This window comes from Schistocerca piceifrons, chromosome 4 (assembly GCF_021461385.2).
Source record: "Schistocerca piceifrons isolate TAMUIC-IGC-003096 chromosome 4, iqSchPice1.1, whole genome shotgun sequence".
NCBI lineage: Eukaryota > Metazoa > Arthropoda > Insecta > Orthoptera > Acrididae > Schistocerca > Schistocerca piceifrons.
Genome location: NC_060141.1, coordinates 398,080,016 through 398,224,194, shown reverse-complemented (window position 1 = coordinate 398,224,194; position 144,179 = coordinate 398,080,016). Strand labels below are relative to the sequence as shown.

At 43.7% G+C, this 144,179-nt stretch overlaps 1 protein-coding gene across 1 annotated transcript; it reads left to right on the top strand.

The window, feature by feature from the left end:
* Nucleotides 1-37,596: 37,596 nt before the first annotated feature.
* Nucleotides 37,597-120,829, top strand: LOC124795868 (zinc finger and SCAN domain-containing protein 12-like). The gene is made up of 6 exons (XM_047259950.1): nucleotides 37,597-37,703; nucleotides 40,119-40,316; nucleotides 44,632-44,876; nucleotides 44,934-45,082; nucleotides 48,273-48,501; nucleotides 117,715-120,829. The coding sequence occupies exons 1-6, from the start codon at nucleotides 37,597-37,599 to the stop codon at nucleotides 117,888-117,890; spliced, it is 1,104 nt and encodes a 367-aa protein (XP_047115906.1). The 3' UTR covers nucleotides 117,891-120,829.
* The last annotated feature ends 23,350 nt before the right edge of the window (nucleotides 120,830-144,179 follow it).

Genomic DNA, 144,179 nt, shown 5'->3' with positions numbered 1-144,179 from the left:
TGACATTGTGCCTCTCCTCAAATTTTTCACTCGGCGATACTCTCTCAATGCAGCACTGTAATTGCTGCCATTCACTAACAGCGTACGGTGTCTCTTCTTCATAGCCGCTTTCTTCACTCACGTTAGCGCTTTTCAAATGTCAACGTGGATATCACACCAGCACAAGAGCGCCTGATTTGCACCTGGTGGCCACAACTGAAACTAATTTGTTTTCCGGGGTACATATGTTCCGCATTAAAGGATTCGCTGGCAAACGATAATTGCAGCCCACACTGGACCTCAGTGAATAGGTGAACTTCAATTATAGCTACCCGGTACATAACGGAATACAGAAAATGATCCAGTGCTTGGGTATCTCAGTCGGTAGAGCACTTTCCCGCGAAAGGCAAAGGTCCCGAGTTCGAGTCTCTGTCCGGCGCACAGTTTTAATCTGCCAGGAAGTTTTACAGATAATGATGCTCTGGTACGTTGCGCTTCTCAAGCGATTTCGAGAAATCGAGGCTCAGTGTTTCATCAGGCTATTGAATACCAGGCGAGAGCGTCATCCGTCGAGCAGCAAGCATTAGCGAAACTGGATAAGAGGACAGATTACGAGTCTGCCCACATTGCGTTCGTTCTTTCTAAACTGTCACCTATAGTCCGTGAGACGAATGAGTTTCATTGACAGTTTGCGCAACCAGGTGGCAGCATCGCCGGACGGTATCCGGTGCCCTACTCGCGTACTCAAGCGGCAAAAACAATAACTGCGCGAACAAGCACGTCGTTTCTGTATGCGTAATACAATAATTGTGGTTTCTTTTATGCCACAGTGTGAAGCGATCCAGCCCTCTTCAAATTTCCTTTGAGATTCACATTTCGTCATTACAAACACTGAAGTAATTTCGTCTTCCTTTTTTGCCACTGTCGGCGTCATATCACGAACAGCTAGGACGTTATACGTAACAGTGACCGATAGCCTTTTGAGATTTATCACAAGCGTTGTTTTGAACCACTTCTGAGAAACTATTCATCTCCTCATGATAATCGCCTGTCCCTTTCCAACGAAATACTAAAAGGAGACTTGACACAAAACTCTCCAATCCACTTCCGCGTAGAAGAACATTTCGCTCTCCTTTACCGACTGACATTGCTAGTGTGCCCTTGGGAATTTCATCAATCCAAATTTTACGTAATGAATGACTGACAATAGCCCATATTTCATCTATACACGTAATGCTTTTGAATATCATACCTGTGATCATCCGCATAGCATCTTTCCTGTCTTTTAATACAGTACGACCATTAATAATTGATAGCTGAAGCCTCTATCTTTGAGCACTGTAGGCAATGAAAATTTTCTGCCCTTAAGGAAATCGTTATACTGAAGCGACAAGAGTAGTTTCCATAATGTTGCATATTTCCTTCTCTTGTAATAATTGCGACAGTTGAACACAGGATGGCCTAAGAGAATCCAGGCGCATTTTTTATAGCTATGTAGCACGTTTTTCCTCTTCCGTTTCCTTTCAAATGCTTTCAAGTGCTCTTCGTAGTGGACACAGTTCGAAATGAACTAGTCAATCCCGCGTCCGGCCACCCTGATTTAGGTTTTCCGTGATTTCCCTAAATCGCGTCAGGCAAATGCCGGGATGGTTCCTTAGAAAGGGCACGGCCGATTTCCTTCCCCATCCTTCCCTAATCCGAGCTTGTGCTCCGTCTCTAATGACCTCGTTGTCGACGGGACGTTAAACAGTAATCTCCTCCTCCTCCGAAATGAACTAGAAGTGAGTAAAGACTAAAAAAACATCAAAAACGAAATGAACTACGAACTAGCCTTATGGTTGATAAGAGCGGAACGACAGCAACAGTTACACGCAAGAGGCCCACCGCTACGTGCCGGACATGCTCTCGCAGCGCGTCTACAGGTAGATGGCTCACTCCACTGCTCCATCGCAGTCCTTCCACTGGGTGCCTTCCTGTGGCCGCTTGGCACCGAAATGACGCTCCTCAGCTCTCACTACCAACAGCTCCCTTGTGATTCCATAGTACTTGCATCGCTTCAAGGAATCGTGTTTCTTCGGTAAAGAACGATAATAGTAAAGATATTCGCAGTGGTACATTCGAGACGAGATATAATCAAGGTGTAAGAAGGAAAAGTGATTATTTGAACATTTACGTATCCATACATTCGTGTGCATCTCGCAGTGAAGTCATCCGGGCTACACCTGCATTACGGTATCCAGTTTTACTGCCAAGTCAGTTATTTCTTGGCAGTACTGGCGCGGTATTGTTCATCTTAATTACTGCACTCACATTCTTAATCACAGTGCTGGTCCTTAATGGCGTCTTATCACAGAGTAAAATGGGTCAAATGGCTCTGAGCACTATGGGACTTAACATCTGAGGCCATCAGTCCCCTAGACTTAGAACTACTTAAACCTAACTAACCTAAGGATGGTTAGACACTGGACTCGCATTCGGGAGGACAACGGTTCAATCCCGCGTCCGGCCATCCTACTGTAGCTTTTCCGTGATTTCCCTAAATCGCTCTAGGCAAATGCCGGGATGATTTCTTTGAAAGGGCACGGCCGACTTCCTTCCCCGTCCTTCCCTAATCCGATGAGACCGATGACCTCGCTGTCTGGTCTCCTTCCCCAAAACAACCCAACAACCCTAACCTAAGGACATCACACACATCCACGCCCGAGGCAGGATTCGAACCGGCGACCGTAGCAGCAGCGCGGTTCGGAAGTGAAGCCCCCTAGAACCACTCGGCCACAGCGGCCGGCTATCACAGTGTCCTCGTACGTACTGTTGATTAATTTTCCCTCTTTTTCATAAAGTTTTACTTGTTTATCCACAATATACAACCTGTGCTCTATCACATTTTATGTCGAATAATGCTTCACGTAACTGCAATACGCTAACTGCGACTACCGTAAACTGAGAAAAAAAGAAAAATTCTGCTCGTGCGCGAACAAAAAGCCAATATTGTAAAAATCTTCTTCATAGTGGGCACCACATCCATAAATTTATTAAATGAAGGTGACATTTTTCCACTAAATTCTCGGGCGTTCGACAAGTGATATAACACATTGTGTTTTCTGAGATCAGGTTATTTTTATTCAGGGTTCCAATACGGCATCTTATTCCCACTCTTTTGGCTACAAAGCCCTACTTTTCAACACAGTCTCCGTTCAATACGACGATCTTACGCCCCTTTCTGGTGGGGCCTGTAAGCCTTCATGGTATCACCCCACTGGTCGACGTCGGAGCCAACGTCTCGCTGCTTCAGTAACTTCCCCATCATCCACGTACTCCTCGCCGCGGACTGCATCCTTCATTGGCCCAAACAATTGGAATGAGTACTCCAACTTAAGGACGAGTGCGTCAGCGCTACCATCACAGACGTCCAGTTGTGCAGCGGCGCTTTTGATTGTCATCTGTCGATCACGTAGAATGGGAGTGTTCGCACGTTCCAACATTGCAGGAGTCGCAACACTGTGCGGCCGACCAGCGGCGATAGATCGTACAGATTTGCGCTAACCGTGTTGCGATTGTTACAGACACCTCACCCAACGACTCACCGTGCTTTTGTTCACTGCCAGGTCACAGCAAGCAACTATGAATATCTGCGATGCTCTGGTTTTCCGCCAAAAGAAACTCAATGACGGCTCTGCTTGAAACGCATCTCCGTTGTAGACGCCACTTTGAAGGCTATGTATTGTGCTGCCACCTATCGGAAATTTATTAAACTATAATAACTGAAAAGAGAGTATACCACGATGTCCCACAACTGGCCGAGAAAAAGTGTGTTGCATTACTTACTGAACGCCCCTAGTATTTATGTAGACCCCTGATCTGTTTCACAAATAGTTTGTTATCTAAGTCATTAGCGAGTGTTTCGTTAGAAAATACCGTCATATTAACATTAAGTACTTCGGTGCATTTTTATTTACAAAAAACGCCGTAACTAGTTCTGAAACAAAAAAAAAACAAAAAAATCAGAATGAATGCAGGTTAAGTGTAAAAATTTCATTTGACATCGTCGAAACTACGACCCCCAACGAATGTTCGTCTGGTTTCCAAAGATCTTGATCGGCGAGATACGTGACGCTCACGCACAGTGTATCAGAAATGCGCGATGAGTCATGGACTTCCACAATCACTGACTGGATGAGCCGGATCAAGGCGGAGAAAGTAATGAGTAGCTCCCTGTAAACAGGACTTATTCCAAGTGGTCCATTATCGTACGACACAAATCAGAAGATTTATGGGCGATTTACCAACCTTGCAAATCTGGAAAAAGTATGTGTCCTGCCTCATTGCTCTCAAACCTCTGTTTTCAGAAAAAAAGACACGAGAAAACAAAATCGTCGATTACAGTCATCCGTCAGTGTGTTGGAAGAGCTAACAGATGGCTGCTCTTGCACGCTAGCACGTTTGCCAGCCTCCCTGAACCATAGGCTTCACCTCCACCTCTCCGCCCCCTCAGGCTCCCTCCCCCCCCCCCCGCCCCTCCCACTAGTACTCAGACAGGCAACGTGAACACTCCCGGCGCCCCCGTCTCTTGCCCGCGGCAATCAGTTTCCACTTCCGCCGATGTGAGCACATCTCGCCAGTGATTGATGTCTGTTTACTCTGACAGGAATGAACGCTGCCAGAGGAAAGTAGCGCCGGGTCGTCTTCCCGTCTGGCGTCCCCAGCCCCCAACCACCACCCCTGGAGAGTGACGGAGCAGTTACCCCGCTCCTACGCCGTTTTCCTCCGTCGCCGCATCTCATTCTCTCCCACACTGTCCTTTTTATTTTGCTCAGCGTTCATTCCCACGTTTCTCCCCACCTTCCGTAGCGGGAGGACAACACGATGCACAATCGTACGAAATGAATATTGTTGCCAGTATAATACCAATGTTTAATTAAGCTGTCTCAAACCAAAATCTGCTTTGAACACCACAGCATGATCTTATTGCACGTGGCATGCAATTGCCACACTCTGACCTTAGAAGTGACATACCCAGCCTGTTATAGGCGAACTTAATTTAAGATGAAACAGAGTCACTGGGGAACTTAGCACTTTTCGCATGCACTGTAGTATACGGAGGCGTTATTCTTGTACTCATATGAATACACAGAAAGTTTTACCTGTCGTGGTCGCCGTCTTGTGGAAGGACGTTGATGTGCCTCACTATCAACATCAGGGACTTGGAAGGCAAAGGTTCGTACGTCGCTGTCGGATATCAGATGAAGGTAAAAGGGAGTGATTCCTTCTGATCACGGCCGGAGTATTAGTAGAAAGTCTGTAGGTAGAAAGAAGCGCACTTGTTCGGAATTTTGGGATCGGTGTAGCAGATATTATTTTTGCACACATGCACAATACTTAATCTGTACTGAATAGAAGATCACACAGATCCGGCGAAGCGTCCAGCTTTTAGTATCAATGTCAATCACAGGAGACTTCCTTGGAGTTGCACTTTGTTCCCGTTATCATACGAAATAGTACATAACTGACTGTTAACAGCGTAAAACTCTGCACTACATAACAAAGAATCTCAGCCAGTGCCTAGTCAGCAGACGTCAGTGTCTCACTTCTTCTATTGGTGCCTATCGCTGGACGACGGTTTGCCTAACAGTAATGGCTGTGTACAAAGTAGACTGATGCCTCAAAATGCTTCATAATTTACCTAAGTCCATTGGCTACAAGCTTCTTCAAAATGGCTCTGAGCACTATGGGACGTAACTTCTGAGGTCATCAGTCCCCTAGAACTTAGAACTGCTTAAACACAAGGACATCACACACATCCATTCACGAGGCAGGATTCGAACCTGCGACCGTAGCGGTCGCACGGGTCCAGACTGTAGCGCCTAGAATCGCTCGGCCACTTCGGCCGGCTACAAGCTTCTCCCTACTGTAATTCGACTCGTCTGGCTAAGGTGATACAGTTGGCGACTGATAATTCTAGTGAACGTAATCAATACTGAGACCAAACTCTCCCTTTTAATCGGTACAGGCCTTTTTGTACCCCCCGGATAACAAAAGACCTCCCCCCTCTGAAGTGTGACATGAACGTTCGAATAAATTTGCGCGGTCTGGAAAATTCCTTTCTTGTTCATCTAGTAAGCAGTTCTTTGTGACCTATGGCCGTTGGCTACGTAACTGTTTCCATGTTTCGGTGGTCGTCATATAATAGCCCTGACTGACAACACAATTCTTATTTGCTGGATAACTACCTCGTACTGACTGAGTCGAACGGAATTCATGTGCGTTAATATTCTACATGATACATATGGCTATTTTCCCATATACGACGTCAATTTACCTACGAGGGTTGGAACTTTAATAGTGGCAACTATTTATTTACAGCTCGTACATAATAGATACGTGTTTCAAAGTTTCACTGAACTTCAGAGTAGTCACCAGCATTGTGTATAACCCGTTGCCAGTGATGTGGAAGTCGTAGGATACTCTTAGCAGTGGTAGTTGTGTCGACAATGCGAGTGGCTCCGTCTATTGCCCGACGAATTTGTAGCAGTTCTGAAGCGATTTCCGTGAAGTGTTTCCTTCAGTTTAGAAATCGAGCTGAACTCACGGGGGCATTAGTCAGGAGAGTGCAGTAGGTGGTATAGCACTTAGCAGCTCCATCAGTCAAACAAATCAGTAACAGCTTGCACTGTACGTGCTTGAGCATTGTGCTGATGGTCAGGTCCTTCAGATAGTGTCATCACTTCTGTCTCCGTGCTGTTCAGTTTTGGAACACAACCTAGGGCCAGCTTAGAGGCAGAAGTGATGACACTTTCTCCAGGACCTGACCATGATTTCACATCAGTTTCTTCAAATGTTTGTTTAGTTCTCAGAACTCATAACACTTTGCATATTTCGAAGAAAACGTTTACATCAACCAATATTCAGTACAGCTCAACATGCTTGCACCTATCTCTTTCCATCTTACCTGAGCAATACTTGTTTCCAGAGGCCAACCAACTACGCCTACACACAACTGCTGCTGACTCACGAATCGACTACGCTCAGATTGTTTCTTATTTGTCACACACGCAAATCAACAAGTGCTGCGATACATAAAATCGCAGTACAGAGATGTGTGTGTACACTAAGGTGACAAAAGTCATGTGTTATCTCCTAATATCGTGTCGGACTCTCCTTTGTTCGGAGTAATGCAGCAACTCGGCTTGGCATCGGCTCAACAAGCCGTTGGAAGTCCCGTGCAGAAATACTGAGCCATGCTGCCTCTATAGACGTCCATAATGGCGAAATTGTTGCCGGTGGAGGATTTTGTGCACGAACTGACCTCTCGATTATGTCCCTTGTTGGATGATCTGGGTCGCCGAATCATTCCCTCAAATTGGCGAGAATTTTCTTCAAACCAGTCGTGAACAGTTATGACCCAATGACATAGGGTATTGTCATTCGTAAAAATTCCACCATTGTTGAGAACATGAAGTCCATGAATGGTTGCAAATGGTCTCCAAGTAGCCGAACATAACCATTTCCAATCAATAATCGATTCTGTGGGACACATTCAGGTCCATGTGAACACAGTCCACACCACCAGCTTCCACAATGCTTTATCGACAACTTGGTTCCATGGCTTCGTGGGGTCTGTGCCAAACTGGAACCGTACCGCTAGCTCTTACCGACTGCAGTCGGGACAGATCTGACCGGGCACTATTTTCCAGTTGCGGTCACGAGCGCAGTAAAAGGCACTTCAGTCCGGAACCGCACTTCTGCTACGGTCGCAGGTTCAAATCCTGCCTCGGGCATGGATGTGTGTGATATCCTTAGGTTAGTTCGGTTTAAGTAGTTCTAAGTAACTCTAGGGGACTGATGACCTCAGATGTTAAGTCCCATAGTGCTGAGAACCATTTGAGCCATATGTCGCAACACTGTGCTAACGGTTACGTTCGTCGTACGTGGCAGGGACTGCGGTTATTTCACGCAGTGTTGCTTGTCTGTTAGCACTGACGACTCTACGCAAACGCTGCTGTTCGCGCTCGTTAATTGAAGCCCGTTGGCCTGTCTTACCAGTAGTGAAATTTGGTATTCTCTCCACGCTCTTGACACTGTGGATCTCGGAATATTGAATTCCCTAAAAATTTCCGAAGTTGAATGTCCATTCCGCGTTCTAAGTCTGTTAATTCACGTCGTATGGTCATAGTCAGGTCGGAATCATTTTCACGTGAATCACTTGAGTAGAAGTGACAGCTCCACCAATACTAACATGTAGACTTTCACAGCCGGAAATATCATGTCCATTATAATTATCGGGGCTGTTATGCCGTGGTCGGTTGATGAATTCTGTGTCAATTTCCAACGCGCGGAAACGGAATTTAGCGGCAGTCAGTAGCGAGCCAGTGCGTGTGTTGGACCTTCCATCAAGCTACAGATCCCCGTGAAGATGTCCTCCGCAGACGGGGACGAAACGTTGCGAATTGACACAGAATTCATCAACCGACCACGCAACAACAGCCCGGATAATTATAATAGACATGAGATCCACCAATGCACTGCCCTTTTATACCTTGTGCACGCGATACAACCGCAATCTGTATATGTGCATATCGCTAACCACCGACTTTTATCACCCAAGTGCATATTCAATCTTTATATCCAAGTATACGTTTACAGTATCGATATGATCGAAATTATTTTCAAAAAGATACAAATAGTTCTAATTTTTATGAAAGCAACGACTGTAGGATAGAATGAGTGTTATGTCAGTGATGCATCAAGAAGGTAAATACTTTGGCATATGGTGTATCGTAATCTACGATACTTCGCTAAAAGCGAGGTACGATGAGCAGTTCCTTTACAACTGGAATGCACTTGAGTTTAAGAGGTGCCCTTGTTGAGGAACGGATATGAAATAGCTGACGATGATGAGGATCATAATGCTTTTATTGCGCATTACAATTTCGTCAGACGTTTTCATGTACGTGTATGCCGACCTTTCCTTCCTCGCTGCCCCTTTTCCAGTTTCCGCGGCGTCCACTCGCAGCCGCATTCGCTTCCCCTGCAGGCCTCGGGTCGCGACCCCTGGGTATCGCGGAACGCACTTTAGCCGCGCCGGTAGGCGCACACCGCCCGCCGCGGGGAGTCGTCGACATCGCCGCCGACGACGTAGCGGGGTTCGTCGGCCTCTGGCCCGCTCCCGCAGCGGCGCTATTGGTATTCGACCGAGCGCCAGGGATCTTTTATCCTTGTTATTAGAAAGAGAAAAGGAAAACTTGCCTACTAAGCCTCCCCGTGCCCGGCCCGCAGCCCCGCCGCTCGCTCGGGCAGGCCCTGTCGTGGCGTCTCGCTTCTCTCCTCCTCCCCCAACCACCCCCATACTCTGTCGGATGAAAATAAAAAAGCGGGAGGGGGGGACAAAAGAAAGGAGAGAAAGGAGGAGGAAAAAAATAGCGGACTCGCTCGGGAGCAGCAGCGGCATTTTGATGAACTGGGGGCGCCGCACACGGACTGCTGAACAGGGCGCAAGGCCGGGCATCGCTACACATGAGTGGCTCCCACCCTGCCCTGTGTACTGTACGGCCGGCCGAAGACCTCGTCAGATAACGCCACGCTTAGTCGCAGTTGTGCGTGGAGAACACGGCAAAGACAGCCCTTTTATTTTTATTTTGCTTTCTTGTGCTGCTAACGCAGCCACAGAAATGACAGGGAAGAAAGAACCCAGCATTTACGTACATTCTTTGGTTGTACGTACACTACTGGCCATTAAAATTGCTACATCAAGAAGAAATGCAGATGATAAACGGGTATTCATTGGACAGATATATTATACTAGAACTAGCATGTGATTACATTTTCAAGCAATTTGGGTGCATGGATCCTGAGAAATCAGTACCCAGAAAAACCACCACTGGCCGTAATAACGGCCTTGATACGCCTGGGCATTGAGTCAAACAGAGCATGGATGGCGTGTACAAGTACAGCTGGCCATGAAGCTTCAACACGATACCACAGTTCATCAAGAGTAGTGGCTGGCGTATTGTGACGAGCCAGTTGCTCGGCCACCATTGACCAGACGTTTTCAATTGGTGAGACATGTGGAGAATGCTCTGGCCAAGGCAGCAGTCGAACATTTTCTGTATCCAGAAAGGCCAGTACAGGACCTGCAACATGCGGTCGTGCATTATCCTGCTGATATGTATGGTTTCGCAGGGATCGAATGAATGGTAGAGCCACGGGTAGTAACACATTTGAAATGTAACGTCCATTGTTGAAAGTGCCGTCAATGCGAACAAGAGGTCTCTGAGGCGCGTATCCAATGGCACCCCATACCATCACGCCGGGTGATACGCCAGTATGGCGATAACGAATACACGCTTCCAATGTGCGTTCGCCGCGATGTGGCCAAACACGGATGCGACCATCATGATGCTGTAAACAGAACCTGGATTCATCCGAAAAAATGACGTTTTGCCATTCGTGGACGCAGATTCGTCGTTGAGTACACCATCGCAGGCGCTCCTGTCTGTGACGCAGCGTCAAGGGTAACAGCAGCCATGGTCTCCGAGCTGATAGTCCATGCTGCTGCAAACATCGTCGAACTGTTCGTGCAGATTATTGTTGTCTTGTAAACGTCCCCATCTGTTGACTCAGGGATCGAGACGTAGCTGCACGATGCGTTACTGCTAGTGACACGAGGCCGTTGGGATCCAGCACGGTGTTTCGTATTACCCTCCTGAACCCACCGATTCCATGTTCTGCTAACAGTCATTGGAACTCGACCAACGCGAGCAGCAATGTCACGATACGATAAACCGAAATCGCGATAGGCTACAATCCGATCTTTATCAAAGTCGGAAACGTGATGGTACGCATGTCTGCTCCTTACACGAGGCATCACAATAACATTTCACCAGGCAACGCCGGACAACTGCTGTTTGTGTATGAGAAATCGGTTGGAAACTTTCCTCATGTCATCACGTTGTAGGTGTCGCCACTGGCGCCAACCTTGTGTGAATGCTCTGAAAAGCTAATCATTTGCATATCACAGCATATTATTCCTGTCGGTTAAATTTCGCGTCTATAGCACGTCATCTTCGTGGTGTAGCAGTTTTAATCACCAGTAGTGTATTTAAATAAGATGTATGCACTGGTGAGTCAAAACATCATGACCACCTACTTAAAAGCTTATTGGTCCACTTCCGGAACTCAATTCAGCATTGATTCCGCGTGCTGTGAATTGGACGAATACTTGATGTTTTCAGAGGTTCGTGCCACCAGGTACCTACGCGACAGGTCACACACTTCTCGTATTCTGCGGGTGGTTGGTTTGTGAGCGCGAAGCTGGCAGCCGATAGCATCCCAGTTGGGTTTAATCGGATTGAGTCAAGCCGAATTTGACAGCCAAAACATTAAAGGGAGATGACTGTCACGCTCCTCAATTAATTGCAGCACGGTTCTGGCTTTGTGGCGCGGACAGTTATCCAGCTGGAAGGTGCCATCACTGTTCAGGGGGACATCGAGCATAAGGCGTTACAGGTGGTCCCTAATAATGTTCACGTTGTCTTCGATTACTACTCCAGTCCCATGGAAGCCCAGGTGACTGTTCCCCAAAGCATAATACTGCTCCCACCGGCCTGCACCCGTGGCGCACTGCACCTTTCGAGCAGGCGTTCACCTGGATGACGGTGTATCTGGACACGTCGATCGACCTGGTTTAACAATAAACGGGATTCATCCCACCAGGCGACATGATTCCATTGCTCTTCTGACCAATCTCGATGTTCCCGTGCCCACTGTAATCATAATTGACCTTATTGTTGGGTCAACATGGGAACACTTAAGGGTCTTCCGCTGCGGAACACCATGTACAACACTGTGCGCTGAACGATGTGCTCCAAAACACTTGTGCCTGCGACAGCACTGTATTCTGTCGTCAGATCTACCACAAATCGCCCGCCGCCTATCTGCTTTAGAGAGCGGGCAAGCCTCCGATCCCTATGTTCTGTGATGGTGTGTGGACGTCCAACTTCTTGCGCCTACTCGTCGTTTCGGCCTTCTTCAGCCACATTTCTTGGATGCTCACGACTGAAGCCCGCGAACAGCCGACCAGCTTCGCCGTTTCCGAGAAGCTCGCTCCCAGGCTCCCCGCCACAACAATCTCGTTTTAGTCAAACTCGCTTAAGTCGGCGGATTTCCGCATTCGTCTCTGCTCCGCTCACGTGCTTTCAGCGCCACCAGGAAGCATACATCCTCGAGGTGGGCAGTGTTATGGCTCATCAGTGTATATGTAGACTGAAGCGACGAATGGAAATTAGTTCCAAGGCCGGGATTCGAAAGCGGGTCTGCTGCTCATTAGGCAGATGCGCTAACCACTACGCCACAGTGGTTTTGCACAATTGAAACCGGACTACCCTACCACGCGTCGCCAGCCACTTGGCATTCCCCCTAAACTTGAACAGCGTTGCAGAGGCTCTCCAACCGTATTAGAATAGCATCTCAGCATCGAGCGAAACGGTGGACCCAGCCTGAAACACATGCGTAGGTACTTCGGGTGGAATACCAAGTGGGCCCATCTGGCTACTGAACGGGAGACCTGGGTTCGAATACCAGTCTTACTACAAATTTTCATTCGTCGCTTCAGTCTTCGTTTGTACGTCATAAATGTTTGAGACTAGAAGAGGTCTCTGCAACCAAATAGCGTCATTTGAAATTTTCAGCTGATCGTGAAGCTTAAGTAACGCTGCTAGGCCTGTTTTACATGTTGACCCTTCAATGCTACCGTTTTTCTTCTACAATAGATGACTTGACGGAGACCCAGGTTGAGGACGCCTATGTTTTGGCCTGTTCGTAAAACGATCCATCTCGCCAGTAATCTCGTCTTCGTTCTGGAAATGCGTGTCACGCGACTCAACAGCGCCATTACTGACGCCTAGCGTTTGCTAAAGATGTGCTCATCGTCGAGTCTCTTCGAGAATTTACCTTGTCGGGTTTTGAGCTCGTTCACCTGTCTGCGCATCCTGACTTCAACACAGGACATCTGATGACATTCAGCGGCTTGTGAAAATTATGTATTTCAAACCAAAGTCGTATTTGTATGTGCTTTTTAGGGTTCCGTTCATAAGTCAGTAAACACGGAACCATTGTAGGATTGCTTTGTTGTCCTCTCTCTGTTTGCCCGACAGACTGTTAACACCCTTTTCTCAGGAATAGGTTGACGTATTGAGTTCGAGAAGTCTACGGTCCCTTGCCGGCATAAAAAATTCAAGCTTCTAGTTGAATACAGTCTAAAGATACGGCCATATGTGTCGCATATTTTAGATACTCGCAAACTCACTCACCAGAACGCATATGGTACCTCACGTTGATCTGGAATCATGAAATTTGGCAAGGAACCAAGTTGTCCGGAAGAAGATTAGAGAAGCAACAGAAATAGTCAAGCGACCCGCCAACGTGAACAGGGAAGACGGGTACCGACTTTCGACGTCTTGTCTGCCAACGATAACTGCGTTACGGGACGACAGCTCACGTGAAGCAATACACACAGGCGCGTGGCAGACTACAGCGGCCGCAGGTACATAAGAGTACTGGCGCGCCTCACCCGGCGCTAGAAAGCAGGAAAACAGCGCCACGTTACAACTGTCGCCTGGTTCCCATTCGCCGAATTCCATCAGTCACAAGCAGTAATGCAAACACTAATCAAAATGTCAGGTTTCCACCAGTGAAAAGAAACAATACAAACAGCAATAAAGAACTTCCAACATCCCTCCCCTTCGTCCTCAACAGCCTATAGTAATTAGATAACAGCCACGTCTGCAGGTATACAAGAAACAAAGTTTTCTCATTCGGCAGTAAACAAAAACAAACTGAAGAAAATGACTTGCAACAGTAACCGAAACGTCTATAGTTATACAAATTGACTGCAGTACTAACTTCTCTGGCACAGCCTCCGTCTTCGAAAAGAGGGTGGCAAAAGAACTTGCAGAGACTAATGTGAACCTTTGCTCTGCTTTATCGTAGGTAAGAAAATCTATTTAATATTTAGATGTGGATATGATAAATTACTGCAGAAAAAACAGATACTACATTGCTTTTATCGACTACTGTGCCAGCTTTGTTCCAGTGATTACAAAACTCATTCATGTAAGGAGCTTTATCTCAGGCGTTAGTCGTTTCATAAACAGCAGCAGCAGCCATTAAAGGACCTGCTCTTGTCAGGCCCGCCGTGGTAAAAACGACGCCCGGGAGCTCGGCGCAGGCGGCAAGTGGCGGCTTTGAGACTGGCAGGGGGCGTGGCAGTCCTCGACAGCAGCGGCAGCAACAGCAACAGCAACAGCAGCAGCAGAGAGGTGGCGCAGCCCGCGGCGCGGCACTTGTGCGGCGGGCTTTGAGAGGCCCTCGTCTATACAGCGCCGGGCGACGAGCGCGGCCGCGCCAAAAAGAAAAAGGGGCGCCCACGAGAATACTTAAAGACGCCGGGCAGCCTCCTGCCACCTGTGGTTGCAGCCCTTCCGCGAAGCTCCGGGCGACGCGCTAACCTGACGACAAAATAGAGTGGAGAGTAAACGGGTTAGCCTGGAGCGAAATTTGCCAGTATCGTGTCACAGCCGATCCTGTTTATGGAATTCGCCTTAGCACTCTCACCTTCCTACCTCGAAAACTGATACGAGTATTAAAAACAGGATTAACAAGATTTTATGCTTTAACAGTCTTCCTTTTCTTCCTCTAAAATTAATATGAATACGGAAAACACTCTTTCAAATTCTAATGGGGACATATAACGCAGGGAGAGAAGGGCAATTTACAATTTGTACAGAAACAGATTGCAGTTATAAGATTCGAGGGTCACGAAAGAGAAGCAGTGGTTGAGAAAGGAGTGAGATAGGGTTGTAGCCTATGCCCAGTGCTAGGTACTAAATCTGTATTTGAGCAAGTAGTGAAGGAAACAAAAGAAAAAAATTAGAGTAAGAATTAAAGTCCACGGAGAAGAAATAAAAACTTCGAGATCTGCCGATGACTTTATAATTCTGTCAGAGACCACAAAGGACTTGGAAGAGCAGTTGAACGGAATGGACAGTATCTTGAAAGGAGAATATTAGATGAATATCATCAAAATCGAAACGAGGATAATGGAATGTGGTCGAATTACATCAGGTGATGCTGAGGGAATTAGATCAGGAAATGAGACACTTTAAGTAGTAGATGAGTTTTGCTATTTGGGGAGCAAAACAACTGATGATGCTCTAAGTAGGGAGGGTGTAAAATAGAGACTGGCAATGGCAAGGAAATCTTTTCTGAAGAAGAGAAATTTGTTAACAGCGAGTAAAAATTAAGTGTCAGGAAGTCCTTTCTTAAAGTATTTGTATGGAGTGTAGCCGTGTATGGAAGTGAAACACGGAGGATGAACAATTTAGACAAGAAGAGAATAGAAGCTTTTGAAATGTGGTTCTACAGAAGAATGACTCTGTCACATAATGAATGAGGAGGTTTAGGGAACAGAATTGGGGAGAAGAGAAATTTATGGCACAACCTGAGTAACAAAAGGGATCGATTGGTAGGACACTTCCTGAGGCATCAAGGGATCACCAATTTAGTTCTGGAGGGAAGCGCAGGGGGTAAAAAACGTACAGGGAGACCAAGAGATGAATACAGTAAGCAGATTCAGAAGGATGTTGGTTGCAGTAGTTACTCGGAGATGCAGGATAGAGTAGCATAGAGAGCTACATCAAACCAGTCTTTGGACTGAAGGCCACAACAGCAACAACAACAACAACAACAATACGAAAAATGGGATCTTCTGTTAACTACATCTAAATCTACATTTATACTCCGCAAGCCACCCAACGGTTTGTGGCGGAGGGCACTTTAAGTGCCACTGTGCAGGTTCAGTGTAGTTCAAGGACGGTATCACGACACCGGGAAAAGCTATAGCAATAAATAGGCTACTCTTTACAAACAACTAGCTGTGGTCAAGCGACCATCTTAGTGTCATGGATTAATATCACATTATGTTTAGTGAGGGTTCCTAGGTGTCAAACACATTATCGTTTTTAGACACCGAAGATAATTATGTATTTTAACCATACACAGGTGATGTTTCTGAGACATATTGAGTCTCATCGTCATCTGCGATAATGTTATTGGCTGAATCAATTAATTAAAATTTGTGCTAGCGCTGAGGTTCGAACCCAGCTCCCTTGGCGTACTTTTTTCTTTATTCTTTTTCGACGTTTTTATTTTTATTTTTTTATTTACTTTTTAATTGTTTTTTTCTTTTGGATTTTATTATCTTTTTTTTCTTTTCCTTTTCTTAAATAAAAATAAAAATCGGTCCTTGTTCCTCCCCTTCAACCCGTCCTTTACGCTCGCCAAATTTTGCCCTTTCGGCCCGGCGGAAAAGCCTTTAAAGAGAGAGGCGTACTAAGGAGATGCGCTAGCCCTTGCACCACACTCGTACTGCAGCTACCACACATATTATGTATTTGACGTTAACGAATGTCCTTAAATTTTATATGATATTAATCTTTGACTTGAAGATAGTCATTAGACCGAAACGAGTTCTTTATGAATAGTATTTATTACAACACATATGGTTGGTTCCATTATGCCATTCATTAAATTAAAAATACACCAACAGGTCGTAAGTATGTAATGCGGAACTGACCACTAGATGTTACCAGAGGCGTATCCGACAGTATAAAAACAGACGGCGAGTATTGTGTTGTCAGTAGAGAAGCGGTAACAGCAGAATGGATCAGTGAAGGGACTTCGAATGTGGACTGGTCATCAGATGTCTTCGGACTAATGAACTCATCAGGGACATTTCAACTACTCGAAAGCTGCTGCAGTCGACTGTTGGGGAAGCGATTGTGAAGTGGAAACGTGAAGAAACAACCGCAGCTAAATATAGACTAGGCACACCTCATATACAGACGGACAGTGACCGTCGAGCACTGCGGTTCGCGGTTGCAAAACATCGCATAAAATCAGCAGAATGGATCACTTGTAAGTTCCAAAGGTGTAACAACAGCCCAGCTAGCATCTTGAATGCGCATAGAGAGCGTGTTACTGTATAGGGGCTGGCCGCGGTGGCCGTGCGGTTCTAGGCGCTCCAGTCCGGAGCCGCGCTGCTGCTCCGGTCGCAGGTTCGAATCCTGCCTCGGGCATGGATGTGTGTGATGTCCTTAGGTTAGTTAGGTTTAAGTAGTTCTAAGGTCTAGGGGACTGATGACCACAGCAGTTGAGTCCCATAGTGCTCCGAGCCATTTGAACTGTATAGGGCTGTGTTTCGTAGTTAGGGCGCAGTCCGCTTACTGAGCCTAAGAAAACGCTAAATCCTAAAGAATATGAACACATTTTACAGCACTGTGTACTGCGTAAAGTAGAGGAACAGTTCGGAAATAATGATTGTATCAGGATGACAACACATCCTGTAATAAAGCAGCGTGTAAGAGATAATGGTTTGTGGACAGTAAGATTCTTAACATGGACTGCTCTGCCCAACAACGCGGCCTCTACCTAATTAACAAATCTGGGATCAGTTAGAATGACGACTTCGCTCCAGAACCCAGAGTCCATGATCAACACCTCCCCTGGTTTCGGCTCTTGACGAAGAATGGATCGCCATTTCACCAAAGACAATGAGACACCTCGCTGAAAGGGTTCAAAAATGGCTCTGAGCACTATGCGACTTAACTTCTGAGGTCATCAGTCGCCTAGAATTTAGAACTAATTAAACCTAACTAACCTTAGGACATCACACACATCCATGCCCGAGGCAGGATTCGAACTTGCGACCGTAGTGGTCGCTCGGCTCCAGACTGTAGCGCCTAGAGCCGCACGGCCACTTCGGCCGGCTGAAGTGGTTCCCAGTAGAAGTAGTCCAAAAGGCGAATACTAGACGCAGTTCATATTAATGTCTATTAATAGGTGCCTGTCTACTTCTGATCAGAAACTGTAATTATACATCCCGCAAGCTACTAACGGTGAATTAGATTAGAAACTCATAAACTGAAAGCGATACTCTACTTTCACCATTTCACTAACTGGGCAACGAAGTACCTGACCATGAGAAGTAAGGAGAATAGAAAACTTAGATTAGTAACAGCAAGGAAAGCATCCCTTGGAAGTGGCAGTAAGGCCTATATCGGCATCTAACTGTTAGAAAAACTTTTATGAATGTATTTGTTTGTAATCTAGCCTTATACGGACGGGAACCGCGTACAATAAACAGTAATGTAAAGAAGATAATAGAAATTCCTGAAGTGTGGTGCTACAGAAGAATGCTGAAGATTAGATTTAAGGGCTTGAATAAATAATGAGTAGGTACTGAATGGAATTGCGGTAGTTGTAATAAACTGTTCTTAATCACTATTTAAAAATTATGTGGTTCCTATCTGGTACTTTGGTTGTGTTTTCGCTGTGAAACCATTGGATAATCAAAACACGTGGCATATACCACGTTATATATTGTATCTCCGTATTTTAAATTTTTGTCCATGCGAATTTTTGCTTTATAAGGGTTTTCGTGGTAGAATTTGATACAGTTTTTTTAATTGGTGTTATACAAAAAAACCAACATCACAATTTATGAATATCTGCTTCGACAGTGAAGTCTTGCAGGTTACTATTAAATGTAATTCTTTCCCTGTGTGTAACTCACGTTGATGGTGCTACAAGATCGGATATTACTATCAGTCGACCTTTTCTATGAGCATGGTTTCCTAAAACGTTAAATTCTGTGCAGCATGCCTTTTTGTCTGCAGACGATCTTTTAGAAACCCAGGTTTCATGAAAAACATGACTAGCAACAGGATGTGCTTCCGAATCGAGATGCCGGACTCTAAACCAGAAACTACTGATTCCTCACCACTGAACACATCTTCAAATGATTCAGACAACCGCTCATTTGCCAAATCTTCAACGCATATTTTTTTATCCAGACTTTTCTAGATACAGTGTGTAGCATTGTTAAATACGTACGATCCATACTTGCAATAGTCATTCTGTAAAGAAACACATCAATTATAAACGAGAAGCTCAAAATAAAGGATATTTTACAGTATTAATTTACTTCACCAACCGGATTTTGGCCACAGGGTCATAATCAGACATTACCAATCGTCGTCAAAGATGATACTTTCGTAAACACTTGCCGCCAGTTTTGTAAAGGCCTCGTTGTTACTGCTGCGGAGGCCGAGTTGGTGAGTTCGTGAAACGGCTTCTGATGAACAACACCGCTAAGACAACTTCTTCCTGCCACTATTACACAACAATGCCCCAGTGTCAGGTAATAGCATAGGAGAACGAAGATTCTACAAGACTCGAGCGAATTTATAACCAAGTCACATAAATCAGTTAAAAGGTTTACTAATCTTTGTGACTAGTTCTATATTGAAGTCCGCAACGTAAAACAAAAAAAAGCCCTAAATGACTAAGTGCAAATAGTCGTAGGTGAACTTCACAATACATGGCAAATGCAATTTGCAACAACTGTCTGTTCGCTTCTAAGAGTTCACTAGACAACGTTCCCTGTCTAACAAGAAGACGGCACGACCGTGGGGTCGGGGATTTGTCCGCAATTTTGTGTGGTGAAAGAGAACCCCTAACACCTCACGTGGCTAAAATATTAGGACGCACTATCCGGAAAATCCCGGGAAAAATCGATCCAAAGTTTTTTAGGTGCCTTATGGGTATAAAATGTTAGTACAGTGCCGAGCCCTCGTCTAGCGCAGGTGTTTAGGGCTTGGATTCTTACGCCAGAGGCCTCGTGTTCGATTCCTCCTCTGGCACTTTTCTTTCTTCCGCTTCATTTTCTTTGGTTATTCCACCAATTATTCAGAAAGTTTCCCAAACTTCATTATCTTTAACAAATTAGTTTCATTACTGAATAAAAATTATTTTCTTTTTGTCCAACAACACAATTCATGGCGGTGGGTTTTCCATTTTTCATTGTAAAGTATACGAGGAGAAACATTGCCTTTTTAATCAGAATAACAAAGTCGATTGGAAAACATTCAGTTTTTATACATATAATAATTATAAACAAGAACCGCAGTGGTAATAATCGTAAAAACAAACAAAGCAATAATTTTTGCGACATCTTGTGCAACATATAAAAGCAGATTTTTTACAATCACAGGGCGTTTGCAATAAATCTGTACAAAAATATGCCCCATTAACATTTACGAAAATGTTTTGAGGCAAACCATGTATATTTAATCAGGTCTCGGAATATTGGTGACGATAATTGATGGTGAATTTTAGAATGAATTTTTGTACAATCTTCCTGGGAATAATTTCACGATTCTCCCGTAACAATACGCTGCAATTTTACAAGCAAAATAAGAAAAAAAAGTGCCGGAGGAGGAATCGAACCCGAGACCTTTGGCCTAAGGGTCCGAGCGCTAACCATTTAGGCCAGACGGCGGCTCGGCAGTGAACTAACATTTTACACTCATAAGGCACCTAAGAAATTTTGGATCGATTTTTCTCGAGATTTTCCGAGTAGTGCGTCCTAATATTTTAACCACGTGAGGTGTTAGGGGTCCTCTTTCACCACACAAAATTGCGGACAAATCCCCGACCCCACGGTCGTGCCGTCTCCTTGTAAGTCAGCCCTGGGCGATGATCTATAACCAAGTGGGCGAAAGGTGCTGTTGTATCTTTCGAGTAGGCTTCTGTCCGTTGTCGTCCGGTCATTGGCGGATTGTACTCGGCCGGGAATTAGCCGAGGCGAAGTCGATATCTTCATCCTCAGCGCCGCCTGTGGCGCTGGTGGAGCTCGCGCAAGTGGCGAGTCTCTATGGCACTGGCAGCATCTCGCATTTTTGCGCCTGTGGTTCTTTTCCCCTGGTTGCGTCTTTCTCGGATGACACAGGAGATACAATGCTGAACAATACTGTATCCTAGAATGAAATTTTCACTCTACAGCGGAGTATGCGTTGATATGAAACTTCCTGGCAGATTAAAACTGTGTGCCGGACCGAGACTCGAACTCGGGACCTTTGCCTTTCGTGGGCAAGTGCTCTATCAAGAGCAAGCTGGTAGAGCACTTGCCCGCGAAAGGCACAGTTTTAATCTGCCAGGAAGTTTCATATCAGCGCACACTCCGCTGTAGAGTGAAAATTTCATTCTAGAAACATCCCCCAGGCTGTGGCTAAGCCATGTTTCCGCAATATCCTTTCTTTCGGGAGTGCTAGTTTTGCAAGGTCCGCAGGAGAGCTTCTGTAAAGTTTGGAAGGTAGGAGACGAGGTACTGGCAGAAGTAAAGCTGTGAGGACGGGGCGTGAGTCGTGCTTGGGTAGCTCAGTCGGTAGAGCACTTGCCCGCGAAAGGCAAAGGTCCCGAGTTCGAGTCTCGGTCCGGCACACAGTTTTAATCTGCCAGGAAGTTTCAATACTGTATCCTCCATGAGGACAATATTTAAAGTCCTATGATGGGTTTGAAAGCAAAAAACGTTGATGGGTTTGAAAGCAAAAAACGAGTTAACAAAATAAATAATGCTGTAGAACATCCACAAATTTGTGATTTGCTTTTATAATTATGAAGTTGTTATACCAAGAAGCTATGGAAGAACATAAATACAGCAGTGAACATAAATACAGCAACATGAGATGGCAAGTGGTGAGTTACATTTGGAACAGTGACAGAGGGGGGCACGGGCAGGACTACAATATTATATTGAAAAGAAATTGGTTATATCTTACCAAAAGTAACGATACTAACAGATGTATGATTAGAAATGAAGCAGGTATTGACTGGCGTACCTAATAACGGAAGGAAAAACATTAACAACCGATAAACGCGCAAGAAGCACTGCGATTTACTCGTCGTTGCGCTCTTGCAGAAGAAATACAATACAGTCACGCAAGAAAAATGGAACACGTCCTTGCGTCGATGCAGTTGAAGGATATTGGGAGTCGGAAACCGTCAGTGATAACATCAGGGAACCACAAAGACGCCTTCGGAGAAAATGTGAAAAGGTGGATTGACTTCGAACCTGCTAGGCACCAGCCGTTGAAACACGAACACGTATGTTATACTATATTCACATTCATTGCTCTTTGTTACTGATAACACACTGATAATGCAAATTCTCTGTGCGTGGACTTAGCATGTAGCGAAACGGCCTTTATTCCTCCGCTTCCTTACGCCGAGTAAGAGGGCAGAGACTGCGTGAACGAAGCTAGCAATCTCGACTCCTCATCCTTCCTAACGGGAACTGATGCCTATTGGAGGGCAAGAGACAACGCGGCTTAAACGCGACGCGTCGTCCTCCCCCTAGTGTACCGTCTCCTTTAACCCTGAAATGCTACCGCCGCTCACAGGATATCGGGAAATAAAGCTAGAAAACTCAATCCAAATACCATTTACTCCCAGTAACTCTGTCACTCGGAAGATACAGCCTACGGGAGCGCGATTCCTCACAATAGAGCGCAGCAATCTAATATTTCGACTTCTTTATTGGATTGCCCCGCAACAATAGCGGGACTGTGGGAAATTACGGGACGCGAGGACCTGGGAGGATAAAGACATTCAAGCTGCCCTGCCCTGCTCCACTTCGTTCGTACAATAAGATAAAGGACTCTGATGAATATAAATTCGAAACTCCGTTTTCTAGAAATTCCGTCTCGTTCTTGTTAGAAGAGCCCTCGGCGAATATTTGTACAAGCTAACTTTGTAAATGAAGGAAACAACGTTTAGCTGCGTGTTCCGTTATCAACTGCAGCTTCTGCGTACTTTGCATAGGAAGCCTTGGTTTAAGTTTTCAGCAGTAAACCCCCGATTTTTTAAAAAATCGAACTCCCAAGTATAAACGGAATCAGACGTCTGATTACTTCATTAATGAGTTAATATGTTGATCATTTGGCGTTAAGCGTGTAACCGAGAAAACGTTTAGAAAATTAATTAAAACGTCATGCCTGGTGCAAAAATTTTGCTACATGAACAGAGAAAATGTAGTAAGTGATAATCTTTTTCCTCTCCATCATTTTGTGGGGAGCGGGTGTCAGTGAGAAAAGTTGCGTAAAGATTTGAAAAGTTGCGAAAAGATTGTTTTAAGTCGCTAAGTACTCATCTTCTCAAATCCAGGTATTTGAGCGCCCTCAGTCACGCTGCCTAAAAGGAAAACAAATATTTCATAACAGGAATATTTGTCTTATAGTGTCAAACTTTTGCCACAATATTAGACTTAATGAGTAGATTATGAGAGCATTTTAAATTATTAAATTCTGTCAATAATCGTGTGAAATATTGTAAGTTACTTTTTTGCCATTACATAGGCAACCTGCAGTTAGTATTTGGTTCCGGGATAGTCTATTAATAATGTAGGTTAGGCAGCCGATGAGCATTAAAGTAAGAAATAGAGGGAGAATCCACTGTTTAGTGAGTTAGTAATTTTTTCACTGATTTCTTTACATAACTGAGTGACTGTTCGTTACAGAAACATCTTTCTCTTTTCATCTGCATCTACATCTGTATGTCTGCTCTGGAATTCACAATTAAGTGCCTGGCAATGCGTTCATGGAACCAACCTTAAGCTATTTCTTTACCGTACAACTCACGAACAGCACGCGAGAAAATCGACCACTTAAATCCTTCCGTGCGAGATCCGATTTCTCTCACCTTATTATGATTATCATTTCTCCCTATGTAGGTGGGAGCCAACAAAATATTTTCACACACTAAGGAGAAACTATGTGGTTGAAATTTCATGAGAAGATCCAGCAGCAACAATAAACACCTTTGTAGACTGCCATCCGAATTGGCGTACCGTATCTATCGCATTCTCTACGCTATTTCGCGATAATACAAAACGATTCATGTCATTCTTTCCCAAATTACAAAAGCACTGGCCGGTTGAGATCATTCATTTAGCCACGTTCCAATTATTAAGTCTCCAATACAACATAGCACCTTCGTATTCCAGGTTCTGGTGTATTCTAATGACATATTCTTCATTAGTACCATTGCAGTTCTACAATAATATATAACATGAGGCAGATATTATCAAACTGTCTGTGTAATTAAGCTATAAAAGGTGCAATAAAAGGTGTCTGTCTTTCTCTCTCTTCCGGATATCAGTGCACAGAATTTTATCATTTAAGTTCAACTAGTTACTACTGAAGGCTCGTTCCGTTGATTACAGATCAACCTGAAAAACTTTCCTTTGTGTGAATGTGATTTTATGTGCTCAGCGAAGCTGAGCTGCATCAGAGCTGAAATGCACTAATCATAGTTCATTAGCAAAAGCGTTCACTTTTCAGTTCTGCGTCGTAATTAGAGGCAGCTTGTTCTGCGTGGAAGATGTTAGTTGCACTCATAAAAAGAAATTGCGTAATAAAATGATTTCCTCGAAAAGCAAAGACCGTGCTGCAGGTCCTGTGTAACCCATCATCCTTCACACATCTCCTCAAACTGCGTAGAGATAAATCGTTAAATATGAAAACTAGGGTTCAGGAAAACGTAAGGAAAGTCGTGGAGTAGAAAGACCACCGTGCATGCCAATCCGCGACATTTTGTCTTTACAGCCTTCCGCAACCTGCTCAGTAGTTTTCTATCTCACGTTCCTGCGACATGAGGGGCATATCAGCCAACTCTTCATCTCCTAGTCATACTGCTATGTTATCACTCTTAACGTACAACGATCATCGCTGGAAAAACAAATCCGAGACAGAACCGAGCAGTTCGGAATGTGAGTTTGTCGGCAAGGAGAGGCATTACTATTATCTTCAGCAAATATAATGAGGTACAAGAAATACTTTGTTTCCAAACAAGGTGTACAACGCATATCGTCATTTGCACTTACACATATTTTCAGTGCAATACAGGCACATAGATAAATGGGGATAAGGAATCAAACGAAGTGCAAATTTTTTGTTCTCAAACCACTGATCTCTCATACCAAAATAGAAATTATCTCTCAACAATCACGAAAATTAATGAAAATGTTTATAAGAACTACCATAACCGGATAAAGATACATTTATTATTTCACTACCGGCTTTGTTCAATGTACGTCGTCTTAGTAACAAATTTTCAGAGAACTGTGCCAGTATCACGACTAAGGTACTCTAATCGTCTTACCTAACGCTGAAGGCACATTTAGGGACGTAACGAATACGTAAACACTCCACCGACCACCTGGCAGAAGCACAGCGAGGTTCCGGTCCAAGGAACATAAGTTTAGTGTACACAACAAGCCATAGACGCTGCACTCACCGCCTACTGTGCATCTGCCAGATGGTAAGACGAGTGTTTGTGTATTCGTCATGATCCCGATTGTGACTTCTACGTTACGTAAGACGACTAGACTTTTTGAATCATGATATGGGCACAGTTATGCGAGGATCAGCTACGAAGACTTTTAGCAGTGCCATCTGGTGAAGGTCATTGAACGAAACCGATCGTGACTTTGAAGTAGCAGCTGTGGTGGTTGTGATTAATAGACATGAATCAGCTATGAAGCACGAATGATCAAGAAATTGATGTCTCTGGAGATGGGTTCTTTCTCTATAAACTGCGTGGTAGGGTAAGAACTGATATTTTTCACACAATAAGTATCAGCAGGTCGTACTACACGTCGTTCCTAAATGACTATGTTTTTTACGGGCTGTTCAAGTGAATCGTCTTAGTTAACAGCGCGAGTAGCGTTTTGGTATTTCGTTGGTTGTGAAACAAACTAAATAATGAAACTTCCTGGCAGATTAAAACTGTGTGCCGGACCGAGACTCGAACTCGGACCTTTGCCTTTCGTGGGCAAGTGCTCTACCATCTGAGCGACACAAGCACGACTCACGCCCCGTCCTCACAACTTCACTTCTGCCAGTATCTCGTCTCCTACCTTCCAAACTTCACAGAAGCTCTCCTGCGAACCTTGCAGAACTAGCTAGCACTCCTGAAAGAAAGGATACTGCGTAGACATGGCTTAGCCACAGCCTGGGGGATATTTCCAGAATGAGATTTTCACTCTGCAGCGGAGTGTGCGCTGATATGAAACTTCCTGGCAGATTAAAACTGTGTGCCGGACCGAGACTCGAACTCGGGACCTTTGCCTTTCGCGGGCAAGTGCTCTACCATCTGAGCTACCCAAGCACGACTCACGCCCCGTTCTCACAGCTTCACTTCTGCCAGTATCTCGACTCCTACTTCCGTCTCCTACCTTCCCGAGTTCTAGTCTCGGTCCGGCACACAGTTTTAATCTGCCAGGAAGTTTCATATCAGAGCAGACTCCGCTGTAGAATGAAAATCTCATTCTGGAAACTAAATAATTCTCTTAATCATCGTCATATTGCTGTGACAAAATGTACTGTGTGTTCTACTCAAACGATACTTTCTATAAATTTTATAGATATTATAATCAGATTTTACTCGATTCATTTAAGTTTCATCTTCATCTACAATAATGATGGAAACTGAAAACATGAATTAAAATTTTGTCACGGTCAGGACTTGAACCCGGGCTTGCACGGATTACCGAAGTCCGGTGCCCTCCCCACCACAAACTTCAATTCATATCTTCAGCTCATTTTCCCCGTAAATTGGGTAGTTCGTGCAGCACTGTTGACATAGTGCTGCGGTGGTGTAATGATCAGCATTCCTGCCTCGTAAGCAAGGAGAACCGTCTTCAAGTTCTGGTCGTCCCACAAACTCTCTCTTCTGTATCTACATCTCAAGCCACATGACTGTGTATAGTGGAGGGTACTTCTAGTAGCACTGTCTGAGCCCTGCTCACCCCTCCCTCCCCACACTGCCCTCTTCTATTCGCGTACGGCGTCTGGGAAGAACGATAATCGGTAAATCTAATGTCCCGAATTTTGTCGTTGTAGTCATTTTGTAAAAAGGTATATGGGAGGATGTATATGTTGTTCGACTCTTCCCGGAACGTACTCTCTCGGAATTTCAGTAGTTAGGTTAGGTTAGTGTTTTTTTAACGTCCCGTCGACAACGAGGTCATTAGAGACGGAGCGCAAGCTCGGGTTAGGGAAGGATGGAGAAGGAAATCGGCCGTGCCCTTTCAAAGGAACCATCCCGGCATTTGCCTGAAACGATTTAGGGAAATCACGGAAAACCTAAATCAGGATGGCTGGAGACGGGATTGAACCGTCGTCCTCCCGAATGCGAGTCCAGTGTGCTAACCACTGCGCCACCTCGCTCGGTGGAATTTCAGTAGTAAACTCCGTGATTCCTCCCCTGTGGCGTCTACCAATGGAGTTTGCTGAACATTTCTGTAACGCTTTCGCGACGACTAAACGAACCCCTGACGAAACGCGCCGCTCTTCGTTGAGTCTCGGCCTTCTCTTACGTTAATCCAAAGATGTAATGATCCCCGACTGAAGAGCAGTTCTCAAGTTTTGGTCGGACAAGTGTTTCGTAAGCCACCTCTTTCGTGGATGTATTAAATTTTCTTAAGATTCATGTTAAGACTCTCAGTCCGTCATTTTCTTTTCCCACTAGCCCTATTGGTTGTATGTGGTCATTACGCGTAAGGTCGCTCCCGATGGTTGATCTCAGATATAAGGAATACGACGTCAATCTCGAGCGCCGATGTCTACAGCGCAATGGGTCACTTGGAGGGACACAGAAAGCTGAGTTTTGCAGAGTGTCCTTTTGGGGAATCCATGTTGATTTTTGCAGAGGAGATTTTCGTTCTCCGAGAACCTCATAATATGTGAGGATAAAAATGGTTTCATAATTCTACAACAGGTTGACGTCGGCGACAGAGGCTTATAACCAAGGGCATCCGTTCTACGATCCTTCTTGAAAACGGAAATGACCTGCTCTTTTTTCCAGTCGCTAGTTAACCGTTGTCGTTCCATGGACCTACGATAAACTGGAAGGGGAGCAAAATCTTTCGTATAATCCAAACAGAATCCCTGTAGAATACATCTTTGTAAATGAAAACCGCATTTTATCGCTGTAATGTATTCTGTTTCTTCCAGACACGTGCCGGTTTTTACTTTAAGAGTTCTTCAGTGGGATAGTTCTTCGTGTTTTTGGTTGGAATCTGCCTTTCCTCTCATCTGGCCACATGCTGGAGGTCGCACTGTAACTTCACTTACGAAACATAAACACGTTTACGTGTTCCGAACTTTTTCCTTCACAATTTTCATATTTTTTGCCCTTTTTGCTGTGGAGCCCTATTAACAAATTAACGGGTTTGAGACATACAGTGAACTCACAGGAATTAAGTCTTAAATCTCAGTTTTCGATCAGATATCTACAACAAATCACAGAAGACTAATTCGGCTCCACAGCAATGAGGGAAACAATATGAAAATTGTGAGGAAAAAAGCTCGGAATGTGAAAAAGTGCTTATGATTCGTAAGTGAAGTTATAGTGCGACCTCCAGCGCGTGGCAGATGAGAGGAAACGCAGGTACTAACCAAAAGCCCGAAGAACTATCTCACTGAAGATGTCCTTTTCGGGAATCCATGTTGATTTTTATAGATGAGATTTTCGTTCTTTGAGAACCTCATAATATGTGAGGATAAAACTGGTTTCATAATTCTACCACAGGTAGAGGTAAGTAAAAGGAGAAACGCTTTTGAAGAAATTTAAAATATTACATCAAGAAAAGGCGATTTTGTTTTACAAAACAAATATTTCTGAGCTTGCTACGGATGATGGCCACACAAACAAACTTGCCCTGTAGAATACTTTATAGTAGGTTCATAGTGTGACTTCCTTTTGCGAATTCCATCGCTCTCGACATGCCGAAGTTTGATGACAAGATGCAGAGCTCGTCTCCGACACAGACAGTACAATAGGCGGCTGTCGGCAAAGTTGTTCGATCGACCATTGCCGCGCCTCTCATCCCTGACAGGTTCCGGGTTATAAAATATTTGAACATTTTAATGAAACCGGATTGTATCCCTATTGTCTGCCTCCTGATTGTCTCCTGCTTGCTATTTAATTTTCCTCTCTTTTAATTGCTTCTCGTTGTTGCGTCGGCTCCGCCAACGACAGAGCCTTGTTCTCGTCGCGTTTCTCAATTTTCCTCTCCTCCCAGCACGCGTAAGGGTTGAGCGTTGGAGACTGGGGGTGAGAGGGGCAGGGGGAAGAGACTTAAGACGGTAGCCCCGAGTCAGGGAGGATGCTTCGAAGAAGGCAGCAGAACGCTAGGAAGGGGGCGGAAAAGAATCCGCGTCGGAAATGTGCCGCGCGCTGTTTACCTTAATTAATGTAGGTGGGTATGCCCCTAGAGGAGAAAGGAAACGCACAGCGCTCCCAGGTGGGACTATGCAGAGGTAAACGCCACGGACTGGGTTACTAATTAAACACCTGCTGCCCCTGTGATATATGCAACCGCGCTTCCCACGGCCGGCAAAAATGCCGGTCCCTCCCCGCACAGTAGTGGCGTGTTTATTTGGTCTGGGCGGTCGGTGCAGCAGAGAGTTTGTTTGTGCACGTGTGTGAGCGAGCGCGAGCGCATTTGTTTTGCGAAAGGGCGAATGCGGTTTCAGAGGCGCAGAACTGCAGCGGACACGCTGCAGATACAGAAGACGAACGAGCGGGAAGGTTGAACTGCTCGTAAATATGCTGGCGCCAGAGAACAGCTCCTCTCGTTGCAACTGTGTGTCAACCCAGGGGAATTGAAGATTTATGGACTGCTAAACTGTGATTCGGTGTTTCACTGGTGAAATCAATGCGAGGGCTAGTCATAATGTTCTAATTCCGGTTCGAAAGAACGTAATTAATTATTTGTTTGTAGGTATACGTCTGCAGCCCTGGGCACATTAAAAACTCCGCGCTGCAGTACCGTAGCACGCCATTAGAGTAGCCGAAAAGATAGTCGTGCATCCGATTGATAGGGCAGAGATACGGAGTCCCAAACAGTTTTTGATAGCAAAATGTTTCCTTCTTTATGACCGGTTTTGACCTGTTAGGTCATCGTCAAATGCGTCTGTCTTCTTCACTAGTAAAAGAAACATAATAAACTTTTAGCCAATACAGTCGTCGTCAAATATAAAAAAACATGATAATAGTGTGCAGTCCTGCACGCAGGGGAGGGGATCGGGGCAGCAGCCCCGCCCCCCCCTCTCCACAACCGAAATGTTAGCGCGTACACCAGATACAATGGAAATTTTCTGGTACCAAAATGCTTTCTTAATATTATTCATTCTTGATTGTGACTGAAAATCACTTGAAAGGAGTTAAAGATGCAAAGAAGTTGATGAAAAACAGCAGAGGAGTATTCACGAAAGTATATGAGGCTTCAACTCTTGTGCCGATCGTGGTGTCCACGCGGTTCTAGGCGCTGCAGTCCGGAACCGCGCGACTGCTACGGTCGCAGGTTCGAATCCTGCCTCGGGCATGGATGTGTGTGATGTCCTTAGGTTGGTTAGGTTTAAGTAGTTCTTAGTTCTAGGGGATTGATGACATCAGATGTTAAGTCCCATAGTGCTCAGAGCCATTTGAATCAGTTTTTGAAGCTTCAACTCTTGTAAAGCAGAGTAGGTGGTCGACAGTTTCATAACGTTACAAAATCTGTATTTGCATTAAGATTTCGGCGTAGTTGAAAATAGACCATTGAAAGAGAGTTTGAGTTAATTAGCTTCCTTTGTCTCCAATCTCAGTGTCATACTTAGCCATAGAAAGAGAAATTCTGGTGCAGCATTGCGAGTGATTTTGACTGTACTTTGCAACCTTCTGTTAGTTTCTTTGAATTTTTCGAGGTATTTGCTTTTCTAGTGAGTATCACGTGAGACCTAGACTTCAGTAACATAGCTGTAAATTAAATGAATTTTTTTATAGTAGTTACGCGAAAATTTTAGCTATTAACACGCTTATGGATAATTGGAGGCTAATGAAAACAGCAAATCAATTCCTGTGTTCCCGTCTGATCTATCAAAATGTTTAATCGAATCTGTATTGGCCGGCCGGGGTGGCCGAGCGGTTAAAAGCGCTACAGTCTGGAACCGCACGACCGCTACGGTCGCAGGTTCGAATCCTGCCTCGGGCATGGATGTGTGTGATGTCTTTAGGTTAGTTAGGTTTAAGTAGTTCTAATTTCTAGGGGACTGATGACCATAGCAGTTAAGACCCATAGTGCTCAGAGCCATTTGAACCATTTTTTTTTTTTTTTTGAATCTGTATTAATACTGTAATACAAAATGTCACACTAAATAAAATTAGTTTTCTGATTTGGGCCCATCCCCGAAAAATAATCCTGCGTGCGGGACTCATAGTGTGATAAACAGTAGGGTCATTTGCGTTTCTACAGAAATACACGGATAAAGGAGTGTTCTCAACTGTCAAAGTAATGAAATTTACAGCTTTGTTGCAATGTTCAACGTAAGTTCACATCTGAAGATGTACAGTACCTGAAAGAAACGGCTAATCGGTGTAAAAATATTGAAATTAAACTGCAACAAAAGACATTTCAAAAGTTTTTTTGCTGTTGCAAGGAAATGTTTATTCCAGGAAAGAGCCACCTACCCAATAATTTGTAAGCAGGGAAACTTTATTGATCCGCCGCTGTAAACAAATTTTGTTTATGCATTTTAAGAGATTTTCAATTGAAATATTATAAGCATTTCGAACTCCTGTTATTACGCCCTCGTTGATCATATTTCATCCAAGTAAAACACTTCTTTTCCCTTTTAATTTCTTTGGCAACTCTGACATGTCACTGACTATGTGCAGTTCTTTTACGTTTTTCTAGATTGGAAGATTGGCGTTTACAGACTTTCGGCAGGGAGTAAAAATAGTCGTGTTATAGTGCACTGAAATAAGTGTACGCGGTGCCATTCATGCATGTTTCCAGCTCAGCAGTGAATACCACGAAAAGAAAGAAGACGAAAAGGCTGGTTTCTCTCGGTGCTGTCATATTCCTGCGTGAATAGGCTGTCCCCAAAAAACCACTCTGGTCCGCTTCTCATCCGTTGCGCTACTCAAAGGCGGAGTGACGCTCGAGTGGCACCCGGGCTAAAAGCCAGGAACACGTCCGGAAGTTTTGCCTTATTAGGTATTCGCCATCTCGGGCCGCGAGCCGGCAAATTCTATCACAGTAATCCAAATTGAAAGTCAACAGATTACAGCGAAAAGCCAACACCGTCTCCTGGCGAACCAAGAATGAGATTATAAAAGCGCAGGAGCGACACCGAAGGAAAACTTCCCCCGCATGTGGACTCTACACGCCTGCAACCTCTACCTCCGCTTTCTAAAAGTCAAAGAAAACAACTGGAGGAAAATGTGCAAAGAGCAACATGTTCCACTTTGTTACAAATTTGGGCCTCTAGTTTGACTCTTGCACAAGCATTTAATCGTACTTAAAAACAGGAACTCCTGACATTGATTTATTTCTTTGTCAGAATGGCACTCTAAGCAAAAAATCTTACTTTTTCTTTTTAACTCCCATCATCTAAGCCGCGTTATTTGCCCCTTTCGACATCTTGACTTGTCTTCTGGGATTTTATTTTGTAGTTTACTGGCGTTCATCTGCGGAGAACCTCTTCTTTCCTTATCTTATTACTTTCTCTAATTTTCAATCTAGTTACAGAGCACCACATCTCAGATTTCTTTCCTTCGCGGTTTTATCACAGTCCTCGATTCACTATCCATATAAAGCTGTGCTCCAAAGGTACATTTTTTACAAATTTCCTCCTCAAATTAAGGCCTATGTTCCTTACTGGTAGAATTCTCTTGACCAGGAAAGTCCTCTTTGCCTATACCAGTCTGCTTTCTGTGTCCTCCTTACTTCGTTCGTCATGGGTTATTTGCTTCAAAGGTAGCAGGATTCCTTAACTTCACCTACTTTGCCATCACAAATTTTGACATATAGTTCTTCGCTTTTCTCAATTCTACTGTTTCTCATTACACATCTCTTTCCAAAATTAATCACTAAATTGCTCATTCCGTTGAGTGGGGCCTGTAATTCTTTTTCATTTTATCTGAGGAGAGAAATGTCATTAATGAATCCTGTCAGTGATATTCTTTTACCCTGATTCTTGAACTTTCCTTTTATTGCAATCTTGCTTCTTCAATGTCTAGATTGAACAAAAGATGCATCCCTATCTTACACTCTTTTCAATCCGAGCACTTCTTGTCTTTCAATCCGATTATTCCCTCTTGATTCTTGTACATTCTACATATTACCCGTATTTTCCTGTAGTTTGCTCCTATTTTTCTCAGAATTTCGAACATCTTACACCCTTCCATAAAGCAGAACGCTGTTCTAGGTCGAAAAATTCTAGAAACGAGCCTTGATTGTTTCAATTATCAAGCACAGTGCCATAACTGCTCTCTGGTGCCTTTACCCTTCCTAAAGAGAACCTGATCGTCATCTAATAGTTCTTGAATTTTCTTTTCCATTATTCTGTGCATTACTCTTGTCAGCAACTTGTATTCATGGGCTTTCAAGCTGATTGTGATGACAGTTCTCGCACTTACCAGCACTTGCTATCTGCGGGATAGTACGGATGATATTTTTCTGGAAAACTGGTTGTATGACTCCAGTATCACAGCAACATAGTAACTGGAATATTCGTTTGGTCGCCACATCCTCCATTGATTTTACAAATTCCGAAAAATCCCTTCTGCTTTATTTGATTGGAAATTTTCCAAAGCTCTCTCCAACTCTACCTCAATTACTGGATCTTCTGCACCTTTCATACGGACCACTGCTTCTGTCTTTGCCACATCATCACACTAGGCTTACTTTTTGTAGAGGACTTCAGTGTAGGGCTACGGTTTCCACCTGTCCACCTCTCCCCTGAGCTTAACAGTGAAATCTCCATTGCACTATTAATATTGCTGCCCTTGCTACTAATTTCGTCGAAGATTGTCGTGACTCTTCTATATGCTGAATCAATCCTTCCGATGACCATTTCCTTGTCGATTTCTTTGTATTTTCCCTGCAGTCACTTCGTGTTAGTTTCTTGGCGGCTCCTGGGGGTGCAGCCGTCCGTCGTCTGAGATTAAGACGACGGAAACCAGCCTCCGGAGGTCCTGTAGTCACGTTACAGTGACCAGTGGGCAGTTGCCATTGGCCCGCCTAATTAGTAGGGCGGCTTTACTTTGAAGCTACGGCGGGTTAAGACGGCGCGTAATACTAAGCGATTGCCCGGAAGAGCCGGCCTTTGATCTCTGCTTCGTGTTTGTTGTGGCTTCCGCAGGCCGGACGCACAAAAAAGAAGCGGTAGCGGTAGAGAGAGAGCGAGCGAGGTGGCCACCAGGAAGTCTCCTCCTGCAGGGGGAGACGGCGTAAGGTTTCGGCCCGCACCCGCAGTTCCGTCGTCGGGATGATTGTGTTTAACCTGCTGTTCTTCCCACTGATGGCTGCTATAAGACAAGACTCCACACAATTTCATCACAGATCAGATCAGATAAGGCATCACTGTGAGGGGAATTGCTCCTCTTCTCGTCCTCCTCCAGTACACTTATCCTATATTGTTAGCGTATACCGCTACATACACGGAGCATATGGCAACCTGGTGCATGGGAAATGGAACTTCCAGAAGGAGTACGGCATAGTGGTGACAACCTTCGTCGGTACTTACGTGTAGTCGCGGTGTCACGTACGTGTAACGGGCTCCAGATTTGTGAAGCAGCCTCCACACCAGATGCGGCACACAGTGCATTGCTCAAACGCGTGGCGCAGAGCGGATATAAAATCGCAGAAATCCATAGAATGTAGCAGAGTGTTCGTAGGTGCACTGCGTGGTTCCAGAGAGTGCGCGCGCGCGTCAATAAAACTAGGAGGCAAGCTCTGAAAATCGCAAGCTTTGCTTTTATAGTTGTTTATCATCACTTGAAGGTGGAAAAACGTAGAAATCATCGTCAGTGGGCCAGACCAACGCAGAGAAATCAAACCGCCTAACTTCAGTTTATTACAATTTTGCTGCTTTTGATTACCAAAGCCTCACAAACATATGTATTTACAGTGGCCAAAATGTTTAACTCTATTCGTTAATTATTGCACCAGTAGGTGACAATAATTTCCATGGCAACTGAACATCCGGAGGGCAAAGTGAATAACTCCAATTTTCTTATATGTTTTTTTATAGCATTTTCTTTTTTATATTTAATCTAAATATTCCATTCGTCCCCCTTAATACTGATTTTACGTGATCACGCCATTTAATATCACTGTTAGTATTACCACAAAATACTTATATGTAATGATAACAAAATCGTTTGCATATTATAAATGAAACTTGTACATACACAACTCTGGCTATCATGCTTTCGCAGTCCGGAACCGCGGGACTGCTACGGTCGCAGGTTCGAATCCTGCCTCGGGCGTGGGTGTGTGTGATGTCCTTAGGTTAGTTAGGTTTAAGTAGTTCTAAGTTCTAGGGGACTTATGACCTAAGATGTTGAGTCCCATAGTGCTCAGAGCCATTTGAACTTTTCATGCTTTCAGTACCAACAAAGGGCCGGCCGCTGTGGTCGAGCGGTTCTAGGCACTTCAGTCCGGAACCACGCGGCTGCTACGGTCACAGGTTCTAATCCTGCCTCGTGCTTGAATGTGTGTGCAGTCCTTAGGTTAGTTAGGTTTAAGTAGTTCTAAGTCTAGGGGACTGATGACCTCACATGTTAAGTCCCATAGTGCTTAGAGCTGTTTGTACCGTCTTGAACAACCAAGGCTTTATTGATGTATGGCCAGGAAAAGAAGATTCTCGCGCCTCACACGAAGTGGCTACATGCCTGAAACAGCACATAACAAACATAGCAAAAGCCCACAAACATATTCTGACGTACTCTGATATGTGGGTGATCAGAATCGAAACATAAAAACTGAGTTAACTATGATGAAGCTTCCATAAAGCACAAAAATCAAAGCGGATATTATAAATTTAAAGGTTTTAACGTCTGGGTACAGCTATCTGCCAAATGACTTCGGCTTCATGGTGACTGAATATAAAGTGAAAAAGACACAAAACATCTTCCCACCAGTGACTGGTACAACATAATTCGTTACTGCAAGACAAAGAACCTTCATGTAGTAATTGAAATGAATCATAATGAGTTTTTTGTCTACAAGACTCTTGAAGATGCTATAAGAAACGTCAAGAAGACAGTCGATGGCTTACCTGTAATTGGTTTGACGGACGAAGGATTCGACTGGAGAGGTGCCTTACTCTCTACAGCACAGTACCACATTTGCGAGGATCTTTCATTCCTTGTAGTGAACCTAAAGGAATCTAGAACAGGTTGCCAACATGAATTTGCGAATATAAATCAGGATGCCCTACACTCACATATTCGTCACATCAGCAACGGAAACAGGACCGATCTCATGCTCCTGCCGAAATATAGTCCTCCTGTGAACGATGACTACTACAAGTTAGTGAGCACTCGTCAGGAACACAACGGCCAAGAGTTAGAGAACTCTGTAACATTTATTGTGATGATTACCCACATTGGAAGTTAAAGTGAAATAAAAAGAAAACTTTTTCAGTTGACAAAGTGACTAACTCTTGAAAAATACAAATTCTACGTTGTTCTGTGATTCAATGATTATATGTGTTGTGTTTTCGTCAAATTTGTACATCACACAAAATTAACATCGCAATAATGTGATGAACAGAAATTTGAGCTATAATTAAAGACGAATTTTCGCGATGAATTTAACTTTAATCTCAGTTTTGTCAGTTTCTGATCCACTGGAATTAGTCAGTATGGCCTCGGAGTGGCACAGTGGAGATAGTATTCTAAGTGACATACGTCTCGGTAGTGATCAGTAACGTTTCAATGGTAAGATTCGCTGATGACATTTCTATCGTCTGTGACAACCAGGTTGACTTACAGGACATATTGAATAAAATGAATTGTCTACTGAGTACAGAATACGGACTGAGAGGAGGTAAACAATTATAAGACATTGACAAAAGAAGGGACAGGATGATACGACATGTTTCAAGATAGCAGGTAGTAATTACCATGCACAAGGGGGGTCTGTAGAGGTTAAGAACTGTAGGGGAAGACAGATATTGGAACATGTCCAAGAAAATATGGAGCAAGTTGGATGGGAGTGCTACTTGAGATGAAAAGATTGGTACAGGAGAGAAATTCGTGACTGACTGTATCAAATCAGTCAGAAGTTGGATGATCCTAAAAATGTGATTGAAGGTTTTAACATTTTTACCAAATATTTTTGAGAGGTTTTAGACACGTAGCCATTTGAGTTCTTTCAAAGATGCAGTGAAAAGTATACATTCTTTATTTAAAATTTTCTGTATTACCAATGCATTTTGTGAGATAAAAATCATTAACAAGTTCTTGAAAAGAGGCACAGTACTCATAGGGAAGAATATGATGTTCTCCTTCGAGGGTTGACTGCGACACCTGACGTGGAGAATCAGGACTGAAGAGGTCGGAGGTGATTAGGGGGCCGATGGTTCAGCATAGTTTTGCACTCAGGAGTGCAATCAGCGTCGTGTTTTGTTGTATGCCAATCATTGTATTTCGGATTCCGCAGTTCCGTTTGTGCTCGGTACAGGTGTGTTAAGGTTTTTATTTCCTGATGATTCCAGCTGAAACTTAGTTTGAGATATAACGCAAATTAATCTACACGCTTCCTGGCGGAACACTACTGCCTCGTTCTGGCTTGGTAGCGAGAAACGCGGTCCAGACAGAGAGCGCACGAACGAACCGTTTCCTTTGATGTACCGCCATCTCTCCGAACTTGTTCGTTGTTGCTCGACGATGGGCAGAGAGGTGCGGTTTGTCGCCAACACCGGACGCAACGCACAGCGCTGCGCCGAAACTATTTCGTTGGATTTGCGCGGCGCGGTGCTTTCGGCGTGGACGCGGTAGGACGAAAGCGACTGTGCTACGTGATATAACTGCGCTGCTGTCTGCAAAAGAGCTATCAGTCGGAGGAATGGATAAACTCTCTGTATAGCAATCACATTGTGAAATGTTGTGGTACAGTTTTCTTTAATGTTCGCAAGCTGCACTGCAGCAACCAGGACAAGCTCATTAAAATCCTGTTCGCTGTACCACGACGCCATCTCATAAAATATAATGCTAAAATACTAAAAAATGCGACATTTCGGCCATGTTCCAGCACTCTTCCTCAGGGCAAAGACTAACTGGGGAGTGGCTGCTTTAGCACATGACTACATCTACATAGGTATTCCGCAAGCCACAATACGGTACGTGATGGAGGGTATCCTACATACCAATTCCTGTCATTTCCCCTCCTGTTCCACTCGAAAATAGAGCCAGCCTCCGTATGAGCCCTAGTTTCTCGTATATTATCTTCGTGGTCCCTGCGCGCGCTGTATGACGAAGGCGGTAGAATCGTTCGGTAATCAGCTTTAAACGCCGGTTCTCTAAATTTTCTCAATAGTGTTTCTCGAAAAGAACGTTGCCTTCCCTCCAGCGACTGCCATTTGAGTTCACGAAGCATCTCCGTAGCACTCGACGTGTTGTTCGAACGTACCGTAACAAATCTAGCAGCCCGACTCTGAACTGCTTCATATCTTCCTTCAGTCCCACCTGGTACGGATCCCAAACACTCGTGCAGTAATCAAGAAAAGGTCGCATCAGCGTCCTATATGCGGTCTCCTTTAAAGGTGAGCTACTTTTTCCTAGGCATGCCGGAGTGGCCGAGCGGTTCTCTAAAGTCTGGAAACGCGCGGAAGGTACGGTCGCAGGTTCGAATCCTGCCTCGGGCATGGATGTGTCTGATGTCTTTAGGTTAGTTAGGTTTAAGTATTTCTAAGTTCTAGGCGACTGATGACCTCAGAAGTTAAGTCCCTTAGTGCTCAGAGCCATTTGAACCATTTTTGAACTTTTTCCTAAAATTCTTCGAATAAACCGGAGTTTTCCTACCACAGTTTTCACATGCTCGTTCCACCTCATATCACTTTGAACGTTACGCCCAGATCTTTAATCAACAAGCACATGAGCTACTAGTAGTTACCTGACGTTGCCTGCGTATGTATTCATTCGAATCTTCTTCTCGCTCCTTCTTTCACCTCGCTTCTACTTCCTCCAACCGCCACTATCTTGTCCACGTCGTCGTACCCCTCTCTCCGTCCATGTCCTCCTCCTGCCCCTTTCTCTGTCCATCTGCTCTTCCACCTTTCTCTGTCAAGCTCCTCCTGCGGCTGTCCCTCTCCCTCCCTCTCTCTCTCTCCCTCCTTCTCTTTCGCTTCTCTGTCCATCTCCGCTTTCTGTCCATTTCCCCACCCTTCTCACTGTCCATCTCGTCCTGCTCCCTGTTCATCTCCTCCTACCCCCTTCTCCCACCACGTTATCACCCTCACCCTATTAGGTGGTTGCTGGTTGTTACTCCCATATTATTTCTTTCCAGAAAGTAAATAATGTGTGCACCAAATTCGGCTGAAATTGATCCTGGGATTACGAGGAGCTATTTTCCAGTGGATTTGCCCTCGTTGGCACATGTGAGATATATTTTACATGTACTTGAAAGATTCCAAACGTATTTGCACACATGTTTCACTTGTATCTCTAGTGAAATTTCTCCCTGCACTCTTGTTTTCACTTAGCAGGTCTGAAATTGTTTTCATATACTCCTACAATGGGCAACGGCCTTACCGCAGCGGATACACCGGTTCCCGTCAGATCACCGAAGTTAATCGTAGCCGGCACTTGGACGGGTGCCTACCCTGGCCGCCATGCGCTGTTGCCATTTTCCGTGGTGCACTCAGCCTCATGATGCCAATTGAGGAGCTACTCGACCGAATAGTAGCGGCTCCGGTCAAAGAATACCATCGTAACGACCGGGAGAGCGGTGTGCTGACCACACGCCCCTCCTATCCGTATCCTTGGCTGAGGATGACACGGCGGTCGGATGGTCCCGATGGGCCATTTGTGGCCTGAAGACGGAGTGCAAATACTCCCACAATGACAAATTACCTGTCATCTCACCTGTCAATAAGGTGACCTTGCCATTCAGGGTGTTGCATTTTTTCCAGCAGAGTCGTTTGCCACCGCTGGTGGGAGTGCCATCAGAATGTGTGGGGTGTGTTGTGACTGGGTTCGTTCTGGGCGTTGCAGACGTGCTACGAGATGGAGCGCTACCTGAAGGAGGAGCCCCGCGCGCAGCGGCCGCGGTCGTCGCCCTCCGCGCAGCAGGAGGCGGCCCTCGGCAGCCCCGCGCCGCCCCCGCCGCCCCCGCAGCCGGCGGCGCCCGCAGCCAGCCCAGCCCCCGCCGCCGCCACCGCCGCCGTCAGCAGGAAGGCGCCGGCCGCCAGCCCGCTGCCGGCCGTCCCCTCGGCCACGTCTTTCGCCAGCGTGCCCGGCGTCTCCAAGCACCACCTCCACCACACCACCACCGCCGCCTCCCCCACCACCACCTCCAGAGCTGCGATCGCCTCCAGCGCTCTCAGCACGCCCACCTCCCGGCAGCACCGCCGGCACCACGACGACGACGTCGGACATATCTCTGCCAGGTGAGAACCGGTGCAAACTGATACAGTTATGATACAGTATCATTCAGATATTGGCTTAGTTTTCTCTTCACAGCTCGCACAACTAAGCAGCGTGTCATTTGAAGAAGTATCTTTCTACTCACGTTGACACGTAAAATAAAATAAACAAATGAAAGAACACGTGAAGTATAATAAACAATTTTTTTCAGTCAAAAGTGTTTGTTTTACTATTTACTACACTGCACGATGTACACTGAAGAGCCAAAGAAACTGATACACTTGCCTCATATCGTGTAGGGCTCCCGCGAACACGCAGAACTGCCGCAACACGACGTGGCCTGGATTCGACTAGAGGAAATTGACACCGTGAATCCTGTAGGGCTGTTCATAAATCCGTAAGAGTACTTGGGGCGGAGATCTCTTTTGAACAGCACGTTGCAAGGCTTCCCAGATACGCTCAATAATGTTCATGCCTGGGGAGTTTGGTGGCCAGCGGAAGTGTTTAAACTCGGAAGAGTGTTCCTGGAGCCACTCTATAGCAATTCTGGACGTGTGAGGTGTCGCATTGTCCTGCTGGAATTGGCCGGAATGCACAATGGACATGAATGGATGCTTATGTACGTGTCACTTGTCAATGTCGTATCTAGACGTATGAGGGTTCCCATATCATTCAGTCGTCGTTGGTCCCGTTCTTGCAGAATCTTTTTCCGGGCCCTCCGATATCGGATATTTGATGTTTAATCGGATTCTTGATGTTCACGATACACTCGTGACATGGTCGTACGGGAAGATCCCCACTTCATCGCTACTTCGGAGATCCTGCGTCCCATCACTCGTGCGCCGACTGTAACACCACGTTCAAACTCACTTAAACCTTGATAACCTGCCGTTTTAGCAGCAGTAACCGATCTAACAACTGCGCCAGACGCTTGATGTCTTATATAGGCGTTGATGATCGCAGCGTCGTATTCTGCCTGTTTACACATCTCTTTATTTGAACACACATGCCTATACGAGTTTCTTTGCCGCTTCAGTGTGCCTCCATCGTCATGTGTAATTCGATTATCGTACAACAAGGGTAATGTAATGAAATCGAATTTAGTCGATGCTGACGGAATTAGATAAGCAGAAAGTCATGTTACCACCGTAAGCTGCTTTTCGTGAATAATGCTTTATTAACAATCATTTCCAAGTCGACTTACGAATATGGTTTGATAAGAGACATCTTGGTGGGCTTCTGTCTTCCAAACCCCAGAAATTCTCCCCACAGATGTGGGACGTGCTATAGACAAGATGAGAAAAAGGAACTGCCTCAGATGATGATGATGATATACCCCAGTAGATACTTTAAAATTGATGAATCAGGATTACATAAATCTCACAACGTTACGGAAGATAATCTTCAGTTTTCAGGTATAAGATATCGGCTGAGATGAAGAAAATAGTTCCTGTCTAATGTGTACCAGTAATAAGTTATGGATGTGAGACATGGACATTAAATGAGTTCAATTGCTGGAAAACTCTTAGTAATTCAACGAGGATTTCAAAGGTAAATGTTGCTACAAAAAGGAAGACCGAAAGAAAGCAGTAGATATCAGACGTACAACAAAGTTCTGTGACGTAACGGGAAGTGTAAACATCTAGAGAAGGTAGTGGGCTGGTCATGTCGCGCGAAGAAGGGATGGCAGATGGTCAAAACAGATGCTAGACTTGAGCTCAATTTATGCCAAAAAAGACCGTGGGAACGTCACCAGAAAGATGGGGCAGCGACTGAACATATAGAGCTAGATTTAGTTGTCAACTGGAAGAATCTGCTGGAATCCTATGATGCACGCCGATTAAAAGGGGCCACATCAAGGAAGGATTAGTTTGGCTGATGGCGATGATCTTGATAAGACAGGTTAACACGTAAAAAGTCATATCCAAATTAACAGTTGTGTTAGTGGTGAAAATTTATATTACAACTTTCTCCACTGCTATCAAATGTTCTCCTCATCACCAATAAACACACGTCTATCGCATCTGTATGACATCTCCTGAGACCTATTGACAAAGATCGTACAGCTTTGATAGATCCTTGTTGTCATGTGGTGTGGAAAAATGACTAGTCGTGAGTAAAGCAGTATTCACTACAAGCAGCTTCTGGTGGTGACAGGAATTTCTTCAAATACATTACAGCTTCAGAGTACGTTTTACAAATATACAGGGTGTTTCAAAATTACACGTACGAACTTCGAGGGATGTCTTGAGGCACAAAATGAGCATAGGAACCTGTGTCCAGAAATGTCATCCAATGACACTAATGAGCACTAAAATTATAGACTCCGGCGCCTGTAAATGTATGTATATAGGGGGTGATTCCGTGATGATGATACGAATTTTCTAGGATGATGGAGAAGGATAAATGTATCAATTAGAGGTATGAGTCCCTGTGCCGGATACCAACGAGTCGCAAGTTATAAACGAAAACAGTTCTGATACTTCTGGCCAGTGAAATACAAGTGTCGGTACTGTTATTGCTAACATTGTAGGGTAGGTAACTTTCAGAAGTGGTAGTATCGAACAAAACAAGAAAAATATTTCCAGTAAACATGGGTTCTAAATGCATAGCTGAGGAGCTATGAGCACTACTTGTTGACCACTAGCATGAAACACATCTCCTCTATTGAAAAAATGCTTATAGCTCTTAACGTATACTTTTCCCGTCCGTGTATTCCACCGTTCGAGGTACCAGAAAGTTTTTCGCTTATAACTTTCGATTCGTTCGTTTCCGGACCAGGGTACTTATCTTTGATTGATACATTTATCCTTCTCCATCATCCCTGAAAGTTTGCAACCATCTCTGAATCGCCCTGTATTTACATATACGCATAAAATTTCGACACACTGTAGCGCCGACGCGGGTTCCTATTATTTCTCAAGACACCTTCTCCATCCCCTCGAAGTTTTTCAGTGTAATTTTGAAACACACTGTATACTGGAATTACATGAGGATACGTGACGTCGAAAGTAGGAGATGAGTTTCGCTGTTTGGGGAGTAAAATAACTGGTGATGGCGGAAACAGAGTGGATTTAAATTGCAGGCCAGCATTAACAAGGAGAGACATTTCTGAATTTGTTAACATCCAATATAAAATGTACGTTTGAGAAAGTTGTTTTCTGATAGAATCTGGAGTGTAGCCCTGCGTGGAAGTGACACGTGGACAATAATCAGTTCAGGCAAGAAGAGAATAAAAACTGTTGAAATCCGTCCTACAGAAGAATTTTGAAGACTGGGTGCATAGATGGAGTAGCTATTCAGTTGAGTAAGGAAAAAAAAAGAAATTGATTGTACAGCTAGATTAAAAGATGGGATAAGATGACAGTACGTACCCCGAGGAATCGTCAGTTTGCTGAGGAAGGGAAGTGTCGAAGGTCAAATTTGTAGAAGGAGACCAAGGCTTGAATAAAATAAACAAGTTCAAGTTGATATCGGCTGCAGCAGCTATTCCGAGATGAAGGGGCTTGCACAAGATAGAGAGGAGTGGAGAGCTGCATCAGACTAATCACTGAATTGGAAATCGCAACAACAAACAGTTTTCCGGAGTGTGACGAAATCGTGCGAGAATTTAGGTCTATTATCTCCACACCACATTACGACGGGTGGTGTACGGTGCGCATTTTTAAACAATTCTGTATGAGTGATGCTGAATTTTATATTTCTCTTCGTCGTTTTCGACTGCAAGAGCGAAAAAGTTTGTAAAAATGTAAGTCTGCATTTAAAATGTGGTAGTATTTACTTTCTATATAAGACATGTTTTTCTCTGCGGTAAGTAAATACAGCTTAGTTCAAGACTTACATAATTTCGCATGATAAATTAGATTTGTTTTTCGCTTTGCAACAAAAAAAAAGAAAAAGAAAAATCAGCACCTTCGTCGCAAACGAAACACAACTAGACGAAAATGAGAAGAAATTCTCGAAATGCACCGTACTATGTATGGAGATAAAACAACATTACAAAGTGGCTTGCAGCAAAAATTAATTATGTTACAAGATAAAAAAAATTACGTATAATGTTAACCATGAAAACAAAGCTGTCGGTGGGTACCATATGGCGTTTATCGTAGCAACACTAACAAACCGAGTCTCGAGAGATGAATAACTTAAACTGTTCTTATGCCTGGCGTAGTGTAAAATAACGGACGTGATTCTAGAACACTGGCCTGAAGTACGGTGCGGTTAAGGTTATTTCACTCAGTTCGAGCTCGGAAACAATTTGATGACTAACAACCCAATTTATTGTTGTGCCTCTTGTACTGCAGTTGAAGTGAGCGGGAAGTTTTATGATGGACACAGATCGAGACGGCAGTTTCCTCTGATGCTGTGGGCTGACCGCCGTGGTGCGCGTGGCAGGTCGCTGTCCGAGGACGAGGAGGCGCTGGACGAGCTGGACGTGGACGTGGACGTGGACGTGGACGTGGACGTCGAGGAGGACCTGGACGAGGTGGACGACGATGAGGCGGAGCTGTCGTGGCAGGAGCTGCCGGCGGGCGGGCGGCTCGCGTGCCGCGCCGCCATGCTGCTGGTGCGCCAGGGCCAGCGCGGGGACCCCGCCGACGCGGACGTCGACGGCGACGGCGACGCGGACGGCGACCTGGACGCGGACGCGCTCGACGACGACGAGGACCTGCTGTACGAGGTGGTGCAGCCGCTGCTCACGCCGCCGTCCAGCCCCGAGTCCGGCCGCGGCAACTCCTCCAGCAACTCCAGCTCCTCTTCCAGCGCCGGCAGCACCTCCAACGGACAGGTGAGCTACTAATCCTTCCTCTAATACCACCCATCCCCAACGGTCAGGTACATCATTAGCTCTTCCTGTGCCACCACCCTCCTCCAACAGGCAGTTGCGTTCCAATTATGTGATTAGCAGTTCGAGGTATACCTTGTACCTTGAACTGATAGATGGGTTTTTAGGTCTTCCTCTACAGTCCTCACCTTCAGTACGACAGCGTCAGTTCAATAATGTGATTAGCTTCTTCTGATATACCTTCCACCTCCAATGCTCATGTCTGGTCCACTATTATTAATGGCTCTTCTTGAAGTAACACCCAACACGAGATGTGATATGTCCAAACATTGTGACTGGATCTTCCTAATATTCCACGCTTCTCCAAAAGGCAGGTGTGTTCCAATATTGTGGTTAAGTCTCCAAGACTTACGACCTACCTCCAGTGGGCAAGATATATATTTGTGCGATTAGTTCTTCCAATCATACCAGCCACCTCTACCAAGCTGGTACATTTCAACACTGTGATCAGCTCTTCCTCATTTAGTACACACCTCATTTCAGTGCTGTGATTACTGCTTCCCAATGTACTGTACCTCCAGTGAGCATATGCACTTCACTGTTGTAATTAGCTCTTCCTGACACAAGACCCACCGATAATATAGCAAATAGAGTCCAATATTAGAATTAGATTTTCCTCACATACGATCTATCTCCAATGGGCAGGTGCATTCCATTATTTTGATTGCCTCTTCCTCATGTACCCCACAAACCAACCAACCTACTATACCTCCAGTGAGCAGATGTATTCCAGTATTGTGGTTATCTTCTGTTCATATGCCATCCACCTTCAATGAGCAGGCACAAACATCCAATTTAGTAGTGTTCCTGAAGTCATTTTGACACAATTCAGGGGAAATAAGATGATTAATTGTATTTCTGAGGAATTTACTGGTGTGAAGAGGAGGTGACTACACGTCTCATACGTGATATCAAAATGTGGCACAAAATCTGTTGGACTACTTTTAAAAATGATCCAAACACTGCAGAGAATTTCGTTCCGCGTTCACTGTCTCTCAACAGTCTAAAAGGTACGAAACTTTCTGCTTAATAAGTCTCGTGTAAAATGATCCAACACATATGCCTACTGCATTGTCATTTCATGCTCTTGTAATCACTGATCGTGGAATATTGGATTATATGATTCCTCTGTGTTTCACACATAGTTGCAACGATGGGATAACGCTTAAGTGGATCATCTTTAAGGTATTTGAATTCAGGCACCTATTTCTGGACTCCTAAAAGTGAAGGGATAGATATCTTAAACATATTAATCAACACATGGGCATAGGCTTTCATGGCTAGAGTCGATTTCAATAAAATTCTTCTGGTAATATGACCCTGTCATATGTGATGAAACTACCAATGTTCAGCATATACACTGATAAGAGACTGCCCACATGAGTAGCCGAAATGTCGCTGATTTTACCACATCAAGACTTGATCACACACCCAGAAAATTTTTATTGAAAAGGTGTTCTAGTGTATCCACTTGAATAAGAGACACAACTGTAACTTTCAAAAGCTGCACAACAGAACAAATCTGTATATGAACTTGGTATCTGATTTTATTTATTGTGCAATATGTATAGCTAAACCTCGTTTATCGTGTCTAGGTCGTATCGTAGGTCATCCGGATTCTTCAAAATTCGGTTAATCCAGAGATTAAAACAATAGAATGAGATAAGTTAAATTCTATAAACAGCAATTTTAAATTTATTTTCACGCAAATTGTACATTACTTTGACATTAAGTTTCTATTCGAAACTAACAGTGCTTTATGTGCTGAAATGATGCTTCGAGTCAGATTCGTGTTCTGCACGATCACTTAGGTGTTTCTTAAGACAAGTTCAGCCGAAGGCACCTCCCTCTTGCGTTGTAAATAAACCATAATTTTGTCCAGCTTCGTTCTTGCTCCCGCACGTGTCATAATATCCTCATACCGTCATTGTCTGCAGACGAAGAAGCAGTGATAAGTTTACCATAAGAAATCATCAGAATGATGCCGTTTATTCTTTCAATCTGACCCCGTTCGAGTTACCACTACTGCTACTGCCATTATTATTATTATTATTATTATTATTATTATTACAAGATTAATACAAAGGTACACTAATATCATTATTTTCCTCAATCCATATTTTCTACTGCCAAGTCTCGCTTTTCCGGACATCCTTCTTGTGTACTCCGTGATGCTCCATTACTTTGATGATGTGGTCAGCCAAGGACATTGTGGTCTGACGCACTTATGTCTGCCAGGTTGTTTCCATCCGAAAATTTTCTTTATTTCCCGATGATTTGTCGTTCTCAACCTACACCCATACCACTTTCATAAGGTTCTTTCAATTCTGTACATCATTGTCTCATTCGTCATTATTTACAAATATATGTACATATACGTAAATAATCCATTTCTACAGCTATAAGTCTTCTTCCGGGGTCAGCATTTAAAATTTGTAGTTCTTTTCATTGCATAGGACAGGTTCGACCGTTAGACTATCCACTCCTTACTTATTGTTGCTAGAAATGTCCCTTCCAATCAATTTCAGCTACAAGCTTTTTCAACAGTTCTCCTTTTTTCCATTCTATGCAGTGCATTCAACTTTCTGCCCGTTGACACTACCATCCTATTTCTCAAGTAATTTTACACACAAAACAAACGGGACATTCCAGAATTGTTAATATCAGTGTTAGCTTGCTAACTGACATTGTGACTGATTCCATGTACTATGGATGGCTTAATTTAAATTTGATGATTGTCGTCGTCGATTGTTGTCACTGTTACTTCCGAAATACTGTATAGGTCTTCTACTTGAATAAAACTCTTCATTAACCTCATATCGAGTTTAATTAGGGCGAGATAAAAAAATTGATTAACTGGGCTAACATACGAATTGCAAAATTTCAATGATATGAATTTCGTCTCCGCCCCAAGTCACAAGTTTTCAGTTTGTCCTCACAATATGAGTAACTGAAACCCCTTATCTTACTTTTAATCTCAGATTTACTGATCACAGTTGTGCTTTAGGAAGTATAAGTAATAATGAGTAACATTCGTTAGATGACGTGGCGCTTTATCTGTCCAGTAGTTCATTGCAGCACGCACAGAGTGTTGCTTCTCTCCAGTAGGTAAAGATGCACAAACGTGTTTCAGGTGGTGTTCCGCGCGTCAGCGTCATCGGCGCACCACCATCACCACCACCACCATCACCTCCCACCCAGCGTGGCGCCAAACGCACCGCACATCACCCACGTGCCCACGCGACATCGGCACGACGTGTCGCCCGATTCCAAGAGGCGGATACACAAGTGCCAGTTCACCGGCTGCAAGAAGGTCTACACCAAGAGCTCGCACCTCAAGGCGCACCAGCGGACGCATACAGGTGGGTGTACATCGGTCACAAACTCTGCTACGTAAAAGCAATGCAACCTGTTTATCTTATTTTTTCTCACCGTGTGGTTCAAACATACAGGGTGTGGCGCTTAACTCAGGACAAATGAAACGTTTCTTTAAAAACACAGTTATTAAAACGAAACACAAATAAAAATGGAAACCCTTTTATATGTAAGTAGTGGCATCTTTTAAGGCTAACGTTACTCAAAGTAAACCCCTTCAACCGCAATGACCGCCTCTGGTCTTGTTCTAAAAGCCATTGGCCTTGCCGCACCTGTCAGATCACCGATGTCAAGCGCTGTCCGACAGGCCTAGCACTTGAGGCTGGAGGACCATCCCGTGTGCCGAGCGTTGTTGGCGAACGGCGTGCATTCAGCCCCTGTTAGGCAAACTGAGGAGCTACTTGATTGATCACAAACACCCCTCCATACCCGCATTCAGTAACGCTGAGGCTGACACGGCGGCCAGTCGGTACCGTTGGGTTTTAATGGCCAGTTCGGGAGCAGTTTTTTTCCGATCTTGTTCCTAAAGCGACCGCACGCACTCTTCAAAACAGCGCTGTCCATTTTCGCGAATGATATGCGTAGAGATACGACATTAGGGTGCCTCGTCTTGTTGGTAACTCTTTGGACTACGCTCCAGACATACGAGTAGAAGTCGTGGAGGTCCAAATCCGGGCTATTCGGGGGCCAGAAATACTTTGACCAGAACTTGTTAACGTTGTCCGAGAGCCAGTTTTGCACTAAAGGGCTCATATGAGGTCCTCCTCTGCTATTCGACGCATTGTCCACTCGCTGACAATCAAGACTGGCGCCAATTTCTTCAGCGATTGCCCCGGGTCCACCGAAATCAGCGCCTGAGCTTTTTCAGTGACTGCCGCAGTTCTTGACAAGCGTTTCTTCCAATGACGTTTCCTCGCCGGTTAAGTGTAATCTTCCCCAGACTTCATCGAAGCATTATATTTGATCACAATATGGTAAAAAGTTGAGCTCGGGTACTCGATGAACAGAATATTTGAGTGAGCGAACGCCCAGCGCCAAGATTGTCAATAATTGCAGCTCTTCGGTTGTGCTCCGCACTTGTCCGAAACGTCTCTGCCATTTTGAGGTTCTGACTGTTTACTAGAAGCCTATCCTTTCATGAACGCCGATCGCCACCTACGGCAGAACTACGACATGGTGACAAATTCGAATTGTGAAATTTGTCCGGATTTAAGGGCCGCACCCTGTACACACTTTTTATCTTTTTCCTGTCTTAAGTCATCTCCTCTTTCCACCATGCGCTAATATTATCATTTCCACTTGCTTACTGCAGCAAATGCCATCGATAATCCGTTTGCATATTCTAGTCTGGTCAAGGCGCCACAGCATATACCCTATCCAGATCGGACTTCTTTTGCAAACACTTTACCACAGAAACTTTATATCAAGAATTTTCTCTAGTACCTCATCATTTCGTACCTTATACGTGAATGTAATTTTAATATTCTTACATACTTAATGCGTGATTGAAATTAATTAGATGCATTGTGATAACAGACAGTCTTATAACGAAAATATTTTCTCACGTCATCACTCCACTATTTCTCAGTTGATGGCAACCTTTTCATTTCGAAAGATCTACTGCAGCTAACAACCCCGGTTACTATTGACATCATACTTTTAGTCTAAGCTGTATACCCTAATTTTGGTGTTGCTGAACCTGCCGGTCTTTTCGTGTTCCCATTCTGAATCAACTTTCTATATACGCCCGTAAACAGATACAGGAAAACAAACACAAACACACACACACACACACACACACACACACAAGCACACGTTCGTTCCTTTTTATGGGCACGTGACGCGGCAAGGGGGTATACAAGGTGTCGCAAGAGGAATAGTTAATGTTCAGGGATACGGCAGGAAAGATAATTCGAAACTGAAAGTCTAGTAAACATGAGCTCTAAAATTCACACCGTACCTAAAGACCTATGAACACTTGTTCATTAGAAAGGTGTGCTTCACAGTAGTGAAGATGAATAAGTGCTGATAACTCTTAAGGCAGGCTGGATAGTTTTTTCTTGATTTGATACATACTACCACCTCGCAAAACATGGAAAGTAAAGAGCTTTCAGCAGAAGAAATGTATTTCACCGTGTCGAAGATCGAAATTCTCCTAGCTGACAAGGTATGCATTTCAGAGCCGATGTTTACTGGACATTTTTGCTTCGAATGATCGTTCGCATCATGTCTCTGGATATTGACCATTTCTCCTGGGAACGTCTCTATAAGTGGAGCAAAGGCAAGTGATGTTGTTTTTCTGGCGACTATACGGGCCGCATATTGAAAGACCACTGCCAAGAAGGACTACTGCAAAGGGTAGCTTTTTATGACCTGGCGTCTAGGAACAGGTGTCTCGTAAAAGGCAAAACTTGGCGGCAGTTGGCTTGATACTGTCTTGAATATCTATGGAACGTGGTTGAAAAACGATCAGACCACGAGTACGCGGGAAAGTGCTGACAGACCGTGACTCATCCCAGAAATTGGATGTCGAAGGCTTGTGCGCTCTGTAAAGCAGGACAGGTGGGGATATGTGGCAGATTTGGAGACGGACTGCTGTGCTGGTAACAGCGCACATAGTTGAACATGGAATTCTGTAGCAGAAGGACCCAACGTGTTCACACGTTGTCATTGACGAAAGCAGAGGGCACGAAATAGTCGAAATTTGACCAAAGAAGAATGTAAGCTTGACACCTGGTCAGATGAATCAGTTTCTTGTTGCACCAGGTTGATGACAGTGTGAATATGCGCCGTCATCTAGGCGAACGTCCTGCGTTAGTAATCGAAGGCCCCGTCACAGCTGTGGACTGCCTGAACATTGTTTAGGATGACCGGCATCCCTACAAGCTATGACGTCTTCTCCGATAGCGAAGCATCTCCAGCAGGATAGCTATTCATGGTACAAGACCAAAATCGTGCTGCAGTGGTGTGAGGAGCATGATAATGAACAGAAATTGATGTTTCGTCCAGCATATTCGCCTGAACTGAATCAGATGTTACAGATCTGGTACGCTATCGGCCGACATCTCCGCACCCAGAAACCACTGGTCAGTAATTGATCAGAAATGCGTGACCTGTGAGTAGACGTTGTCATATACATTATGTGATCAAAAGAATCCAGACAATTCGCTGTAAATGACTTACAAGTTCTTCGCACCCTCCATCAGTAATGCTGGAATTCAGTATGGTGCTGGCCCACCCTTGCCCCTTGATGACAGCTTGCACTCTCTCAGGCATACGTTCAATCAGGTGCTGGACGGTTTCTTGGGGAATGGCAGCCCATTGTTCACGGAGTGCTGCGCTGAGGAGAGATATCGATGTTGGCCGGTGAGGCCTGGCGCGTAGTCGGCGTTCCAAAACATCCCAAAGGTGTTCTACAGGATTCAGGTCAGGACTCTGTGCAGGCCAGTCCATTACAGGGCTGTTGCTGTCGTGTAACCAGTCCGCCACAGGCCGTTCATTATGAGCAGGTGCTCGATCGTGTTGAAAGATGCATCTCCGAATTACTCTTCAACGGTGGGAAGCAAAAAAGTGCTTAAAACATCAATGTAGGTCTGTGCTGTGATAGTGCCACGCAAGACAACAAGGGGTGCAAGCCTCCTCCATGAAAAACACGACCATATCATAACACCACCTCCGAATTTTACTGTTGGCAGTACGCACGCTGTCAGATGACGTACACCGGGCATTCGCCATATCCAGACCCTGCCATCGGATGCCACATTGTGTACCGTGATTCGTCACTCCACACAACGTTTTTCCACTGTTCAGTCGTCCAATGTTTACGCTCCTCACACCAAGCGAGGCGTCGTTTGGCATTTACCTGTGCGATATGTGGCTTATGAGCAGCCGCTCGATCATGAGATACAAGTTTTATCACCTCTCGCCTAACTGCCATAGTACTTTCAGTGGATCCTGATGCAGTTTGGAATTCCTTTGTGATGATCTGGATAGACATCTGCCAATTACACATTATCACTCTCTTCAACTGTCGGCGGTCTCTGTCAGTCAGCAGACGAGGTCGACCCGTACGCTTTTGTGCTGTACGTGTCCCTTCACCTTTTCAATCATTATCACGTCGGAAACTGTGGACCTAGGGATGTTTAGCTGTGTGTAAATCTCGCGTACAGACGTATGACTCAAGTCATACTCAATCAGCTGACCACGTGCGAAGTCCGTGAGTTCCGCGGAGCGCTCCATTCTGCTTTCTCACGATGTCTAATGATTACTGAGGGCAGTTATATGGAGTACCTGGCAGTAGGTGGCAGCACAATGAACCTAATAGGAAAAACGTATGTCGATCACATAAGTGTACCTCCAGAAATCTACCGAGGACTTGTCAAATCTGTACCTCGCATAAACGATGCTTTGTTGCGTTCCAAAGGTGGATCAATACGTTACTAAGCGTATTTTATCCATAATCGATGCAGCTGAACTCCATGACTGCTACTTTATTGGGTGTAGAATAAAAACCACTACCAGTTACAATACAAGACGCTTTTATATAACACACGGCCGGTTTCTGGTTTGTGCCCATCTTCATGTGGTTTACATTCATGTACATGTTCCCATTCTTAGTGTTATGGACCACGGTTTGAATCAAAAACAAATGATGACGTTTAAATAGACACAAATGAGAAATATGTAAGCGGCTAAGCGGCATGTGTTGTACAATTTGTAGTGCTTATGTGTGTGAATTCCTAAGGGACCAAATGGCTGAGGTCATCGGTCTCTAGACTTACACACTGCTTAAACTAACTTATGCTAAGAACAACACACACACCCACTCCTAAGGGAGGACTCGAACCTCCGGCGGGAGGGGCCGCGCAATCCGTGTCATGGCGCCTCAGATCGCTCAGCCACTTCGGAGGCGTGGCATTGCCGTACTTACATATAGCTAGTGCAACCATGAGTTTTTCATGTTACATTTACGACACTTTTTTTACAAAAATATTTCGTTATTTACACGTTAACTGTATAGTAGTGAGCATGCTAATTATTCGTACCTCCCTATTATGTCTTTGATAAATTATGGCAGTTTAGGTGTTGGTAATTTCAGAAGCACATGCACTCACAACGTCCAACGAGCTTACGTTGGAAAAGAGAGATTATGATCAAAGAGGTTAAGTCAAAGAAGTACAAAGATGTTAAACATACAGTTACGTAGCAGATATTGCAAATTACGAAAATGAAATTGTTTCATGTTGGCCGAACCACAAAGTCGTTGAAAATTTATAGAATGATTGCTGGTAAATTATGTAAGGTTTAATTGACATTGTACTTTAGAAAAAATGCTACCTATGTGGGGGTATGAATTAAAGTGTTTTAAAGATGTAAACAAATGACTTGTTTGCAAGGAATACGTGTTCATTGAGAAGTAGATGTGGGGATTTGGAGCTAAGGATGTGAATTCCGAGCTCTTCAAGAAGATTCATTTTCTTTCCTTTGCTGACAGTGTATAATATCTGCAGATTGCCTTTAATGGCTGTAGCTGAGTGGCCATGTTCATTCACATTTGTTGCAAAAGTGGATTTATCAAAATTATTTAGCCGGAAGGCACCCATGTATTCAAAGTATCTTATAGGGAAACTCCTTCCTGTCTGGCCTATGGAGAGCTGTTGCCAAATGTCACATAAAAGTTAGTGAATACCTGACTTGCTGTGACACTGGCTATTTGTCTTGTTGCAATGAACAATGTGCTGTTGTAGCTTATTGTTGGTGCTGAAGGATATTTAAATACCACTGTCACGAAAAAGGTTAGCTACTTGGTATGAACTTTTTCCTATAAATGCGAGGCGAGGTATTAAGCAAATGACCATGATGTTTTGATTCACCAGCGAGCAGCCACGAGAGTTACCAGCTGAAAGAGTAGCGATATTCAGCCTGCAAATAACAGATATGCGGCTGGTTCTTTTACTACGGTCAGAGATGGAAAGGCCTGTGTAAGTGGAACTCGACTGAACTTCACATGCTCTTCAGTTACACATGCTACACAGAGAATTAAAATGTGTCCGAACAGTTTGCTTGCGAGAGACGGAAAGAATAACCAGTGTGTCGTCCTACCATGTGAGAGAGTTGTGCGCTCTCTCTTCACCGCTATCGGGAACAAAAAGGTTCAGATGATGGCTAAAGGGTTCCCGAAAAGTCTTTAGAGCTCTGAGAGAAGAGAGCTGTAGTCCATTGACGTAAAGGGCTGGGTTCGTCTTACAGAGGGCGGGAGGCGTCCATTGTAATTAGAGTGCTTCTTTTGTGAATGGGAGAAGTGCATTTCATTTTCGCCTGTTAATATGGTTAGAATTCCGACTTCAAATGGACGAGGTGTGCGCTTTGTGCTGTGCGATTTCGTCGGCGTGCCCTGGGCACTTCCCCGCCGCCGTAATTAAAATATTCGCTTTGTTTCGTTGCAAAGTCCATGACTGCTCTTTTTACTCATTTTACCACATTACCTGGGGCATGCAGAATATTTCTGAGGGACAGAGATTACATTAAACGCTGAATTTTGTTTAACAGGAGCAGGAGGGAAAAAATGAGACTCGGCAAACGTACCTTGCGTGCCACTGCTTTTGGGCTCATATTCTTCTAGATTCTGAAAGGGGAGGAAGATTCGGGTTTTGTGGTACGTCGATGTATAAATAATTAACTCAGGGCCGAGCTCGCGTTGTACAAGAACGTCGGGCATCATGTGGTTTAAGGGGCTGTCATAACATTCGCCTAAAATGGTTCAGAGAAATCACGATAAACGTAAATCTGTATGGTCTAAAGGGAATTTGTATCCAGTTGCTCCAGAATGCGAGTCCTGGTCCTTAACCACTGCATTACCTCCGTCGGCAATACATTGTATAATATACGGGTGTTTCAGAAGGAATAGTAAATACTTCACGAAATAGTCTCTCTTTCTCTTCTCTCTCTATTCATTTAGTCGATTCCGACTCTCCCTGACCCCACGAGCTAAAGCGTGCCAGTTTCTTCTGTCCTTCACTTTCTGTGTGTGTGTGTGGTTTGAGGTTTTCAGGCGCTAAACAGCATGGTCATCAGCGCCCAAACGCATAGAAGCAGGAACACATGCGGTGAAGGGACGAAGACGGACAGCGAACAAGGAGAACGGCTAAAAGACACAGACCTGACGCAGTTCCAAATCCTCACATACGGAGGCAAAACAAGAAGAGAAGAAACGCACTAAAAACGGAAACACAAGGAAAAGAGAACAGAAATCGAAGTGAAACAAGTAGGTAATCGTGACTGGCGGACCTCTTACCTAAAACCTGGGTGAGCCAGTCACCCAGCAGCACATTAAAATCCGAGGCAACCAACTGGACAGGACACAAAACCGTAAGACCTTAACCACAATCGTTGCGTCGTCTTGCAAAATAGAGGGCAAATACGGTGGCAAGGAAACCACCGCCCTCTGGTCAGAAAATGAGGGACAGTCAAGTAAAATGTGGCGGACAGTAATCCGGACGCCACAAGCACTGCAGATTGGGGGGTCCTCCCGCCGGAGTAAAAAACCATGCTTTAAGGGACTGTGCCCGATGCGGAGGCGAGTGAGGAGAACCTCATCCCGCCTGCATGACTGGTAGGACGTACGCCATGGCCGCGTGGTGGCCTTGACCAGACGCAGCTTATTTTCACCGACTGCCAGCCACTCCTCTTCCCATTGACGCATAACACGAAGACGCAAAAGGGAGGTAACAGCATGGAGGGGGACGGCACATTCAACAACGTGAGGGAGGGAACATGCATCTTTGGAAGCCACATCCGTCAGTTCGTTTCCCCTAATACCCACGTGCCCCGGCACCCAGCAAAAAGAAACCTCCTTCCCCTGCCGTTGCTGGTGGAGTAAGACATCATGGATGTTCTGGACGACCGTATCCGCTGGGTACAAGTGTTGCATGGTCTGAGGGGCACTCAGGGAGTTAGAACAGATGAGAAACTTGAGACTGGGAACACATCTCATCTGCGCCATTGTCCGCAAGATCGGAAACAATTCGGCAGGAAGCCGTAACTTGACGACTCGATCAGGCAACACAACAGCACAACCAACAGAGCCTTTGCAGGTTGGAATCCATTATTTCTGCGATGTCATCGATCCATCTCATCCTTCACTGCCGTCTCCTCCTTTTGCCTTCGATCTTCCTCAGCATTAAGGTGCCTTGCGTGTGGTCGCTTGGAAAAATACAAACAATTTTCATAAACTCTACACGGCTCTAACTGAAAAACGTGAACTGTTAATGGGACATACCGATGCATACTTGGAATCTACCCAATTATTAACTATATTACGTACATGTATGAAACTTTAAGTACACATAAACAACATGTCTATCTAAAAGATAGGCACAGTCATGTCATTTCAGCAACAAGGTATTCTTTTGTTACGTGTATACAAGTGGAGAAGTAGAATCATAAGCAGATTTACCAAAGTCTTTATTAGCAATTTCAAACATATGGTAGGCACGATAGGCAATTACATCTCTATCATTAAAACTTTCAAGTCCAGGTACACTCGAAACTCCACTACCACCTCTCACTATGGCAACAGTGAACTATCCATTTCCATGTGAGAAAGTGTCGTTTATATCCAAGCTGAAATTAAGAGAACATCCCAGAAATACACAAGGTCCATCGACGAGAGCATGGGCTGCAACACTCTTCACTGGAATGCGATTCTTCTTGTCCCCAGATGTTGTAGTGAGTTCAATGTTTTCTATACTTTTGTAAACTGTTGTGCGACGACGACGTCGATGGACCTTGTGTATTTGTTGGATGTTCTCTTAATTTCAGCTTGGACATAAACGACACTTTCTCACATGGAAATGGATGGTTCACTGTTGCCATAGTGAGAGGTGGTAGTGGAGTTTCGAGTGTACCTGGACTTGAAAGTTTTAATGATAGAGATGTAATTGCCTATCGTACCTACCATATGTTTGAAATTGCCGTACAGGAGATATCGACGTTGTCGTCGCACAACAGTGTACAAAAATATAGAAAACATTGAACTTACTACAACATCAGGAGACAAGAAAAATCGCATTCCAGTTAAGAGTGTTGCAGCCCAATCAAAATGAAGGTTACTTTTTTATAAATTACCAGTAAGTATTTTCCTTCCTGTTGATAGTATGTTAGTGTCTGTTGTTTAATTTCGTCTAAACAGTACCTTACAACATCCCAAAACATTTCAGACTAAATGTGCATAAAATAATACCAAAAAATTTAATTCTCGGTAAATTCGATTCAAAGGTATAGTTAATCATTGGCGACACCGTTGTGGTTTCCAATACATTCCAGTAGCATAATCTTCTTGGTTTACACGTCCTTCATCTACTGTCTTCCTTTTCTTGTTTCCCCTGGTTATTCTGGCGTCTTCAGTTGCCTCAAGCACGCACGTTTCAGCTATGGCCGCCCTCATGCAATCAGTTGCCACCAGTGACTCTACCATATTAAACCCAGAATATATTCCTAGCAGCTCTAGAATTTCACACCTACTAACTGCCCCACATTAAAACAAATTACGGGCTTTATAACTTTCAAGAATGACCAAACAGCAGCAACTCAAGCGACAGAAAGGAAAATAATACTCAGAAACCAAATATCTGGTAGGGAAACTTAAGAGGATCGCAAAGCACATCTTCTAACAGGGCTGTCAGCTTGTAAAACAGTTGTATAGTGTATGTTTCTCGAACAGGAATGTAATGACATCACCGACGTGTAAAAGCAGCGGAAACAAGGGTGCGGAAGCACACCGAGAGATTTTTAATTTCTTTTTTAAACGACTTCCTGATGTCCAGTCCAGTTATTTTAACCACCATGTTGTTCAAAAAGGTCTAAACATCGACTTAAGTTGATAATCAAAAAATCGGATTTGTAAGCGGATTCAGAGGCAATACGTTAATGTCTTCTCCAGCGAATCACGTTTCCTCATAATGCGCCCAAATTGGGTCAGTTGTTTCTTCAGTATCGGACTTTCCAAACAGCAAGCTGGTTTTATTTGCTGTAGTACTGACTCGTTCTCTTTGCTGTCCATGGAACTCTTAAGAAGTTTTCTTCAACACCACACTTCAAAAATGTCTGTTCTTCACCGGACAGCTTTTCTTATTGTCCAGTTCTCACGTCCGTACATCACTACGGGAAAGACCATAGCCCTTACTGTACGGATCTTCGTTGTTAAAGTTATGTCTCTGCTCCTTAAAACATTGTCGAAGTAGAACATTGCCTTTCTGCCAAGTAACAAGCATCTCTTGATTTCGAGCTGCAGTCACCATCAGCAGGAATCTTGGAGTCGAGATAACTGAACATTGTTTCACCCCCTATGTACCATGAAATGATAGGTACAGTTACAGTTTTAGTTTTTTTGACATTCAGCATAGAACAGCTTTGCGCCTTCTGCTTTCGCATTTAGTGAGAGGATCTTTTAACTCTTTTTCACTTTCCGCCATCGCTATAGTATCATCTTCTTATTTAATGTTATTTATATTTAAATAGCAAGTATAAATATAAATAACCTTAGGAGATGGTAATCGAAGTATCAACCAATAAATGAATATTCGTTCCTCCTACTTATATCTCCTGAAAAGCTCATGAAGGGCACCATTGGGGCAAAAGGTGTTCTAGTGGTCCGATATATACCACCAACCCTCTCCATATCCAAACCCAAGTGTTACTCCCCTGAAGTGAATGGCTCTTATTGCACATCATTATGATCAATGAAGTAACCATGTATAGGGAGATCCCGCTGCCCCTACCGACGTCGTTTTACGCAACGCGCCGTGTGTATTTGGCCTTCATAAACCACGCGCGAGACTTTCATATTCCCTCTCTCGCTACGCGCAAACTGTTAGTCCTGCAAAAAAGATGTACACTACCCTTTTGTAAGAAATTTAATATAGTTAAATTTTGTACTGGGATTCGTTTTCGCTGAGGGCCACGGTTTTCCAATTATTCAATAAAAACATACTAACGTGACCTTCAAACGCACCTCCGCCCCCACACTCATCCCTCACCAGTCACGACTTCCAATGCATTGTTCGTGGCACTCCCTCATACCACTGTACAGAAATTTCCGACTACTCGAATTATTGCCGATATTCCACTTTTTGGTCTCTATTGATTGGTCTGTTACACCACCAAAATCGTCGGCTGCTTCGTTAACATTGTTAATTTAAACATGCCCGTGAAGGCAACGAAAGAAAAACGACTTTTGTAAACGTTACGCTGAAATTAATGACGCGAATTAGATCCTAACTTAAGCCCTTAGAAGAGCAGTAGTTTCGTAGTCAGATTAAAGTAAGGGAATTGTTGATTTTATGCTGTTAAAATTCAGATAATTGTTAGGTCGAATTTATACAAATATCAATTTAACAATTTGTAAGTGTTTGCCTATGCCAGAGGCGTAATAAGGCCAGTCAATTAAAACCAAAAATCGTCGAATGTGGAAAACAATTCGGGCAGTTGCTAATTTTTTTTACAGTGGTAGGAGAGTGTGCCATGATAGAAATCCTGCTTGGTGAGGGATGAATATAGCAGTCGAGGTGCGTTTGAAGATCACTTGAATAACTCAAAAAGCTTCACCTGAAACGAAACGTATACCTACACAAATCTCTACTACAATACATTTCTTACGAAACGGTCCTGTTAATTTTCCCTGTAGGACTAACAGTCAGCGCGTATCGAGCGAGCGAGGGAATATGAAAATATCCCTAGTAGTTTTTCAAAAACCGCTAATATAGCATTGCGGGTTGCATAAAACGACATCGTTAGGGGCAGCTGAATCGCCCTGTATAGTTAATATCATCCACGTTATTTATCTATTTTAATATCAGTGTGTCAGATTAAGTAACGAAAGTTAAAACTTACTTCCATAAGAATGCATTGCCAGAAAAATTTCTAATTCCTATGATTTAGTGGTTCTGCGTGTAAATTCAAGAAACGTGTCGGGTTTATTGTTTGCGTCAGGTGTGGTCAGCGTGTGAACGTGCTCCTTACCTGGCTGGAATGTTTCCTATAGATGATCAGCCATCAAGCCAATCAACGTGGGTTGATGCACGTAAAAATATAAATTGATGTGGCAAAATTTTCTTTTGTAACAAGAATAGCCTACACGTACTTTCTCCCGCAACTTTTCAATGAAATATACTTTAAGCGAGAAATTCTAGATTTCTTGGCCGAATAGTTGCTAGCTGACTCTTTTCGTTGTCTACGTCCTCGCTAGCAGGAAATCCCAGAAGGCAACAAACAAAAGTTTCCGCCTCAAGTGCCTGATGACGGTGAGTGGGGGGGGGGCTATCCCCCCCTCTCCCCCCGCCCCCCCCCCCCCCTTACGATTTTAATCACGGCCCGGTCGTACCCCGGCAGCCGTCTCGAGTGTCGCTGCTCCTTACTTGTTTGCAGCGACAAATGTTTAATTGGAATAGTTGTCTGGATCGCGCCGCGCTGCGCCGCTTTCACAAGTTCGGTAATTTAATCCTGCAGCGGACAAGGGCACGCCGCGGCGCGGCGTTCGGAGAGCGGTCACCGAGTTTGTCCTATAGTCGGTGCGCGCCGGGCTGTTTTCGCGTATTTTCAGTCCTTAGTTAGCTGCTGCACCGAGGCGTGCTGCACTCCACTGCGTGGACTTCGGAACCCCCTGTTAATTCTGTCTGGCCAGCGCCAAACATCGACGGAGTTAGGACGCCGCCAACAGCGAGCACGCAAAGTAGTGGTACATTTCTATAGCGCAGTAAACAAGCGGGGTTTACATACAATGTTTGTCAGGGAATCTGCGACAAGTTGATATACAGGTCAGTAGGGGCACATCTCAGTACATTAAATTTGTTGCCAAACTCGCAGCTTGGCTTCAGGAAAGGAATGTCCACCAAATGAGCCGTCTATTATTTTGGGTGTGAGGCACTAATAGGCGTAAACGATTGGTTGAGGAGTGTAGATATTTTCCTTAATTTAACAATAACGTTTTGAGGCGTAGCGCCTTCGCATCCATCCTGTCACTTGTTAGGACGATATCGTTATAGGCATAAGTCATCGACAGATGTCACCAGCTGACATAGACTTGAGTTACAGAGCTGCACATAGTTGTACTAGTAGGCGGCGAAGGTCAGCAGTTGACGGACAGTGCTAGCAGTCGTAGTCAAACAATGTTGTAAGGTTATGTCTGATTAATATTTAATGTATTTGCATCATTATAATTGTTTTATATGTGTAGTAATTAGCAGTGTGAGTGTTGTATGAGTGAAGAAGAACAGACGTAAATTAAAATTGTTTTGTTTATTCACGAAGTACCAGTTAAACTATACAGGGCATTTACTATAATTAAATGTGCAGTCAGTTTATGGTACTAATAAATCGTGAGTAGAACACAAATTAATCGGTAATTTCGGAAGGAGTAATTTTATATTTGATACTTTTCTAAATTTATTTATTTAGCAATTGCCACAGAAAGAAATGTTTTACTATGCTTAGTCATTGAAGTAAAGCGCGGGTTAGCGCGGTATAATACTGCAACCTGATTGTTTGTGATATCAGCCAATCAGAATAATGCAGGCTCGCGCCAATCTATGCTGGGAACAAAGCCTTCGGTGTGATCTATGGGGGTCAGGGCTAAGGGTTCGAACTAGTAACATCTCATTGAAAGCAGCTCCGACCAAGGTACTGTAAAATCGCGGAAAAATGCTAATTACGAGTTCGCGAAGTAGCACAAAGTGAACGGTATAGTGGAAGTCGTGTGGAATTTCGGACGGAATATCAAAATTATTGCTTTTGACTGTTAGTTAAAACCGCGTGGCGTGTTGTGCGATCTAAAACTGGAACAGGTATTACGTGTAGAGCAGAGTGCACAACATTTGAGAGAGCATTTTCATAACGAAACGATCCGGTGAACTCTATTAACTTCGGTAACGGGTGTAAATACCATAAACTGGCTACATGTGTGATTGTGGTGTGCGTGTGAACTTTACATTGTGTTGCCACTTAGTACGGACTTGGCAGTATTGACTGTGATCTTTATCGTAAAAATACACCTGAAAATATACGTTGCCAAGTTAAAACTTTTATTTCAGTAGCTAGCCACATCCCGTTTACCGGACAATTCTATGTATGTTGCATGGGGGCTTAATTAAATATTTATGATTGAAAATGATTTTTTAGTAGCTGTAATGTCCGATTACGCAAGTCTCGTAAACGGTTGGCCCTGACTAGTATTATTACGCTATTTGACTGCAAAGAACAATGTAAGAAAATTTCCGTAAACACAGTTAATTAATTAAGTCCCCAGCAACTATAAAACCTACAAAACCAATAAGCACAAAAGTAACTGTTCTGTATGTGGGAGTGTGACTCAACGTCCACATCTGGCACGGTTCTTTTCCAACAAGACAAGAATTTTGATACCAATTTTACTGACGTAACAAAAGAAATTTAGAAAAACTATAATTACGCAAGAAAACCAAAATTCACTCTAATACAAGAACACGAGCCAGATGCTTGTTGACTGAACCTGTAGTGACACATTATTTCAGATACACAACTAATAAAGGAACATTATAAATTTTACCTTCATATATATTGACGAAATGCACTCATTACAATAACATCTGCTATCTCTCCCATCAAATAATGCTATGAACTCTCAACAACCACTGTCCTCTCCGATCTCTCCACAAGCACTGACTTCTACAATCTCATAACAAGCACTGACTGCTATGAACTCTCAACAACCACACTGTCCTCTCCGATCTCTTAACAACCACTGACTTTTACGATCTCGTAACACGCACTGTGGAGGCGGCTTAATAGTACTCTTTGGCGCACTCTCTGGCGCAGTGGCACAGTGTAGCCACCTTTCATATGCCCTTCCTCCACAGGCCAGAATTTGATGGTATTTTTGCCAGCATTGGTGGTGAAAATACCACCAAATTCGTCCAGAAAAATACAGACAAAAATAAAAGATAATATTAATACCTAACTATCACATAATTAGTTAAAAATTTTGGCTTTGCACTGACTTTTCACTAACCTAATATATAAAATACAGTAGGCAATACAACTTCTTTTCATACATGTGACTTTACATAACAGTTTACACAATATACAAAAATCAGTTTATACAAATGTTCACATAAAATGCTTTCAATGATTAGTTTATACAAAAAAAAGACACCAACAGGTTACATGTTTTCCGTAGAAGCAGTCCATCAGTGGCACCCAGTAAAGTTTAGCAGGTACACCCAGCAACAAGTCACATTAATTCAGTAGAAGCAGTTCATCAGATGCACCCAGCAATGTTGAGCAGGTGCAGACACCAACAAGTGACCATCATTTCAGTAAAAACAGTTCATCAGTTGCACCCAGCAATGTTGAGTAGGTGCACCCAGCAACAAGTCACATTAATTCAGTAGAAGCAGTTCATCAGTGGCACCCAGCAATGTTGAGTAGGTGCAGACAGCAACAAGTGACTTCATTTCAGTAAAAACAGTTCATCAGTTGCACCCAGCAATGTTGAGCAGGTGCAAACAGCAACAAGTGACTTCATTTCAGTAGAAACAGTTCATCAGTTGCACCCAGCAATGTTGAGTGCAGGTGCAGACACCAACAAGTGACATCATTTCAGTAGGAGTAGTCCATCAGTTGCATCCAGCAATGTTGAGAGCAGGTGCAGACAGCAACAAGTGACATCATTTCAGTAGAAACAGTTCATCAGTGGCATCAGCAATGTTGATCAGGTGCACACAGCAACAGGGGACATCTTTTCAGTAGAAGCAGTCCATCAGTGGCACCCAGCAATGTTGAGCAGGTGCGGACAGCAACAAGTGACATCATTTCAGTAGAAACAGTTCATAAGTAACATCATTTCAGTAGAAGCAGTCCATTAGTTGCACCCAGCAAAGTTGAGAGCAGGTGCAGACACCAACAAGTGACACCATTTCAGTAGAAGCAGTCCATCAGTTGCACCCAGCAATATTGAGTAGGTGCAGACACCAAAAAGTCACATTTCTCAGCAGAAGCAGTTCCACAAAATCCACTAACACTGATCACACAGTTCATCAGCAGAAATTAAACACGACCAAATGTCACACATCATGTTGAAAAGTGCCGGTAACAGTACAGAATATTTATCTTCACTAATCAGACAGTTCAGGCATGAACAATAGTTTGAATGCACATACAAATGCTTTTACAGTAACATACAAATCATAACAAACACACAAATGATATCAGATAATTGTCCTATTAACTATTACAATACACAAATACCAGTAAACCTATAATATTTATGGGTGTCAGTGCAAGCCACTACAAACAAATAAAATAATATTTAGGAGATAGGTGGTTAGGATTAGGAAAGGAAAACACACAAAACACACTCACTCATCTCTCATCCACATTAAGTACTATTGTGTAACTGAATAGTGTTAATTGTGTAAATGAAATTCTGTCTAAATCTGATGTTCATCATGTGTATCAAGTAGTACTGGCAGCAATGTATAATAGTCAATAATAGTTAGTCAACGTCATAGTCATCATGTCAAGACCAATGTTTGCCAAGCCAGATCAAAATGTACTGTTGTTGAACAACTGTCAGTGTGCCACGATATGCAATTACTTCCTCTCTTCAAAAAAAAAAAAGTATATACTGCTTAGTGATTTAACAAAGTGTGTGTATAGACTATCTTCCTTCTATTTTAGTGTTCTAGTCTGCTATCTTCATCCTCCTTGTTCCATAAGACCAACCAAAAAAAATATGCTCCTCACTTACTTTACCTCTTATACACCAAAACTCCAATAATCATCAGCATCACATAATCTCAATAATACCTTAATAATACCTCTTCAATACGTCTTATCATCAATATCATTTACCTTACCTCTTGTCCACAAAAACTCCAATAATCATCTACTTCACATACTCTCAATGCCTCAATAATACGTCGATACATATAAACCTCAGCACCAATATCATTTCACTTCCATAACAACTCTTTCCTCTAGTCAGTCTCCTCGAACAAGTACAGATAAAATCCTAGTGCAACTTCAATTCAGCATCCCATACAATCCGAAGACACAGTGTCCACACACAACCTCTGTGTAATCCATCTGACCCAAATTTTCTACTCATTATAAATTATAAGATACATTTTGGTTCCTTGTCCATCATTAAATAAAAGAAATGCATACCTGACCTCTAACAGACTTAGTTCGAATAACTCTCAGTAATTAAGTACGACTACGGAGTGTGAATGATCATAATATTTCACAGTGTGTACACCACTTCAAGAATCATAGCAGAAGCAAACATGTAGAGTATTTTTTGTATCAAGTGTCACTTCCTATTTCAATTGCTCACGAAAAATGCAGTGTAATAATTGTTAATGGTCTAAACCTAGTTTTGGTCTGTCATGTCGTTAGCTTCCTTCCTATTAGCATACATTTATACAGCTTCCATAAAACCTCAGCTCATGTGACTTCAATGACTTTCTTGTACTAATGTCGTTCGTCGAATTATAGCAGTTAATTTTCTTATCTTAAAAATATAAGGCACTGAACGTAAGCAAAACAAGCAATAGCGAGTAAATATACCAGTAGAGAACAAAATGTCAACAAGTGGATGCAGCACAATTCCTACAACGAGGCTCTGCCAAGCGAACAATCTATAATTAATACAGTAGTGTGACCTAAACTCTATGTTCATACACAGTATATCAGCATTTCTATACACCAAATTAAAGAGCAGTTATGACAACAAAACAGAAATGTGTAAATATGTAATCCATACGAAAAGCAGCAAACATATATCTTACGTAATAAACAAGTCATTAGCATCATATCAGCATAAGCAAATAAATGTTCATATGTAATCTTAATGAGTAAACATGAAGCCGCAAGCAGATAAATGACAAAGTATAACTTACATACCTAAACACATCCGCACAAAAAATCAGGTTACAATTATAATTTAAATAAATAAGCACAGCAGGCACATAATAAGAAAATATGACATCAGTGAAAAAGCAGTGCAGCTAAGCGATGCATAATATATACAAGTTACAACCCAGTTCCTTAATCAATAATTGTCAAAATTAGTAAATGTATACAAGCACGTCGCTTCACAAGTAAATCCATAGAACATGAAATTAGCACAAAGTATGAATCACGTAATCGCGAGCAGCAAATTACGTCTAAAGTACGTACCTAAGTGGAAATTTGTTACCTGAAAAATGAACTCAATTAACAGTTACCTTTTTTAGTTAATTAGTTTCTTCTTCGAAATTACATTCTTCCTGAAAATTTCTCGATAGCAGGTCGTCTTAACGTCGGACACGCACAGAATTTACCTGAAGTTCTTAAATACTTTATACACCGTATCCTGCAAAATACTGAATGTTAATAACACAATTCAACAAGTCCTTATAGCTTTATACTGAATTTAATCGGAGAAATTAGACTGTGTGTTTGTTTACGGCTGTCAGTGCATTCGCACTGAGCGCTCGATCAGCTGTGGGCGCGTGACGTAGGAAGCTATTGTTCGCGGTCAACGACTGCCTTGTGCGGCGCGCAGACTTGACTGTTGCTTTGAGTATGTGCCGCCGCCAAAACACAGCGCGGTATCCTTGTACTCTCTGCATGTTTACATCTAGCTGTTAGTTTCTCTAAAGTATGTTATTCCACAAAAATTTTAACGTTAGATATATGATGTATTCCTTTAGAGCGTCGTGATTTAAGAGTTTCTACTTCGACAGTGTTATCATGAATAATTTTGCGAATTCTATATGGACCGTTATAAAGCAGAAAAAATTTGCGACACAAGCCTTTTCCTTTATGAGACAAACGGTGGGACTTAATTAATACCTTTTGGCCAACTGAAAAAGTTTTTAAACGACCAGGACGTTTCGCTGATTCCTCTCTTCTTGCAGCCGCAGATGCAATATTTCGTAGAGCCAGGTTGACAACTTCAGAATGCCGCAGTTTCCGTGAAGGCGGAAAAGGAACTATTTCAGAAATGCGATTTGTTGGTACTTTGTTTTTTAGTATCAATAGAGGCGGTAAAGAAGTTGAATCATTAGGGAGTTCATTCAGAATATTTTGAAAAATATGAAGATACTGATCCCAAGTTCTGTGATTCTGATGACAATAAAGACGACACAATTTATTGATTTCCTTCATCCATCTTTCTGAAGCGTTAGATTGAGGGTGAAAAAGTGAAATGAAGATTGGTTTAATTTTACGACGCTGTAGAGTACGAAGCCAAATTTTAGAACGAAACTGTGATCCATTATCTGATATAACCTTATCAACATGACCAACTTCTTTAAGAAAATGTTTGATGAAAGCGTTAGATACTGAACGAGCTGTTGCTTTGCGTAAAGGTGTAAAACACACATATTTTGACGTCAACTCCACTGCTACGAAAATGTACGCAAAACCATTAGTAGAACGAACCACTGGACCAAACAAATCGACTGCAGCCATCTCCTTTAATTTCGCTGGAATGATGGGAAACAACGGTGCTCTGTGAGAAATCGTTGGAGGCTTAGCCATTTGACATAATTTACATTTGGCAAGAACAGATCGAATACGTTTTTCCATATTACTGAAGTAACAATTTTCTCGTAATTTGTGAAAGCATTTTCGGGGACCAAAGTGTGCATAACTGAAATGCGTATACCAAATCAATTTATTGACCCACTCATCAGGAATACAAACTAACCAAACGGAGTTGTTGACCGATTTTCGTTTAAAAAGAATGTCATTGCGAACTAAATAATGCTGTCTAATCGCTACGCTTTCCTTTCTCCTCCACTTCTCCTTAATGTCCTTCCAGATCGGATCCTTATTTTGCTCCTTAGCGATGTCCTGGAGCGAAGACGAAATAAAGTTCTCAAACGCAACACCTTGAATATACATCAAACAATAATTGTTTTCTATGCCGTCCTCTTCAGCACTTTGTTTCAAACCCATAGGTGCACGTGATAAAGCATCGGCAACAATATTAGAAGAACCCTGTATGTAAACAATACTAAAGTCAAATTCCTGTAGGTACAACGCCCATCGTGACAATCTGCCATGAGTTAATTTTGTTGACATAAGAAATTCCAGAGCTCGATGATCGGTATAAACCTTCGTATGTCTGCCAAACAAAAATGTGCGAAATTTTGTGAAAGCCCAAACAACAGCCAAAGCTTCAAGTTCCGTAATCGAATAATTCTTTTCGGATTTAGAAAGAATACGACTTCCAAATGCAATAGTCTTCTGTACTACAACGCCGTTTTCTTCTATCTCTTGAAATAAGTGTGCCCCTAGGCCCTTGTATGATGAGTCCGTCGCCAAACAAAATTCTTTAGATAAACCCGGATGTGAAAGAAGTGGAGCAGCAACTAAAGCATCACGAAGCTGTTCAAATTCTGACTGAGCTTCCTCATCCCAACACCAATTAGATTTCTTTCCGGATAGTTCACATAAACGAGGTGTGGCCAAATCGTCCAATTTAACAAAGCGTCGAAGAAAATTACAGACACCAAGGAAACTACGAACATCACGTTTTGTAGTAGGAACAGCATAATTACGAATAGCATCTAATTTTTCTGGATCAGGAAGAATACCTTCTGTAGAAATAATGTGACCGAGAAATTTCACCTGAGAACGACCAAATTCAGATTTTTCCAAGTTCACTGTCATGCCAACTCGTGCAAAAATACGTAACAATGAATCCAAAATTTTGTTGTGCTCACTCCAAGAACGTTTAGCAATAAGAATGTCGTCAACATAAGAAGTAATGTTGTCACGAAGATAAACAGGTAAAATTTCATTTAAGCTACGAATAAATGCTGCTGAAGATACAGTAAGTCCAAACGGTAATTTCCGAAACTGGTAACAGTTACCAAAGGCTAAAAAGGCAGTATATTTTCTACAATCAGGGTGGAGTTCTATTTGCCAAAAACTTGCGCGCATGTCAATCGTGGATAAAACTTTAATTCCATGGAAATGTTGAAGAAGTTCATCTAAATTTTGTGGGCGGTCAGTTTCAGGAATGATGATGTTATTTATCTGTCTGGAATCCAGAACCAAACGAATTGACCCATCCTTTTTAAGAACAACGTGTAATCGGCTAGTATAAGGACTGACTGCAGGCTCAATAATGCCCTGATCTAACATGTACTGAAGTTCATTCTTAACCTTGTCTCTGTAAGCATAGTTCCTGTGTGATGACTAAACACTGTAGCATGTGAAGTTAAAATGTGGTGCAGCTCTTCTCTTGCAACGTCATCTGGCACTTCAGCTTTCTTAACCTTCTCTTTAATTAACTCTTCGCTATTAATTATCTCATCCATCGCGTCTCTGTATCTATTGTCATTATCATGAATAAACACATTGTCGTCATAATGCTCAACGAAAACATCAGAAGTAAGAAACCTTAAACATTTTGTATCTGACTCAGATCTTGTTAAACACTCGAAGAATTTTAGACATTTCGGCATTCCAGCAACAGTCAAATTTACACTTCCTTCTTTAAAGTTCAAAATTGCCTTATGTGCGTTAAGAAACTCCATACCTAATATAATTTGTGTACTGAGTAATGGAACAATAATAAAATTAGCAGAAAATTCGTATCCTTGACAAACGAAATTTAAATTGGTCTGTTGTCTGACCTCCACACTTTTTCCAGAAATCGCACCTCGAATTGTAGTTTTAGAAATAGGTAACACAGGACAAGCAATAGTTCTTACACATATACGAAAAACTGATTCACTAATGACATTCAATGGGCTCCCAGAATCTAACACTGCAGTGAACTTATTCTTACCCACACATACTTCAATAACAGGATGCAAAAATGCGTCTACATTATTTTCCTTTTCGTCTAATAAAATGTCTCTCATGTCTTCCAGGCGTACGTAGTGTAAAGTCGTAGTATCATTACTTTCTGAGCCGTCTATATTGCTGCCAGAAGCCGAAGCTACAAGTCATTGTCGATTGTTTGCGTCACGTCTTTGATTATTCGCGTCATTTCGCGGATCAATTTCAACGATTTGCACTTGTCTCTCAGAAGTTCTGTCACGTGGAGGATGCCAATTAGGTCCCTCCTGTCTGTTAGATGCAAATTCTGGGTTGTGTCTGTTATTAAAATTTCTATTTTCCTGTCTGTCTGCATAACTACTTCTTGTATAATTTCGACTGTCACTTCTGAAATTATTGTTGTATCTACTACCCTGGTTATTTCTGTAGTAAGAATTTCTATTACTGTATGAATAATTTCTGTCCTGATGATACCGATTACTGTTTCCGTATGATTGATCATTCCGGTACGAATTACCGCTATTGTCTGTGTAATTTCTGTTAGAACGTCTGTTATTGTCATAGGGCTGGTATCTATTGTCGTGTCTGTTACGTCTGTCATTCTCAAAATTACCCATATAACGCCCGTTCCGACCACTATCACTTTTCTCTGAAAATCTATTGTAATTACTGTTACTGAAAAAGTTACAAGAGGTCCCGTCGTCGTTGTCATACTCCAGTTCTTGCAACAAAGTCTTAAAAGTCTCAATGTCATCTTTACATCTTCCGGCCAAAGCAATTTGTCTTATGGATTGTGGCAGCTTAGTTAAACAAATGCGAATTAATTCAGTCGGGCTATAAGGGTTGGACAGGAACTGATTCTTTCGAATCATGTCTTCAAAGTACTCTGCCGGCGTGTGGAACTCAGACTGTTTGAAATTACGCTGCATAATAAGACTGTGTTTGACTCTGTCTTGCGTGTTTTCGGACCAATATGCCGATAGAAATGCATGATAAAAATCATTCAGATTATTACAATCTCTAATGAGTGCGCGCATCCGCGTCGCCGGTTCGTTTTCTAAATATCCACACACAAATTCCAGTTTGTGACTTAGTGGCCAATTTGGTGGAAGTGCGTACATAAATTGATCTAACCATGCACATGGATGTATGTCATTCTTAGAGTTGCGGAAGATCTTAAATTTCCGAACAGTCAAAAAGTGTTTATAGTCAAAGTTTTCGCCTCGTGGCGACAAAGACCTACCGCGTCTGTCCCAGTCCAAATGTCGATTATTGTAAAGTTCGCGCGCCTGGCGCTCTCTTGTTGCATCCCGTAAATGAAATAAATTACTTTCTTCATACCCCTCTGCTATCTGTGATTCTAAGTTCCTTCTGCCGTCTTTTCCTACGATTTCGCCTTCGATCTGCTTGACTTGCTTTCGTAATGCCTCAAATTCCCTTTTCACGCGTTCATTAAATTTTCCCTGATTTTCAACATGCTTATTTATGTTCTGGTATTCTTCGGTTTCTGCAAATGGCAATGGGGCTGTATCATCTGAATCTCTGTCCCCATGTAAACTAAGATTTGTCAATTTATCTGAAATTTCCTCAACTCTTTCCGATAAGTCACCTATTTTTTCTTTCTGTTTATTTACGTCTTCCGTAAGTGTCGCGACTCGGGTTTCAGTACTGACACATTTGGTAGTTAACTGTTCACACTGTTGCGTTAAGTTATTTATTCTGTCATTTGGTACGGATTCCTCGATTCTTTCAATTATTTCTTCCTTGTCTTGTGCACGTTGTAAATTTAACTCTGAAAATTTCTGTACTATCACGCGATCTCTTTCTTCCTGTTCTCTATCCTGTTCCCTTTGTCTAATTTCTACTGCAATTAATCTATTATTGTGAGAATTCAGAATCGGTTGTACTTCTTCCCTGATTTCTTTCTTTAATTCATCTTTCATATTTTTGAAACATGTCCCTATTCGTGAATCTATCCGTGTTTCCAAAGTTCCCATCTCTGTTTTAAATTCAGATCCTAACCGAGTTTCCATTGTTCCCATATCAGTTTTAATTTCAGATCCCAAAGTTCCCATCTCTGTTTTAATTGTTCCCATCTCAGTTTTAATTGTTCCCATCTCAGTTTTCATTGTTCCCATCTGTGTTACCATTGTTCCCATTTGTGATCCCAGATTTAATATTGCACCCATCAACTGCTCCAAGGTAGCCGGTTCGCAATTCTTTTCGCGCCTAACATTTCCCGCAAAACCAGTTTCCTCCGTCATAGCTGTAAAGCTATCTGTGTTCGATACAATTTCAGAATCTTCTATCGTTAATCTCGGATTCTGTGAATTTTCTGATTGAGAAAAATTTTGAAATGGTTCCGGACTATTTTCCCGACTTATTACATTGTTTTCCACTTCATTATCCATCATACTGTTTTCCTCTGTTGGCGAGTTCGCCATGTTAACAATTTCGTTATTCTCACTATTCATCATTTTTGCCTTTTTCATTGATCGCGTAATCATTTACAAAATATACGAAAGATTCGTCACTGTACGAAAATCACACACAATGACCCCTTATCTCCAACAATACTATTCACACGCAATGTCTCCCTCAAACACGATCAATCGAACAATTGAAATAATTGCACAAGATTGTCAAACGCGTATACAAGGCAATAAAAATTAAATTTTGAAAAATACCATTAGAAGAATGCCAATTACCAAATCTACACACTCAATACAGACTACAATCACTAAACTCAAAATTACTACAACAATACTACAGTCTACAATTTTCACAATCAGAAAAATTCCAAGGGACGATCCTGGCAGGGTCGCCACGTGCATGGGGGCTTAATTAAATATTTATGATTGAAAATGATTTTTTAGTAGCTGTAATGTCCGATTACGCAAGTCTCGTAAACGGTTGGCCCTGACTAGTATTATTACGCTATCTGACTGCAAAGAACAATGTAAGAAAATTTCCGTAAACACAGTTAATTAATTAAGTCCCCAGCAACTATAAAACCTACAAAACCAATAAGCACAAAAGTAACTGTTCTGTATGTGGGAGTGTGACTCAACGTCCACATCTGGCACGGTTCTTTTCCAACAAGACAAGAATTTTGATACCAATTTTACTGACGTGACAAAAGAAATTTAGAAAAACTATAATTACGCAAGAAAACCAAAATTCACTCTAATACAAGAACACGAGCCAGATGCTTGTTGACTGAACCTGTAGTGACACATTATTTCAGATACACAACTAATAAAGGAACATTATAAATTTTACCTTCATATATATTGACGAAATGCACTCATTACAATAACATCTGCTATCTCTCCCATCAAATAATGCTATGAACTCTCAACAACCACTGTCCTCTCCGATCTCTCCACAAGCACTGACTTCTACAATCTCATAACAAGCACTGACTGCTATGAACTCTCAACAACCACACTGTCCTCTCCGATCTCTTAACAACCACTGACTTTTACGATCTCGTAACACGCACTGTGGAGGCGGCTTAATAGTACTCTTTGGCGCACTCTCTGGCGCAGTGGCACAGTGTAGCCACCTTTCAATGTTGCGACCTGCAACAGACATTAGTGGTCTAGTATTTTCTACTGCAGCTTTTAGCTAGACAATTGAACATTGCTGGACACTGGCAGGGCGGTAAAAAGGTAACGTGCCGCGCCGCAGTTTGGTTGTGTGGACAATGCAACACTTTTGTAAGATAAAATAATTTTAGACAGGCTAAAAGTGACGATGATACCATTGGCCTGTCCCTGTTGCGGGGATCACATGATGTGCGATCAGAAGTGTTGTGGACAGTGCGGCATATGGAGGATAGCCGAAGCCGTTTATGTGACCGCTCGCGACAAGCAGGAAATCCAGGCTCGTGTCCCGGTCCGGTACAAATTTTTATATGTTGCTAGTAAATCTTATAGTCATTGTACGACCGTATCTGCAATTTGCTAATTCATTTCATAATTTAATACGGCTGCCAATTGTCAGCAGTTTCTACTGCTGTGGACATGCGTGCATGCATGTCCGAAGCTACATCACATCAAACTATACAAACACTGTAAAGTATACGCACTGCCTTATTATACGCCAAGTTGAAAGGTTTCCTTGTGGCTCGTTCCTTGTGTACAGGAGACCTTCACAGTAGCCGAGACCTTTCCTGTACAATGTGCTATTTATTCGCATACTTTCTCACGATAATTTCCTATGATATTAATTCTTTAATTCTTTTGTTTATAAATGTTCTAATCAGCATGCTGTAAACTATGTCCTGACACGTTCCATAGCGAAAAAACTTTGGGTGGCATGGTCGTATGGAAGCTGATAAATATGTAATTGACACTGGTGATATACCTGGCAAATAGGACAATGTTTTATGTATTAAAGAGATATTCCTCTGCACTCTGACATGGCCCAGTAGGCTCCATGGAGCATCTTCACGAAGATGCAGTTGTACACAAAAAAAAACCGAGCGAGGTGGTGCAGTGGTTAGACACTGGACTCGCATTCGGGAGGACGACGGTTCTATCCCACGTCCGACCATCCTGATTTAGGTTTTCCGTGATTTCCCTAAATCGCTCCAGGCAAATACCGGGATGGTTCCTTTCAAAAGGTACGGCCGACTTCCTTCCCCATCCTTCCCTAATCCGATGAGACCGATGACCTTGCTGTCTGGTCTCCTTCCCCAAACAACTCAACCCAACCCTATACAAAAAGAGTTGCGCTGGGTAGCCGAGCGGTCTCGGACGCCATGCCACGGTTCGCAGGGCTCCCTCCATCGGAAATTCGAACCCTCCCTCGGGCATGGGTGTGTGTGTGTTGTTCTTGGCGTAAGTTAGATTAAGTAGCGTGTAAGCCGAGGGACGGATGACCTCAGCACTTTTGGTCCCACAGGAACTTACCACAAATTTCCAATTTATACGGAAAAGTCGCAACACTAGTAAACTGTAGCGAAATGCAGCAATATCTGTATAGTTTCGACGCTTGCTGTGGGGATTGCACTTTACCCTCAAATATGTAAAAGTAGGCTGAAAGACCCATTATTGTATGACAGTACAATTGCAGAACAATCATTGGAATCAGTCACACAGAAAATGTCCCAGTAGTATGTATACGTAGTGATTTAAAATGGAGTGACCACAGAAAGCTAAGTGCAAGTACGCCATATGCTCAGATGAGATTTATTGGAAGAATCCTCAGTAAGTGTAGTCCATCCACGAAGGATGCAGCTTAAAATATTACCGTTCTACCGTTACTTCATTATTGGTCGTCAAGAAAGAAAAGTTAAATTAATTACACAAAAAATTAGTTTTATCAACAAGAACTGATTATCTTACAAAAGTCTCAAAATAAATCTCATTCTAAATGAAGATGTGTAGTTACAGTGGTACGAAATATACAGTATCGTATCAAAATGGGTTGGAGAGAAAAACACAGTGACTTCGAAAGTGGGCTAGGCACTGGATGTCACCTGACTAACAGATCCATCAGGGATATTTCATCCGTCTAAAGCTGCCGAAATCGACTGTTGGGGATGTGATAATGAAGTGGAAACGTGAAGAAGCGACCACAGCTGAACCCAGTCAGACGTCATTACTGACGGATAGTGACCGCCGAGCACTGTGGACAGCGGTTCTAAACAATCGTATGAAGTCAGTGGAAATAATCAATCGTCAGTTCCAAGTGGTTCCAGCAGTCTAGCTAGCACGTTGACTGTGTGTAGGCTGTTAAAAAGAGACTGAGGTACAATGCTCGAGCAGCTCCTCATAAACTACAAATTTCTCTAGTCACTCCTAAGTGATGTTTGAGGATTTGTAAAGAGCGGCGTCATTGGAAACGAGTGATATTGGAGTGATGAATATAACTTGTAGAAGGTTTTGGGTTAGCCGAATCACCGGCAGACAGCGAAGTACGGAGGAGCTGGTTTGACGGAGTGCGGGTCTCTTTCGTGGTTAGGATGTGGTCGCCTTACAGTGCTGAAGAAACTGTGGAAGGATATGAACACAGTTTACAACATTGACTGATTGTATCAGCATGACAACCCATAGTGGAATAAAGCAGCTGCTGTGAGGCATAAATCTGTGGAGCTTCGCGGGATTAGCGGAGCGGTCTGGGGCGCTGCAGTCATAGACTGTGCGGCTGGTCCCGGCGGAAGTTCGAGTCCTCCCTCGGGCATGGTTGTGTGTGTTTGTCCTTAGGATAATTCAGGTTAAGTAGTGTGTAAGCTTAGGGACTGATGACCTTAGCAGTTAAGTCCCATAAGATTTCACACACATTTGAACATAAATCTGTGGACAATAGGACAATAACATTCTTGAAATGGGCAGGCGTGCCCAGAGTTTGGACCTGAACCCAATGGAACTCCTTTGGGTTGAGTTAGAATATCGGCTTGGCCCAAGCACGCAACATCACTACCTCTTCTGATTTCTGCTATTGAGGAACAATGGTCTGTCATTCCTCCACAGACAACATCACATCATTCAAAGTGTTTCCAACAGAGCTCAATCCATCATAAAGGCAAAGAATGTGTCTAGGCATTTTTGATCAGATTGGTCGGATTGCACATTATGTGAACTACTACATCGTGATTTCAGCTAGCGCTAATTGGCGGATTCAGATGATTCCCTGCAACGAAGGGCAACCCACATGTAATATTTCCGATTTTAGACATCTGTTTTATACCACACGTCTTTTACTTCGAGTTGTCTGCCTTTCTTTAATCACCACCAAGTGGTTGCTTCTGTTCCAGCAAGTAGTGGTTGCCCCGAGAGGAGTCGGCGAGTCTAAAACTGAGAAAAAATTATATCGCTGAAAGGCCCGCGGAGGATTTTTTTAATAATGCTCCCCTTTTGTCTCTGCTCTTCTTCGCTTAAGACGTGCGTTTCAGAAACAGCGCTGCGTTAGGGTTTACTTCCAACCACTTCGGCGAGGGAGAGGGCATGCTGAGAGAAGGCAGGAGCTTTGTTAAAACTTGTGCGGAAGTTCTCTGGAATACCGTTTCCGCGGCCGATTCCGAAGGCGCGCTCTTCGCCTTCGAAAGTATTTCGGCGGCCAAGTAAAGAGAGAAAAATAAAAAGGCAAGGGGTTTCTTCCGAATCCTTTTACACGGAAGCGCGGAAATGTTACCGTAACAAACTGTTGGTACAAGAATTTCATTAAAATATGTATCGGGCCAGCGGCCGCGTTCGCAGGGAGAAGTTTGGCCACGAGTGTGCATTGTTTGAGTCCTGCAGCGGTGAAGAATACCCCGGAATGTCAGGCCGGCTCTTTGGGCGTCCCGCCGCTGCCCCCCTCCCCCCCCCCCCCCGCCCCCCATCGTTCGTCCGCACCACTCCAAACGTCCTCATTTCCTGCGCCCGCAGTCGGTCGCCCCCGTTATCTGACGCGAAAGTTGAAACTAGGAGAAGGAGGAGGAGGAGGAGGAGGGGAAAAAAAGGAAAGAAAAAGGATGAACGGGGGCGCACTCTGGTGAGGAATATTTGCAGTCCTAAATTCCTGGCGGAGTCGCAGGATTGCGCGGATGGCAGACGCGCAGCCGCGTGAGCGAGGATACTCTCCACAGAGTTCGTGTGTTGGACTGCGCGCTCATCTTGGACGCTCTACGTTGCGAGGCGAGCTTGCGCTCTTGTCTACGTAAACACACTTCTTACTCGCGCAGGGAACAGTTTGCCAGTCCAGTCTGTGCACCGACATTGACTGTCACAGCTGGCGTCCGTCCACACGGCGATTCAGGCGACATCGGAGACACGTTAGCCTTTTCCACAATGATCCACACTATCGTGTGGATTCAGTTCTTACCTTTTCTGTCGGAATGAGTCTCTTGCCTTCTTCCAACCATCCCGCATTGATTGTGCAGGTTCCGCGCTATGTACACTGCTTCTATACCCTCCCAGGCCTCTAACAACAGTAATCAAACACAAACAACACTGATGTACGAAAGTTACCCAGAAAGTAACGCACCGCATTTTTTTTCTTCAACAGTTCTTTACTGAACATAATGAGAATTACACACACGAAAGAATGGTGCATTATCTACACACCCTATTTTGCCACGTAATCTCCATCCTAAGGCCTTCCTCCAGCGCGAAAGGGCGTGTATGCCCTATCGGTAGCAATTCGTGTCCTGGTGGTGCAGCCAGTGCTTCACTGTGTGAATCATCTCTACATCTACATCTTCATCCATACTCCGCAAGCCACCTGACGGTGTGTGGCGGAGGGTACCTTCAGTACCTCTATCGGATCTCCCTTCTATTCCAGTCTCGTATTGTTCGTGGAAAGAAGGATTGTCGGTATGCCTCTGTGTGGGCTCTAATCTCTCTGATTTTATCCTCATGGTGTCTTCGCGAGATATACGTAGGAGGGAGCAATATACTGCTTGACTCCTCGGTGAAGGTATGTTCGCCGGCCGGGGTGGCCATGCGGTTCTACGCGCTTCAGTCTGGAACCGCGTGACCGCTACGGTCGCAGGTTCGAATCCTGCCTCGGGCATGGATGTGTGTGACGTCCTTAGGTCAGTTAGGTTTAAGTAGGTCTGAGTTCTAGGGGACTGATGACCTCAGAAGTTAAGTACCATAGTGCTCAGAGCCATTTGAACCATTGAAGGTATGTTCTCGAAACTTCAACAAAAGCCCGTACCGAGCTACTGAGCGTCTCTCCTGCAGAGTCTTCCACTGGAGTTTATCAATCATCTCCGTAACGCTTTCGCGATTACTAAATGATCCTGTAACGAAGCGTGCTGCTCTCCGTTTGATCTTCTCTATCTCTTCTATCAACCCTATCTGGTACGGATCCCACACTGCTGAGCAGTATTCAAGCAGTGGGCGAACAAGCGTACTGTAACCTACTTCCTTTGTTTTCGGATTGCATTTCCTTAGGACTCTTCCAATGAATCTCAGTCTGGCATCTTCTTTACCGACGACCAACTTTATATGATCATTCCATTTTAAATCACTCCTAATGCGTACTCCCAGATAATTTATGGAATTAACTACTTCCAGTTGCTGACCTGCTATTTTGTAGCTAAATGATAAGGGATCTATCTTTCTATGTATTTGCAGCACATTACACTTGTCTACATTGAGATTCAATTGCCATTCTCTGCACCATGCGTCAATTCGTTGCAGATCCTCCTGCATTTCAGTACAATTTTCCATTGTTACAACCTCTCGATACACCACAGAATCATCTGCAAAAAGCCTCAGTGAACTTTCGATGTCATCCACCAGGTCATTTATGTATATTGTGAATAGCAACGGTCCTACGACACTCCCCTGCGGCACACCTGAAATCACTCTTACTTCGGAAGACTTCTCTCCATTGAGAATGACATTCTGCGTTCTGTTATCTAGGAACTCCACAATCCAATCACACAATTGGTCTGATAGTCCATATGCTCTTACTTTGTTCATTAAACGACTGTGGGGAACTGTATGAACGCCTTTCGGAAGAAACACAGCATCTACCTGTGAGTCCATGTCTCTGGCCTTCTGAGTCTCGTGGACGAATAGCGCGAGCTGGGTTTCATACGATCGTCTTTTTTTAAACCCATGCTGATTCCTACAGAGTAGATTTCTAGTCTCGAGAAAAGTCATTATATTCGAACATAATACGTGTTCCAAAATTCCTCCTCATCGTCGTCAAAATATCTTCCACGAACCTCATCCTTTAATGGTCCAAGAGAGGGCTAGGTAAGGTGTGTCGGGTGTGACAGCCGTGGATGGCCTCCCCGCTGCAGATCGTGGAGCTCCCCCGAACCACATTCTCACCCTCCGTGCCCAAATATTAACTGTACTTCTGTCGACAGCAGATTCTCCACAGACTTTGGACTAGCACTTGTGAATATCCGCCACAGTTTCTTTCTCCTCAGTGAGAAATTCTATGAAACACGTTGCTTGTAGCGTCATTACCTTCCGACACCATTTTGAAATTGTCCTGCAGCTGTGCCATCTGTCAGAAGTGACAGACACTTGTCGCGCTCATTCAGGAGACTTCAAATAATACATATGTAACGTTTCGCATTCGAGGCATTCTTTTCGGCTGAGATAAAGAGTACGATGCATTACTTTCTGGGCAACGTGCACAACGTTTCAACGACATCCACTATTTTTTCTGGGTGCTTCACTTTTCATGTCAGCCACTGTACTTTTGTCGTTTGTCTTGACTTGGTGCCAACAGAAGTCGGAACAAGTAATTGGCTGAGGTCATCAGTCTGCTGGACTTGGAACTACTTCGACATAACTAACCTAAGGATATCACATACATCCATGCCCGAGGCAGGATTCGAACCTGCGACCGTAGCAGCAGCGCGCTTCTGGGCTGTAGCGCCTAGAACCGCAGGGCACATTGTCCCGCAAGCAATTGGCTTTAGTTAATACAAATCTTAGCCAGGTCAACAGCTCGTAATTCAGTTGTTTCAGCGAATTGCTGGGCATGAGCGTTCGTAAAAAGTATACAATGTTATACTGTCGATTGTTGTCAGTAATACCTACGTATAGTAATTTTTCGTTAAATCTGTACTAGAACGATTGTGCGGATTAGATGCTTATAGCATAACTTCAGCCTTGAATGGAATGTGTTATTTGCTCGCTGTATCACTACTTTTTGTTCAAGTTTGTAGGGAAAGCTTTCCGCTGTGGCCGAGCGGTTCTAGGCGCTTCAGGCTGGAACCGCGCTGCTGCTACGGTCGCAGGTTCGAATCCTGCCTCCGGCATGGATGTGTGTGATGTCCTTAGGTTAGTTAGGTTTAAGTAGTTCTACGTCTAGGGGACTGATGACCTCAGATGTTAAGTCGCATAGTACTTAGAGCCATTTGAGCAATTTTTGGGAAAGATTTGATGCATATCAGTTTTTTTATATGCAGGATCAGCAGAAAATTAGATTTGTGCTCCGTTAGTCACTCCTGGGTTGAGTGGCATTTCCTCAGATGATAAATTTCTGCTTTCCCCTTCATACAGTCACCAGTAGACGACTCATGTATGATTTTAGAGCCGAAGAAGATTTTGAAGCGCCCAGAACTTCACATTGTGTTACAGAAAACGCTAGCCCACTGCTGCTCTGGAGATGAAATTTCACTGAGCAGCTTTAAGGTCAAAACCAGAAAGTAGACTCTGATTACTGCTCTTAGCAGAGTCTTCAATTGTCAACTGCTGGTTTCAGCGCAGGGAGCACTACCGGGAAAACCAGACAGCGAAAAAGAACATTATGAAACTTTTGAAATTTAGGATGTCCTGGCCACTGGCTATTTTGTCTTGTCCGGACAAAAAGAGGAGTGCAGGAAAGGGTGAGTCACTATCAGCAGATGATTTAAGTACCTCAAAAAAGATATAAATATACACACCTCGTTCAGTATCGTGTTTGGGCAAGTGATGCGATGGGCACGTTAACTGGCCTACAGCAGATGACATTTTGTCACCACGAAGTGTTACTTCGAATAAACAAGTACATTTCCTCATAATATGAAATATGTGGCAATAAGTCAGAAGACAAGGTGAAATAAAGCTTGATTCACACGATCGTGCTAGTAGTTTTTCCATTAAAATTTTAGTGACAGAATTTTTTTCTATTTTTGCCCTCGTCTAATATGCCAAAATATTTACAGAATTCAACTTAAGTGACTATTTTCTTAAAACAATGTTCTGTATGGAAGGAGTTAGGATATTAAGGTATGGGCCAGAGTGAAGGGGCAAGCATCATATCGACATCTGCTCTTTCCTCAGCGGTTTCCCAGAAACAGTTGTTTCAAACGACCAGGAACATAAATTGCTTCGAAAAATAAAATATGGCGGTTAAAGAGGGACGGCTTCCACCCAGGTGATTCTCCATCCACTACCCTCAATATAATCACATTTAAATGCCTGCTTTACCCGTGCTATTAAAGTAATGCCTCTGCTCATGGCATGCTGCAATGGCACCGTGAGGTACCGATCACACACGACACCACATATGCTGCGTAATTGCATAGTCTACAATATAGTCAGGTGAGTTGATTCGTGAGGGTGTAAATGTTACGGTGCAGATTATGGCATTAGAGATGATGCAAGAGTTAAATACAAGAAAACGAAAACGCATATGTTTTGAAAATGTACTTCGCGCTAGTAGAATTGGGGCGAGAAGTACACTTAAAAAATAAATTACTCTAGACGACGACATACTGCCTGCTACGGCCACCCAACTGACTTGCAAGTATCACCTACAGGCGCACCAGTCTCGCGAGACTTTAGAATTTTATTCTGTTCGTTTACATAGGACTTTCGAATACTTCTAATTTTTCCTTTTGTAACTGTCATATTTGCTTTGGGAAATGAGGCACATCTGTCTGGAAAGGAGGTAAATAGTTGTAACGGAGTAACGAGTGCGGACGCGAACAGAGACAGACATTTTTGTTGGTTTAGTACGTACGTCATTAACTGTCTCTTCAGGCTGCAGCTGTCACTCAGTTCTGCGATATAATGAGGGAGATCAGTCCAGAAGCGAATTCCGCCTGCTGCAAAGCACTTCGAGGAAGCGCCTGATAGACTGAATGGGTCATAAACGATTTTGTTTTGTTGGCAACTATTGTTTTTGGTGTGTTGTTCAGACAAGAATGTTAAGGACGAGGGATTTTTGGTAAGACGGTGGAGGAGGCAGGTTGTGTGGAAATCTCTGCGCTTGTCTGCAGGTAGCCAAGGTAGCTGAACATGAGATGTTGAAATATGATCAGAAAGCCAGTTCGGAGTGCCGCGAGGTTATTTCCTGAATAGAATTCACAGAATAAAATCGCCCTAATCAACAACTGGAAGTCCTAGCATTTCTTCAACTTTCGGTTTCAAATCAAAAGGGGATCTCTTTTTTATATTTTGTGGTGCATGGAGAGAGGCTGATGCCTTCTTGTAGAATGCTGCTAAGTGCTCAGTCCATTTCAGGTTTTCATCTATTGTAACTTCTAGACTCTTTACTGAGGGCAAAGAAAGTGACGTTTGCCCCATTTCGGGTTAAAGACAGTAGAGATTCTAGGTATTTCACCCTAATAAACCTTTAATCACCAACTAGGACCGCTTGTGTTTTGGATGAATTGCACCTTAACTTTCTATCAGGTTCCCATTTTGATAATGCACACTGGTCAGCGCTGAAACCTAGCTGCATTACTGGTTTTGCACTTAGTTATAACTGGACTCTAAGGCAGAACTGATGACACTTTATCAATGTACGATAAAAACAGTAGAGGATCTAATACCGAGCCCTGTGGGATGCCTGACAAACCTTGTATCAGGTGCCCATTTTTATAATGCACACTGGTCAGCGCTGAAACCCCCTTATACTTGTGATGGATAGGGTACATCTGTTTACATATTCCACTGCCAACTGGACGTCATCAGCATTCATGTGGCTTTTACACTAGGGCAGAACTGGTGACACTTTACCAATGTACGATAAAAACAGTAGAGGATCTAATACCGAGCCTTGTGGGATGCCTGACATTACTTATCTCCGTTCCGACTTGATAGAGCCGGACATGATAACGATGGTGATGATGCAAAAGAAGAATGCTGCTTTTTAAGAACACTTATAAGTGTGGTGTGTGTGGACAGTATTTGAAGACCAAGATGTAAGATCCGCCAGCGGCTGTAGCCGGGCGGAAGGAGAGAAACGGCAGCATCGGCCGGGGAGGGTGGTTTGGTCGGCGGTGCTGTTTACTGTCGGCGTCCGGCGTAGCTCGCGGCGCGGTCCCTAGCTGGCAACGGGCCTTGTAGCGGCGCGTATCCTGCGGATTTTTATACACGGGAGTCTGCGCCGCTGGCATAAAAAGCTAAAGATACAGCGCGCCGCAGGAAGCTGTCGAATTTACGATATCGAATCTGGTACGTGCGGCGGCGCGTCGCACCGCGCAGGCGCCGTGCACAGCGGATACGCCTGCGCTGGTGGTGTAGGCGGCGGCGGCGGCGGCGGCGGCGGCGCCGAGTCCCACACCGTCCTAGCGCTGGGGCTGAGTAGTAGGTGTTGCGTCAGCATCAAGATTTTCAAGAATGGCGAATATAAAGCTACGAAGTCACCGACGATGGTGTTTTGAGTCACTACCTGCTATTTACACTACTGGCCATTAAAATTGCTACACCACGAAGATGACGTGCTACAGACGCGAAATTTAACCGACAGGGGGAAGATGCTGTGCTATGCAAATGATTAGCTTTTCAGAGCATTCACACAAGGTTGGCGCCGGTGGCGACACTTACAACGTGCTGACATGAGGAAAGTTTCCAACCGATTTCTCATTCACAAAAGGCAGTTGACCGGCGTTGCCTGGTGAAACGTTATTGTAATGCCTCGTGTAAGGAGGAGAAATTTGCACCACCACGTTTCCGACTTTGATAAAGGTCGGATTGTAGCTTATCGCGATTGCGGTTTATCGTATCACGACATTGCTGCTCGCGTTGGTCGAGATCAAATGACTGTTAGCAGAATATGGAATCGGTGGGTTCAGGAGGCCGTGCTAGATCCCAACGTCCTCGTATCACTAGCAGTCGTGATGACAGGCATCTTATCCGCATGGCTGTAACGGATCGTGCAGCGACGTCTCGATCCCGAAGTCAACAGATGGGGACGTTTGCAAGACGACAACCATGTACACGAACAGTTCGACTACGTTTTCAGCAGCATGGACTATCAGCTCGGAGAACATGGCTGCGGCTACCCTTGACGCTGCATCACAGGCAGGAGCGCCTGCGATGGTGTATTCAAAGATGAACCTGTATGCACGAATGGCAAAACATCATTCTTTCGGATGAATCCAGGTTCTGTTTACAGCATCATGATAGTCGTATCCGTGTTTGGCGACATCGCGGTGAATGCACATTGGAAGCGTGTATTCGTCATCGCCAGACTGGCGTTATCACCCGGCGTGATGGTATGGGGTGCCATTGGTTACACGTCTCGGTCACCTCTCGTTCGCATTGACGGCACTTTGAACAGTGGACGTTACATTTCAGATGTGTTACGACCCGTGGCTCTTCCCTTCATTCGATCCCTGTGAAATCCTACATTTCAGCAGGATAATGCACGATCGCATGTTTCAGGTCCTTACGGGGCTTTCTGGATAGAGAAAATGTTGGACTGCTGCCCTGGCCAGCACATTCTCCAGATCTCTCACCATTTGAGAACGTCTGGTCAATGGTGGCCGAGCAATTGGCTCGTCACAATACGCCAGTCACTACTCTTGATGAACTGTGGTATCGTGTTGAAGCTGCATGGGCAGCTGTAGCTGTACACGCCATCCAAGCTCTGTTTGACTTAATGCCCAGGCGTATCAAGGCCGTTATTACGGCCGGAGGTGGTTGTTCGGGGTACTGATTCCTCGGGATCTACGCACCCAAATTGCGAGAAAATGTAATCACATGTCAGTTCTAGCATAATATATTTGTCGAATGAATACCCGGTTATCATCTGCGTTTCTTCTTTGTGTAGCAATTTTAATGGCCAGTAGTGTAGTTGCATTCTGCGTTCACAACTGAGCATTGGAAATTCCTCATAAATGGCGGTCGACGTTCGCTGTCCGTCAGTAGATGACACTTGGTCTTGGTTTAGCTGTGGTTGTTCCTCCACGTTTCAATTTCACAATCACACCACCAACAGGTCACAGGTCACAGTTTAGAAGGGTTGAAATGCCCCTGACAGTTTTGTTAGTCAGATCACATGCGACGACTGATCCACGTCCGAGGTCACGTAGCTGTCCTCACAGACTCGATCTGGCACTAATGCTGATGTGCTGACAAGACAATACTCTCTGCCTACTCTCATACTGATAGGTCTGCCTATGGTGAATTCTAGTGGTCAGTTCCACATTACGTATGGATGTCCGCGTACTTGTGATCGATAGGGCACATCTGTTTATATATTCCACTGCCAATGTTCAGTGCATGTTGGAGTGACTTCATACCAATATTATGGACTTCGTGTCTTGTTTCATTAGGTTATGAGCAAAGGCAAACGGCTGCCTGTATGCCTCTGTACAGACTGGTCCTAGTCTCTCCTATCTTAACACCGTCGATCCATACGCTTGATATACGATAGTGGCTTCTTTTTTATTTTATTGTGTTTTATACGTCACAAACACATCAGCATTCCACAGTGCCATAACCGGTTTACATTAACCAGTGGTGATTTTCCAAATGTAAGTAGAGGAAAACTGGGGACCTAACCCATCATAGAAACGATAAAATCTGACACGTTACTACATAAGATTAAAAAAGAAGAGAAATATCTAAGTGACATGTTGCGTGTTGTGATGTAAAGGTGGTGTTACACTGTCTACGATACTAAACGCAACAGTAGGTAGAATTCAATGTTCCATAGGTGTAGGGCAAGCCTATCTTTGTCTATTCATGTATATTCGCGAAAGACAAGCTACTTCGGCTCATTTTATAGGTACGTTCATTAAGAGGAGACTCATCCAAAACTTTAACATGTCTTCTACTTTACCTATTTCTACAGAATTTCAAAATCATGCCTTCCTTTTAAAGATGTATCAGTACCCTAGCTTAGACGTGAAGACAGTTACTGGTTTATAAGTTCTGAATTTTAAATATGATTTTAAAGGTATGTTTGAAAACCAATTTTTAGTTCTTACCCCACAATTTTCACAGTCCAGATATTCTAGGTACATTGAAAAGACACTATTCAGCAGTCCTATCCATTCATTTTATGATCATCTTACTAATTTCCTTTCAGTAATTTTTCAAGTTTCAAACTTAAGCGTTCTTTAGTTATCGGTGCATAAATGTGGTCATAAAATATCAAACTACATTTTCGATAATGTTAATGCATAGAAGTATGCAAATACCTCAAGACTTCTCCCTGCAAAAATTTCTTAGAGATTGGTTAATATTTAATATATGAAAGTTGCACTGAACTTAGAAAAACAAACTCACAGAAAATGGATTTTAAAATTTTATTAAAAGCTAAATGCTGGTACAAGATAAACGCCCATGAAAATTCATCAGTACCATGCGTTTTCCCTTCCTGCTCCTGTAAGACTTTTTCTTGTGCTGTTTTCGTGGGTAAAATAGCCTTTTTCCCGAATTATTTCCAGTCGGCTCCTTGTGGACTGCTTGATCCATCGCTGATCTCTAGACAAGCTGATCTTCCTCTGGGAGGGTGATAAATGGGTGCTGGGACTTCTGCTTTCTTCAGTCTTCAAACATCCCATACTGTACTGAGAAACAACTTTCATAAGTCCATAAAGTACGTTTTCTTCTTTTTTTCTTCGGGAACTTGGACAAAATGGCATTATTCAAACTTTCATTTGCATTTTGTGTCTTTCCATCGTTGCATCAGGTGCAAGTCTCTGACAGGCAGGTACTATCTTGACCCCAAACGACAGCCGTCAGTGTGCCACGGTTCCGTTCCTCAAATACTTCTCAGACACATTTTTCAATCGAATACAGCCAAATCGTTTTGGGATCTAAGAGTAAACATCCGAAAGGTGTGAAGTAGGCACTAATTTATTTTTTTTATTTTAGAAAAATTGAAGAGTTAGGATGTAGTCTCGTCTCAAGAGTAATGTTATGTCATTTGAAAATTAATTAATAATTTTAATAAGTATTAAACCAATATTTAAATTTCAGAATTTGTAAAAAGAGTGGAAGGAAGGGTAGTGGGCGGGAAAAGGTTCATAGGTACATGGTATGGATACATGAAATAACGATATTTTTGGACGCGAGCATAGCGAAATGCACTTATGATAGTGTCGTTTTACAATAACAATAATAAGAAAACAATAAAACAGAATCAACCAGTTAGTTAATTTCCATGCTCAGTATATCATTTTTATCAATATATTGTGCTGACATCAGTCTTATTTGAATACAGGGCCTCTAAATTTTACCATCAGGTTTTCGCGAGAACTACGCCGTCTTTCTTGCAAGGAATCTAAGTTCTCAGAGAATTTATGTTATAGTTTTCTGTTGGCTGCACCGACCTGTTACGATCTCAGCATCGCGTCTGCGAATTATTCGATGTTTGACTTCATGCATCGATAAGGACTCGGAGCACTGCAAATACAATAGAATTGGTCACACTAGTGTCTTGTATGCGATTTCCTTTACATATGCATTGCACCTTCACAGATCCGTTTCAGTTGCCTTCGTAATACTGATTTTACGTAATCGCCCTCTTTCATATCGCTTCTTAGTATTACTCCAAAATACTTACACGATGTGACGAGCTCAGGAAGTACGGGCACTGTCTTATCTATAAAGACATTTAAGGAGAGCTGCCATTCATTATACCAGATGGAAGTTTCGTCCAAGTCTTTCCGCTTTTCATTGCGCAAATCAAACGAAAAAAAAAATGGTTCAAATAGCTCTAAGCACTATGGGACTTAACAGCTGAGGTCATCAGTCCCCTAGAACTTCGAACTACTTAAATCTAACTAACCTAAGGACATCACACACAACCATGCCAGAGGCAGGATTCGAACCTGCGACCGTAGCAGCAGCGCGGTTGCGGACTGAAGCGCCAAGAACCGCTCGGCCACAGCGGCCGGCTAATCAAATGACCACAGCTTCCTGTACACAACAGTATCGCCAGAAAACAGTCTTAGAGTCCTGCCAATAAATCGTTTGCATATACTGAGAATGTTGAAAGTCCTACACGGTCCAGTCACATTAATGTGACCATTGCCTATGTTCGACGTCAACGTGTGCTAACCATTCACAAACGGCAGATGGTAGCATTAACAGTGGAATGTATATGAAGCTTGTTGAGAAGACGCGGAAAATAGTGCAGTCGTCGTCGTAATGCGGAAACGGGAGCGATTTATCTGACGTCCAAAAGACCAAACGTGGAACCATTTCCGAAACCGCTGCAGAGGTACGGAGATGTGTACGAACGAATAGACGTGCAACAGTTGAGCAACTGACAGCACAGATGAACTACGGGGCTACCAACAATGTCTCCGCAACGAGCGTTCAGCGACCGTTGCTACGTATGCGCCCGTGCAGTAGGCGCCTCGTTCATCAACCGATGCTGACTACTGTTCATCGGCGATGAAGACTGGAATTTACACACCAGTACCGAAACTAGATATCAACTAAGAGGCGACTGGTCGCCTTTTCATATGAATAACGTATTACGTTCCATGACCGTTGGCGTGTACGGCATGAAACTTCCGAAAGCAAACACCTTGCAACAATCGTCGGAAGGATGCAGGCATAGGAATTCCCTAAGTGATTTCGTAATTCTGGAAGGAACAATGGATCAACGCAAGTATGCATCTACTCTGAGAAACCGTGTCCAATCTTGCACGCAGTTTGTTTCTCCTTCGCACGGTGGCATCTACCAGCAGGACAATGCAACGTGACACACAGCTCGCATTGTAATTGCGTGGTTGGAAGAGCACCGAGATTAGTTTATCGTACTGCTCTGGCAACCACACACATGGGATTTAAACCGAATCGACCACCTCATTAACATTAGGGGTGGCCGGCCGAAGTGGCCGTGCGGTTAAAGGCGCTGCAGTCTGGAACCGCAAGACCGCTACGGTCGCAGGTTCGAATCCTGCCTCGGGCATGGATGTTTGTGATGTCCTTAGGTTAGTTAGGTTTAACTAGTTCTAAGTTCTAGGGGACTAATGACCTCAGCAGTTGAGTCCCATAGTGCTCAGAGCCATTTTTTGAACATTAGGGGTGCTTGTCGTAGCTAGTATGTAGTTTCCTTACTTCGATTAAGAAAAACACTAAATGGAGAATGATATGAACACGGTTTACAGAACTATGTGCTGCATACGACAGAAGAACAGCTCGGAGACGACAATTGTTTATCGGCATTACAGTACAGCATGTCGCAAAGTAGTGTCTAGGAGACAATGACCTGCGGACGATAACATTCCTGAAATGCACGGACCTATCCAGTGTCCCGACCTCAATTCAATGGAGCAACCTTGAGATGTCTCTGTTGATCCGTCATGGACAGGTGACATCAGCTGGTCAAGTAATTACCAACAGCCGCGGAATTGCGATGTTATTTTATTTTATTTTGACTACCAGTTTCGGCATTTCACTGTGCCATCTTCAGGCCCGATATGCATCTCTCAAAAATAAACAATATTGTCATACAGTTTTTTGTAGCTAGTAGGTGGTTCACTCACTTCGATTAAGAATTGCAATAAAGCCTTAGAATGAATCACTTGGAATGCGGTTTTCAATTCACGACATCGTGGGATATATGGACTGTGTGATAACATCGTTTATTTTTGAGAGATATATATCGAACCTTGTAGTCGAATTAAATCAGGTGATGGTGCTGGAATTAGATTAGGAAATGAGACGCTTAAAGTAGTAAATGAGTTTTGCTATTTGGGGAGCAAAATAACTGATGATGGTCGAAATAGAGAGGATATAAAATGTAGACTGACAATTGCAAGGAAAGCGTTTCTGAAGAAGATAAATTTGTTAACATCGAGTATAGATTTAAGTGTCTGGAAGTCGTTTCTGAATGTATTTGTATGGAGTGTAGCCATGTATGGAAGTGAAACGTGGACGATAAATAGTTTAGACAAGACAAGAATAGAAGCTTTCGAAATGTGGTGCTACAGAAGAATGCTGAAGATTAGATGGGTAGATCACATAACTAATGAGTAGGTATTGAATAGAATTGGAGAGAAGAGAAATTTGTGGCACAATTTGACTAGGAGAAGGGATCGGTTGGTAGGGCATATTCTGAGGCATCAAGGGATCACCAATATAGTATTGGAGGGCATCGTGGAGGGTAAAAATCGTAGAGGAAGACCAAGAGATGAATACACCAAACAGATTCAAAAGGACGGAGGTTGCAGTAGGTAATGGGAGATGAAGAAACTTGTACAGGATACAGTAGCATGGAGAACTGCATCAAACCAGTCTGTGGACTGAAGACCATAACAACAACAACAACAACAACAACAACAACATATGAAACCTGAAGATGGCACACTGGAATACCGAAACTGGTAGTCAAAATTAAATGAAATAACATCTCAATTACACGGTTGCTGGCGAATTCAATTGATAATAACCATAGGGATGAGTAACAACAGAACCCAGCGTCCACAATGTCTACTTTCTGTGGTTTCGGGCCTTCAGGAAAAATGGGCTGGCATTCGTTCACAGACATTCAGACACCTCATTGGGAGTGTCCCCAGCACAGTTTAAGTCGTCACAGACGCGAAGCTTGGACACAATCCGTACTGATATCTACTAATAGGTGTCTGGTTACTTTTCATATTATGGTGAAATATGTGTCGTCTGGACGCAAAAAAGAAAGAAAATACTTCTGATGTCAGAGAACATACTGATGAGATTTGAGAACAAGCAATAATCTGAGATACTTCAAGAAAACTGATACTTGGCAGAAAACTGATTTGGAATCAGGCTTCCCGTGAGGGATCCAGCGACTGATCGCCTCACTGAGCAACGTCACAAGATGAGGACTGTCAGTCTCGTCGCTGCCTCCCCAGCCATCCGCTCAGCGCAGCCAGTCCCAACACTGTGGCGTACGGCCCGTACACACGGAGTCCTCTGGGACAGGCGTGAGGGAAGAGCTAAGGGGGAAGGGGGGGGCGAGGAAATCTGGCGACAAACAAGAACGCCGAATTCCCGTCACGATCCCGCGGGGAATCCTCGGTCGCGCCTCTGTAGGGGGAACTCTGCCTGCCGCTGTCGAAGAATGGAAACCGAAGAATTCTCGCCTCGGCGACACTGTGTCTGCGGGAGAGTGTGTGCGGTGCGCTGCCGAAGCCTGCGACCGCCGCGACGCCAGACGTCCAATAGCCGGGCACCGCCGGAATGCGACGCCAGTTACACCCGGGGCGGAGCGACGGATCGCTCCTCGCCCTCCCCGTGCCGCTGCTATCGGCCAGGCAGCCGCAGCACTTGCCGCACCGCTGGAGGAACTCGCGGTGGTGGCGGGGTAGCGGCGACGTGAGGCGGGCGGAGCGAGGCGCCGTTCGGAATGCATTTCAAACGGCGGCGGCGGCGGCGGCGGGGGAGGGGGATAAGGCGAGGCGACACGAGGAATTCAATTGGATGTGGTGCATGCGCCGAATGTATAAACCGCCGGCGCGGCTGCGGAATGCCTCATGTATATTCACACCCGCCGGTTTCAAGGGGACCGCCGCCTCCTCAAGAAGCGCAGCGGCGAGCCGACAGGGAGCAGGAGACGAGGAGGCGGCAGCGCAGCCACGGCGACACTGACACCGACGTGCCGCCAACTTTTAACCTTCCTGCTGTGCCCATCCTCCCTTCCCTCCCTGATATTCCTTTGGACTAATTCTCCTGTTGCCAAATCATGAAAGTTACTTTGCACGCTTCGTGTTCTGCCCTCCTCTCTCTCTCTCTCTCTCTCTCTCTCTCTCTCTCTCTGTCTTAACAGGATGTGTTCTGACGACTACTTCAGTATTTTTGTCTCTATGGCTGTAGTGAGATTAGATATCAGGCACGGATGCAGGATTCACTTGTGGGAGGGGATTTACACAATTCCTTTCCACCTCTCCCACTCCACCCTCCTCCCATCTCAGATATAACTTTTCATTATCACCCCTGCTTTAACGTGACACATATGCATAAGATTTTTATGACAATAAAAATTACAGTAAAATACGTCTAATACTTTAATATACATGGTGGGTCACAAAGGAATTTAAACTTTTGAATGATAAAGAAACTTACTGAGGCAACTTACTGAATCGGTAGATGTATCATTTCGTAGCAGTCAATTTCGTGTCTAATTCACATAGTGCATCAGTACCCAATTCCGCCACCAGCAGCGCCAGCGTAGTGCACAGTTCCAATGGCCAGTTTCAGTGGTGCGGAACGCGCTAACGGTGTGTTTTGGTTTCGTGAAACGAACTCTGCAACAACTCTTCCGAATAAAGTTCCCACAGAATAGGCTCAAGGATCTCAAAGCAGGCCAAAAAGTTACTCTTGGACAAGAACTGTTTTGAGATGGTTTTTTTGCTGCGACATGATGAATCATCACGTCGCCCCCGTGTTGATGATTATGTCGAGCAGGTTAGAGAGAGTGTTGCCCGCAGTTCACAAAAATCAACCCGTTTGACGAGTACTGCGTAGCCGTTTACGCTTGAAATCATATAGATTCACAATGGAACAGCACATTAATGATGCACATAAGGTTGCTCGTGGGGAATTCTCAGCGGAAATGTTGCATCGGATAGAGGACGACGAGACGTTCCTGAACAGAATGATCTTCAGTGGTAAGTTAGCATTTCACATCAGTGGCATGGTGGACTCCCACAGCCGCAGAATATGATGCTGCGGAAATCCACATGCAACTCTGGAACACGTTCGTGAAACTCCCAAAGTTAACGTGTTTTGTGCCGTTAGCAAATTGGAAGTGCACGGCCCTTTCTCCTTCGTGGAGAAAACTGTCGCCGGTATTGTGTATCTGGAGGTGCTTGAAAACTTTTTAATTCCACAGATCGATGAATATGACCGATATGGGGAGGTTTACTACCAGCAAGACGGTGCACCACCTCATTTCCTCACGGAAGTCCGAGGTTTCCTCGGTAATCGCTCCCCGGACTCGACACCAGTGGATTTCGATCTCTGGGGTTTAATTAAAGATTGTGTGTATGTTCCTATCCTGTCAAACAATGTAGGCGACCTGAAAATCGAATTTACGCTGCCGTAGCTTTAGTTACGCCCGATTTGCTGCAACGAGTGTGGGAAGAAACTGATTACCGATGGGACGTTTGCCGAATCACAAATGCTAGTCACATCGAACCAAAATGACACTTGACACTTTTAAGTGAAACGTAAACCTCTGCTACAAAATGATGCAGCTATTGATCCTATAAATTATCTCAATAAATTTCTGCAACATTCTAAAGTTGTAAAGTCCTTTTTGACTTACCCTATAGATGAAGCAGGAATACCATTTCTATTTGTAGTGGTATTTCAAAACTGAACTCATTCATAGCTCCGAAATACGCTATTTAAAAATAAATATTTGTGTTTCTATTAATAAAGTTTAAGAAACATCATAATCAATGTCATCATCATCATTTTCACTTCAAGCGTTAGGCCTTTTCTTGTTTTGCCCGTTACTGTATCCATCGCTTCCTCGGTCTTCGCTGACGTCTTCTCCCAACTGTCTTACATCTTCTTGTCCAGAGATGTAATGTTAGTCCAATTTTTCTTTCTACATATTCATTTTAGTGTATTTCCGAATTTCGAAAGCTGTCCGCTCTAGTGTATCCATTTACTGTTCTTACAAACCTGATCACTTTTGCTTTCCATAACGGCTTATTGGTCCCTTTCTCCTATCATAAGTTTTAAAAGAAGTCGATTTCGAGGCTAATACGGAATAGCTGGGAAATATGAAACAGGGTTGTAAAATTGCAGATAATCATGTAAATTTCGGAAACAGATTTTATGTACACAAAAACAATTCTGAGATTATTCCTAATTTAAACTCTTTACAGAATTACGTATCTGTAACAGAAAAAGTAATTTGATTAGATAACGAATCAATTATGCTTATTAACTGCAAAATAAGGCTCCGAAATAATTATTTATATACCTAGTTATTTGTAAGTACCTCCGTGCGTTCAACAAATGGTTCAAATGGCTCTGAGCACTATGGGACTTAACTTCTGAGGTCATCAGTGCCCTAGAACTTAAAACTACTTAAACATAACTAACCTAAGGACATCACACACATCCATGCCCGAGGCAGGATTCGAACCTGCGACCGTAGCGGTCGCGCGGTTCTAGACTGTAGCGCCTAGAACCGCTCGGCCACACCGGCCGGCTGCACTCAACAGACAACTACACCAGAACTACAAGACGTACAGAAGGTAGATACATATCTGTGGATAGAGCATCTCTTCAAAATTTTAATTGACATTACAAGTGCTCAGTCTGGTCAGTTCTTTTCGTGTGACACTATATAGAGAATTTGGAAAATCGGAGTTTGCGACCGGCTGCAGTACGATTTAATTTCCGCCAAGGTACATTCTGCTAAGAAGGTGTGAAGTGACTCGTTTCACCTTGACTCCATTAGTGACTGGAACAAGACAGGGATTGACCACTAGTGCTACAGGATACCTTCCAGTCCCGGGTTCGATTACCAGCGGGGTCTGGGATTTTCTCTGCCTCGTGATGACTGGGTGTTGTGTGATGTCCTTAGGTTAGTTAGTTTTAAGTAGTTCTAAATTCTAGGGGACTGATGACCATAGATGTTAAGTCCCATAGTGCTCAAAGCCATTTGAACCATTTGATACCTTCCAGCACACACCGTACGCTGACTTGCCGAGTGTGTATGACCACTGAAGAGCCAAACAAACTGGTACACCTGCCTAATATCGTGTAGGGCCCCCGCGAGCACGCAGAAGTACCACAACTCGACGTGGTATGGACTGGACTGATGTCTGAAGTAGGGCTGTAGGGAACTGATACCATGAATCCTGCAGGGGTGTCCATAAACCCGTAAAGGTACGAGGAGATGGCGATCTCTTGTGAACAGCACGTTGCTAGACATACCAGACATGCTCAATAATGTTCATGTCTGGGGAGTTTGGTGGTCAGAAGAATGTTCCTGGAGCTACTCTGTAGCAATTCTGTACGTACGGGGCATCGCACTGTGCTGCCGGAATTGAAAATGTCCGTCGGAATGCACAGTGGACATGAATGAATGCAGGGGATCAGACAGGATGCGTTTCAGGGGTCCCATAGGGTCCCATATGAGTCCAACTGCACACGCCCCACACCATTACAGAGCCTCCACCAGCTTGAACAGTACCGTGGTGACATACAGGGTCCACGGATTCGTGAGGTTGTCCCTATGCCCGTACATATCCATCCGCTCGATACAATTTGAGCCGAGACTCGTCCGATCAGGCAACATGTTTCCAGCCAACAGTCCAATGTCGGTGTTGGAGGGCCCAGGCGAGGGGTAAGGCTTTGGCTCGTGCAGTCATCAGGAGTACACAAGTGAGCCTTCGGCCCCGAAAGGCCTTATCAATAATGTTTCTTTGAATGGTTCGCAAGCTGACACTTGTTGATGGCCCAGCTTTGAAATCTGCAGCAATTTGAGGAAGGGTTGAACTTCTGTCACGCTGAACGATTCTCTTCAGTCGTCGTTGGTTCCGTTCTCGCAGGATCTTTCTCCGGCCGCAGCCATGTCGGCGATTGATGTTTTACCGGATTCCTGATATTCACGGTACACTCTTGAAGGGCGTACTAGTATGTACGGAAATTCCTTATTTCATTGCTACCTCGGAAATGCTGTGTCCCATCGGGCATGCGCCGATTATAACACCACGTTCAAACCCACTTAAATCTTGACAACCTGCCAGTGTAGCAGCAGTAACTGATCTAACAACTGCGCCAGACACTTGTTGTCTTATATAGCTGTTGCCGACCGCAGCGTCGTCTTCTGCCTGTTTACATATCTTTATATTTGAATACGCGTTCCTTTGGCGCTTCAGTGTATATGTTCCATTATCTCCAGGCGGAAGATCAGCCCCGCGTCACAGGAAACTGGGAAACTTGAGCTGCCGTTCAGAATAGCGGCCAGCAGTAACTGACGGACGCGGTCCTGAAATGGTACTGCACAGTAGCAGTAAAGTAGTTGAAAGACTGAAGACTCCAAAAGTAATAGTTGCGCATTAAAATCAAGAAGGTGACTAGTTTGTAGTAGGAAGAGCGCGTTTGTGGACAGCTGAGGTTCAAATGGTTCAAATGGCTCCGAGCACTATGGGACTCAACTGCTGTGGTCATAAGTCCCCTAGAACTTACAACTACTTAAACGTAACTAACCTAAGGACATCACACACATCCATGCCCGTGGCAGGATTCGAACCTGCGACCGTAGCGGTCGTGCGGTTCCAGACTGTAGCGCCTTTAACCGCTCGGCCACTCCGGCCGGTAGCTGAGGTTCAGAAATCGTGAAGGTAGCAGCAGAGACGGGAGCACTGGGTGTAAGGTAAAGCAGAGCCGGGCCAGATATCGACCGGCGCCGTCAGCGGTGACCATCCATTCTCGTCACGCGCCAGCCGTCCAGCCGTCGCCCGCGAAACTGGAGGCGGACAGTGGGCCCGGGCCGGCTCGCTCCTGGAGGCGGCGCTTCATTCGTCTCAATGCCCCGCGGGCGGCCAGCGCTCCCCTGGGGGCAGTACGGCCTGAGGCACGGCGGCAGCGGCTACGAGGACGCCGCCGGCGTTGCGTTGTTTATGTGCTGCGCTGCGCTGTCACTGCCGCACGTCCGCTACACATCGAGTGCTCACAGTGGCAACCCGACGACCTGCCAAGCAAGCCGTAGTACTGACAGGTCTGCACGGATTAGGATTCATCTCTGAACAACAAAGTAACATATACAGTTGCCGCGTAGTCTAACGCGCTGCTTCCCGAGCGGGAAGACGTACCCGTCCTCGGCACGAATGTTCATGTCTGGGGAGTTTGGTAGCCAGCGGAGGCGTTTAAACTCAGAGGAGTGTTCCTGGAGTCAATTCGTAGCACTTCTGGACGTGCAGGGTGTCGCATAGTCCTGCTGGAATGCAAAATGGACACGCATGGATGCAGGTGATCAGACTGGATGGCTGCGTACGTGTCACTTGTTTTAAGCGGTTTGTAAAGCAACTGTTTTTTGGAGATACGTCGGTGACACTTTCATAGTGTGGCCCAACGGAGAAGAAAAGTTAACGGAGTTTTTTCATCATCTTAACTCCATCCCTGAGAAAATTCGATTTACTATGGAACTAGAGAAAGATGGCTGCCTCCCATTCCTGGATGTTTTGGTGACGGCACGGTGGGACATTCTGTGTATCGTAAGCCCACTCACACTGATTTGTATTTGCATTCTTCAAGTTGTCATCACCCATCCCAGACCACGAGTGTACTTAAAACCCTTGTTCACAGAGCACATACGGTGTCGGACGCAGAGAATTTGCCTAAGGAACTTGCACATTTGAGGACGTTGTTCAGAGACAATTAGTACTCGACCCGGCAAATTAACAGAGCCTTCTCAACTAGAGCCAGGAACCGGGAAGTGGATAAAGAGGAGAACGCGCCAGCCAGGTCCCTAGCTTTTTTTTCTTCGTTGGAAATATCTCCTTCAAGATAGCGAGGATTCTTAATAATTTTCATGTGAAAGTGGTTTTTCGTCCGCCTTCTAAGATTTCGGATTTGCTGGAATCGATGAAGGATGATTTGTTACTGCGGAAGGTAGGAATTTACAAAATACTGTGTCAATGTGGTATGGCCTATATAGGACATACAACGCGTACAGTGGAAGAGCGTTGTACAGAACATCAACGCTCCACTCGCCTACTGCAACCCAGTAAGTCTGCAGTTGCGGAACATTGTATTTCTAACGGACATTCAATGGAGCAGGACAAAACTTTGATTTTGGCCACAGCGACAACTTTTTGGGGCTCCGTTATCAAAGAATTCGTTGAAATACGCATTGCGGGAAATCTAATGAACCGTGACAGTGGTTACCAATTGAATAACGCATGGAATCCCATCATCTCCGAAATTTGCTCGAGACGAAGACGCCAGAAAACTTCGATAGCTGCAGTCAGAAACAATACCGACGGCAGCTGAGTATTGCACTTTCACCAGCGAAGGCGCTGCCGCTGGGCGGTGTGGCCCTTCTGTCTCCACGACTGCAACGCATGCGCGGCAGTACTATGAGCGCACTGTATAAGCTGGAGCGGAGAACGTCTTCGTCAGTACTCGTTCGGCTCACCTGGCGATGGCTGGCAGTTGTCCGAATTACGATGACCGACTGCAAGCCCGAAATCTTTTTGAACAGTTGATTCGCCGGGAAAATTACAAATTTTACGTGTCACCTGCCAGAGTTGTATCTAGACGCTTCAGGGGTCCTATATCACTTCAACTGCGCAAGCCCCACACCGTTACAGAGCCCCCAACAACTTTAACAGTCACTGCTGACATGCAGGGCCCAAGGATTCGTGAGGTTGTCCCTATACCAGTGCATATCCATCCGCTTGATACAATTTGAAACAAGACTCGTTCCATCAGGCAACATGTTTCCAGTCGTCAACAGTCCAATGTCGGTGTTAGAGGGCCCAGGCGTGGGGTAAAACTTTGGGTGGTGCAGTCATCAAGAGTACACGAGTGGGCCTTTGGCTCTGAAAGCATATATCAATAATGTTTCGTTGAATGGTTCGTACGCTGACACTTGTTGATAGCCCAGCACTGAAATCTGCAGCAGTACGCGAAATGGTTGCTCTTCTGTCGCGTTTAACGATTATCTTCCGTCGTCGTTGGTCCCGTTCTTACAGGATCTTTTTCCTGCCGCTGCGCTGTCGGAGATTTAATGTTTTACCGGATTCCTGATATTCACGGTACACTCGTGAAATGGTCGTACGGGAAGATCCCCACTTCATTGCTACCTCGCAGAAGCTGTGTTGCATGGCTCGTGCGCCGACTATAGAACCACGTTCAGCGTCACTAAATTATTGATAACCTGCCAATGTAGCAGCAGTTACAGATCTAATAACTGCGCCAGACACTTTTTGTCTTATATATGCGTTGTCGACCGCAGCGCCGTATTCTGCCTGTTTACATATTTCTGTATTTGATTGCACATGCCCATCTCAGTTTCTTTCGCGCTTCAATGTAGAAACCAAATTGATGGTCACAACTGCTACTGTCGTATCCAGCCGGCCGAAGTGGCCGTGCGGTTCTAGGCGCTGCAGTCTGGAACCGCGAGACCGCTACGGTCGCAGGTTCGAACCCTGCCTCGAGCATGGATGTGTGTGATGTCCTTAGGTTAGTTAGGTTTAACTAGTTCTAAGTTCTAGGGGACTAATGACCTCAGAAGATGAGTCCCATAATTCTCAGAGCCATTTGAACCATTTTTTTTGACGTATCCAGGTCTTTTCAGTAACCGCTGTTAACAGGTCAGTTATTTCATTTAACATGATCAGCAATGGTTCACACACATCACCAAGAGGAGAACCCGAAAGTACTTGGGTGTGAGTGCGTTTGCCAGCTGTATGTTTAAAAGGCTAGCAGGAGAGAGACAAAATGCTTGTCCTAAGGGCACGAAAACTTCTTATTAACTCTGAGAAGTTGACATAATTGTTTGTACGTCTACCTCCAATGGCTGCCTGGTACGACGAGCAATACTCTGACGACCCGATTCGTCTGCGTCGGTTGGCTGCCCTTGTTATTAAACGCAGACAGCGAAACAGCGCGCCCGGCCGTTAATATCGCGACTTTGGGCTTCACACAAAGTTTCTGCGTGCCTTTTGTTTAAATGCACTGCGAAATGAACTTAAGGCAGTCTCTCGACGGATGGCTTTACAAGTGTGCCTACTTCATTGCCTTTCCCTGCGTAAAGAGAGCGTTTTGTGACTTGTGTGGATAAGTATGTTATTAAAACTGGCCTTTTTGCAACTACTTCATCATTATCGACTGCTGGTAGTTAATCCGCTGGTATTTATTGTAATCACTTTGGATGCAATTCTCGGCGTCACAGTAGTACGGTACCTGAATATCCACTGAAGAGCCAAAGAAACGGGTACATCTGCCTAATATCGTGTATAGGATCCCCGCGAGCACCCAGAAGTGCCGCAAGACGACGCGCCATAGACCAATGTCTGAAGTAGTGCTGGAGGGAATTGGCACCATGAATTTGCAGGGCTCTCCATAAACCCATAAAAGTACGAGGGGCTCTAGATCTCTTCTGAACAGCACGTCACTAGGCATCCCAGTTATGCTCAATATATTCATATCTGGACAATTTCGTACCCAGCGGAAGTGTATAATCTCAGAATAGTGTTTCTGGAACCACTCTGTAGCGATTGTGGGGTGTCGCATTGTCCTGATAGAATTGTCCAAGACCGTCGGATGGAGACGAATCGATGCAGGTGATCAGACAGGATGCCTACGTACGTGTCACCTGTCAGAGTCGTATCTAGACTATCGGGGGTCCCATATCTCTCCAAGTGCACATGATCCACACCATTACAGAGCCTCCACCAGCTTGAACAGTCTCCTGCTTACATGCAGGGCCCATGGATTAATGAGGTCGTCTCCATACCCATACACGTCCATGCGCTCGAGACAATTTGAAACGAGACTCGTCCGACCAGGCAACATGTTTCTTTTCATTTGAATACGCATGCCTATACCAGTTTCTTCGGCATTTTACTGTTTTAAAATTTTGAAATTTGTGTGCGTTGTCTGACTGTAGTTCGTGTAAACTATATGTCACTTGTAGTTTATTTTCTCTGTATTTTATGGGACTAAAACAGTCAGTTAACATTCCCAAAATGAATCTATAATCTGCTTCTGTGTACACTTACATAGAGAAAGGCCAAATAAGTTTGATTCATCTTATTACAATGATTTATTGACTGGCGCCGGCCGGAATGGCCGTGCGGTTCTAGGCGCTGCAGTCTGGAACCGATCGACCGCTACGGTCGCAGGTTCGAATCCTGTCTCGGGCATGGATGTGTGTGATGTCCTTAGGTTAGTTAGGTTTAATTAGTTCTAAGTTCTAGGCGACTGGTGACCTCAGAAGTTAAGTCGCATAGTGCTCAGAGCCATTTTTTTTTGTTGACTGGCACCGTCGAAAACAAACAAACAAAAAAAAAGAGATAGAAAATAATCGTAAGTACAGAAATTCTTTGTGGGTTATGATGCATAACAGTTACAAATTTAATTTTATTTGGCAGAAAACACGGCAAGAAAACATTAAAGAAGGAAGCGGGCTTTACTTTAAAAACAGCGATATTCCACGTTCCAGCCAGTAAATACATAAGTTTTTGCGAAGTACAGCACTCGTAAAAGTTGAGAATTGTTTAGGTGACTCTTCATTCTTCAAAGGTTTTCTGCATTGAAACTACTCACAATCCCTTTTAAAAGTTAATCCGTGCGCCTGTACTTACATTGCGACTCAATCCAGGTCACCTGGTTTCACATCTGAAGCCGACTACCTTATTGGATGATCCTTATGGAAGTGGCTGCCGATAAGGACAGCTGGGATGGGAAGTAGGTGAAGTGGTAGGAGGGGGTGGAGGGGAATATCGCGGTCGGATATATCGCCGCCACAGCCGGACGGGATTTAAGTGAAGAGATACGTCACGGTCCGACGTCGTAAATCTCTCAATTTTTCTATCACCCCACTTCACCTCGGGGAATCGTAAATAAAAGATACTCCGGTCGTAAGAATTTTGCCGCAGCTGTGCGGTCGGGCCTGTCGGAAACGCTCTGACATACCGCTTGTGGTATTCGACCCAAACAGGAAAAGAAAAGTTAAAGTTATCCAGAATGGCAGACGTTCGCTCTGGGTCATTTAAAGTCTCATAAACAGGATCCGCGACAGTCTCGGAAACTTTAAGTTGCATGATTTATTGACAAAGGGTTTCCTTCTGTTGCATCTAAAATGCAGTTGAGGTTTGACGATCGATGAAAATCTTAGACATTCTTGGGCACCAAAGCTGTTCTCTTTATATATCCCCATAAGCGATGAAGCATTCTAAAGAAACTTTCGGTAGGTGATAATATATATTGGAGGAAATAATTTTCTCTATGGAGCCAAGCCTTGCAACATTTTTAATTAGCTAATTATGTGAGATTCCTTTTTTATTTTTCATTGTAATGCTACCTTGTAGTAATGCTACGTTGTAGTAAAAACATGAATCAAAAGCGTTTGGAACCCATAAAAAGTGATACGGCAAACATGTATCTTTGCACTGAAACTATTTTGGTGATAACCTTGCACTAATGACCGAGTGTACCTTTCTGGAGAAGTGCAGCCCCACGTACATAGGAGACCGCGTACAGATAGCTTCTGCGACCCTACTTCGGCACTGCTCGTGTATTGGGGAACCCCCCCCCCCCCCCAGGTCCGATTAAAGAAAGAAGACATCGAAGTAATCCAGAAGCGTGGTGCTAGAATTGTTTCCCGTCTGTTCGATATGCACGAGAGTGTTAGAGAGGTGCTCCATGAGCTTCGAAGAGAATCCTTGGAGGGAAGAAGGCGCTTTTTGAGGGACACAGTTCAGAGAATCCTCTTCTGCGACAGTGTCTAACGTTCATTTCGTCTATAGGCCGTAAAGACACATTACGGGAGATAACTTTATACATAGCTATTCAATCGTTTTGTCCTCGCACCATTTACGAGCGGAACGGGAAAGAGATGGATTAGCAGTGGTACTGAGTAATAGAGCCATGCATGAATATCTTCCACCATGTGCTCCAGGCTGTCTTGCATAGGGTGCATTTATACTACACAATTATTTATTCAGTTACCACTTTACGCACCATACAGATACCATGTATAAATTATTTTTGATTTTGATCATCTGATGATTTACAAGACGGTGAATGATAGCATCACCTAGAAGCAGTCTAAGAGGTCAGCTCAGATTGTCTTTTAAATCGTTTATATTGATCTGGAACAGCAGAGGGCCTATAACACTTCCTTTGGGAATGCCAGATATTACTTCTGTTCCACTTGACGACTTACCGTCAGTTACTACGAACTGTGATATCTCTGACAGGAAACCAGGAATCCAGTCCCACAACTGATTAGAAGTCGCTTGTGAGGAACGGAGTCAAAAGCCATGTGAAAATCTAGAATCATGGAATCAATCTGAGATGCCCTGTCGATGACACTCATTACTTCGTGCGGATAAAGAGCCACTTGTATTTCAAAAGAACTATATTTTCTGGATCCGTGGTGGCTATTTGTCAATAAATAATTTCTTCGGGGTGATTCATAATGTTTGAGCATAGTATGTGATCCAAAATCCTACTCCAAATCGGCGTTAGTGAAATGGCTGTTTAATTCAGCGGATTACTCGTATTAGCTTTCGTGGGTATTCGTGTGATTTGTGCAAGTTTCCAGTCCTTGGGTATGGATCTTTCTAAGAGCGAACGGTTGTATATGATTGCTAAATATGAGGCTGTTGTACCAGCATACTCTGAAACAAACCTGACAGGTATATTATCTGTTCCGGAAGCCTTGCCTTTCTTAAGTGTTTTAAGTTATTTTTCTACACCGAGGATGTCAATATTTAAATTAATGATGCTGGCAGTTGTTCTTGATGCGAATTCTGGAATATAAACTTCACCTTCTTCGGTGAAGAAGTTTCGGAGAACCGCGTTTAGGAACTTTGGTTTAGAGCACTGTTATCAGTGACATCACCATTGGTATTGCGGAATGAAGATAATGACTGCGTTTTGAGGAATGTGTACTTTACATACAAGCATAATTTCTTTGGGTTTCCTGCCAGGCTTCCAGACAGAATGTCGTTGTACAAAAGATTAGAAGGATCTCGCACTGACGTTCGCGCTAAATTTATAGCTTCAATGCACCTTCGCCAATCTTGGGAATTTTGCGTTCTTTTAAATCTGACGCACTTTTCTCGTTACTTCTGCAACAATGTTCTGACCTGTTTTGTCTACCATGGGAACTCAGTACCATCTCTCATTAATTTATTTGATATATGTCTCTCAGTTGCTGCCGGTATTATTTCCTTGAATTTAAAGCACATACTGGGTTTGTGTGATCGTCCCACTTCACGTCACTTCTTAGTAAATTACCGAGCGAGGTGGCGCAGTGGTTAGCACACTGGACTCGCACTCGGGAGGACGACGGTTCAATCCCGTCTCCGGCCATCCTGATTTAGGTTTTCCGTGATTTCCCTAAAATCGCTTAAGGCAAATGCCGGGATGGTTCCTTTGAAAGGGCACGGCCGATTTCCTTCCCCATCCTTCCCTCACCCGAGCTTACGCTCCGTCTCTAATGACCTCGTTGTCGACGGGACGTTAAACACTAATCTCCTCCTCCTCCTCTCTCTTAGTAAATTCTAAAACTAAAGAGCGACGAACCACGAAGAAATTATCCGAATGGATTAAAATCGATAGATGTGATGTACGTGTACAGACAAACGAACGATTTCAATCTCAGGAAAATTGGGTGATTTATTCAAGAGAAAGAGTTTCAAAAATTGAGCAAGTTAGTCCACCTCTGGCCCTTGTTCAAGCAGTCATTCACCTTGGCACTGATTTACACAGTTGTTAGATGTTCTCTCGAGGAATATCGTGTCAAATTCTGTCCAACTGGCACGTTAAATCGTCAAAATTCCTAGCTGGATGGGGAACCATGCCTATATTGCTCGAAACATCTGAATTAGGGAGAGATACGGCGGTCTTACTGGCCAAGGTGGGGTTTTAGAAGCACGAAAACAATCCATAGAAACTCTCGCCATATGCGGGTGGGCATTATCTTGCTGAAATGTGAGCTCAGGATGGCTGGCGATGAAGGACAAAGAAACGGTGTGTAGAGTATCCTCGCCGCATCGCTGTGCTGTTAGGGTGCCGCAGATGACAACCAAAGGAGTCATGCTATGAGAAGAAATGTCACCCCGAACCATCACACCATCACTGCTGGTTGCTGGCCTGGGCTGATATGGAGCGTCCGCAGACACGTCATCGCTGGTCATTGGGGCTCAGTTCGAAGTGAGACTGATCAGTCAAGACATTCTGCTCCAGTTAATGAGATCCCAGGCTGAAGATGTGTCTCGAGACGCCATGGACAACGGTTGGGATACCAACCAGACAGTCTTCCGCCATAGGGCTCGAGAGCCAGAAGTAATGGGCTTGGGCGCCATTTCTTTTCTAAGATGCGTCCCTTTGGTTGTTATCGACGGCGTCCGCACAGCTCAGCGGTACGTCGACGATATTCTACGGCCCCTTACGTTGCCCTTCATGACAAGCCATCATTGATTTACATTTCAGCAAGATCTAAGCTGTATCTCTCCCCAATTGAGGACTTTAGGAGCATTATGGGCAAGATCCCCCCCCCCCCCCCCCAACCAGCTCGGGCTTTTGAAGATCTAACCCGCCAATTGCACGGAATTTGGCACAATATCTCTCACGAGGACATCCAAGAACGCTATCAATCAATGTAAAGCCGAATAACTGCTTGCATAATGGCCAGACGTGGATCAGTGCATTATTGACTAGCTCAATTTGAGAAGAACTTTCTCCTGTATAAATAATATTATTTTTATGTAATTTTTCCTTGTTTTTGTCTTAGATGTATATTCTTCCTAATATAATGTATACATTCATTCGTTATTTGCTACTCTTCCTGGCCGGCCGGGCTGGCCAAGCGGTTCTAGGCGCTGCAGTCTGGAACCGCGCGACCGCTACGGTCGCGGGTTCGAATCCTGCCTCGGGCATGGATGTGTGTGATGTCCTTAGGTTAGATAGGTTTAAGTAGTTCTAAGTTCTAGGGGACTGATGACCTCAGAAGTCACGTCCCATAGTGCTCAAAGCCATTTGAACCATACTCTTCCTGGTGCCGCAGTTTTAGCGGCAAATGTCTCATTTGAGCGAATAATTCTGCAGGAATTAGCGGAAAAACGGAAACCAACTGTACAAAACAAATCTGTCTGGATACAAAATGCACAACGTACAAAATGTCAGGTGAAAATTCTCAGATGAACTTTCGTCAGCAAGAAGAAAAAGAAGAAGAAGATGACGAAAAGTTCGAGCTGCGTTTCAAAGACGACGTTAGCGCTTCGCTTGCGCCTTTCGTCGTCCTTTAAGGGCGGCTTTGATAAAGGGCGCAGGCGACGCGTCGGCGTACGTAGCGGGAGGGCCCTTCCGAGCGCCATCGTCACGTGTAGAATCTAATTACTCCGCCGGGGCCCGAGACAAGAGGCCGCACGCAGCCGCGCTAATTGAGATAAAAACACGCCTCGCTGCCGCCTCCCGGCTCCCAGTTACCGTCGCCCAGGGCCGCAGGGGAGCAGCAGGTTTGGACATCGACGCCGCCGCGGAGCGCCGTCAGCGATATTCAGGTCCTGCAAGGGTCTGATAAATGGAGGCCTCTCTCGTGACTAATAAAATACGCAATTCGAATGACACAGTATTCTTTTCATTCAAGTCATTGGGCTTCGAATACCAACATAATCTGAGGTGATGAAAGTGACGGGATACGTCGTAATATCGTGCTGGACCTCCTCTTGCCCGGCGTAGTGCAGAAACTCGACTTGACATGGATTCTACAATTCGCTCGAAGCCACTATAGTCGTCCATACATGCGGAAGTGTTAATTTCGTGTGATTAGGGCCTGACTACTTGGAAAGGCCGGGAAATACTGGAAGATTTCAATTACATTACATCATGGTCAGACAGAGATTCCGAAATCAGATACTGGATTGTAAGGCGTACCCAGGAGCAGATATAGACTCAGATTACAATATAGTAGAGATGAAGAGCAGGCTGAAGTTCAAGACATTAGTCAGGAAGAATCAATACGCAAAGAAGTGGGATACGGAAGTACTAAGGAATGACGAGATACGTTTGAAGTTCTCTAACGCTATAGATACAGCAATAAGGAATAGCGCAGTAGGCAGTACAGTTGAAGAGGAATGGACATCTCTAAAAAGGGCCATCACAGAAGTTGGGAAGGAAAACATAGGTACAAAGAAGGTAGCTGGGAAGAAACCATGGGTAACAGAAGAAATACTTCAGTTGATTGATGAAAGGAGGAAGTACAACCATGTTCCAGGAAAATCAGGAATACAGAAATACAGGTCGCTGAGGAATGAAATAAATAGGAAGTGCAGGGAAGCTAAGACGAAATGGCTGCAGGAAAAATATGAAGACATCGAAAAAGATGTGATTGTCGGAAGGACAGACTCAGCATACAGGAAAGTCAAAACAACCTTTGGTTGCATTAAAAGCAACGGTGGTAACATTAAGAGTGCAACGGGAATTCCACTGTTAAATGCAGAGGAGAGAGCAGATAGGTGGAAAGAATACATTGAAAGCCTCTATGAGGGTGAAGATTTGTCTGATGTGATAGAAGAAGAAACAGGAGTCGATTTAGAAGAGATAGGGGATCCAGTATTAGAATCGGAATTTAAAAGAGCTTTGGAGGACTTACGGTCAAATAAGGCAGAAGGGATAGATAACATTCCATCAGAATTTCTAAAATCATTGGGGGAAGTGGCAACAAAACGACTATTCACGTTGGTGTGTAGAATATATGAGTCTGGCGATATACCATCTGACTTTCGGAAAAGCATCATCCACACAATTCCGAAGACGGCAAGAGCTGACAAGTGCGAGAATTATCGCACAATCAGCTTAACAGCTCATGCATCGAAGCTGCTTACAAGAATAATATACAGAAGAATGGAAAAGAAAATTGAGAATGCGCTTGGTGACGATCAGTTTGGCTTTAGGAAAAGTAAAGGGACGAGAGAGGCAATTCTGACGTTATGGCTAATAATGGAAGCAAGGCTAAAGAGAAATCAAGACACATTCATAGGATTTGTCGACCTGGAAAAAGCGTTCGACAATATAAAATGGTGCAAGCTGTTCGAGATTCTGAAAAAAGTAGGGGTAAGCTATAGGGAGAGACGGGTCATATACAATATGTACAACAACCAAGAGGGAATAATAAGAGTGGACGATCAAGAACGAAGTGCTCGTATTAAGAAGGGTGTAAGACAAGGCTGTAGCCTTTCACCCCTACTCTTCAATCTGTACATCGAGGAAGCAATGATGGAAATAAAAGAAAGGTTCAGGAGTGGAATTAAAATACAAGGTGAAAGGATATCAATGATACGATTCGCTGATGACATTGCTATCCTGAGTCAAAGTGAAGAAGAATTAAATGATCTGCTGAACGGAATGAACAGTCTAACGAGTACACAGTATGGTTTGAGAGTAAATCAGAGAAAGACGAAGGTAATGAGAAGTAGTAGAAATGAGAACAGCGAGAAACTTAACATCAGGATTGATGGTCACGAAGTCAATGAAGTTAAGGAATTCTGCTACCTAGGCAGTAAAAGAACCAATGACGGACGGAGCAAGGAGGACATCAAAAGCAGACTCGCTATGGCAAAAAAGGCATTTCTGGCCAAGAGAAGTCTACTAATATCAAATACCGGCCTTAATTTGAGGAAGAAATTTCTGAGGATGTACGTCTGGAGTACAGCATTGTATGGTAGTGAAACATGGACTGTGGGAAAACCGGAACAGAAGAGAATCGAAGCATTTGAGATGTGGTGCTATAGACGAATGTTGAAAATTAGGTGGACTGATAAGGTAAGGAATGAGGAGGTTCTACGCAGAATCGGAGAGGAAAGGAATATGTGGAAAACACTGATAAGGAGAAGGGACAGGATGATAGGACATCTGCTAAGACATGAGGGAATGACTACCATGGTATTAGAGGGGAGCTGTAGGGGGCAAAAACTGTAGAGGAAGACAGAGATTGGAATACGTCAAGCAAATAATTGAGGATGTAGGTTGCAAGTGCTACTCTGAGATGAAGAGGTTAGCACAGGAAAGGAATTCGTGGCGGGCCGCATCAAACCAGTCAGTGGACTGATGACCAAAAAAAAAAAGGGCCTCCCGTCGAGTAGACCGTTCGCCGGATGCAAGTCTTTCGATTTGACGCCACTTCGGCGACTTGCGCGTCGATTGGGATGAAATGGTGATGATTAGGACAACACAACACCCAGTCCCTGAGCGGAGAAAATCTCCGACCCAACCAGGAATCGAACGCGGGCCCTTAGGATTGACATTCTGTCGCGCTGACCACTCAGCTATCGGGGGCGCACTGCGAAAGTGTTGTCGGTGCGGGATTTTGTACACGAACTGACTTCTCGATTATGTCTCATAATTCTCCGATGGGATTCACGTCGAGCGATTTAGGTGGCCAAACCATTCTTTCGAAATGTCCAGAATCTTGTTCAAGCCGATCGCGAAGAATTGTTCCCCTTGACATGGCGCATTGTCATCCATAAAAATTCCATCGTTGTTTGGAGATAGGAAGTCGTTGAGTGGCTGCAAATGGTCTTCAAGTAGCCGAACATAACCATTTCCAGTCAGTGATCGATTCAGTTGGACCAGATGATCCAGACCATTCCCTTGTTAATACAGCCCACACCATTACGGGGCCATTGCCAGCTTGCACAGTGTCTTGTTGACGAGTTGGCTCCGTGTCTTCGAGGGGTCCACATCGTACTCGAATCCTGCCGTCAGCTCTTACCTGCTGAAATCGAGACTCATCTGATCAGGTCAGTATTTTCCAATCGTCTAGGGCCTAACCGATATGGTCACGAGCCTCTAGGAGAGGCGCTGCAAGCGATGTCGTGCTGTTAGGAGATACACTCGCGTCGGTTGCTTGCTGTCTTACCCCGTTAGGGCCAGATTTTTCCGCACTGTCCAAACGGACACGTACATCGTACGTCCCACATTGATTTCTGCGGTTATTTCACGCAGTGTTACTTGTCTGTTAGCACCGACAACTCTATGCAAACTCCGCTGCTCTCGGTCGTTACGTGAAGGCCGTCGACCAATGCATTGCCTGTGGTGAGAGGTGGTGAGAGGTAACGCCTGAAATCTGGTATTCTCGGCACATTTTTGACACTTTTTATCGCAATATGTTGCATTCTCTAACGATTTCCGATACGGAATGTCCCGTACGTCTAGGTCCTACTATAATTCCGCGTTCAAAATCTGTTAGTTCCGGTCGTGCAGTCATAATCACGTCGGAATCCTTTTGACATGAAGCACCTGAGTACATATGAGGCCGGCCGCTGTGGCCGAGCGTTTCTAGGCACTTCAGTCGAACCTGCTACGGTCGCAGGTTCGAATCCTGCCTCGGGCATGGATGTGTGTGATGACCTTAGGTTAGTTAGGTTTAAGTAGTTCTAAGTCTAGGGGACTGATGAAGTCAGATGTTAAGTCCCATAGTGCTTAGAGCCATTTGAACCATTTGAGTATATATGACAGCTCCGTCTATGTTCTGCCCTTTTATACCTTGTGTCCGCGATACCACCGCCATCTATATACGTGTATATCTCTATCCCATGACTTTCGTCACCTAAGTGTAAATAATCGAAATGAGCGCCCTAGCAAAAACTTTGGGCTTTTATTTACTGTATCCCAGTGCCCTGGTTTGACTGTAATAACTGGTTGCTTCAGTAATGCAGAGGGCACGCTCCAAGCCGTGATGAACCAATATTCATAACTAGACTTTGTGATAAGAACTGGTCTTGTGTAACAAATGTTATAACATAGTGTCTCAAGGAAATTTTATTGCAATTCCACGTTCAAAGCCTGATAATTCCCGTCGTGCGACCGTAATTACGTCGGAAACCTTTCCACGTGGAACCCCTGAGAACAAGTGACAGCTCCTCCAATTCACTGTACTTTTATACCTTACGTAGGCGATATTGGCGCCATCTGTTTATGTGCATGTCGCTATCCCATGACCTCTGCCACCTCAGTGCATTATGAGCAGTGCACATCCTGTTGAGCTATTCCACGCTCCCTTCTTTTTCCTGCTCTTTACTACGTATGTTCAGCGCTGCACGTAAAGATGTTACTCCTAGAGGCCGGTCGAATTTCTTTCCTGTTACCACCCGTTTCGTCACTGGGATGGAATATGTGTAGGCCAACTGTCTGCGCGTAGAGTTATCCCATGTGCAAGTTTGAGAACGTGTTCGAAACGTTTTGCGAATAGCCTAGGTACCAGCTCGGTATTCACCTAGGTGGATGCGGGAACCTGCCTGAAAACCACATCCAGGCTGGCCGTCTCACTATCCCTCGACGTTAATCCGCTGGGCTGTTTCGATCCGAGCCGGCGTATCTCCCAGAAGCCCTGAAGCGGCGAGCTTACCCTCGCGGCTGTCCGGACGGATCAAAACTTTTACGCCTTAACATATCTGCACCTGGTCCTAGGTCTGGTTTAACCCTTTGTGACCCATAAATATGAAAAATACATAAATTTTTTAAAGTAATTAACATTTATTATCATAGTAAGCAACGAATACTTAAAGATATTAATGAAACGTAAACATTCCGTTGCTTTAAGGAGGTCGTTTCATTTTGGAATGTAATTTTAAAGTTTTTCGCAAAATTAATCTTTATCATTATAGTAAGCAACGAGTGTAAGAAGAAACTGGCAAAAATTCAAGAATGAATTGTTTTCAGGAGATGGTTCCACTTTCGAGACACTAGGATGTACAGTTTTCAACCACACCGGCATTCAGAGTGAGTCAGTAGGAAAGGTACGTGTCTTGATCGGTGATAGCATTAGTGATTCTGAACAAAATCCTTGATGTGGATATACGCCCTATTCCGAATGGTTTCCGAGATAGAACACTTTTAAGTACAATTTCTATTTATTTTCTGTATTATTCACGGTCAGTGTTTACAACGTGCCACAGTAATATAGAGGAAGTTGAGACGAACATTGTGATACAGGACGTTGTAGTCAATCAAGTCGGAAAACTACCTCAAACTGGCCTACAAAAAGCACCTAAGCTACAGCGCACGCGCGTCGCGCGAGATTTTCTATATTCTCACGATCTCTCCGCGCAAACTGTTAGTCCTAGGCAAAAAATAAATAGGACCTTTTTGTAGCAAATTTAATTTAGTTTAATTGTATACTGAGACACGTTTTCGTTGGAGAGTGTGATTTTCGAGTCATTAAGGAAAAACGTACAGAAGTGACATTAAACGTGTTCTATCTCGGAAACCATTCGCAATAATGCACATGTCCAGGTGAAGTTTTTTGTTCAGAATCACTAATAGTATCGCGTCTCAAAGCATGTACCTTTCCTCCTGACTCTGCCTATATTTGAAAGCAAGTCCGCATTTTCCCTAGACACAACCAGACATGTCGAAGCACCCACGAATTCATGATTCTACAACAACTTATAATCCTAAATAACAAGCAGATATGAGCCAAAAATTTAATAAATTTTATATAAGAACTGAAAAGTACTATCAGAAACTCAAATTCCTTAGAAAAGCTTTAGGTATACGGCTGCTAAAAAAAAAAAAAAAAAAAAAAAAAAAAAAAAAAAAAAAAAAACCTTACTACTACTACTATGACGTAGCACAGTCTCCGTCCCGACTGTTCCAGTGAGCGCTAAAAGTGACTGCTACAGTCCACTACAATTGTAGAAGTGCCTCAGTGTACCACTGTATGTTTTACAACAGCATCGGTCGTTCAGTGCTAAAGGGACTGGTACTTCGTAACAAACTTAATGAAATCATGGTTTCATGCAGAACCCAGTGCCTCTTGAGCTTATATAATTGCATATAGTATGTACATTTTCGCCTATATTCACATCTTCGATTTTTTATTATTTTTGTACGTATGTGAACCTTGCAGTTGCGCATATTTGTATTTATGTTATGGAAAGAGTTTGTAATCCCACATTTTAACTGCTGGCAGGTCACCAGACGATGGGCTGGGCCCGAAACATGTTGTGCATGTGGAAATAAAAAAAAATCTCCAAAAACAGCTACGAGATTTTTTTTCAGCAACCAACAAGGGTCTTAGAGTAATTTTTACGACGATCATAATAGTGGAAAATGATAAGTGAATTAAATAAAGAGATTTACGATCAAAGACTATTTTAGTCCCCACAAATTTTTAAACATTAGTTCGATGCAGTCTTGGAGGTGATCATGCCAACCCTCATTTAAATAAAATATGTAGATATGTAGATAACTCCTCAGAAAGAGTAAAGTTCCTTACATAAACGTTAATCTTACTTATGAGACTGTTGCACAAAACTTAAGGACGACAGTAATCTTAGCATGCTGTATCATTGACAAGTGACATAGCTCGGTGAGACTTTCGCTATGCCTGGGAAGAACTACTACAGTATAACGCAGAAGGTAGCTGAAATAAAACACAATGATGTGAACGGAAATGAGAATTTTACTTAAAGACAATAATTATACCGAAGTCACCGCTTTTCATGATGGTCCCCTGGACATAACAAAACATGGGACATAGTTCTTAATCACCACGGACGGCCGTGCATGCTCTGTAACGTGCTTTGATGCTGGCCACACTGTTGGTATGGATGATGATGCTTGGTTTGTGGGGCCCTTAACTGCGCGGTTATCAGCACCCGTACAAATTCCCAACCTTTTCTCAGTCCCATCTCGCCAAGTGCATGAATGATGATGAAATGATGAGGACAACACTGACACCCAGTCATCTCGAAGCAGGTGAAAATCCATGACCCCGCCGGGACTCGAACCCGGAACCCCGTGCTCGGGAAGCGAGAACGTGTCCGCGAGACCAGGAGCTGCGGACCGGGTTGGTATGGAGTTCCTCTGGTAGGGTGTCCATTCTTCCACTGGCGCGGTTGACAACTGCTGGTGGTCCTTGGTGTACCCGCTCGGTCTGCAACAGATCTGCCCAACACATCCTACTCGTCCTCGATGATCGGCAAAGTTGCTGGTTGCATTAAATGCTCCCATCTCTCGCCATATGACAGTACAAAACGCAGCGAGGAACACCATCGAACATGAACGTTTCGATCGTCCAGCTCTTATGGTATATGTAGGGTAATGTTGCATGGGAGTGGTGGCATCCAAATCTTTAAACATGGTACACTGACCCGACAACGCCCTCCACATGTGTATCGTTTCAGGAGTGCATTCCGTCCTGACTTCATTTTCGTGCCTCACATTGCGCAACCTCATTGAACTGCGCAAAAAGAGAAGCTCTTGGAATGAGAGCATATTCGGTGAATGGAGTGGCCTGCCTGTTCCCCCTACATGCATCGTATGGAACACGTGTGGGATGAGTTGGGGAGAGGTATTGCAGCGCTTCGACATCGACCAACGACTTTCCATCAGTTGTGAACCACACTCGAGGAGTGGCTAGCATTGCTGCCTTTGGATCATGGGGTCCTGTGTTCGATTCCCGGCCGGTTTGGGGATTTTCTCTGCCCGGACACTGGATGTTTGTGTTGTCCTAGTTGTTTCATCATCATCATTCGTGACAGTTGCTACACTGAATTGAGTTAAAAATTGGACTGGGTAAAAATTGGGACTTTGTAGAGGCGCTGATGACTGCGCAGTTGAGCACCCAACAAACCAAACATCATCATCATCATCATCATCATCGCACTGGAGGTGGAATGGAACGCCCTACCACAAGAACTTACTGCCAGCCTTTGAAACCAGAATGTGAGTACGCTGCAGAGTATGCAGTGTCGTTCATGTTTATGAAGACCCTTGTTCCACTTTTGTAATGTCGAGGCCGGCCGCTGTGGCCGTGCGGTTCTAGGCGCTTCAGTTCGGAACCGTGCTGCTTCTCCGGTCGCAGGTTCGAATCCTTAGGTTAGTTAGGTTTAAGTAGTTCTAAGTCTAGGGGACTGATGGCCTCGGATGTTAAGTCACATAGTGCTTAGAGCCATTTGAACCTTTTTTTTTTTTTTTTTTTTTTTTTTTTTTTTTTTTTTTTTTTTTTTTTTTTTTTTGTAATGTCGAGGGGGCATCATAAATCGCGGTGACTCTAGTGTAATTATTGTCTTTGAATAAACGTGTGATTTCGTCTCCTGCGCGTTTGTTTCAGCTACCTTCTGTAATATACCGGGTGATCAAAAAGTCAGTATAAATTTGAAAACTGAATAAATCACGGAATAATGTAGATAGAGACGTACAAATTGACACACATGCTTGGAATGACATGGGGTCTTATTAGAACCGAAAAAATACAAAAGTTCAAAAAATGTCCGAAAGATGGCGCTTCATCTGATCCGAATAGCAATAATTAGAATAACAAAGTAAGACAAAGGAAAGATGATGTTCTTTACAGGAAATGCTCAATATGTCCACCATAATTCCCCAACAATAGCTGTAGTCGAGGAATAATGTTGTGAACAGCACTGTAAATCATGTCCGGTGTTATGGTGAGGCATTGGCGTCGGATGTTGTCTTTCAGCATCCATAGAGATGTCGGTCGATAACGATACACTTGCGACATCAGGTAACCGCACGGACTCAGGTCTGGGGACCTGGGAGGCCAAGCATGACGAAAGTGGCGGCTGAGCACACGATCATCACCAAACGACGCGATCAAGAGATCTTTCACACATCTAGCAAAAATATGACAAAAAATTGACACTCATGCTTGGAATGAGATGGGGTTTTATAAGAACCAAAAAAAAAAGTTCACAAAATGTCAAACAAATCGCGCTGGACATCAAAACGTCACAATCGTGTATAAAAGGAGCTGTACAAACATCGTACGTTCCAGTAGGTGTTTACCAGCCAGGCTGGGGATGCGATTCTGTAACATATCGACGTACCTCTCACCCGTCACGGTAGCAGTTACAAAACCAGAATCACGCATTTCCTCGAAGATAAAAGGCCCGGTAACGGTAGATGTGGTAAATCGAACCCATACCGTGACTTTCTCGTCGTGCAATGGAGTTTCCACGACAGTTCTAGGATTTTCGGTAGCCCAAATTCTGCAGTTGTGAGCGTTGACAGACCCTCGGAGCGTGAAATGAACTTCGTCGGTCCACAACATGTTACTCAACGAATATTCATCTTCCACTATCTTTTGAAACGGCCACACCGCTAATGCCCTCCGCTTCACTAAATCGCCAGGTAACAGTTCATGATGCCGATGGATTTTGTACGGATAGCATCGGAGGGTACGCCTCAGAGCCAACCAATCAGTAGTGTATGGAATGTCTTGGAGACGTGCGAGTGCACGAGCGCTGACTTCCCCGTGCATAGACGAACCCGCTACAGTCTCCATTTCTTCCTGAACTGTCTCAGCAGCATTACACCTTGTGCTCGGTCGGCCACTGTGTGGTCCATCGTCTAAACAACCCGTGGCTTCGAACTTCGAAATCATTCTCGCCACAGCCGCATTTATCATCGGACCTTTACCCATTCGAATCCTCGTACTATGGCAATAGGATCGTAACGCTGAACTAGCACATTCCCCATTCTGATAATACAGCTTGACTAAAAGCACGTTTTCATGTAACGTCAACATGCTGCGACTGCTGGCGCATCTGATTCTCTCTCTCTCATTACAGCTCCTTTTATACACGATTGTCATGCGCAGTCACTGACATTTTGCTGTCCAGCGCCATCTGTCGGACATCTTGTGAACTTTTTTTTTTGTTCTAATAAAATCCATGTGTGTCAATTTTTACCTCTCTATTTAAATTATTCCGTAGTTTATTAAGTTTTCAAATTTATACTGACTTTTTGATCACCCGGTACTTATCAGTTCTTTGTATGTACAAGTTTCATCGACTATGTTACGTGGCACTGACACCTCGTGAGAAAGTTACTTTTGTCCATAAGTTATTTCGTAAGTTACAGGCAAGACTACCATATCTGACAGCCTTGAGATACTAAATAAAGATTGTCTGTGTTCTGTTCAACCACTGTTGTCGCACGTGTGGTGTCACGCAGCAAGACATCATACGGCCGAAATCCGGCTTCAATTGGTTCACAGCAGCCCAAAAACGTCAGCGGCTGCGCCCGAGCGACGGACGACTACTCGAGTGTGACGTGTTGTGTGCTGTTGTGTGTCCGCAGGTGAGAAGCCGTACAAGTGCTCGTGGGAGGGCTGCGAGTGGAGGTTCGCGCGCTCGGACGAGCTGACACGCCACTACCGCAAGCACACGGGCGCCAAGCCGTTCAAGTGCCGCCACTGCGACCGCTGCTTCTCGCGCTCCGACCACCTGGCGCTGCACATGAAGCGCCACGTCTAGGCCAGGGCCCGCCCCCGCACCGCCCCCAGCGCCTCCCAGTCACTGCCACCCCCGCAGCCGCCGCCGCCGTCGGCCGCGGCCGAGCCTCTGCGTCCTGCGTCCTCCCGGAGAAGAGGAAGACCGCCGCCGCCATCCGGCGGGTCTCGGCGCCTCGCCACTCTTTTCCGGAAGTATTTTGGAAGGAAGCTGTAGGACACAGAGGACACAGAAAAAGGAGAGAGAGAGTTGAATTGTTAAAGAATTATAAATATATATATATATGTATATGTATACAGGGGCCAGTTCATTTAGTGTTAAAAATATTAAACAGCAGTCTTTCCAAGTGCTCGACAGCAAGTGGACGGCTCGAATTATGCCAAAAAATGGGTAAAAAAAAACTACGACTAACTGCGTAGTGATTCGAGTGTAAAGTAAAGAAAAAGAAGTTAGCTGGAGAGTAATTATTTAAAAAGAAAACGGAAGAAAAAGTGATACCCAAAATAAGTATTGTAACGTTGCCAAATGTGAGAAGTGTTACCAGTCGTCGTGTGAGTTGCGTGAGACGTTTGTCGTGGCCAGTCAGCACTCTTGTGTGTGTGTGCGTACTGTGCGTTGCAACCCACGTCCGTTAGTGCGTAGTTCCGCGGTAGGCGTAGCGTCTGTAGAGCTCCACTGTGAGGAGCGCGGAAAAGGAGATAGAAACGCTGGAAAACGAAATTTTAAGACACTATAAAAAAATAAGGAGAGAGAGAGTATGGTGACGATTTTCTAAGCAGGAGATAAAATAAAAAAAAAAAAAATCAGGGTTCCTACCAAGAGAGGCGCTACACGGGAATAATGCTCAAAAAAGCTTTACACGAGACGAAGCGTATTTTTTGTCGTGTGACGGTAGAGTAGTGGAGCAGGTGCGTGGCGGTGTGTTTGTGGGCGAGGTGAGCCCCACTTTGTGACGTGGTGTGGTGTGTGATGCAATGTGATGTGAAGTAATGAGGTGTGATACAAGGTATGAAGAGATGCAGTGTGGGGCGGACATCCTTACGTATTAGATGCTCTGTTCAAGATCAGGGTTTCGTCGCCAATAATTTCTAAGACAGTTTTTTCATAATCCAAGATTTTCTAGGTGGTTTAACGAGATGTTTAAAGAATTTTTTTCTCTCCAAACAAAAAAAAAGCTTCTTCCATGTCTACGAATTTTTTTCCAATCATCTTCCCATTTTTTCTTAATATTTACGAGTAAGAAATTTTTTCGATTAAATGAATTATATAGGAATTGAGAAGAGAAAGCAATTTCAGTATTTTGAAATAAGACTGGCTTCTGCGGTTGAGAGAGAAAAGACTTTTGTCAGCAAACAATTGTATTATGGATGTTATTGCGCCAGTACTTTTGTATTTCCATATCGGGCTCGATAGCAGTGGTTCCTTGTTTGTGGAGCTTTCGAACCCGCAAAAGACCGTCAAAAATTTCTTGACTGACGTGTGATTGCAAGAATTCGAATGTTATTTCTCTTATAGTCTTTAATTGTGCCTCACAAGAGTGGGCCTTGTAATGTAACTGTATTCTTTCTTGCATTTATTGGGCACGAGATATTTTTCAAATGTTAGCAGAAAATCAAAATATGTTCGTAGAAATAGTTGTCAAAAGATGTTATGTCACCTTTGTTTTTCGTTGTACGTTAGACATAGGTTTAAGAAACTATTTTTCTTTTCTCCACAGTATACAGCATAAGTGTCCTTGACTGATGTATGCGTAACAACGACTTCCTCTCTCTGAAATAGCCTTACAGACCGTTCGCTTCAGTCTATTTTCACATTCCTCTTTTGAATCGGACTACATTCTTTTATGTCTTTCCGAGTCTTTGTTAATACGGTCGATGAAAAGAAATTATAAAAGTAAAAAAAAAGAAAGAAATTTAAAAAAAGCAGTACATGTGAGCTCGAGTGACTGTGACAACAAATGAATTTATTGAAAGGGAAAGTAAACTAGATTTTTTAGTATTTGTAGTATTTTGTACAGTAAAGGACTTCGCTGAAAACGCGAAATCTGTCATTAAAGATAAAATTATGTACGAAGTAATGTATATTTTGTGCGCAGATTTAAGGCACATGCAATTGTGTTTTACAATTTGTAAAATTGTCATACAAATAGACGCTTTGAATGTTACAAAAAAACGAGACAACACACAAACGAGTGAGTAAATAACCAAATTAAAAAAAAGAGAAAAAACGAGAGGCTATTGTAAGTTTGTTTTTAATATATATTAATAAATATTATTATTATTATTATTATGATTATTATGATTAGCGAGTCAGTTAATCTTTTTGAGTGATCAAAGTGATTGTACAAATAACGCGTCCTCTGCAGCATTTAAATAAGAAAGTGAAAAACCTCATCTACAGTTCTTCCGGTGGAAAAACGCATACGGGCGCTCAAATGTTGCAAATGGGCGTAATATCAGAGAAAAAAGTACATCCTATTAATGTTTAAGCAAGATAAAATGAATAATTTGTCATGTTGAATTTTTTAAAAACTGCTTTTTGCCTAGATATTGACGTATTTTTAAGAGATAATTTAAATAGTTATAATTTCTATAAAATATTATCTGTTTTTCCCTTGTCGAGAGACTTAGCGTACTCCGATGAAAGTGAGAAAAGAGTACCTCTTGTCATTTTCTTATCCACTTCCCTTTACTCCCCTCCCTGTATTTCTTCCAGTCTTCCTCTTTAATATACCCGACAGCCCTCGACCACTTTCCCCGAAAAAAAAAGGATTAATGTTTCTCCAAGAAATTTGTTTACATTGTATTTCACTAGTTTGTGTGAATGCCGGCGGCGGCGCTGGCGGTCGCGCGGTTCTGCGCCTGCGCGTTGTAGAGCGGAAGCTGCCGACCGCCAGCGGCCTCGCCGAGCATTACTCTTGCTTGTATATCTGCTCACTGCAAATAAACGTACGTTCCTGTTCAGACGCCCGTGCTTATTCTTCTCCATAATGCCCTCCTCCTTCTGACCATTAGCTGTTCAAAAGACGACACAGGTAAGAAATCATGTAACATTCAGTGTCTGGACTAGTGCCGACAACCACATACTGCGTCTCGTCTGCCTTTCTAACGTGACTGCAAGCACTACTTTACACCACACACTGGAGCATTTCACGTCAGAAATTTAGATCCTTACTAACTTTTTGTACACGGACATTAGACCGTGGTCGAAGGCATGTTTCTGCACCTAAATTTTAGTCGCCTCATGTTAGAGGTATTCTCAGGGGCTAAAACTGTGTGTGGGTATCAACTATGACGTCATTTTAGTCTCTGAGGATGTCTCCATCATTTGGAGGCGAAATTCTAGGCACAGAGACACGCCTTAGCGGCATAATGCTCATGTAACAAAAACTGGAGAAAAGAGATGTAGAACATATCAATATGGAAAAACCAGTACTAGACAAAGGTGGAAAAGCTCAAAGGTGAAATGAGTGTATAGAGGGGCTGTTAAATGGAAATGATTGTGAGTGTAACATTATAGAAAGGGAAGAGGGCGTAGATGAAGATTAGATGAGAGATACCATACTGCGAGAAGAATTTGATAGAGCAATGAAAGACCTAAACTGAAATAAGACACCTGGTGTAGACGACATTCCGTCAGAATTTCTGGTTCCTTAGGAGAGACAGCCATGACAAAACTACTTCACCTGGTGTTCAAGATGTGAGACAGGAAAAATAACTCAAAATCTCAAGAAGCATGTAACAATACCAGTTCCAAAGAAAGCGGGTACTGAAAGGTGTGACTATTACCGAACTATTAGTTTATTAAGTCATGGTTGCAAAATAATGACACTAATTATTTACAGAGGCCGACCTGAGGGGAGATCATTTTTGGGTTCTGGAGAAATATAGGAATACACGAGGCGATACTAACCCTACTATTTATGTTAAAAGATAGGATAAGAGAGGCAAACGTAGTTTATAGCCTTCACACATTTAGCGAAATCTTTTGACAATGTTGACTGGAGCCCACTCGTTGAAATGCTACTGGTAGCGGGGGCAAAACACAGAGAGCGAAATATTATTTTCGTCTTGTACAGAAACCAGACGGTAACCGTGAAGAGTTGGAGTTCGTGAAACGCAAGCATCGACAGAGATTGAAGTGAGACAGAGTTGTAGCCGATCTCCAATGTTATTCAATCTGTATGTTGTTGAGCAAGCGGCAAAGGAAACCGAAGAAAAATTTGGAATAGGAAATAAAGTTCAGGGAGAAGAAATAAAACCTTTGAGGTTTGCCGATGACATTGTAATTCTGTCAGAGGCAGCAAAATCCTTGGAAGAGCAGTGGAACGGAGTGTACAGTGTCTTGAAACGACGATATAAGATGAACAACAACAAAAGCAAAGCAATTATAATGGAATGTGATCGAATTAATTAGGCGTTGCCGATGGAATCAGGTTAGGAAATTAGTCACTAAAATAGCAGGCGAGTTTTTTTATTTGGGCAATCCAATAACGGATGATGGCCGAAGTACTGAGGATATAAAATGTAGACTGGCAATGGCAAAAAAAATGTTTCTGAAGAAGAGAGATTTGTTAACATCGAATATAGATTTAAGTGTCAGGAAGTATTTTCTGAAGGTATTTGTCTGGAGCATAGCCCTGTTTGAAAGTGAATCGTGGACGATAAACATTCACACAAGAAGAACATAGAAGCTTGTGAAATGTGATGCTACAGTGGAATGCTGAGTATTAGATGGGCAGATCGTGTAATTAATGAGGAGGCACTGAATCTAATTGGGGAGAAAAGAAATTTCTGGGACAGTTTGCCTAAAACAAGGGCTCGATTGATAAGACACATCCTGAAACATTAGTGGATCATCACTTTAGTATTGGAGGGAAACGTGGGGGATAAAAAGCTTAGAGGGAGAAAAAGAGATGAATGCAGTAAGTAGCTTCAGATGGATGCAGGTTGCAGCACTTATTTGGAGATGAAGAGTCTTGCAAAGGATAGAGTAAAGTGGAGAGATGTGTCAGATCAGTCTTCGGACTGGAGACGACAACATTAACAACAACAAAAATACCAAGGAAGTACTCTACATGTTTGTTAATTATTTTAGTGCCTATAAGTGGGTTATAAGACAACACGTCCGACAAAAGATAATTTTAATAAAAATTTTGTGATGTTGAAGAAAACTGATTCGACATACTGGGTACAGCATCAGAGATGGCAGTACCAGTGGTCATCTGCTTACGTCACGAGGTAGGTACTTCTTAACGCCCATACATCTTTGATAACAGACAACATACACGTGCCCTGCAAATAAATCACACATTATAAAAGCAGGTAGCAAATAGCTCGTACACTACGTCCAAAGTATGATTTAGCGATTCACTGTTTCTCAAATTACATGCTACTTCACAGCGTTGTAAACGTATGTAGCCGAGCGTGAAACATAAAGGGCCGCCGGCTAGGGTGGCCGTGCGGTTCTAGGCTCTACAGTCTGGAACCGCGCGACCGCTACGGTCACAGGTTCGAATCCTGCCTCGGGCATGGATGTTTGTGATGTCCTTAGGTTAGTTAGGTTTAAGTAGTTATAAGTTCTAGGAGACTAATGACCTCATAAGTTAAGTCCCATAGCGCTCAGAGCCATTTGAACTATTTGAACATACATAAATGTGTTATATGAGTTTCTAGAATTATATCGAGGCATCGTACAACAGTCTGGGCCACAGGGCTAGAACCTTGGGTAAATCTACTCCACACTTCCTTCTTGGGCAGTTAGAGTTGTTGGTCAGAACCGGTTAAACCTGAGGGTGGGATTAATGAGGTTGATCTGCTATACTGGCTACCCTGAATGCAGTTTTCAGCTATTTTTCCCCATGCGTCTAGCCAAATTCATGGCCAGTTCCCCATCTCCAGCTCAGAAACACGCTACAGAAACAATATTAACTCGTAAGTATCGACTCTACAGGACTCGCAGACGAATGGAACACACGACTCTTTTCCTGTAGTTCGACTGCTGTCTGTGACGAGAGGAACGCTATTAGGTCGCAGGACAGGGCGCGTAATGGGGCCCCTTTGGGATATGGCAGCAAGAGAGGGGAAGAAAACCAATGTGCACTCCGTGTGCATACCGGGGGGAGTCATGGAGTCATTCCAGATGTGGAAAGGGTCCTTCCGGATGCCATGAAGGGTACAGGGTGCACCCATCTGCAGGTGGTCGCTCATGTCGGCACCAATGATGTGTGTCGCTATGGATCCGAGGAAATACTCTCTGGCTTCCGGCGGCTATCTGATTTGGTGAAGACTGCCAGTCTCGTTAGCGGGATGAAAGCAGAGCTCACCATCTGCAGCATCGTCGACAGGACTGACTGCGGACCTTTGGTACAGAGCCGAGTGGAGGGTCTGAATCAGAGGCTGAGACGGTTCTGCGACCGTGTGGGCTGCAGATTCCTCGACTTGCGCCATGGGGTGGTGGGGTTTCGGGTTCCGCTGGATAGGTCAGGAGTCCACTACACGCAACAAGCGGCTACACGGGTAGCAGGGGTTGTGTGGCGTGGGCTGGGCGGTTTTTTAGGTTAGATGGCCTTGGGCAAGTGCAGAAAGGGCAACAGCCTCAACGGGTGCAGGGCAAAGTCAGGACATGCGGGGACCAAGCAGCAATCGGTATTGTAATTGTAAACTGTCGAAGCTGCGTTGGTAAAGTACCGGAACTTCAAGCGCTGATAGAAAGCACCGAAGCCGAAATCGTTATAGGTACAGAAAGCTGGTTGAAGCCAGAGATAAATTCTGCCGAAATTTTTACAAAGATACAGACGGTGTTTAGAAAGGATAGATTGCATGCAACCGGTGGTGGAGTGTTCGTCGCTGTTAGTAGTAGTTTATCCTGTAGTGAAATAGAAGTGGATAGTTCCTGTGAATTATTATGGGTGGAGGTTACACTCAACAACCGAGCTAGGTTAATAATTGGCTCCTTTTACCGACCTCCCGACTCAGCAGCATTAGTGGCAGAACAACTGAGAGAAAATTTGGAATACATTTGACATAAATTTTCTCAGCATGTTATAGTCTTAGGTGGAGATTTCAATTTACCAGATATAGACTGGGACACTCAGATGTTTAGGACGGGTGGTAGGGGCAGAGCATCGAGTGACATTATACTGAGTGCACCATCCGAAAATTACCTCGAGCAATTAAACAGAGAACCGACTCGTGGAGATAACATCTTGGACCTACTGATAATAAACAGACCCGAACTTTTCGACTCTGTATGTACAGAACAGGGAATCAGTGATCATAAGGCCGTTGCAGCATCCCTGAATATAGAAGTTAGTAGGAATATAAAAAAAGGGAGGAAGGTTTATCTGTTTAGCAAGAGTAATAGAAGGCAGATTTCAGGCTACCTAACAGATCAAAACGAAAATTTCTGTTCCGACACTGACAATGTTGAGTGGTTATGGAAAAAGTTCAAGGCAATCGTAAAATGCTTTTTAGACAGGTACGTGCCGAGTAAAACTGTGAGGGACGGGAAAAACCCACCGTGGTAGAACAACAAAGTTAGGAAACTACTGCGAAAGCAAAGAGAGCTTCACTCTAAGTTTAAACGCAGCCAAAACCTCTCAGACAAACTGAAGGTAAACGATGTCAAAGTTAGCGTAAGGAGGGCTACGCGTGAAGCGTTCAGTGAATTCGAAAGTAAAATTCTATGTACCGACTTGACAGAAAATCCTAGGAAGTTCTGGTCTTACGTTAAATCAGTAAGTGGCCCGAAACAGCATATCCAGACACTCCGGGATGATGATGGCATTGAAACAGAGGATGACACGCGTAAAGCTGAAATACTAAACACCTTTTTCCAAAGCTGTTTCACAGAGGAAGACCGCACTGCAGTTCCTTCTCTAAATCCTCGCACAAACGAAAAAATGGCTGACATCGAAATAAGTGTCCAAGGAATAGAAAAGCAACTGGAATCACTCAACAGAGGAAAGTCCACTGGACCTGACGGGATACCAATTCGATTCCACACAGAGTACGCGAAAGAACTTGCCCCCCTTCTAACAGCCGTGTACCGCAAGTCTCTAGAGGAACGGAAGGTTCCAAATGATTGGAAAAGAGCACAGGTAGTCCCAGTCTTCAAGAAGGGTCGTCGAGCAGATGCGCAAAACTATAGACCTATATTTCTGACGTCGATCTGTTGTAGAATTTTAGAACATGCTTTTTGCTCGAGTATCATGTTTTTGGAAACCCAGAACCTACTATGTAGGAATCAACATGGATTCCGGAAACAGCGATCGTGTGAGACCCAACTCGCTTTATTTGTTCATGAGACCCAGAAAATATTAGATACAGGCTCCCAGGTAGATGCTATTTTTCTTGACTTCCGGAAGCCGTTCGATACAGTTCCGCACTGTCGCCTGATAAACAAAGTAAGAGCCCACGGAATATCAGACCAGCTGTGTGGCTGGATTGAAGAGTTTTTAGCAAACAGAACACAGCATGTTGTTGTCAATGGAGAGACGTCTACAGACGTTAAAGTAACCTCTGGCGTGCCACAGGGGAGTGTTATGGGACCATTGCTTTTCACAATATATATAAATGACCTAGTAGATAGTGTCGGAAGTCCCATGCGGCTTTTCGCGGATGATGCTGTAGTATACAGAGAAGTTGCAGCATTAGAAAATTGTAGCGAAATGCAGGAAGATCTGCAGCGGATAGGCACTTGGTGCAGGGAGTGGCAACTGACCCTTAACATAGACAAATGTAATGTATTGCGAATACATAGAAAGAAGGATCCTTTATTGTATGATTATATGATAGCGGAACAAACACTGGTAGCAGTTACTTCTGTAAAATATCTGGGAGTATGCGTGCGGAACGATTTGAAGTGGAATGATCATATAAAATTAATTGTTGGTAAGGCGGGTACCAGGTTGAGATTCATTGGGAGAGTGCTTAGAAAATGTAGTCCATCAACAAAGGAGGTGGCTTACAAAACACTCGTTCGACCTATACTTGAGTATTGCTCATCAGTGTGGGATCCCTCAAGTGGCAGACTCTGCAAGAGAGGCGCGCTGCATCGCGGTGTAGCTTGCTCGCCAGGTTTCGAGAAGGTGCGTTTCTGGATGAGGTATCGAATATATTGCTTCCCCCTACTTATACCTCCCGAGGAGATCACGAATGTAAAATTAGGGAGATTAGAGCGCGCACGGAGGCTTTCAGACAGTCGTTCTTCCCGCGAACCATACGCGACTGGAACAGGAAAGGGAGGTGATGACAGTGGCACGTAAAGTGCCCTCCGCCACACACCGTTGGGTGGCTTGCGGAGTATAAATGTAGATGTAGATGTAGACAGGAAAGGTCGTTGTCAAGGTTTGGATATGACATAGCCTATAAGTACAGGAAGTTTCCTCTGTGGAACATAGTCTGAAGAAAATGTAGAAGATCAGTATAGAATCTCGTGGTATTGTATGTTTCAATTATGTTCTCTCAACAAATGTGTTTCATATTGAAATCGGACTAGAGCTGGGTAATTTTCATTGTACTTTTGAATTTAACAGCAACTAGGGACTTAAATCAGAATCCGTCAACGCTTTTTACTTGTCTCAGCCTACAGGTAAGTCACATCCATACCCAGCCATCCACCAACCCACCTACCCAGTCATCCGTCTGCCCCCCCCCCCCCCCCCCACACACACACACATGTTGCTCACAAACTCCACCTTTACTTCTCAACGTACAATGAAAGATGTTGTTAAATATAGCTATCTTACACACAAAAACGGTAAACATTTTATGACAATTTCATGGACTGTTTTGTTGTTCAGTGATTCTGACTCCATTCCTTAGTTTATAAAATAATGTAGAACACACGAAAAGTTTTTTCGTGCCGACACCACCTAATCTGACTTCAGACTCCTTTCGTCAACAAGTCACTGCTGACACTATTCAACAAACTCTTTCAAAGATGTTGCACTTACAAGCCCTTGACTGGCCGAGCGTCTACACAGTCGATATACTTATAACATTATTAAAATTATAACGTGGAACTGGTAGAGCAGCAAATAAAGTGGAGCCATCATTTTATTCTGAACGTTGAAAGAAGTATTGGAGTAAGCAGGATGATATCGAACTTCGACGACGATGGAGGCGTGAATACGGAGCAGATAAACCAATACGATTATCAATTTCACACGTCTGTGGCAACTCAGGAAACGATGTCTGACGTTCACAAGCAGATATATGAAAATTACACTCAGGGATAACATGCCTTTCTTCACTCATGCTGTTAATAGAAGCAACTTGTGATACATTTCTAGAACATCAGGATTTAGTATGTACTATAACTGTCCTATACCTTGATTGAATACATTGATTTCTTTCAAATTTTTCACATATCAAAGTAGCCGTAACTTAAATGAATATAATCTTTGTGCTCATCCACACATTTCTCGGGCCAGCAAGTCTTCCAGTCACACCCTTCTCACTTCTTTTAAACAAGATTCCTTTGCATCTTATCTTCTTCATGGTCCAATCGTATCCGAACAAGTGTTCAGTTCTTATTCTCATTCTGTAGCAGTTTTAGTTTTCTGCACATTTTCTTGACTTATGCCTCTTGTACAACTCCCTTCATGTACATGATCTTGTATTTCCCTTATTTACACCTATCTATTGACAACCATGACAGTGAGTCCGGTACTACAGTTTGTTCATTTCGGCAACTCAAGTTCAAACTGCCGAATGAACAGCGACTATGTAACTAATCTTCTGGCAGTAGTGTTCACTCTAAAACGCGCCTCAGTTTTATGATCGTGAAATCTGGTTTCGCAGGATAGAGCGGATCAGGTTATGGTTGTGGAAAGGGGCCGTGATGAGTTACTGTTAGTTGCACAAACACACAAACTTTTATTTTCCTAAGAACGACTTAATTACACATTGCCTTAATTGGATCAAATTAAAACAATACGGCTGAAGGCCTAGTTAAGAAAACTTGCTATACCTCCTGGGCTGAAGGCCCAAAACCACATAGAAAACAAAACTGGCTAAAGGCCCGAACACTTTAAAAATTGCTTTAAGGAATACACGCGGCTGAAGGCCTTTAAAAGAGAAAATAAATACTTGGCTGAAGGCCACACGCAAGACGTTGAACAACTCAGGACTTAGGTCCAGGATAACAAAAATTTCAGATAGAATTTTTTTTAAAAAACTAGTTTTAAACAAATCAATTTTCAAATTTTAATTTAAGACGGCTGAAGGCCTTATTTTAAAATTAAAACAAAGTAAATTAATTGACGGGTGAAGGCCTCGCACAGTACTTCAGACTAAAATGAAAATCACAATCTAAAACCAACAGAACAGTGGTGCTCATAAGTGCTACAAGGGTCAGCCTGAGGAGGTAGCTCTAACGTGAGGTGAGACAGGCAGTCAAAAGTAAGGTTAAATAATCGGATGGCAACCTGACCCAAGGATGGCTGAAGGACCGACCAACAATCTAATCAATTCCCTTCCGCCCGACCAGCGGCACGGCAACGGAAAGTATCAGCCGAGGACAAAGATACCAGCAACACTACGTCTTCAAAATTGGCGTCTAAAAACAGCCAAGGCACAATAACCACTCTAAGAAAAAAATATGAACAAACAACTAAAGGCTATCGAACTACACGCCGCGCTGGACAGCATCAACACGGCGAGGAAAAACACACTACTGGAAATCTATGCTAACGACCAGGGCAGGTAATTGGGGCGTCAGTGGCCATAAGGCAGAAAATACCACTGGTGCTCTTCACTGGTAAGTAACAACAAATTTAATAGTTAAAGACCATACAGGAAGATGGCTGCGAAATTTCGCCGACTCCAACACACCATACATTGCTGCTAGCCGGAAAGGCCCAGGAAGCAACAACACAGCAGTTGAGGTTTCATAAAAGGTTAACTGACCACTCAACTTCAGTGTCCGGGTTCGGTGGGCAACGAACTTTGTAGCTCTCGCAGCTAGCACCTCACAATCCGACCGCGCGTGCACGCCGCCAATGGTCTCGGCCTGGCCTCGCGCCGCGGAGACTTCCTCGCTGCTCTGTCCCAACCGACTGACTGCATCCATCACGCAGAGAGCTTTACAATAACTGGTCAGTCAAAACCACAAGCTACACATGGATCTGCGGAAACACTTCCACAAATAACTCGAAAGATACTGAAACCAGTCACTGAGGAAAACAAGGACGAATCACAAGACGAAACACACAGAGAACCCATAAGTGGTCGGCGACCAAATACACGTCGTCCGATGAGACGACCGAACGAACAACTAACCAAGGTAGTCCACACTCAAATCATGTGTGTCGGCAACGATCGGGCGACACGTGGCTGTCCGAACCCCACTGCTGCTCTGTCCCAACTCAACTCCTGACACATGGTGACTGGAAATACTAGCGGTCGCTCCGAAGATAATACGACAGTGCTCTTATCGATAAGAGCTGCTGCTACCATTCACAGGTAGGTAACCCAGCAACTTAGTGACGTCAGTAAATCGAATAAGAAACAAGGTGGCAGCACCGTAAACACAAGATGACAAGCAATAAACGGCATGAACGCGAGCCGCACACAGCTCAGATGGATTATGAGTATTGTGCCCTACCCCCCCCCCTCTACATAATAAATCAATTATTCAATACCCACACTATCGTCAAGACTTCTTTCCCAGAAATGTCATAGTTCTTCACACATTTAGTTAGAGACTGACGACGGTTGTTGTCTTGTGTTGCTTCTCTCCTACCTCCTTTGTTTCTTGAGATAAGGCGAAATCTGATTGCATAACTGCTGCTAGCTGTGGTCAAACACAAGATCACATTAAAGTGGGGGTAGTGCAGTATTTACACATTAGCTAAAAGCTAACTATTCCACACAAAATAATTTTTCTTACATACAAATTATCTTTCACAAAAAAAGGAACTCACACGCAGTATCTAGGCACAGCGTCACTGTTGCACTCCTAATCTCTTTTCCCCTCTTCTTCTCAGAATTTGCATAGATGAAACTTTCTCTCTGGCATAACTCTCAAGTTGCATAAAATATACGTGTATAAAATTTCACACACATAAAATATATGAGTCAGACATCAGAAATAACACTACAGTAAACTGAACATGAAAAAATTATACAAATATGCAAAGAAAATTTAAATTTCCGTCCCTTTCAAAATGTAGAACCATTTGGTCGAAGTGTGGTTCTATGAGTGGTTATTGGACACGATGGGTGGCGTTAAAATGGTTTGGCCATTAAGAGACAGATTCTTCTGAACGGAATGATAAATGTGCATAATCGTGTGTCCTGGTGTGCAACAGACTAATCGCAATTTTACGGTGAGTTTATGTCTGGTGGGAAGTGTCCCACTATTTTTAACACACCATGGCAAATCGTTAACGAACTTGATATTGATGTTTGTCTCATTTGGCATTTATTTACACTAATGAGACGGGATTTTGATTCGCATGCAATTAAGTACCCCGACAATACCACCAACAAAATTCAGCTTATACCAGTGCCAAATTCCAGGCAGTCGTTGGGATGAAGAGGAGCGAAGAAGTTGAGTTTACCCCAAGTCCTTCGGATTTTCACCAATGTCCTGCTTGCGGCGAACACTGAAAGGGTATCTCACACCTCAAGAAATTCATCAGGAATTAAGTGGCATGTGCAGCAGTCACAATGGACATTCTAACACGAAGCAGATCCATCTGCCCAATTTAGCGACGCATAATTTTGGATAGAACCGCAATAAGTCTTATCCACATAATTGTAGGCCATTTCTATTGACTGTAGGAATATGCCAAAACATTTGGTTTCAGCATTGCTCCATTACCAATTCACTAGTCCCTGTCTCTAAGGAATTGGCAGCTCCGTCATGGACCGACCTGGTTAGGTTACGAAATAAGAAATTTATGAAGTCTCTCGAGTCTGTTAATAGTGCTGACATTTAAAAACCGTACTCGGTATGAAAGTTGAAGTTGGCTGGTTGATGTTGATACTGCTATGTTTGTTTGCTTAATGTGGTGCAGGATTTGGATTAAAATGGAGTTTGGCTAGGAGTGGTGCAGGCGTGAAGTCTTGACTTACTACAATTTAATTTTATTAACAGGATGAGCTATGCTATTACTGTAGCACATGTGTAAGACAAAACAAAGCGTGAGATCGGTTTCCAAACTGACTTAACACCAGGCCTAAAAAAAAGAATCAGGAAAATAAGCCTTCTACCAACAGTAAATAAGGGAGCACCAATGAGTATACGATCAAAAAAATATTAATCGAGTGTACATATATCACCAAATACACTCCTGGAAATGGAAAAAAGAACACATTGACACCGGTGTGTCAGACCCACCATACTTGCTCCGGACACTGCGAGAGGGCTGTACAAGCAATGATCACACGCACGGCACAGCGGACACACCAGGAACCGCGGTGTTGGCCGTCGAATGGCGCTAGCTGCGCAGCATTTGTGCACCGCCGCCGTCAGTGTCAGCCAGTTTGCCGTGGCATACGGAGCTCCATCGCAGTCTTTAACACTGGTAGCATGCCGCGACAGCGTGGACGTGAACCGTATGTGCAGTTGACGGACTTTGAGCGAGGGCGTATAGTGGGCATGCGGGAGGCCGGGTGGACGTACCGCCGAATTGCTCAACACGTGGGGCGTGAGGTCTCTACAGTACATCGATGTTGTCGCCAGTGGTCGGCGGAAGGTGCACGTGCCCGTCGACCTGGGACCGGACCGCAGCGACGCACGGATGCACGCCAAGACCGTAGGATCCTACGCAGTGCCGTAGGGGACCGCACCGCCACTTCCCAGCAAATTAGGGACACTGTTGCTCCTGGGGTATCGGAGAGGACCATTCGCAACCGTCTCCATGAAGCTGGGCTACGGTCCCGCACACCGTTAGGCCGTCTTCCGCTCACGCCCCAACATCGTGCAGCCCGCCTCCAGTGGTGTCGCGACAGGCGTGAATGGAGGGACGAATGGAGACGTGTCGTCTTCAGCGATGAGAGTCGCTTCTGCCTTGGTGCCAATGATGGTCGTATGCGTGTTTGGCGCCGTGCAGGTGAGCGCCACAATCAGGACTGCATACGACCGAGGCACACAGGGCCAACACCCGGCATCATGGTGTGGGGAGCGATCTCCTACACTGGCCGTACACCACTGGTGATCGTCGAGGGGACACTGAATAGTGCACGGTACATCCAAACCGTCATCGAACCCATCGTTCTACCATTCCTAGACCGGCAAGGGAACTTGCTGTTCCAACAGGACAATGCACGTCCGCATGTATCCCGTGCCACCCAACGTGCTCTAGAAGGTGTAAGTCAACTACCCTGGCCAGCAAGATCTCCGGATCTGTCCCCCATTGAGCATGTTTGGGACTGGATGAAGCGTCGTCTCACGCGGTCTGCACGTCCAGCACGAACGCTGGTCCAACTGAGGCGCCAGGTGGAAATGGCATGGCAAGCCGTTCCACAGGACTACATCCAGCATCTCTACGATCGTCTCCATGGGAGAATAGCAGCCTGCATTGCTGCGAAAGGTGGATATACACTGTACTAGTGCCGACATTGTGCTTGCTCTGTTGCCTGTGTCTATGTGCCTGTGGTTCTGTCAGTGTGATCATGTGATGTATCTGACCCCAGGAATGTGTCAATAAAGTTTCCCCTTCCTGGGACAATGAATTCACGGTGTTCTTTTTTCAATTTCCAGGAGTGTATAAATATTTCGCCCCACTTAGATTAGTTTAATCGAAGAGGCACTCAGTATACTCCAGAACAACAAACTGTACTCAACAAGGTAGCTCAAGGACACCTCTCTATGAACAACACCTTTGGGCCAACACCGACAACGTGCACAATCTGCGATGACACAATAACCAAACGTTTATCAGTTATCAAGGCACATAGAAAGTCATCTTGAATCATTAAAAGCTTACCACTAAAACACAATTTCTCAGATAATTCATTACTTTGCATTAGTGAGGCCCCACACGGTCTTACCATGTTTCATCAAAATACAGTACACTTTGTTCAGAAATTCCCGTTGTAAACTTCTAAAACTTGTAGAGCGGAGTGAGAAGATTATATTTTGATTTGGAACCATGTCTGGACCCGTACCGGTTCCTGGTATAACTATTTGAAATCGTGTTGATAACTCGAGCACTTTTACAAGTAAACTGATTAGGCTTGACACAGTACATCACTCGTTTTACAGTTTCTGTCATTAATAGCCGAAAAAAATGCTCTTGTACTCGTTGACTAGTTCTCTTCAACGTGGTTCAGTACAGCCTCTTCCACTTCAGGTGTGCGGCGTCTCCTTGGAGCACAATAGTCACGTCTGATGACGGTGAAGGTATCCTTCCTCGAAGGCGTTGCGTAATTGTGACGAAAAGGTTATGCTATGGCGTCGGACGTGGTGGTGAACTATATTGATAAAGGCGAAAAGCAGTTCTTCCATTACCGTGAGGTACGCCATTTACAAGGGTGGTATCGGCGTATTCTGCAGACGCGTGCTCAACCATGATGCTCTGACACTCACAGAGAAGTCAGTAAGTCTCGGACCAGTTCAGGGAGGTAGGATAGGTGTCAAATGACATCAGCCGATCCACGTAACCAACCCACACCATGACTACCCTGTAGAATATCTGCCTGGCGAACATGTTTTTAAACGGCTGTAGAACGGAAACGGTGCTTATTCAAAATATTATGTACTTAAAACCCTCTACAAGTCCTAGAAGTGTGTAATGAGAATTTCCGAACACCCTGTATAAAAGGCCCCCAAATCACAGGACCTATATCAGCCACGTTGTATTTCATCAATTCAAAGCCTTGGCAGTACTATAGTGCCACCACAGACTCAAATTTCAGGACACCAAAACGTCGCAAGTCACTCATATGGATAGTTTTCCAATCCTCGTAATAGAAATCTGTCTGCCGCAAACGCTGCTTGGCTCCTAAATGCCGTATCCTTTGGATGTATGGATCAAACACCATCTGCTACTTCAGCCAAACCATGCCTGGCTCCGACAGCCTTGCTGCCTCCACATTATCTACTCCGACTCCAGATAGCACTGTTCAAGGTCACTTTCGTTAGCTAATTCGAACTGACACTTCACTGCGGATGCCTCGACTGAAGGCTACAGCGTCCTCAGACTTCATGGAATCGCCTTCATATTCGCCGCTCCATAGGCCAGTCATGCCTTTACAAAACAAAGCATGCCACGCTTGGTCCCCGGCGCCGAGCCGAACACTTGTCAGCCACACACCACGACCCACAGGCGCTGGCTCCCAGGTGATGTGACATATTCTGTGTCGGTATTCCAATGGCCTCTTGCAGTCCCGCACCACCACGGCTAACGTCGGCATGGCTCTCAGTCCACCGAACTGGCATATATGCACACCCTCAGCAGCGGAAGAGACACAAGAGCCGTCCTGTAGCTACCATTAGGCAGGAGCTAAATCAACTGTGCTGCAAGTAGGAAATTCGTGTCATATTAGTACTGTTATTTTTAAAGTCCTTTTTTCTTTTTTTTATGGACTTGCATACATGTTTGGGAATGTCTGTGGTTGCTCTAAACAACTTCATTTGCAACAGAATTTCGTATAAATTCATTACATTAAATTAGTGAACAGTACACAGGGAACATGGAAAGGTGACAAATGTGTTTAATCAGTAACGTAAATCTACATTGAAATCAGGTAGTTTTATTTTCTGCCCTTTTCATCAAACCGGATGCAGTGGCATACGCCAACTTTCTGAATCAATGTCATTAGTTCATAATGTTAACATTTTGAAGAGTAACACCTGCTATAAACACATAAAACAAAATGTTAGTCTTTTGTTAGTCGCTCATTTCAAAGAGCCTACTGTTCACTCTGAAGCAACGTAGGTGTTGCAGAAGTGGTGCCAGGCAGTTACATGGCTTTCTGCTGCTGACGCAAGTAGTATGTGGCTGTCAGTTGTATGGAATCAGAGCGGTAAGATGGTTTGACGTGGAGACGTGCATGTTTGAATGTGTCCATGACCACACCGTGATTGTAGCTGCCCAGTTTGTTGGTGCATCAATGAGGACTGTCCAAGGTTTCTGTAAGGAATGACGTAACACTGATAGTCACTAAAATGCGGTCAGGACTTTGGGTGTGAAAAGATCCTAATTGACAGCAACTGGAGACGAGTATGACGCCTTGTTAAGGATAGTTACAAAACTCGACAGCAACAGCTGCCGCCAGCGGATGAAGGTAGATCTCAACCAGTTTTCGATCTGTGAAGGGAACTGCACACAACGGAGAGTTGGAGCAGGGTAACTAGCTAAAGACCATTGCTCACAGCAGTGCATTGGTCCAAACAATACAGAAAATAGCCAGTAAATGATTGGAGGTGTATAGTGTGGACAAACAGTCATGATTTCGCCTCATTTCGAACTACTGCAAAGTGTCAAGTGCATCGATCGCCAAATGAAGTGTTTAGCCCACAGTGTGTGGAGAGTGTAGTTAAAACCCGAATTGGTTGTGTTACGTTTTTGGGGGTATTTTTCAAAGGATGACCTGGGTCCACTCATTTACGAGGATTATTCGGAAAGTAAGGAACGATCGGTCGCTAAATGGAAAATACAGTGAAAATCTGATGAAGCTTTGCACAGATGCGTTGGGCACTGTGTCTAGTACGCCCGTTGATCGCACCATGTCGCTCTTTTCAGTTCTGAGCACACAGTGAGACCGTAAAAATGGCTAGAAATCAGCGTCTCCTGCCAAGCATGAGGGCCTGGTGAAAGATTTCGCCTGAAGCTATGCAATCAACATAACATAACTGTCATGCGGTTCATTCTACACTACAATTCTCGGACGCACTCTGCAGGGCCAATGAAGGTGCTCCTGCAGCGTTTTCGATGGGAAGTGTTTGATCACCCACAATACAGCACGTAATTGGCTACCCCTGAGGTTCATCTCTGCTCAAATGAACAGCTGGCTGTGAAGACAATATTTTGACACAGACAATGAGCTGCAGTCCAGAGTAGAAAAGTGCCGAAAAGCACTGACGGCTGTCTTATATAACGAGGGAATTGAAAAGTTGGTACAACGCTACGACAGATGTCTAAGTCTGAGCGGCGACTGTGTAGAAATGTAGCTGGAAAGTGTAGCTAACCGTTGCAAATAAAACAGTTTTGATTTTTCACTGTAGTTTCCATTTCGCGACCTATCGTTCCTTACTTTCCGAATAGCCCTCGTATTTACCCTGAACACAAACCATGTGTTGCTCTTTCTTCTGCATCTTTGTGATGAGTGTGCTGTAAATGTTCCCATCTTCTAAGATGACAACAGACGTGTACACAGGGCTGTATTCATACACTGCGGGTGCGAGGAGCTTTCAGGCACCCTATTACACTGTATTGGGTCGCCATATCACCCGATCGTAATACCATAGTTTTCTGGGGCTGTTTTGAACAGCGGGTAAAATACAACAATCGGCATCCCCGCAGTTAGGCAGCTCTACGGAATCTTCTGTAAGTGGTTTCAGCTGGTTACAGCGTACCTGAAGGAACTTATAGGATCTCTTCCCTGTGGAATTGAGGCCGTTATGTTAGAATATGTGCTATATGGTATTAGCGTGCTTTTACCTGGGCGTGACTTTTTTTTCTGGTGTGCTCATGGTTCTTTTGCAGTGTGCGTTATATTAGGATAGTTTGCGTCTGTCGCCAAAAGGAACGTACACATACAGATATAGACGGAAACGGTATATCTTGAATCAATTATAAAATGTGATGATATATTACTTGTGATGAAAGTGTATATTAAGTATTTAGTTTCATACAAACGGAAAGCAGGAAATATGTTGCCAGACACGCAATTCTGATTCACAGCAAGATCTGTTTTTGTGGTAGGATATCTGATACGAGGTTCAGTTGCTGTTTAAAGTTAAAAAAATTCCTTGCAACTATTTTTTAAAAGTTTGCGCCGTATTTGGTCAAATGATTAGCAATGTTCTTGTAACCCACAGTTGACGTATCCTCTGGGAAATGAAATGGATAACAAGACGCTGATAGGATTCTCAATTGGGAAACACCTTGTCCCAGTCCCAACTGACTAGAATCTAGCTGATCAGATTCTAACACTCTCACAGTTGCCATAACCACTCAGACAAGAAATTGAAAGGGGAAAGAATATTTTATTTGTTATCTCCTGTCGACAGAACAAGCAGATTCCAGGGACCATGTTTGTAGACCGAATCCACACGCTGCAGATTACTGTTGTATAGGTTGAGGTGCACCTCATCAGAATAAGTAGTGCCCCCGATGAAAATCTAAAAAGTTTAGCAAGTAAATTAAATAACAAAATGAATAAGTAAAATAGAGTAACCATTATAAGAATTGAATGGAAATCCTGTAGAAACTTAATATGGGAAAGAATGGTATGAGCATCTATACTGAAATATAAGACGAGATATGTATGTAGACTACATTGTATTTTCACTACGTTCCCTTATTTACTCATCCATTTATGCTGCTGTTTATCTCTGCCAAATCATTGTTTCGTCTCCTACATCTGCTGTGTCACATCACATTTCTCTGTTTACACGTAATTCCTTGTAAGTGACAACTGAAGGCAATAAATAAATAATACATAAATACGTTATATTCTAAGAGTCATGTATTTTATTAAGTATAACACAATATGGAAACTTATAAAGAGAAAGAAAGAAGGAAACAGAGTTAAAAAGGAGACAGAGAAAAAGCAGGTAAGGTGTTGTTAAAACATACATAACACTAAGAGATTCCGTTCAGACTACAGACTGTGGTGTGTATGGCCAAAGATGTTGAGAGAAACGCACAACTAATTTGAGAGAGGGACAAAACATTAAACTTGTTATCGGACTTTACACAAAAATGTTGCAAGCTTTTGACACATTACGTGTTGTAACACAAAAATCCTGGACTACTCTCTAAGAAACAAACAAAGTGCTCTTTTTAAAAAATAATAAGTGTGGCTTACAAATATGGTTATCTCGCTACTGAAGGACTATCTGAACCAAAGAATCATCCCCCGTTAAGAGGTGCATAACACTACTTACCGACAATAGCCCCGAAAAAAAATTTACAGTAACTGATTTGGTACTTTTTTTCAGCAAGAGCATGTCGTCCCCCACATTCAGACATAGAGTTCTTATTAGCCTATCAACTTTACAGGAGACATGATCAGTATCTTACAATGTACTTGTTTGTTGGACAAGTGTAATAATTCTGTCGTAGATGTCACAAGTGAGAAGGTTAGTGTTGAAGATAGTGAAGTCTATAATTTTGAAAATTATGTACTTTCTGCAATATACATGGAATCTCCACTTTAAAGTTGTTAATTTCACGATTAAAATATACTTCAAGATTGCACCTAAGCAACTTAAAACCAGTATCAACAACAATTGCTTTCAAAAGTGGACAATCATTTCCTTTGAAGCTGAATAACCTAGTATATTTTCGTTTATATCTCTTTAATTAGTGCCCCATTTCGCTTAAAGATATGTTTCTAAATAACCTAAGAGTACTGCATTAAAAAGTATTTCATACATTTTTAGAACTTAACTACTCTTCCTGTATAAAAAGTGTAAGCGATGTAAGTGTAATTATTTTTGCTGGTGACTTAGAACAGTGTACTGAAGAATATTACATCAGTATTTATTTAAATTGGAGACTAGTGCTTATAGCTATTAGGAAGTATGGTTTTAAGGTTTAATAGTACCTTCAAGTACATGTGGCAAGAGCAAGCCATTAATAGTCATATTCTCCGGGGCAGTAGGTCAGGTGTTGAAGTGTGGACGCAAAACGGTTAGCCTCTACATACAGGTGTAGACCACTTAGTGATACAGTTACAAACATGCAGAAAAACATCAGGTAATAAGTTACGTGACTTCTCTGTGTTGAAGACAAATCGATGCAGAGAATAAACAACGAACGCGCTGATGTGTTTACATATAGAGGTACCACATATAAAAGTAACTGCACATATACCAAACACACACTTTATAAAATGGTCAGGGTCTTTGTCATGTTTGTAACTACTCTCCACAATTTCACTTAAGTCATGTCACATATTGTGACATAATTGATGTGAGGGACTATAATGATATCATACATAGATCCTACTGCATTTCCTGAAAAAAATACATATAAATGGATTCGATACAAGAACATACACTTATTCTCGTGTCACTTAGGAGTATACTATTCATACAGTTTTGTTTCCTTATTTATTTACTCACTGAATGATTAAGCTGTTACTGAAAGTCGCTTAAACATTTTGGTTGTTTAGTATGAACAGTTTGCAAACTCTTTTACTAGCGCTGACGTGACGACCCTGAAGCGACACAATAACTTGCTGTGATGTCTTCCTACTGAGCTAATAAGTGCCTTTATAAATGGACACGACTGGCCTGTGAGTTGTTGTGTCTGTTTCTTCATAAAGGTGTCAGCTCTGTGTTGTCGACGTTACTTTAGGCTTCAGTTTCGGAAAACTATCAATATGCTAGGAGAAATTGAGCAAGGATGAAGACTGTAAGTATTTTTCTAGATAGCCTATCGTTGAGTAATCCAAATATAAGAATAGTTGTTGAGAAGCAAGGATAGCTGTTGGGAAGCGAAGAACTTCAATATTCAAAATTATTAATCCACTCATTTCAGCACATAAATGAAGTTCGTATCCATCAATAGTCTTACTATGCTTTCATCTCGTAATGTCTTGAAACAGGTGCCCTACGTCTTACTAAGAAATTGTAGTATTATTCTTCATACATATATGGGGTGGGCCAAAAGTCACTAAGCATCGTACCCTTTTGTAAACATTAAGGTATTCTTTGTTTTCGACAGTTTTATATACAAATACAAGAATACACTTTGATTAAGTATAACCTCTCTGACATTGCTCATTGTTCATTTCAACCAGTTGTGCAGGTGTTTTCTAATGAAGAAAGAGTTACTGTCTTAGAAACAAGGTATAAAGGTGGTTATAATTTAAAAATAAATGAGTGGAATATTAATTTCAACATCGTTCCACCTGCAATCTACGAAAATGTTTTGAGGAAAGTGGAATGCCACAACCAACTGCAGGCTTGAAATAAACTATTTACAACACTTCTGAAGACATCAATTCTAATAAAAGATTGTGTAAACAAGTGTGCTTAAGTGTCCCATATCTTCTGACGAAAGGTATGAAGAAAGATAGAAAACAATCCGAAGAAGAATATTATAAATAATCGTGTAGCTTAAATGATGTGTTCACTTGTTTCGATTGTTTATTTTGTATACGATTATGGTACGGTGGATAGTGACTTTAGGCTCACTCTTTAAAATTTTTCGTGAGTGAGAGGCAGCTACTCACCTTTGAATTCAGACATTTACCCCAGTGTAAGTAAAATGGTTGCAACCTTTCTCATATCTCCATAATATCAGAACCAAATCTATACATCGTAATTAATAGCGGGGTATAAAATTCATTTAATACTTTACGGGGACAGTGCGCGATCGTCGCTCTGAGATGCGTTGGCCTTCGGCGCGTGATGGTAAGCGACCAGATATCCCGCAAAGCGAACCATTGCCAAATTCGTCGCACTTGCTACCGCTATCACCCGTCATGTGGAAAGGGAGAAAATCTAGTTTTTGAAGTAGCATATTAAACACATAACACACCTTAATAACAACCTCTTGTTCATGCAATGGATAGGTGACTACACTCGGTGAGTATTGGTAAATATTTCGTGACACTACACCTGAAACATAACCAAAAAGGTTTTAAGACAATACAGAATAGCGAGGTAAATAAGTTGTCATCTACCACTGTCTGTAAAAATGGAAGCTATTCTCATGGTGCTAAGCAGGTTCCTTCACAGCGTTTACGAAACATATAACTTCCTAGGACGTTTCTCATTTATTTCTTATATCAAAATATACAAGTTCTACTTCACTAAATACATACCTAGTGTGGAAATAAACTGTGCATCGGACTATATACACTTCTTTGTTTACATGCAGATGTTAAAATATTTTGCATGAGAAATCTAGTTCCGTTAGTCTAAGCAATTCAAGTTGTAATTAATATCATCACACAAACGTTTTCTCTGATTAAGTAAGTAAGCTCCAGTACTTGCTGTAAAGCGCTGAAAACATTGCCAAAGCATTACAAACCTGTTTCTGAATGAAGTATTATGCAACAATAAGCCAAATATAAAAGTAGTTGATCAGATCTTCATATGATAGAGTAAAAGTTTCACATTAAAAAGATGATTTGTGTGCAAAAGGTAAAACTTGGATTTTCAAGGTGTACAGCGCAAATGTCGTGATTCATTTCATTTTATGTGATGCCAAAAAATTGATATGTCATTTCGTCCACCCTCATTAGAGTTTGAAAATTTATTTCAAAAAATTCTGTTCTGAAACATACAACAGCAACATCGTAGCAAAAGCAGTTACTTCTGTTGGCAGTGGATCAATAATGGGTTGTATCAACATGGTGAAGAAACACTCCACAATGACACAATTACGACTAGCTGCTTGTTGATCAAGCTAATGGTACAGGTAGCTTTACTTATGGAATCTGTCGGAAAACCGGCAAGCTTGTAGAAAAATTTCTTAATCTGACACTGTTCTCCAGACAGAGTGCTGCATCGTTATGGTTGCGAACGATTACCTCAGTAGCTCTGGAGTCAAAAGGCAGACATCTCGCTCGTGACCCTTACTCACACCGGTGTCTAATTTCTTTGCATTTCTCATATCCATGAGACGCTACCAATTCAACCAGTTCTCGCCTCCTTGTGGCTGTCCTGGGAGCTCTGCAAACGTTAGCGGGACGCAAAAGCCACCTGAGACAGGTCACGTGCTCACCATCTCCAGGTGAATCCTTTGAAGTTGAAGACGCATCGGTGACTGACATATATGTTGGCATAGTGCTACAGGGTAGTAGGATAGATGCCAATAATTATAACATATGTCACTGACATCATTGTGTTTCAGAATTATCGAGGATGTACCGAATAGTTATAATTCAAGTGCTGCTACTCAGGGAAGTGCAGTTTTGGCTGTAATTATCGTATGCCACTGAAACTTTTTATTTATGCTAATTAGCGAATGCGGAACCGATTTTTTTTAAATTTCTTTATTTTAATCAACAATATGATACATAACAACCCACTACCTCTCTCATTAGGGGGTTCTAATTCTACATCTACATTTACAATTATTGCAGCTAGTTGCTATAACTAGAGGATGTGTATTCCTATTCCACTATGCTAATTTCTTGTTTTAACTGTCGTTGTTTGCTCTATATATGACATTTACTGCTAAGTTATCTACATGGTTAGTACGATAGTATATATTATCTAATTCTTTACTAAGTTCTACACAACATGGTACGTTAGCGGGACGCAGAAGCCACCTGAGACAGGTCACGTGCTCACGATCCCCAGGTGAATCCTTTGAAGAAGACGAGTCGGTGACTGTAATATATGTTGGCGTAGTGCTACAGAGTAGTAGGGCAATAATCATAGAATATGTTACTGACATCATTGCGTTTCAGAATTGTCGAGGATGTACCGAATGGTTATAATTCAAGTGCAGCTACTGCAGCGTTCCGGATGTGCAGTGTGATATACACCCACATTGATGGCCGTGCCCACCGAGCTAATCCCAGTGGGCATGCCCCTGGCACCGGGGGCACCGGGCTGAATTCGCTGCAATTTACCTACTATTAGTTTATCCTATTTTAAATCTCCATCTAACCCAAAATTCTTAATATTGCAGTCATAATCGGTGGGTTGTCCAGTCGGTGATTGATGTACCCTCTCCGTAAAACCAGGACCTGACAGATTCCAGCCGTAAAGCAACTAACCAAGTCCACGCCCCAGTGGTACAGAACAGGTGTACTGTTTCTTAGTCAGTGTGTTATTCTAATCATGGTTGTTCCTTAGAAATTCTTTTGGAACATTGGTTAATATCTCATTGGCACTGAGGATCTTGAATGTGTCTTTTTGCCTGAGCAGGTGGTAGGCGTCGTAATTGGGTAACTGTTGTCTAAGCCGAGATGCTACATCGTCAAAATGGGGGCACTTGAACACCACACGGTCTGGAGTGCCCTGTATAGCGCCACTGTCACACGATGGTATAGCCCGCTTCCCGAATCAGCAAAGATATGCCGGATATGGTCCATGCCTGGTGAGAAAGCACAGCAGTTCTCTGGTAGGTTTGAAGTTCTTGAGCTGCAGGTGCTCCTTGATATCTGGTAACAACTCATGAGTTCTGCACCCAGTTTCATCCCCATCCCACTGTTCTTC

Excerpts from the sequence above, each read along its gene's own strand:
- LOC124795868 (XM_047259950.1), top strand. The coding sequence starts at position 37,597 with ATGGGCAGAGAGGTGCGGTTTGTCGCCAACACCGGACGCAACGCACAG. Across the intron at positions 37,704-40,118 it reads GTGCTTTCGGCGTGGACGCG|CCCGCTGCCGGCCGTCCCCT; the intron begins GTAGGACGAAAG and ends GCCGGCCGCCAG. Across the intron at positions 44,877-44,933 it reads GCTGGTGCGCCAGGGCCAGC|ACGCGGACGCGCTCGACGAC; the intron begins GCGGGGACCCCG and ends ACGGCGACCTGG.